Source organism: Pelophylax lessonae (assembly GCF_965119305.1).
Source record: "Pelophylax lessonae genome assembly, chromosome: 1".
Taxonomy (NCBI): domain Eukaryota; kingdom Metazoa; phylum Chordata; class Amphibia; order Anura; family Ranidae; genus Pelophylax; species Pelophylax lessonae.
The window spans coordinates 23,908,540-24,052,718 of NC_138768.1; the positions used below are offsets into that span (position 1 = coordinate 23,908,540).

The 144,179-nt window shown below is 44.1% G+C and overlaps 1 protein-coding gene across 1 annotated transcript; it reads left to right on the top strand.

The window, feature by feature from the left end:
• Positions 1-3,981: 3,981 nt before the first annotated feature.
• LOC309565000 (vomeronasal type-2 receptor 26-like) lies at positions 3,982-102,278 on the top strand (the record flags this gene model as incomplete). The annotated part of the gene is made up of 4 exons (XM_082269733.1): positions 3,982-3,993; positions 66,831-67,058; positions 100,748-100,871; positions 101,371-102,278. Exons 2-4 carry the CDS (start codon positions 66,882-66,884, stop codon positions 102,276-102,278), a joined length of 1,209 nt encoding a protein of 402 aa, XP_082125859.1. The 5' UTR covers positions 3,982-3,993; positions 66,831-66,881.
• Between the last annotated feature and the right edge of the window lie 41,901 nt (positions 102,279-144,179).

Consider the following 144,179-nt stretch of genomic DNA (forward strand, 5'->3'; position numbering starts at 1 on the left):
CTCCTATCTCAGTTGATGCCCAATCGGGAGGAAACACGTCATCGAGGAGGCGCCGCGTCATCACACACAACGTCACACGGCGGTTTGCACTGCAGGCAGCCGCCGTCATCTGTGTTCCGCATAGGGTGATTTCAATGCAAGCATTTTCTCATCTAAGTGTAAGTGTGATTCTTTACATTATTTAATAAAATGTTAAAAGATAATGCACCATTGGCGGTTCCTTTCTTTCCCCACTTATATTGAGGCTAAGAACAGCGAATACCCACCAGAGACCGACCCATCACCTACCGTGTTGGAAGGAAGAAGTGTCTGTTGATTTACAGCTCTACCCATTCATTGATTTGGTAAGAGGCTCAACATCCCCACTCCTCTTGGATGGTGTTAGGGGTCACATCTTCCCAACCTTTTTGGTGTTTGATCTCTGGAGCGGAATCACTTATATATATGCCCTAAATTCTCATCTTTTTGGTAAGAAGCTACGCTGGTGGTGGGACATTGAATTTAGTCACGTGATCTTCACCTCTTCTGTTTAAGGCTTCATCACAAAAAATTTAATTGGACTATTTTTATGTATCACTTGGGACTTTATACATCACCATGCACACCTGAGACACACATTGATGCTTTCACTGTGATTGCTGTGGTTTAATGTTTGTGTTTTATGCAACCCTTCTAATGTCATTAGCACATTTTGTTGTACACCTTAATTTTTTGATGTTTTCAGTACACCGTTGGTTTGTTTAAAATCCTTCCCTTGTTTGCACCTTGCAAAAGATTTATTTCAATCATCACCTTATTGATTAGCGCACCTGATACACCCATCCCTATCAACTTTTTACTACTGCTGCTGCTACATTCACAATTTTTATCAGTTTTTATTATCTTATAACTAGTACATTTAACCACTTTACCACCAGAGGATTTTGCTGTCTTACGTCCAGGCCACTTTTTGCAATTTGGCACTGTGCGAATTTAACTGACAATTGCACGGTCGTGTGACGCCGTACCCAAACGAAATTTACGCCCTTTTTTTCCCACAAACAGAGCTTTCTTTTGGTGGTATTTTATCACCTGTAAAATTTTTATTTTTTGCGCTATAAACAAAAAAAGAGCGACAATTTTGAAAAAATAACAATATTTTTCAAATTTTTTTATATGAAATTCCCCCCCATAAAAATGTAAAAATCAAAATTTTTTATCATTTTAGGCCAATTTGTTTTTTGCTTCATATTTTTGGTAAAAAAAATCGCAATAAGTGTATTTTGATTGGTTTGCGCAAAAGTTATTGCGTTTACTAACTAAGGGAAAGATTTCTATCGTTTTTGGTGTTTTTTTTTTTTAACGAATAATGGCGGCGATCTGCATTTTTTTTTGCGGGACTGCGACATTGGGGCGGACAGATCGGACCCTTGACTGACATTTTTGACACTTTTGGGGTTACCAGTGACATTACTACAGTAATCAGTGCTATACATTTGCACTGTTACTGTAAAAATGACACTGGCAGGGAAGGGGTTAATTTTATTGGAGAGGGAGGGGTTAATGTATGCCTGGTGCTTACTGACGTGTGTGGGGGGAGGTGACTGAGTGACACAGGGACAGATCGCAGGTTCAGCTATGCTGAACCCTGCAATCTGACCCTGCCTTTCACTTAGGAGATCCGCCCGCTTTGTTTACACAAGCGGGCGGATCTCCAGACACGATTCCCCGACGATCGGGGAAGAGCAGCGGCAATCGCCACTGCTCCTCCCCTGGCCCGACTCCCGCTGTGACTGAATACAGCGGGAGCGAGCCTCTGGCGGCATCGATAAGGGTGTGTCTGGCGACGTAGGTCTACGTCGTCAGACCTACAAGAGCCACTTTGCCGCAGTAGAGTTCTAGTGAGCAGCTGCAAAGTGGTTAAAACACCAGGCGCGGGGAGTGCACTTTTCTAAGTGTTACTTTACATATATAAAACTATAGTGGGCCTTGCCTGCCTAACAGCAGGGCTGGGATTTATCTAGTCAGGGTGTCAGGGCTTCCAGATGTGCCTGCTGAGGGGAGAAGTATCCCCACTGGCTCCTATGAGAGGCTTCTCATAGGGCAGTGTGGGAAGCCCAATCAGGGGACACATCCCAGCTTTTAACTACCCCAGAAGGCAGAGTACGCTACAAAGGATTCTGGGAGTGGGTATAAGTTTGGTGGGAAGTGTGTGGCACCGTGTCTTTGGCGGGAGCAGAGTCCCAGGAAGGAGAGTGTGTCTCTCTTCCTGTCTGAGGAAGGTAGATATCTTGGGGTGTCGCATGAGTGTCCAGAGAGTGCTGAGTTGAGCTGAGGGGATCCGGTGTGCCGAGAGCCTGCGGAGAGAGAGAGGGGTCCAGTCCCAGGAAAACCTACACAGGTCGTGAGTACTGAGGATTGCCCATGGGGGTCTGCCTAGAGTCAGAGGAGACCACTCCAGAAGAGGTTCTGGGATTCAGTGTCAGCTAGCTGTAAAGGGGGTACCTAGGTTTAGGACCCTGAAGTTGTAAAGGGGGTACATAGTCAGTGGACTCCGAAGAGTTCAAGGAGTAAAGGGGGCACCTATAGTCTGGGCCCTGAATTGTATTGCGTATGCCAGTTACAGTGTTAGCTATTTGGAGTTCTACAAAATACTACCTCAAGCTGTGCCAGGCGGGGGAAAGTATTCAGAGACATACACAGTGAAACGGTGTCAGGAGTACTACAATTCTCAGTCTTGGATCTACTGGACTATTAGTCAGGGATTCAACACTTCATCTTTTATACAGAGTGTTCTCAGAGTCAGTGAGCGTTGGCTTGTGCTGGCTGGCGTCAAGGAAGCGCCAACGGGCATTTTCAGGATCTAAGTCCCAATTGTAATTAGTTCAAGCCAAGAGGAGTATCCCACTCAGTCCTTTCTCCCATCCCCTTAATTTATAATAAAAATCACAAACAAAGATGGCGGAGTTGTCACTGCTTCAGTTGTCACATCTGGGGACTCAGCTCACATGGGCTGGAGAGGATTCCGGTACTAATGGCAGACCCACATCAGGCCACAGGCCTGGAAAACGTGCTACATTATAGATCTATTTTAGAAAGCTCAGATGACAAGTTCTGTTTGTTGCTCTAAAAAAAAAAAAAAAACATTAAAACATTTTCTAAGGTTTTCTTCTATTTATTTAGATATTAAAAGTTTTTTATACAGACGGCTTTCTTTCTTCCTAGATTAGTTATGGAGCCAGAGACACTTTACTGAGTGATAGAAAGAAGTATCCAAACTTTTTCCGGACAGTTCCGGATGATGAGATGCAATATGTGGCCATAGTAAAGTTTCTGGAAAGGATGAAGTGGAACTGGGTCGGGATCCTTACATCTGATGATGAATACGGAGAGAGGGAGATCCGACAACTCAGCAAACATTTATCTAATCATGGAATTTGTATTGAATTCAAGATTCTGATGTCTAAAGAGAATTGTGATAAAATTCATCCAGATCTGCAAACCTCAACTACGGAAGTTCTCATTATTTGTGGCTCAGTTAGTATGACTTATTTCAAGTTTTTGTATTATAATATCCCTTATCACACGGAGAAAACATTTATTCTACCAGATTCTTGGTCAATAAGTGAAATATTTTTTTTTTATATCAGTAACTGCAGCTTGGTGTTCCCATACCCCTATATCTACATAACAAGAATGCAGGAATATTTTAATAGTTTTAATACTTCCAGCCACTTAAATGACCCCCTGATGGAGGATATTCTCATAACTGAACGTAGATGCTTTTCAAAAAACCAAATGAAAAATTTCCTTATTCCACTCACAACTGGATATCCTCTTAGGAACTGCAATTTGGAGACAATTCCACTGGGTTTATATTTTTCTGATGATGAAACATACTATAGAGTGTTTATCTCAGTCTACATTTTGGCTCAAGCATTACATGACATGGATTTCTCTTTTAAAATAAATAACAAAAAATCTGAAATAAATCCACACACACTAAAGTATAAGGTGAGAGGGTTCAATGAAAGGTTACTCGTATCTTCTTATACTCGGTCAGTTTAGTATTGGAACACAATGTGCCCAGACACGTCTTTCCACCACAAACATCACCCCCAATTTAGGTTAATGTTTAGTTTAGAGGTGTTTAATAAGTTCACTGTTGGAGCTTTTTATTTTATTTTTGCACACATTTTAAAAATAATTTTAGCCCTGAAGATTATGTAAAACCCCCAAACAGTATATTTTATGACAGCAGAGACCCTGGAGGAACAATGCTTGCTGTATTATCTTTTTCTGTCAGATGATACTAGTGCAATGGTTTACCAAATGCAATCTTTTATTTTCAGTAAAGTTAATTTTAAGGCATTCATATGTAATATATTGTGAACCCGGTATTGCAGCGCTGCTTATTAATATATATAAATTAAATATGTAAAACATGTGCAGAATTAAATATATAAACTAGTGCAAATGTGCAAACATGTGCAAAGTATGTAGAGTGCAAATCTCGCAAGATCACGCAATAAATACTTCAATTCATGAAAACATAAATAATTAAAAATCATAAAGTCCATATATAATGTCCATCAGGTGCAGATAAAGTGTTCCTGTGCTCCACTGTGTGCATCAAACGGGGTGATCCCCTTGTGGTTATCTACTTACCACAATGCGCTCGGTCAAAAGCACTTCAATAAATCCTGCAGTGTAGTCACAGCCTTCCCTGCCAGCCTGGAATCCGTGATAATGTGGGAAAAGGTCCTTAATATGGTCCTTTGCATACGTCCCGAGTCCCCTCAGAGAAAAGAAAGGCCATCCATAGTGAAGTACTTTCCATATAGGTTTATTAAAGCCAAAGAAAATTACTTACAAACATGTTAAAATACAGGCAGTTGGGTCACGGCTCGGTGGTTCGCTGCTCCCGCAGCGTGCGCTTCACCGGCCGGTCAGGTCCACTCAGCCAATCGCTAGACATGTTTCGCCGTCCAATCACGGTGTCTACTGTAGCTACAGTAGTAGTAGTGGACATTATATATGGACTTTATGATTTTTAATTATTTATGTATTCATGAATTGAAGTATTTATTGCGTGATCTTGCGAGATTTGCACTCTACATACTTTGCACATGTTTGCACATTTGCACTAGTTTATATATTTAATTCTGCACATGTTTTACATATTTAATTTATATATATATTAATAAGCAGCGCTGCAATACCGGGTTCACATTAATTTAAAGGCACTAGCACTTTAACTTGCAGCAAGCAGCTACTGATTACACATACACTATTTATCTCTATTTATTTATTTATACCATAAGCGCAAGGTTCCACTGCCATACATATGTAATATATTACCCACTTATTTGGTAAAATATAAAAGATGAGGTTGCACTGAGTAGATAGATCCCCAGTATGTCAAGCCTTAAAATTATCTGGACCTTTGAAATGGTGATAAACTTTAGTACCTTAAACTTTTCACAGAGGTAATACTTTAAGTTCACTTTTTGGAACATGTTACACGCACATCTGTATTAAGTGTGTAACATGTTCCAGCACATGTTCCCTCACCCCCTTCACCCCCCCTCCCACCAGTGGGTAGGGGTCCCCCCTACAACCATAGACATATTTAAAATCAGCTCAGGCTCCATCCAAATCTGTGAATGGATAAACTACCTGTTCACTAAAGTCCTGTCTGCCATCGTAGAATTGTAGTATCAATGGACTGTGATTGTGCTGATCAGTGCACTTGTAGTTGTTTAATTTATTCATAAATGATCTAGAGGAGGGGATATCTAGTACAATCTCAGTATTTGCAGATGATACTAAATTAGGCATGCCAATATCTTCTATGCAGGATGTGGAAATCTTGCAAGCAGACCTGAACAAAATAACGGGGTGGGCAACTACATGGCAGATGAGATTTAATGTAGAAAAATGTAAAGTAATGCACTTGGGGGCCAGAAACCAGAAAGCAAGCTACTCACTAGGGGGGGAACCTCTGGGTGAGTCTAGGATGGAAAGGGACCTGGGGGTACTGGTAGACAACAGGCTTGGAAGTGGCATGCAATGCCAAGCCGCTGCAAGCAAAGCCAACAGAATACTGGGTTGTATAAAAAAGGGGATTCACTCCAGAAATAAAGAGATTATTCTTCCACTCTACAAGACTCTGGTCCGGCCACATCTGGAGTATGCTGTCCAGTTCTGGGCACCGGTCCTCCGGAAGGATGTGCTGGAACTGGAGAAAGTCCAGAGAAGGGCAACAAAAATAATTAGGGGAATGGAGGACATCAGCTATGAGGAAAGACTACAAGCACTGAACCTATTCTCTCTGGAGAAGAGACGATTGAGGGGGGATATGATATCAATGTACAAATACTGTACAGGCGACCCGAGCATAAGGAACAAACTATTCAGAGAAAGGAGATACAATAAGACACGTGGCCACTCACTAAAACTTGAGGAAAGGCGGTTTAACCTTAAAGTGCGTAAGGGGTTCTTCACTGTAAGAGCGGTAAGGATGTGGAATTCTCTTCCGCAAGCAGTCGTATCAGCGGGGAGCATTGATAGTTTCAAAAAACTATTGGATGGACACCTTAAAGACCACAACATACAGGGGTATACAATGTACGGTTAAAAGCAAACACACACACACATCATAGGTTGAACTGGATGGACTAGTGTCTTTTTTCAGCCTCACTAACTATGTAACTATGTAGTCCATTCACAGGTCCTCCATCTTTCAAACAAAAAGCCTGTACAGATGTATGGGCAGAAAGCTGAAGGACTTGTCTGCAGGAGCCAGACATTGCACCCACAATCCACTCATACCAGATAACTTGTTCCCACTCCAGCATGCGTGCTTATATAGAACATATGTAGCACAATTAAAGCTTTTGTGTGTAGGTGTCCCTCCATCTGTGTTTATTTTTGTATGTGTGTGAATGGGGGGGGGGGTCATATTTTTTGAGGGGGTTTAAGTGCTAGGATGTAACTTTATTTTCTTACACTGTCATTTTTATCACATGAGGACAAAAAGTCCCCTTTGTAATAAGTTTTTTTGAACCAATTGACCTCCAGAAGATTTACCCCCCCCCCTTCATGACCAGGCCATTTTGTTACTTTTTGGCAAATCTGTACCCAAATGACATTTATATCATGTTTAGAGCTTTCTTTTGGTGGTATATGAATATTTTCCCTGTTCATTTTGTTGGTGAAAAATTCCAATAAGCGTATATTGATTGGTTTATCCAAAAGTTATAGCCCTTAAAAATGATGGTATATATACTGGAATTTTTTATTTTCCTAATTCTAGGAATGGTGGCAATCAGTGACTCATAGCAGACTTGTGATAGTATGGCGGGCAGTCTGACACGGGGGGCCTAATTCACTATAAGTTTGGAGTAGAGCTGCTCACTTATCCAGAAATAACTCCAGCCTAAACTCATTAGCATCCTAATTAGGTAAGTGGCTGGAGTTAAACCTTCAACTAGGTGCTTTAGTGAATTCGGAGTTTGAGTTAACTAAGACTGAATTCAGGTTTGGAGTTAACCAAAATCCCTTTGTGTTTTTCATAAAAGGAAATTTGTCTATTCTGAATCACTATTACACAGCAATGTCATTTATTATGGTTTATTTTAATTTTAAGGTATAGTTATGTATCTTATGTGTTTTAACATTTAGATTTACTAATAGCAGACTACACAGCTGTCTAATTAGCAATCTTCATTCTTTATTCATCTGAAACTTTCAGGCATATCTGATTGTATTCAGCACTTTGGTGTAGTGGTCTATGCTCATAGACAAAGATTGCTAGGTCATGAGTTCAAGGCCCAACCATGATAACACCCTTGTGTTATATTCTCCGTGTTGTGAGAGACACAGGACTCTGGTCTGGAACAACGGTTGTTTATTCAGGACTCACTGTACAGCATTACAGGACAGCTCTGCATATCAATACATCTCTACATGTGTCTAAAAATGGCCACTCTGCCCCTTGACCCTTGTCATCACTCCTGGGTGGAGCCAGCCTTAAAGTGACAGTACATGTGAAACCCTTCAGGTATAACACCTTCCATCCATACCTAAAAAAAAAAACAAAAAACAAAAAAAAAAAAAACAACAAAACGAGAACAGGCATAAAACAGTAACTCATAATTGTCCAATACAGTCCTCCAACTCAGGAGATGTACATGGTTTCTTCCACGTCCGGATGTGAGAACAACTTCCAGGGAAGCTCCGGGGGGAAAATGGCAGCGGATCACTTTCGGCGGGCCCGTCGAAAGTCTCGTAACCGGTCTTGCATTTGAAACCGGTCAGGAGGGCGACAGTGTCGTTGAGGACGGGCACCCAGCGACTCGGGGCTGGAGGAAGCAGGGCTGGCCGGAATGGACACCGGCGGGGCCAAGAGGGGATTCCCTAGCTCAGAGGGTGAGCAGACCTCTGGACCAGGGCTGGAGGGCTCTGTTGGAGCTGAGTTCAAAAGTTCAGAGTCTCCCCAAGCATCAGTCTCAATGCCTCCTGATCCGGTAGGAGCAGATCCTTGAGACACTGGAGGTGCAGCCGATGTCAGGGATTCGGGCAGCTGAGAACGAGAACGCAATTGGTCCACATGCCTTCTGCAAATGGAACCATCTTCCAGGCAGACCCTATACATTTTGGGTCCCAAAGTCTCTGCGACGATAGCAGGAAGCCAACGAGTGTTGGAAGCGCCATAAGATCGGGCCCATACCTTTTGCTGGGCTGTAAACCGGGGAATCTCGTCGTGTTCGACCCTCTTGTCTTGGGACTGCCGTACATGTTCCTGGACCGTTTGAGGGCGGAGCATATCCAAAACAGTCCATGGCTGCCGACCCAAAAGAAGTTCAGCTGGAGTTTTCCCAGTGGTTGCATGTGGTGTGGTTCTGTAAGCAGAAAGGAAGGAGTCCAGCTGCTGGGGTGACAGGGACTGTTGTTTACTTGTAGCCACAGTAGCTTTGAAATAGCGTTTGAAGGTCTGTACAAACCTTTCTGCTTGACCATTTGTAGCCGGGTGGTAAGGTGCGGTCAACTTGTGTTTGATGTTGTGGGCAGTCAGGAAACCCTGAAACTCCTGGCTTGTGAATTGTGCACCGTTGTCTGTGACAATTTCTCTGGGGTATCCAAACGTAGCAGCGAGATGTAACAGTATGGAAATCGTCGCCTTAGTCGTTGGCTGAGTAACAGGAACGACCTCAGGCCACTTTGAATGGGCATCAATAATGATCAAAAAGGTGTGTCCTCTGATCGGGCCTGCAAAGTCCAAGTGTAGGCGAAACCAGGGAACCGTGGGCCAAGTCCAGGGCTGGACGCACCCTCGAGGAGGGTCTCTCGCAGTTTGTGCACATCCAGCACACGCATTCACATATGTCGTGATATCGGAGTCGAGGTTTGGCCACCACACATAGCCTCGGGCCTTTTGTTTCATACGTGTGCCCCCGGGATGACCAGTATGTAGCAATTCCAGAATGTGTCTCCGGAGGGTCTGTGGAACGATCACTCGGTCTCCCCATAAAACACAGTTGCCAGACACAGTTAATTCCAGACGCCTACGGAAGTAAGGCTCATAATCCTGTGTGACAGTTGCAGGCCAACCGTACCGTACCCAGGAGAGTATTATCTTAAGGAAGGTATCCTTGGCTGTATGGGCTGCTACTTCCCCGGAAGACAGAAAGGACAGGCTGGTGTAACGACAACTCTTGACAGGTGGAGAAGAGTCTGTTAATGTCCTTGTCAGACGGGACATGGCGTCTGCATTAGCGTTGGCATCATGGCTGCGATACTGGATTTTGTAGCTATATGCTCCCAAGAATAGGGCATAGCGTTGAAGACGGGCTGCAGTCGTCTGGGAGATGCCTTTGTCAGGGCTAAAGATCTGAAGGAGTGGTTTATGATCAGTCAGTATGGTGAATTCCCTACCATACAGGTAAAGATGAAACTTCTTAATTGCCCATATGAGCGCCAGAGCCTCTTTGTCAATGTGAGAGTAATTGCTTTCTGCTTTTGTCAAGGACCTGGAGGCGAATGCCACAGGTTTCTCTGACCCATCTGGTAAAACGTGAGATAGTACAGCCCCTAGACCATAGGGTGAGGCATCACAAGCCAAGGTGAGAGGCCTTTGGAGGTCATAGTGCACGAGCATGCGTGACGCCAACAGCTTTCGCTTAGAAACTTCAAAAGCACGTTGGCATGCAGCCGACCAGTTCCATCTGGAGTGTTTCTCCAAAAGCTTGTTTAATGGAAACAAAGTGTGTGCTAGATCCGGCAGGAATTTGTGGTAATAGTTCAGCAAGCCCAGGTATGATCGCAGCTGCTGGACGTTGGTCGGGGCTGGAGCTTTTACTAAAGCATCAACTTTGGCTTCCGTGGTGTGTATACCCTCTGCATCCACAAGGTGGCCACAAAACTCCAATTTAGGTACCATGAATTGGCATTTCGCTAAGTTCACTTTTAGACCCTGCTCTTGGAGTCTGGCCAACACAAGCTCCACGTTACGCTTGTGTTCCTGGTCCGTCAGGCCCGTGATGAGCATGTCATCTAACAGGCACTGTGTGAAAGGAATGTCCGCCAAAATCTCATCCATTTTGCGTTGCCAAATGGCTGGGGCGGAGGCTACACCAAACACCATCCGATTGTATTCATACAGTCCCTTGTGAGTGTTGATTGTTAGAAACTTGCGGGACGAAGGGTGGACCTCAAACTGTAAATAAGCTTGCCTGAGATCAAGCTTGGTGAACTTTTGACCTCCTGCAAGAGAGGCAAAAATGTCATCTACTCTGGGTAGGGGATACTGGTCTATCTCCAGTTGAGAATTTAGTGCCATGCGGAAATCGCCACAAATGCGTAAGTCCCCATTCGCTTTCTTTACTGGTACAACTGGTGATGCCCACTCGCTGTGCTCTACCTTTGAGATGACACCTTGTTCCTCCAGCCGGCTTAGTTCAGCTTCCACACCTGCTCGGAGTGCGAAAGGTACCGTCCGAGCTTTGAAGAACCTAGGCTGGGCATTGGGTTTCAGCCTGAGTCTCACACAGTCATGCTTTATTTTTCCCAAATGGTTATCAAAGACTTGCGGGAATCGCTGTTTCAGGGACTTCACCCATCCCTCTTCATCCCCTGATGGGATGGTCACGGTGTTGCAGGGGTTAATGGCGATGTCTGGCATGCCAAAGTGAGCAATCCAGTCTCTCCCAAAAAGAGGGGGTCCCCCATGTTCTAGGATATATAATGGCATTCTCTTTGTCTGACCCTTGTAGGATACCTGTACTTTCACGTACCCCAGTGGGTGGAGTATCTGCTTTGAATATGTCTGCAGTTTGATTGGTGTTGGACGGACAGTTGTTCGGATCAGAAGTTTTCTCCATTGTTTCTGGGTGATAACTGAAACTGCTGCTCCTGTGTCTACATCCATCTTGAGTTTCTTTCCTTCCACGGTTACCTCTACAGTCATTGCTGAGGGTGCTGAATGCATATGATGTATGTCTAATCTGTGGAGCACTTCCTCATCCTCTGATTCAGATGACGATGTATATCTTCCCACCATATATGCCTTTGTCCTGGTGTTCAGAGGTTGTTTATTTCGCACCTTCTTACTACGGCAGACTCGTTTCAGATGGCCTGCCTTTCCACAATTATGACAGAGCTGATCCTTAAACCGGCAGACTTTGTGATCATGGTCTGTATTCCCACAACGGTAGCAAGCTGACGTCCTGGTTGGTGAGGTTCTATATTTACAGTTAGCTGCAGTTTGCTTGACTGCTGTTCTGAAAACTTCCTCTTTAACCTCTTCCCTTCTGCTCTGGGGGTTCAAAGCTTCTGTATCTTTCACAGCCATTTCCATCACTGAAGCTATCTCAATTGCCTTTGTAAGGGTAAGGTCTTTCTCTGTTAACAGTCTCTTTTGGCTAGACTCACTATTCAGTCCCATGACAAACTTATCCCTCAGTGCAGTTGGTAAATACTCCCCAAAAGAACAGGTTGAGGCTAGTCTGCGAAGGGCGAGCACATAAGCCTTAATATCTTCACCCGGCTGCTGCTGCCGCTGATAGAACCTGAATCTCTCTGCAATCTCTAGTGGTTTAGGCTGGAAGTGATTTCCTAACAGTGTCAGGAGCTCTGCCAAAGTCTTAGTTGCTGGTTTTTCAGGGAAAAGGAGATCCCTAAGAGTGTCATATGTCCTAGCACCAACCACTGTCAGAAACACTGCTACTTGCCTGTCGCCTGGGATGGCATTTGCACAGAAATATTGTTCTAATCTTTCAATCCAAGAAATCCACGTTGTCTGTTCGCCATCAAATTCACTTAATGTCCCGATCAATGACATTTTCCTGCTGGGCTCTGTGGGTGTTTGTATTCCTGACAATCCAGAGTTTTTTTTTTCTTCCTTTCCTTTCTCACACGGATAGTAACCTTGTAAATCCCATCCTCGTCGCCACTGTTATATTCTCCGTGTTGTGAGAGACACAGGACTCTGGTCTGGAACAACGGTTGTTTATTCAGGACTCACTGTACAGCATTACAGGACAGCTCTGCATATCAATACATCTCTACATGTGTCTAAAAATGGCCACTCTGCCCCTTGACCCTTGTCATCACTCCTGGGTGGAGCCAGCCTTAAAGTGACAGTACATGTGAAACCCTTCAGGTATAACACCTTGTGTCCTCACAGTTGTGTGTCATTATTTTTTGGCCACATAGTAATACATTGGCTACATCACCTAAAATTGATTGTCAATGACCATGTATATTCAAGAAACAGACATGCATATGTGCAGGGTGCCATTATGCATTTGCCAAGTTTCAGTATTCATTTACAGTTGTCTAAAATTAAAGGAGGTGATGGCACACTTGGGATTTGAACTCATGCTCTCAGTGTTTATAAACAGGAACACTAATCACTAAACCATTGAGCTGAGCATGATTACCCCTGGAATATTTATTCCCATGTTTCAATAGTTAACCACGTCCTTACATTTTCCAGCTTCCTCCAATTTTCAGCTTTTTATACTGTTGCATTTGAATGACAATTGCGCAGTCATGCAACGCTGTACCTAACACAAATGTATGACATTATTTTCACACAAATAGTGCTTTCTTTTGGTGGTGTTTGATCACTGCAAGGTTTTTTTTTATTGGCAAAAAGAAGACCTAAATGTTTGACCCCTAAAAAAATGTGTTTTTGTTTATGTAATAAAATTTGGTAAATCAATATGTTTTTGGTGCACTGACGAGTATTGATGAGGCTGCGCTGGCAGGCACTGATGTGACACTAATATGCAGCACTGATGGACACTGATAGGCAGCACTGATATGCAGCATTGATGGGCATTGATAGGTGGCACTGATGGGCAATGATTGGCACTGGTGGGCAGCACTGATAGATGGTAATGATGGGCAGCACTGTGTAATGTTCCGGTACCTTTGGTACCCTAAATTACACTTTCCACAAGTGTATGCGCCCCACCATTTACTTTTGGAAAGGTGCGCATACACCTTTAAGACTGGAGCTGTCATCACTCAGCGCCGGACTAGATGGCTATTTAAGGCGTCGGCTCTCACTCACATGTGTTCGTTCAAACACCCTTATCTGGATGCTAACCTTGCTTGAAGCTTCCATGCTGGCAAGCTTACTTCGCTGACGGAACCTCGCTGCGCTGATCCCTGTATCCCGCTACTGGATCATCCGCCTCTCCTGAACCACCCTTCGGCTGTATCGCTAATAGTGCTAAGTACCCCGCAGGGGAATTCTCTATAAACTTATACTAAGCTTACACTATCTAGCTCTGCATAGTAGAGACTGTTTATCACATCTGCATAAACTAGATTGCTAGCTCTTGAGACTACTGCTACTTTTCTGCACTGGGTTGATCTCTTTTGTATGTCCACCTGCTATTCTATCATCTGCTATCATACAACATTGCTAAACCTTCCTGCATCCATCTGCTACTGTCTCACCTTCAAGTGTCTATCACCTACCACCTCCACTCAACCCATCCCTCAACCTTCATCATTGTGTTACCACATGCATAAAGTCACTCTAAGAACCAGCTTGCTAATTGTGTGTATTTACTGGCTGAAATAAGACCTTCCACACATGATGAGTCATTGAGGTTGGGAATGGTATCTCAGCATATCTCTTACATGACTACTGACGTGGAACTATTTCTGCAGCTGAAAATCCACACCGTATAAAAACGCAGGAGCGTTTCACACTGATGAGGAGGGCAGGTTCCCTGAGCACTGATTGGCATCACTGGTGGCATGGGGGGGCATCCCTGGTGGCCATGGGTCAGCAATCCCTGGTGGCTCTAGTGGAATCCCCCTAGGGTCTGCACTGGTAATCAATGCTCTGATTACAAGCACAGACCCCCCCCCCCCACACACACACACACACACTTACTTTGCATGAGAAATGCCATTTCTTCACAGCTGAAAGTGGCCCTCACCATGATTAGCCAGTTGATTGTGACCACTTCTTGGAATGTGTGCAAGCCAATTTGGTGTAATTTCTGGTCCAGGGCGAACGCCAATGTGCCATTTGCAATTTATTGTAAAGAGATTTTGCTTTATTTTAAAAATGGCGCACACAGACAACTAAAATGTATTGGAAATTTTTTACCTAGGCTAGTGATGGTAACCCTTAACCCCCCCCTCCTAGATGTTTTTTCCCTACATTTCCCATAATGCTCATGTACTCTGCAGTGTAGGTGAGCATCATCGGAAATGTTACAAAACACCTGTGTTGCCAAGGTTCATCATCACTGACTGTAGCTGGCCAGCTATATCCTGTCCTAGGTTGCTAATATGACTTACATGTATATACAGCTAGACCTGCTAATAACCTTAATACAGTGCATATGTTTATATGTGAGAGACAAAAGCAGTTATTTACTGTGATTTCATGTTTGGATGTCATATAACAGTTGTATGTTGTGTTCACAGAAGCAAAAAGGAAATATGCCTGTAAGATTCATTTATATGCCTGTAAGGTAAGCTCAGACACAGCAGAATTTAAACCAGAAAGCACAGAGTTAAACTTTATTACCCATAAGGAGTTTGTGGCCAATCATAGCCAATGTTACACTCAGCAACAGTCTTGGCCAATTACAGTCAGCCTTACACCCATTTTTTGTCTGAAGCCTCATGCTCTCAGCCAGCCTTCTCATTTTCCACTACAGAGAAAGAGAGCTGAACAGACACACAGATCCACAGAGCAGTTTTATGGAAGCAAGTGGCCAAAAATAGGTAATTAACAGTTATACATGTTCCTATTGTAAGTAATGTGATTAGAACTGTATACTGAACTAGTTATGTGTTCACTTGTAGTTCCACCGAACTCAAACTATCGAACAAACACAAATACGCAAACAAACAAACCCAAACCAACTCTAACGCCATAGCAAACTTCAATCATTATAGCAAACAGCAATAGAGAGAGAAATATATCCACCATTTGTTATACTTTATTCAGCACATGTTTGTACATGGACTGTCTGCTGCAAAAGTGTCAGTGTTATCTATGAAGAAAAGTTGAAGTTAATAAAGAAGATATCTTAACCTTCCTAGCGGTATTCCCGAGTGTGACTCGGGGTAAGATTTTAGTGCCAAAAGCGGTAACCCCGAGTCACACTCGGGGTAGCGCTAGGAAGATCGCTGGATGCTGGAGGAGGTTTTACTTACCTTTTCTCCGGGATCCAGCGAAGACTGCGAGCGGTGTGCAGCGGCGGAGCTCTCTCCCGATCGTCTGCGAGCCCCGGCTTCCGTCTCCGGCGACGTGACGTCCGCCGGGGGGTGGAACCGGCGGCAAATTCGAATGTAAAATGCACCAAACACACTGATATCGTTCAAAATAAAATAAAATCACATTACATTACCCCCCAGTGCCCTTTCCTGCAGTTTTACTGTACTTTTTATGTAAATATATGTATATATATATATATATATACATATATATACAGTATATATATATATATACACATATACATATATATATATATATATATATATATATATATATATATATATATATATATATATATATATACACACACACACACATTATATATATATATATATATATATACACGTATATATATATATATATATATACACGTAATTCTTGTGAATGAGCAGCCCGAACCAACTGTATACATTATATATATATATATATATATATTTATATATATATATATATATATATATATATATATATATATATATATATATATATATATACGTATATATATATATATATATATATATATATATATATATAATATATGTATACATAATATATGTATACATACATATATATATATATATATATATATATATATATATATATATATATATATATATATATAAAATGTATAATAAATGTATACAGTTGGTTTGGGCTGCTCATTCACAAGAATTACATGCTTTCAGCACCTAAAATAATGGTACCGCTTTCAGCACCTAAAATCCAAAAGAATCATACCGCCAGGGAGGTTAAGCATTTGGTGTGCTCTTTAAACCTACTGCTTTCCATAGAACGGTATTGGAGGAATTTATAGAGTAACAAACAGTCTGGTTAGACTGAAGTCAGAGAAATCCAATTCTTCTAATGCCACAGCGCGTAAGGCACTTTGTAGTGCTGCGCCTGCCACAGTGGAACTATTTAGCCCTTTGAGGGTGAAGTGATAGTGCTCCTCAATTTGCACAGTAAAGAGCGCATCTGAGCAGCGGAGCTACCATAGAGGCCATAGAACATGTGGTTTAGTCAAACTGCAGCCGACTCTTAAAGTGGCAGAACGGCAAAGGCAAGATAGTCACAGAAAGAGCGCCAACCCTCCTGCGATTCCTAGAGAGAGAAAGAGACGCATGGTGGGAGGCCAAAGTACAGAGCTAGAGTGCCTGCACCGCTACCCACGGAGAGACCACGTACTGCAGCCAGCTAGTTTCCCGCCACTAGGCCCAAAGCCTGCAGCAGCGCATCACAAGTCAGCACAGAGCATCGCAAGACAGCTCAAAGCATCGCAAGTCATAACAGAGCATCATATCAAGAAAAGACAAGTCTCCCTTAAGACTGATATTTGTTCCAGCAACCTACAGTATCCTGCTCTTCAGAATAAGGTCAGAACTTTCCTTTATTACTTATCATTGCAATAAGCTTGACAAGAAAAGAGACATTTTCGTGTTCAGGAATAAAAGGACTGTAAGTAAAAAACAAGGGGCAGTTGTAGTACATGGACTCTAAAGTATTTAATGTGAATGTCAGTTTTACTGCCTGCACCCCATTGACTTGCAATGCTTTGAGCTGTCTTGCAATGCTCTGTGCTGACTTGTCGCGCTTCTGCAGGCTTTGGGCCTAGTGGCGGGAAACTAGCTGGCTGCAGTACGTGGTCTCTCCGTGAGTGAAAGTCATTTTTATTGCCTGTACCTATTGCTATTTCATTTAAAGTGAAAATCTTCTTAATATTTGTATTGAGCGTTAGAACATTTAGAGTAAAAATGTCTAAGTCTAGTATTGCTATGCCACTGTTAGAGGATACAAAGATAGATAAGTTAGAAAGTGAAGAGCAAGGGAACCTGTCTGAGGTAGAAGAGTCAGATGCAGCATTAGTCTTGCCCCAAACAAATATATCCCAAACAGATGAACTAAGACCGCAAAGGTGCTGGAAAATTTGGAGCAAGAAGCAGCATTAAAAGGAAAAAAGTTCACCAGAATGTATGATAAGTGGAAATCATACATTAAAGATGTTCGTAGAAGGCTAAAGCAAGAAAGTATAAAAGAAAACTTGAGTGATATTGTAGAGACGATAGAAGAATCTGAATCAGAGCTCATGGCAGCATATGCCAATTTGCGGTCATCCACGACACCTTCCCAGGATATTGTAAGGAACATGGACACATGTACTGCAGTCAATAAAGATTTAGTAAAGCTCATGAGAGAACTATCATCTGAAGCTAACTATGAAGAAGTTAAGGCACGAAAGAGAATGAACGAGCTCTTTATGAGAGACTATGCTAGGTCCTTAGGGGGAACCACAATCTCAAGCGGGACTTCCTTCACTAGCAGAAGTGCCAGTAACATATCAGAGTCCTCAAGTACGTTAATAGCCAAAAGAAAGGAACTGGTCGAACAACTTGCTGTCAAGAAAGCAGAAATTGAGATGGAATCTGCCATTGAGACACAGCGCTTACGAAAAGCTGAAATGGAAGCTAAAATGGAGGCACAGCGCCATCAAATGGAAGCCGAAATGGAGGCTCAGCGCCATCAAATGGAAAGTCTGGAGAGGCTGAAAGAAGTAAAGATTATAGAAGCCAGACTAAGAGTACACGATGAGGACATAAATAGTAATCATAAGTCCAAATCTGTACTAAGTGAAGATGCAGACTCCTACTTCCTTTCATACGCCCAGGAGAATGAAAGGAAATCACCAGTTTATAGTGAAGGAAAAAGTCAATGCCCTTCTATCCCTGCTATGAAAGACGAAGAGAGAGACTTACCTAATTCAGAACTAGGTGAGAAAATAAAACTGGATGATCCTATTCCTAGATGTCACTGCAATGATCAGGAAAATGTTGCGACTATTGTCCGTGTGGTTATGAGTAAGCGACCTACAGCGTCGTGAAACGCGTCAACCTGGCACGTCTGTCTGCACACTGTCTGTCTATTTCATTTATGAAGAATAAAGGATATCTTTTGATTTCAACATACACCTCGAGTGCGGTCTCAAATTTTGGATTTCTACAGTTCTTGGATTACGGATCTGACCTGCACCAGGTTTGGAACACACACCTGAGCGGCTTCTCCCCTCCCATTGCTCTGCGACTATTGTCCCGGCAAGACGACAGAGAACAGTCCTGGCAAGACGACAGAGAACAGTCCCAGCAAGACTTCCCGTTCCAGAACCTGCTGTATTTTCAGGAGACATACTGAAGTTCATAGAGTGGAAGGCAAGTTTTGAAATGATCATTGAGCACTATTGTTCCAGGCCAGTTGACAAGTTATTCTACCTTCAGAAATATGTTGGTGGAGAAGCAAAGAAAGCTCTTGAAGGTAACTTCTATAGAACAGACAAAGAAGCCTACAAACAAGCTTGGGAAAAATTAAATGGAAGATATGGTCATCCTTTCTTAGTACAAAGAGCCTTTAGGGAGAAATTGAATAACTGGCCTAAGATAGGTCCTAAAGAACATTTCAAACTCCAAGAGTATGGTGACTTCCTGCAAGCATGCAGCAATGCCATCCCACGTGTACGAGGACTAGAAGTACTGAACGACTATCTTGAAAACCACAGGATGCTAGCTAAACTACCTGAAGGAGTGGCTTCTAGGTGGAATCGCTATGTGACTGAACAGTTAGATCTAAATAAGGACTTCCCAAGTTTTGAAAAGTTCTCTGAGTTTGTCAATAAGGAAGCACGAATAGCATGTAACCCAGTAACAGCATCTTATGCCTTAAAATCCTTAGAAGAAAGGCCTGCGAGAGATATAAGACGTGCAAGAGCAACTAGCTTTGCAACCAACACAGCAGCTAAAGGTCTAGATACCTACGAGAGCAAGTTCAAAGTCACTACTGGGATCAGTAGAGAGACAGAACCGACAAATCCTCAGACTACCAGTGTACATTCTGTGGAGAAAACCACTCCATACACAAGTGCCAACCAGGGCTGGCCCAAGACATTGTGCTGCCTGGGTCCAAGAATGAAATGATGCCCCCCCAAAAAAAAATAATTCACGCCCTCCAAGAGGCCCCCACATTCTATAGGACTATGAAAGCAGTCAGAGGAGTGTGAGTGTGTACGGAGTGACAGCAGGAGCAGGACAGAGCAGTAGACACTGGGCAGATGAGCGCACCAGGCTTTCTACTGTCTATAGTGTCACAGTGCCCTGCAGGGCTGAGGGCATGGTACAAGAAAATGCAGTGCTGCGGGCATAATACAGAAGAATGCAGTGCTGCGGGCATAATACAGAAGAATGCAGGACTGTAGGCATGGTACAGGAGAATGCAGGGCTGTAGGCATGGTACAGGAGAATGCAGGGCTGCGGGCATGGTACAGGAGAATGCAGGGCTGCAGGCATGGTACAGGAGAATGCAGGGCTGCGGGCATGGTACAGGAGAATGCAGGGCTGCGGGCATGGTTCAGAAAAATGCGGGGCTGCGGGCATGGTTCAGAAAAATGCGGGGCTGTGGGCATGGTACAGGAGACTGCAGGGCTGCGGCCACGGTACAGGAGACTGCAGGGCTGCGGGTATGGTACAGGAGAATGCAGAGCTGTGGGCATGGTACAGGAGAATGCAGGGCTGTGGGCATGGTACAGGAGAATGCAGGGCTGCGGGCATGGTACAGGAGAATGCGGGGCTGCGGGCATGGTACAGGAGAATGCGGGGCTGCGGGCATGGTACAGGAGAATGCAGGGCTGTTGGCAACAGCAGGTCATAGCAACCAGCATCCCCCCCAGTAACCATACCTCATAGCAGCCAGCATCTTTGCTAGCAAATGTAGCTCATAGCCACCATCATCCTCCCTAGCAACCATAGCTTATAGAAACCAGCATCCTCCATAGCAAATGTAACTCATAGCAACCAGCATTCTCCCTAGAACCATAGGTCATAGCAACCAGCATCCTCTCTAGCAACTGTGGCAATTACCGGCCAGCATTCTTCTAGCAACCATAGCTCATAGTAATCTGCATCCTCCCTACTACCCAGTGTTCATAGCAAGCAGCATCCTCTCTGGCAACCATAGTTCACAAAAACCAGCATCCTCCCTTGCAACTGTAATTTATAGAAACCGGAATTCTCCCTAGCAATCATAGGTCAAATCAACCACCTACAAAAATCATATCTCATAGTAACTAGCATACTCCTTAGCAACCAGCATCTTTGCTAGCAACTGTACCTAATAGCAACCAGTTTTCTATTTAGCACCCATAATACATAGCAACCAGCATCTTCCCCAGCAACCAGAGTTCATAGCATCCAGCATCCTCCCTAACAACCATTGCTTATAGCAACCTGCATACTTTCTAGTAATTTTCATGGAAACACATTATATTTCCTCTCATACACTATGTTGGATCAGCATGGTAGAGGTGGGGAAGGTTTTCCTGGATACACATTTTATTTTCTCTCCTACACTATGTTGGGTCAGCATGGTAGAGGTGGGGGAAGTTTTCTGGGCACACACCGGCCTTCCTCTCCCCAGCAGAGCCCTCTGCAGTCTGTGAATGAAGTAGATGTAGACAGTGAGAGGAAAGCCCCCACCGCCATATGCCGCCCTCGGCTCTCTCTCACACAGGATACAGACGGTTCGCTTACAGTCTCACACAAAGCCCCCCCGGTCCGGCTCACCTCCCCTCGCAGCAGTCCATGCTCCTGCAGGCCCCGAATGGTCTCAGCCAGCTCCCCCTCGCTCAGTTCCCTCTCCAGCAGCCCGTTCACAACCGCCTCCATCATCCGCTCCCCTACACACACCGCCGCCGCAATCTTCCTGCCACTACTCCGCGTCATCACCCTACGCTGCTCAGCTGTGACGTCACTCAGCGGCGTCCGAAGCAGTCTACACGGCGAGACAGGGAAACCATGGTAACTGGCTAAAGGCGACACTGAGCTGGGATAGTAGACCTCCATGAGACACACGGACAGTTACTATAGCGTCCTTAGCAAACAAGAGTCCATAGCAACCAGCATCCTTCTTATATAGTGCCGCCTGGCACTCTATAAGTGCCGCCTGGGTCCCATGGTCCCACCGGGACCCATGGTAGGGCCGGCCCTGGTGCCAACAATTGAAAGAGAAGTCCTCAAATGAAAAGAAGAAATTTGTACTTGATAATCAACTGTGTTTTGGATGCCTAAGGAAAGGCCATATTACTAAGGAGTGTAAGAAAAGGGCCACATGCAGTGTTTGCAAAGGACGCCATCCTACACCACTACATGAAGAACGTCCAAAGAAGGATGAATCCTCAATACCTAAAGATGCTGAGGAAGAAAAGAAAGTATCAGTATTCTCTTGCAGAGTAAGGGAAGGAGAAAGCAACGGCACATCAATGGTTGTACCAGTGTGCATTTCAAATCCTAAAAGGAGGAATAAGAAGGTATATGCCTATGCACTATTGGAAACCCAAAGTGATGTTACCTTCATTGATCAAGAAATCTGCAAGAAATTACAAGTGGCTACAGAACTAGTGAAGCTCAAAATCACCACAATGACGGGGAGAGATACATTAGTGAACAGTCAAAGAGTCAAAGGACTGAGAGTTAGAGGACTTCATTCAAACCTCACATTAAATCTACCTCCAAGTTATACGAAAGACGATATACCTCTAGATCGAGATTGCATACCTACCTGTGAAAATCTGTCATATCACATGAAATGTCCCCGCTGAAGGAGTTTGGTGTTGGACTGTTGATAGGCTAGGATTGTCCCGAAGCTTTGGTACCACGAGAGGTAATCACAGGAGGAAAGGGTGAACCCTACGCTGTTCGAACTGATCTAGGATGGGGTGTTTTTGAGGAAAACAGCAGATTGCAAACTCAAGACTAGTGTTGAGCGAACACGGACTGTATTATTCGTGTTCGTACCGAATAATTGGATTTTTTGTACCCGAACACGGACACGGACACTTTACTGTATGTTCGGGTAAAAATCCGTGTTCGGTCGTTTTATTTCCGGGTTTTGCATGCTTTGGCGCTCTTTTCATGGCGGGCTTTCAACAGCCAATCAACAATCGTTTAACTGGTGTGCCTTAAGCCATCCCAGCCATGCCTGCAAATGTCTCAGTAGCTGTGATTGGCCGTCTGAAGCATGTGACCAAGTCTTTATAAGTTCGAGGCAGCCGCAGCGGCGTCATTATGCTGCTTAGATTCAGGGACAGAGCTCACATCAACGTGCTGGCTGCTGATTAGGGAAAGATAGGCAGGAAAAAACCATTTGTGTCCGGATAGAATTGAGGGACAGGTCGGAGTGTTTAGGCAGGGCGAGTTGTAGGCATTTTAGGGATAGAGTCTGCTGAATTATATAGGGTCAGTGTCTTCTACAAACTACAATCGATATTGCTGTGTGGGGGGTGGGGTCTGCACTCAATCCTGATCTACGATCTCTTCTCAATCCTGTTAGGGACAGAGTCTGCTGAATTTTAGGGAAACTGTGTTCTACAAACTACAATCGATATTGCTGTGTGGTGTGGGATTGGAGATAGGCAGGTGTCAGTGATCCACATCCATTTTTCTGTGTGTGAGCTGCAGTGAACACAATCTTTTTGGGCTGCAGTGAACACAATCTTTTTGGGCTGCAGTGAACACAATCTTTTTGGGCTGCAGTGAACACAATCTTTTTGGGCTGCAGTGAACACAATCTTTTTGGGCTGCAGTGAACACAATCTTTTTGGGGTGCAGTGAACAAAATCTTTTTGGGGTGCAGTGAACACAATCCTTTTTGGTGTGCAGTGAACACAATCTTTGTGGGGTGCAGTGAACAAAATCCTTTGTGGGGTGCAGTGAACACAATCTTTTTGGGGTGCAGTGAACAAAATCCTTTTTGGGGTGCAGTGAACAACATCCTTTTTGGGGTGCAGTGAACACAATCTTTTTGGGGTGCAGTGAACAAAATCCTTTGTGGGGTGCAGTGAACACAATCTTTTTGGGGTGCAGTGAACACAATCTTTTTGGGGTGGAGTGAACAACATCCTTTTTGGGGTGCAGTGAACAAAATCCTTTTTGGGGTGCAGTGAACAAAATCATTTTTGGGGTGCAGTGAACACAATCTTTTTGGGGTGCAGTGAACACAATCTTTGTGGGGTGCAGTGAACACAATCTTTTTGGGGTGGAGTGAACAACATCCTTTTTGGGGTGCAGTGAACAACATCCTTTTTGGGGTGCAGTGAACACAATCTTTTTGGGGTGCAGTGAACACAATCTTTGTGGGGTACAGTGAACAGAATCTTTGTGGGGTGCAGTGAACACAATCTTTGGGGGGTACAGTGAACACAATCTTTGTGAGGTGCAGTGAACACAATCTTTGTGGGGTGCAGTGAACACAATCATTGTGGGGTGCAGTGAACTCAATCTTTGTGGGGTACAGTGAACACAATCTCATACTGAAGGTTTGAGGGTGCTGCCTGTTCCATACTCCCCCTACTCCTCATCTAGCCTTTTAGGGGTACAAACAATAGTAATTGGGGCCTAGTGTGGTTGTGTACGTGTGATATACATACACTTTTTTGGGATCATATTTTCTATTCCGCTATTTAATCAAAAACCTTTGGGGATCAGTTAAATTGGGGGATAGTCTGTGTTGGTACGTGTGAGAGAGATCCACCTTTCCAAGTTGTTGGGGTTCATCTCATACTTCTGAAGGTTTGAGGGTGCTGCCTGTTCCATACTCCCCCTACTCCTCATCTAGCCTTTTAGGGGTACAAACAATAGTAATTGGGGCCTAGTGTGGTTGTGTACGTGTGATATACATACACTTTTTTGGGATCATATTTTCTATTCCGCTATTTAATCAAAAACCTTTGGGGATCAGTTAAATTGGGGGATAGTCTGTGTTGGTACGTGTGAGAGAGATCCACCTTTCCAAGTTGTTGGGGTTCATCTCATACTTCTGAAGGTTTGAGGGTGCTGCCTGTTCCATACTCCCCCTACTCCTAGCCTTTTAGGGGTACAAACAATAGTGATTGGGGCCTAGTGTGGTTGTGTACGTGTGATATACATACACTTTTTTGGGATCATATTTTCTATTCCACTATTTAATCAAAAACCTTTGGGGATCAGTTAAATTGGGGGATAGTCTGTGTTGGTACGTGTGAGAGAGATCCACCTTTCCAAGTTGTTGGGGTTCATCTCATACTTCTGAAGGTTTGAGGGTGCTGCCTGTTCCATACTCCCCCTACTCCTCATCTAGCCTTTTAGGGGTACAAACAATAGTAATTGGGGCCTAGTGTGGTTGTGTACGTGTGATATACATACACTTTTTTGGGATCATATTTTCTATTCCGCTATTTAATCAAAAACCTTTGGGGATCAGTTAAATTGGGGGATAGTCTGTGTTGGTACGTGTGAGAGAGATCCACCTTTCCAAGTTGTTGGGGTTCATCTCATACTTCTGAAGGTTTGAGGGTGCTGCCTGTTCCATACTCCCCCTACTCCTAGCCTTTTAGGGGTACAAACAATAGTAATTGGGGCCTAGTGTGGTTGTGTACGTGTGATATACATACACTTTTTTGGGATCATATTTTCTATTCCGCTATTTAATCAAAAACCTTTGGGGATCAGTTAAATTGGGGGATAGTCTGTGTTGGTACGTGTGAGAGAGATCCACCTTTCCAAGTTGTTGAGGTTCATCTCATACTTCTGAAGGTTTGAGGGTGCTGCCTGTTCCATACTCCCCCTACTCCTAGCCTTTTAGGGGTACAAACAATAGTAATTGGGGCCTAGTGTGGTTGTGTACGTGTGATATACATACACTTTTTTGGGATCATATTTTCTATTCCGCTATTTAATCAAAAACCTTTGGGGATCAGTTAAATTGGGGGATAGTCTGTGTTGGTACGTGTGAGAGAGATCCACCTTTCCAAGTTGTTGGGGTTCATCTCATACTTCTGAAGGTTTGAGGGTGCTGCCTGTTCCATACTCCCCCTACTCCTAGCCTTTTAGGGGTACAAACAATAGTGATTGGGGCCTAGTGTGGTTGTGTACGTGTGATATACATACACTTTTTTGGGATCATATTTTCTATTCCACTATTTAATCAAAAACCTTTGGGGATCAGTTAAATTGGGGGATAGTCTGTGTTGGTACGTGTGAGAGAGATCCACCTTTCCAAGTTGTTGGGGTTCATCTCATACTTCTGAAGGTTTGAGGGTGCTGCCTGTTCCATACTCCCCCTACTCCTCATCTAGCCTTTTAGGGGTACAAACAATAGTAATTGGGGCCTAGTGTGGTTGTGTACGTGTGATATACATACACTTTTTTGGGATCATATTTTCTATTCCGCTATTTAATCAAAAACCTTTGGGGATCAGTTAAATTGGGGGATAGTCTGTGTTGGTACGTGTGAGAGAGATCCACCTTTCCAAGTTGTTGGGGTTCATCTCATACTTCTGAAGGTTTGAGGGTGCTGCCTGTTCCATACTCCCCCTACTCCTAGCCTTTTAGGGGTACAAACAATAGTAATTGGGGCCTAGTGTGGTTGTGTACGTGTGATATACATACACTTTTTTGGGATCATATTTTCTATTCCGCTATTTAATCAAAAACCTTTGGGGATCAGTTAAATTGGGGGATAGTCTGTGTTGGTACGTGTGAGAGAGATCCACCTTTCCAAGTTGTTGAGGTTCATCTCATACTTCTGAAGGTTTGAGGGTGCTGCCTGTTCCATACTCCCCCTACTCCTAGCCTTTTAGGGGTACAAACAATAGTAATTGGGGCCTAGTGTGGTTGTGTACGTGTGATATACATACACTTTTTTGGGATCATATTTTCTATTCCGCTATTTAATCAAAAACCTTTGGGGATCAGTTAAATTGGGGGATAGTCTGTGTTGGTACGTGTGAGAGAGATCCACCTTTCCAAGTTGTTGGGGTTCATCTCATACTTCTGAAGGTTTGAGGGTGCTGCCTGTTCCATACTCCCCCTACTCCTAGCCTTTTAGGGGTACAAACAATAGTAATTGGGGCCTAGTGTGGTTGTGTACGTGTGATATACATACACTTTTTTGGGATCATATTTTCTATTCCGCTATTTAATCAAAAACCTTTGGGGATCAGTTAAATTGGGGGATAGTCTGTGTTGGTACGTGTGAGAGAGATCCACCTTTCCAAGTTGTTGAGGTTCATCTCATACTTCTGAAGGTTTGAGGGTGCTGCCTGTTCCATACTCCCCCTACTCCTAGCCTTTTAGGGGTACAAACAATAGTAATTGGGGCCTAGTGTGGTTGTGTACGTGTGATATACATACACTTTTTTGGGATCATATTTTCTATTCCGCTATTTAATCAAAAACCTTTGGGGATCAGTTAAATTGGGGGATAGTCTGTGTTGGTACGTGTGAGAGAGATCCACCTTTCCAAGTTGTTGGGGTTCATCTCATACTTCTGAAGGTTTGAGGGTGCTGCCTGTTCCATACTCCCCCTACTCCTAGCCTTTTAGGGGTACAAACAATAGTAATTGGGGCCTAGTGTGGTTGTGTACGTGTGATATACATACACTTTTTTGGGATCATATTTTCTATTCCGCTATTTAATCAAAAACCTTTGGGGATCAGTTAAATTGGGGGATAGTCTGTGTTGGTACGTGTGAGAGAGATCCACCTTTCCAAGTTGTTGGGGTTCATCTCATACTTCTGAAGGTTTGAGGGTGCTGCCTGTTCCATACTCCCCCTACTCCTAGCCTTTTAGGGGTACAAACAATAGTAATTGGGGCCTAGTGTGGTTGTGTACGTGTGATATACATACACTTTTTTGGGATCATATTTTCTATTCCGCTATTTAATCAAAAACCTTTGGGGATCAGTTAAATTGGGGGATAGTCTGTGTTGGTACGTGTGAGAGAGATCCACCTTTCCAAGTTGTTGGGGTTCATCTCATACTTCTGAAGGTTTGAGGGTGCTGCCTGTTCCATACTCCCCCTACTCCTAGCCTTTTAGGGGTACAAACAATAGTAATTGGGGCCTAGTGTGGTTGTGTACGTGTGATATACATACACTTTTTTGGGATCATATTTTCTATTCCGCTATTTAATCAAAAACCTTTGGGGATCAGTTAAATTGGGGGATAGTCTGTGTTGGTACGTGTGAGAGAGATCCACCTTTCCAAGTTGTTGGGGTTCATCTCATACTTCTGAAGGTTTGAGGGTGCTGCCTGTTCCATACTCCCCCTACTCCTAGCCTTTTAGGGGTACAAACAATAGTAATTGGGGCCTAGTGTGGTTGTGTACGTGTGATATACATACACTTTTTTGGGATCATATTTTCTATTCCGCTATTTAATCAAAAACCTTTGGGGATCAGTTAAATTGGGGGATAGTCTGTGTTGGTACGTGTGAGAGAGATCCACTTTTCCAAGTTGTTGAGGTTCATCTCATACTTCTGAAGGTTTGAGGGTGCTGCCTGTTCCATACTCCCCCTACTCCTAGCCTTTTAGGGGTACAAACAATAGTAATTGGGGCCTAGTGTGGTTGTGTACGTGTGATATACATACACTTTTTTGGGATCATATTTTCTATTCCGCTATTTAATCAAAAACCTTTGGGGATCAGTTAAATTGGGGGATAGTCTGTGTTGGTACGTGTGAGAGAGATCCACCTTTCCAAGTTGTTGGGGTTCATCTCATACTTCTGAAGGTTTGAGGGTGCTGCCTGTTCCATACTCCCCCTACTCCTAGCCTTTTAGGGGTACAAACAATAGTAATTGGGGCCTAGTGTGGTTGTGTACGTGTGATATACATACACTTTTTTGGGATCATATTTTCTATTCCGCTATTTAATCAAAAACCTTTGGGGATCAGTTAAATTGGGGGATAGTCTGTGTTGGTACGTGTGAGAGAGATCCACCTTTCCAAGTTGTTGGGGTTCATCTCATACTTCTGAAGGTTTGAGGGTGCTGCCTGTTCCATACTCCCCCTACTCCTAGCCTTTTAGGGGTACAAACAATAGTAATTGGGGCCTAGTGTGGTTGTGTACGTGTGATATACATACACTTTTTTGGGATCATATTTTCTATTCCGCTATTTAATCAAAAACCTTTGGGGATCAGTTAAATTGGGGGATAGTCTGTGTTGGTACGTGTGAGAGAGATCCACCTTTCCAAGTTGTTGGGGTTCATCTCATACTTCTGAAGGTTTGAGGGTGCTGCCTGTTCCATACTCCCCCTACTCCTAGCCTTTTAGGGGTACAAACAATAGTAATTGGGGCCTAGTGTGGTTGTGTACGTGTGATATACATACACTTTTTTGGGATCATATTTTCTATTCCGCTATTTAATCAAAAACCTTTGGGGATCAGTTAAATTGGGGGATAGTCTGTGTTGGTACGTGTGAGAGAGATCCACCTTTCCAAGTTGTTGGGGTTCATCTCATACTTCTGAAGGTTTGAGGGTGCTGCCTGTTCCATACCCCCCCTACTCCTCATCTAGCCTTTTAGGGGTACAAACAATAGTAATTGGGGCCTAGTGTGGTTGTGTACGTGCGAGATACATACACTTTTTTTGATCATATTTCCTATTCCGCTATTCAATAAAAACCTTTGAGGATCAATTGAATTGCGGGATAGTCTGTGTCGGTACGTGTGAGAGAGATCCACCTTTCCAAGTTGTTGGGGTTCATCTCATACTTCTGAAGGTTTGAGGGTGCTGCCTGTTCCATACCCCCCCTACTCCTCATCTAGCCTTTTAGGGGTACAAACAATAGTAATTGGGGCCTAGTGTGGTTGTGTACGTGCGAGATACATACACTTTTTTTGATCATATTTCCTATTCCGCTATTCAATAAAAACCTTTGAGGATCAATTGAATTGCGGGATAGTCTGTGTCGGTACGTGTGAGAGAGATCCACCTTTCCAAGTTGTTGGGGTTCATCTCATACTTCTGAAGGTTTGAGGGTGCTGCCTGTTCCATACCCCCCCTACTCCTCATCTAGCCTTTTAGGGGTACAAACAATAGTAATTGGGGCCTAGTGTGGTTGTGTACGTGCGAGATACATACACTTTTTTTGATCATATTTCCTATTCCGCTATTCAATAAAAACCTTTGAGGATCAATTGAATTGCGGGATAGTCTGTGTCGGTACGTGTGAGAGAGATCCACCTTTCCAAGTTGTTGGGGTTCATCTCATACTTCTGAAGGTTTGAGGGTGCTGCCTGTTCCATACCCCCCCTACTCCTCATCTAGCCTTTTAGGGGTACAAACAATAGTAATTGGGGCCTAGTGTGGTTGTGTACGTGCGAGATACATACACTTTTTTTGATCATATTTCCTATTCCGCTATTCAATAAAAACCTTTGAGGATCAATTGAATTGCGGGATAGTCTGTGTCGGTACGTGTGAGAGAGATCCACCTTTCCAAGTTGTTGGGGTTCATCTCATACTTCTGAAGGTTTGAGGGTGCTGCCTGTTCCATACCCCCCCTACTCCTCATCTAGCCTTTTAGGGGTACAAACAATAGTAATTGGGGCCTAGTGTGGTTGTGTACGTGCGAGATACATACACTTTTTTTGATCATATTTCCTATTCCGCTATTCAATAAAAACCTTTGAGGATCAATTGAATTGCGGGATAGTCTGTGTCGGTACGTGTGAGAGAGATCCACCTTTCCAAGTTGTTGGGGTTCATCTCATACTTCTGAAGGTTTGAGGGTGCTGCCTGTTCCATACCCCCCCTACTCCTCATCTAGCCTTTTAGGGGTACAAACAATAGTAATTGGGGCCTAGTGTGGTTGTGTACGTGCGAGATACATACACTTTTTTTGATCATATTTCCTATTCCGCTATTCAATAAAAACCTTTGAGGATCAATTGAATTGCGGGATAGTCTGTGTCGGTACGTGTGAGAGAGATCCACCTTTCCAAGTTGTTGGGGTTCATCTCATACTTCTGAAGGTTTGAGGGTGCTGCCTGTTCCATACCCCCCCTACTCCTCATCTAGCCTTTTAGGGGTACAAACAATAGTAATTGGGGCCTAGTGTGGTTGTGTACGTGCGAGATACATACACTTTTTTTGATCATATTTCCTATTCCGCTATTCAATAAAAACCTTTGAGGATCAATTGAATTGCGGGATAGTCTGTGTCGGTACGTGTGAGAGAGATCCACCTTTCCAAGTTGTTGGGGTTCATCTCATACTTCTGAAGGTTTGAGGGTGCTGCCTGTTCCATACCCCCCCTACTCCTCATCTAGCCTTTTAGGGGTACAAACAATAGTAATTGGGGCCTAGTGTGGTTGTGTACGTGCGAGATACATACACTTTTTTTGATCATATTTCCTATTCCGCTATTCAATAAAAACCTTTGAGGATCAATTGAATTGCGGGATAGTCTGTGTCGGTACGTGTGAGAGAGATCCACCTTTCCAAGTTGTTGGGGTTCATCTCATACTTCTGAAGGTTTGAGGGTGCTGCCTGTTCCATACTCCCCCTACTCCTCATCTAGCCTTTTAGGGGTACAAACAATAGTAATTGGGGCCTAGTGTGGTTGTGTACGTGTGATATACATACACTTTTTTTGGATCATATTTTCTATTCCGCTATTCAATAAAAACCTTTCTAGGGCAAGATCTTAAATTACAGAAATATGAGGAGACCGTCAAATAAGGGCCGTGGCCTGGGTCGTGGTGCTGCTGGTAGAGCTCCTGTTGCAAGGAGAGGACATGGTCGATCTGTGCCAGCTACACGCACAAGTGAAACACCTTCCTCAAGTGTGAGTAGGCGACAGAACCTGCATCAGTATTTGGTAGGGCATCAAACGCCCCTAGAAGTGATGAGGCCAGAACAAGTTGAGGCGATAGTAGATTGGTTTGCTGCTGACAGTGCCTCCAGTTCCTTCACATTGTCTCCCACCCAGTCTACTGCAGAAAGGTCAGAGTTGGCACCTGCAGCCAATGTCCAACCGTCTTTCACCTCACCCCCTTGCAAATCAGGCCAGCAGTCTGAGCCCCAAGCCATACAGCAGTCTCTTATTCTTTTTGAGGACTCTGTCAGCAGGGTTTCCCAGGGCCATCCACCTAGCCCTGCCCCAGAAGTGGAAGAGATTGAGTGCAGCGATGCCCAACCACTTATTTCTCAAGATGAGTACATGCAAGGATCATCGCAGCACGTCTCCGATGATGACGAAACGCAGGTGCCAACTGCTGCGGCGTTCAGCATTGTGGAGACCGACAAGGAGGGCAGGGGTGAAGACTGGGTGGAAGATGATGTGGAGGACGATGAGGTCCTCGACCCCACATGGAATGAACGTCATGCAGGTGAACTGAGTAGTTTGGAGGAAGAGGCGGTGGTCGCACAGAGCCACCAGCACAGCAGAAGAGGGAGCAGGGTGCAGAAGCGGAGCGGCCGTGCCCTAGACACTACGCCCGCTACTGCCCAACGCAGCAAGGGAACGAGCGCACCAAAGTCAGCTCAAAGGAGTTCTCTAGCGTGGAAGTTCTTTAGAAAATGTGCTGATGACAGGACACGAGTGGTTTGCACCCTGTGCAATCAGAGCTTGAAGCGAGGCATGAACCTTCTCAACCTGAGCACAACCTGCATGATCAGGCATATAAGTGCAAAGCACGAGCTGCAGTGGAGTACACACCTTCAAAACCAAGAAACGTCTCTGGCTCATCCTGCTTCCTCTTCTGCTGCAGTCTCGGCCGCTCCAGCCACATCTGTAGTGATACCGGCACCTGCCACCCCGCAAACAGACGATCTGTCAGCAACACCACCACCTGGGTCACCAACAACCATCTCCACAATGTCCCGTGGAAGCGTTCAGCTTTCCATCTCCCAAACACTTGAGAGGAAGAGGAAGTACCCCCCTACCCACCCGCGATCCCTGGCCCTGAATGCCAGCATTTCAAAATTATTGGCCTTTGAAATGCTGTCATTCCGTCTGGTGGAGACGCACAGTTTTAAAAACCTTATGTCGGTGGCTGTCCCACAGTACGTCGTGCCCAGCCGCCACTACTTTTCCAGGCAAGCCATCCCTTCCCTGCACAACCAAGTGGGGGAAAAAATCAGGTGTGCACTGCGCAACGCCATCTGTGCCAAGGTCCACCTAACTACGGATACGTGGACCAGTAAGCACGGTCAGGGGCGTTATATCTCCCTAACGGCACACTGGGTAAATGCAGTGGCGGATGGGCCTGAGGCGGATAGCAATTTGGCGCATGTCCTTCCACCACCGAGGATTGCAGGGCGCTTCAGTTTGCCTCCTGTTCCTAACTCCTCCTACTCCGCTTCCTCATCCTCTACCGCCTCCTCATCCGGACAGCGTAACACCTTCACCACCAACTTCAGCACGGCCAGGGGTAAACGACAGCAGGCAGTTTTACAACTTGCCTGTTTGGGGGACAAACCACACACCGCGCAGGAGTTGTGGAGGAGCATGGAACAGCAGACAAATGAGTGGTTGCTGCCAGCGAGCCTCAAGCCCGGCCTGGTGGTGTGCGATAACGGGCGAAATCTCATAGCAGCTCTGGGCCTAGCCGGTTTGACGCACATCCCTTGCCTGGCGCATGTGCTGAATTTGGTGGTGCAGAGGTTCCTTAAAAACTACCCCGATATGTCAGAGCTGCTGCAGAAAGTGCGGGCCGTTTGTGCGCACTTTCGGCGTTCTCACCCTGCTGCTGCTCGCCTGGCAGCGCTGCAGCGTAACTTCGGCCTTCCCGCTCACCGCCTCATATGTGACGTGCCCACAAGGTGGAACTCCACCTTGCACATGCTGGAAAGACTGTGCGAGCAGCAGCAGGCCATAGTGGAGTTTCAGCTGCAGCACGCACGCGTGAGTCGCTCTGCGGAACAGCACCACTTCACCACCAATAACTGGGCCTCCATGCGAGACCTGTGTGCCTTGTTGCGCTGTTTTGAGTACTCCACCAACATGGCCAGTGGCAATGACGCCGTTCTCAGCTTAACTATCCCACTTCTATGCCTCCTTGAAAAAACAATTCGGGCGATGATGGAAGAGGATGTGGCACAGGATGAGGAGGAGGAGGAGGATGAAGAGGTAACATTTCCAAGGCTTTCAGGGCAGTCATTCGCAAGGGGCTCCGAGGGTGGGTTCCTGCACACGCAAACGCCAGGGACGCAATTGTCCAGCAGGGGCACAGTTCTGGAGGATGAGGAGGATGAGGAGGAGGAGGAGCTGGAGGAGGAGATGGAACCATGTTCACAGCAGGGTGGCACCCAGGCCAGCTCATGGCCATCACTGGTGCGTGGCTGGGGGGATACAGAGGACACGGACCATACACCTCCCACAGAGGACAGCCTTTCGTTGCCTCTGGGCAGCCTGGCACACATGAGCGATTACATGCTGCAGTGTCTCCACAACGACCGCCGAGTTGCCCACATTCTAACTTGTGCTGATTACTGGGTGGCCACGCTGCTGGATCCCCGTTACAAGGACAACGTACCGTCCTTAATTCACTCACTGGAGCGCGATCGCAAGATGCGCGAGTACAAGCGCACGCTGGTAGACGCCATGCTGCTGGCATTCCCATCTGACAGCGGGGCCACAGTGGAAGCACAAGGCAGAGGAGGAGGAGGAGGAGGTCGCCAACGCAACCAGGGCACCGCCAGCACCTCAGAAGGCAGGGTTAGCATGGCCGAAATGTGGAAAAGCTTTGTCAGCACGCCACAACAAACAGCAGCACCAGCAGCTCAGATGGAACGTCTTAGCAGGAGGCAGCATTTTACCAACATGGTGGAGCAGTATGTGTGCACACGCCTACATGTAGTGAATGACGGGTCTGCCCCCTTCAACTTCTGGGTCTCCAAATTGGGCACATGGCCTGAGCTTGCCCTTTACGCCTTGGAGGTGCTGGCGTGCCCTGCAGCCAGTGTATTATCTGAACGGGTATTTAGCACGGCTGGGGGCGTTATAACAGACAAGCGCAGCCGCCTGTCCAGAGACAATGTGGACAAGCTCACGTTCATTAAAATGAACCAGGCATGGATCCCACGGGACTTTTCCGTACCTTATGCAGAATAGCAATGGATACCGACCTTACCCACCCATTGTTCCATTTTTGCTCTTTCTCACTCTTTTGGGGTGTACCCTCATTTAAAATTTGTGAAAAGAAGCAGTGTTGGCTACCTCGTCCTCCTCCTCAGGGCCAGATTAATGTAGGGGCTATTGGAGCTGCAGCTCCAGGCCCCTACCTTTTATATAGGCCCCGGGTTGGCCATATTCACTGTTACCGCTCTTCTGTCACTTGTAAACACAGAAGTCTGGCTTCTATGCTCGCTTCCCCAGGCAGCACCCTCAGAACCTCCCCACACAGCGTGAAGGCCGGACAAGGAGGGACAGTTGGCGATGCATGGATGTGTTTATGGGCTTCAGAGACAGCATCCCATGTTGAATTAGGCATGCATGGCTGCACCCTTCCTCCTCTGGGTGCATGGCAAGGCACGGCCCTAAGGCCCTTCAAAATCCTCAGCACCAAGCCCATGATGCTGTTAATCCGGCCCTGGTCCTCCTCCACCGCCGCTTCCACCTACACCGCCCATAGGTGTGCGCAGCCTATTGCATTAAGGTGTGCACCCCAAAGTTGAAATACACATGCATGTGTTTGCCAGCAGGGAGAGTAATGTATCGGGGCCATGTACCTGTAGGCAAGGAGAAATAGAGCAGAGCAGGTCCCAGGGAGATCTTTCCCATCTCCTCACTGGCAATGCTATGTGCCCTAGGTGATTAGGGTGTGCCCAGGCACACCCAGCACACCCTGTGCGCACGCCTATGTCACCGCCACATCCACCACCACCTCAACCTCCCTCCTACTCCATATGGGCCTCGTCCTTCAGAGATGAAGAAGAACATTGTTTTATTTTTCTGTTTTTTTTTGTTGTTTTAAGTTATTTCCCTATCCACATTTGTTTGCAGAGCACTTGCCATGCTCTTAATTACGTTTTGCTGCCATTTGCAGCACTCTAGCCCTTTCCTTTGGTGTTTTAGAGCCATTTTAGTGCCTTAAAGTTCGGGTCCCCATTGACTTCAATGGGGTTCGGTGTCCGGGAAAAGTTCGGTAAAAGTCCGGGACACGGACCCGGACTTTTTTTTAAAGTTCGGCCGAACCCGTCGAACACGGACATCTAGGTGTCCGCTCAACCCTACTCAAGACAGGTGACAGGATTGTGTCATCGAATATCCGTCCAAGAGTTACCAACTGTAAGTTCAGCAAAAGTAATCAAGATCCTTGAGTCTGAATTTGCAGACATAAGTTCTGAAGAAAAGAGTGTATCTCAAGAAGACATAAAGTTCGTACACACTCTAGAAGAAAGTATTCAGCAGAATCAACAAGTTTATCTTGAAATGCCCTTACCCTTCAGAGAACAACCTTGTCTGCCAAATAACAGAAATCTTGCCCTAGCAAGATTGAAATGCCTGAAGAAAAAGATGGGAGAGATCCCAAATTCAAGCAGGATTATTTGAAATTCATGGAAGGCATCCTTGAAGAAGGGGTATATAGCAGGGCTGACTGTAATCCTCTTAACGGGTTTTGGGCTCCATTGGAGGTGTCTTCTATATCCTTGGTGCTATTGCAGTCTTTTTCCACAATTGCCTGTTGCGTACCGTCGCTTCCTGTTTATTCCGGAAGTGAGGTTACGATGGAAGTACACTATTGAATGGAGTCCTGGAACGCACGTTGGCGTCATTGCTTTCCATTATCGTCACTTCCGGTTTGTCCCGGAAGTGACGTTACGCTATTGGTTGTCCGCCATAGCGAGGTCTGGAGCGCACGCCGGCGCCATTGCAATTTGGTGTGGCTCACGCCATCAATTTCCTACAGGTGGGATAAGCTATCCATAATATTTTATATAGTGGGCAATTCGTAGCTGACATTATCTTTTGATAAAGGCATTTCTGCTGAAACGTGTTAAGAGGACTACAGTCAGCCCTGCTATATACCCCTGACATGCATTATACCTGTGGATGTTTTGTAAGTGTATCGGCTATGTCTTTTTAATAAATTGATTTTAGCAGTATTACACTATGTTTGTCCCCCTCTGGTTTTTACCTATATCCGTGTTGGAGCTGGGATCTGGTGTATCCATGTTTGTTGCTCTCTTTCAATGTTTTTTATTGAAGGATATCAAATACAAGTTATAACAGAAAAATACAGTAATGGTAAAACAATTCCCAAACATGGACAATGGTCTGAGAGCAAGGTATAGCAGTGATAAATGGGTAGTAAGTAGGCAAGGCATCAGCAACACAAGAGGTAAGCACCAAACGGTGTAAAGGAAACAACACCGCATAAGGTCACTGACCAACGACTAGGGTGGGTAACCCCTATAGCATCAGGGTGCTTCCCCGGAGACACCCCGAAAGGGAACACACTGTGTCTCGAGGGAGGCGCTCCAAATGCGAAGTAAGCTATCATAGAGTGACCCAAAGTGTCTACACTCAGAAGGTTTACACAATGAAGATTGCCTACCCAGTAAGATCAATAAGGATCAAGAAGTGGTCTCCACGTCTAACACGGTCTAACGAAAAATTCTAAAATCAGTGGAACCAATAAGAGAGGCTCCAGACCTTAACATGCATGTACTCATATTCGGGCTTGGTAACGAAAAGCAACATCCATTTTATAACCAAGAAGGAGAGGAGCGAAGAAGTATGAGAAAAAGATAAGAGAAAAGGAGCAGAGAGGCAGGAAGGAGAGAAGTGGAGAAAGAAGAAGGAAGGGGGAAGAGAAGAGGGGGAGGAGGTTCCTGCGGCCCAGATCCCGGCAATCATGTAGGAAGTATAACGGTAAATGAACACACAGAGAATAAAAAGTAAAAATGAGGGGGGGGGGTGGAGATCCATCACCCGGAGACGCCTCAGAAGCAGTTAAAGTGTAACATTCACAAAGGCCGCCCAGGGTTCCCAGATCAGTTCAAATTTTGCTTTGGAGTCATCTAACATGCTATACATCTTCTCCTGTGCCATTATCCATGATATTTTGCCTCTAGCCATATGAAGTGAGACTGAGGGCAGCTTCCACTGCCTGGCTATTGTCAGCTTGGCACCGAGGAAGATGTAAAAAATAAGGGCCTGAGTATGTTTAGGGACTTTGGGGATGCGTTGGTTCAGCAGGGCGTGGGTCGGAGAAGGGTGAATGGTGAGGCCGGTAATCTGACGTACCATTTTGAAAATACGTTGCCAAAACCTCCTAAGTTTGGGGCATTCCCAAAAAACGTGGAGTAGAGTGCCAGTCAGGTGACAGCCCCGGAAACAGATCAGGGAAGTAGCGGGGAAAATGGTGGCCAATCGAGCGGGCACCATGTACCATCTCATGAGAACCTTGAGGTTGGCTTCCATGAGACCTATGTTGTGAACTCCCTTAAAGGAGCGCCCAACATTTGCGTGCCAGTCCGAGAGGCCCCAGTCTAGGTTCAGATCTCGTTCCCAATTGAGCATATAGGCGGGTTTGGTTTGTGAGTCGTTCAGCAGGGCGTAGATAAGAGAGATTCCGCCCCTGACATCAGAGATTTGAGCACACCACTGCTCATAAGGGGTCACCCGTAAGGGTTCAGGGGATTTGGACCTAAGAGAATGTAGGGAATGAGTTAGTTGAGTTAAACGGAATCTTTCCACAGGTGGCATCTTCAACGTATAGGTACAGTGAGAAAATGTTAGAGGACCCGAACTATCCAAAAAATGGCCAATCCTATAGATGCCCTTGTCTGTCCACCATTTAAATGCCCCAATGTCTAAGCCAGGAGGGAAGGCTGGGTTATGGAAGATATGAGTGAGGGGTGCCCAATGGGAAGTGACTTTCAATGACTTGTGAATAGTATCGCAGATGGAGAAGGAGTGAGAGAGGTAGGGGGCCAGCACTGGGGGGCGGGAGTGGGTGGGCTGCCAGACCAGGTAATCGATGGTATGTTGGGGAATTGCTTGACGTTCCATATAATACCAGTCAGGCTTAACACCTCTGGAGTAGATAATTGAAAATTGAGTCAATTGTGCCGCTTGATAATACTTCCAGAGGTCTGGAACTCCAAGACCACCTTGTTTCCGAGAACGAAGGAGAGTGTGTTTGTTAACCCTATAACCCTTCTTACCCCAGATGAATTTAAAGACATGAGTTTGAAGGTTCTGAATGTGCGATTTAAGCACTGGGATAGGGAGTGAGCGGAAGAGATATAGGATACGCGGCAGAAGAGTCATCTTGACTGCATTGATTCTACCTAGCCAGGAGATATGACAGCGTGACCAGTCGGAAAGGTCATTTTTCAATTTTTGAATCATGGGCGGGTAATTGGCCGAGTAGAGTTTGTCGATTGTGGAGGTTAGGGAGATCCCCAAGTAGGGAATGGAGTCAGAGCGCCATGAGAAGGGGAAATGATCCTTAAGGCGATCAACCAGCGGCATGGGGAGAGTGATATTGAGTGCTAGCGATTTATTCATATTGACTCGCAGACCCGAAGCTGAGCCAAAGGCCTCGAGAAGGGAGACTATATTGGGGAGGGAAATCATGGGTGAAGTGACAAAAAGCATAATGTCATCAGCGAACAGAGCGCATTTGTGGGTACTGTCCCCGCACCGTAGGCCATGGATATCAGGGTGAAGACGAATGGCTGTTGCCAGGGACTCTAGGGCTATAGCAAAAAGGAGTGGGGATAGAGGGCACCCCTGCCTTGTGCCCCTACGAATCGGGATGTCCGCGGAGTAATAGCCTTGCATTCTAACTTGTGCCATTGGTGAGGAGTAAAGCGCGGTGAGAGTGGTGATGAAAGAGGGACCAAATCCCCATCTTTCGAGAGTGCGGAATAAAAATGGCCAAGATAGAGAGTCGAAGGCCTTTTGTAAATCTAAAGATAGGAGAAAGCCTTCTTGAGACGAGCCGCCATCCCAACCCGCTTTGAACAGAGAGATGGCGTCCACCACCCTCCTCACCTGGTCAGGTTCCTGCCTGCCTGGAATAAAAACCACCTGGTCTTTGTGAATGTATTTATCAATAAAGCTAGACAGGCGGTTAGCCAAAACTTTCGTCATTATCTTGAGATCGTTATTGATGAGAGAGATTGGTCTGTAGTTCCCTACCTCAGAAGGATCCTTTCCCGGTTTGGGAATAACAGAAATGTACGCTTTGTTAGATGCTTTGTCTAGATGGGCCCCGCCCCTAAGGGCATTGAAGAACCTGACCAGGTAAGGAGAGAGGGCGGACGCAAACGTCCTGTAATAAGTATTGGAGAAACCGTCAGGGCCTGGGGTAGAGTTAGGGCGAAGAGATTTGATGACCTCTAGCACTTCCTGTTCACTAAAAGGGGCTTCGAGGAGGGATCTGTGTGAAGGTTTGAGTTTGGGGAGCGGCACGCCGTCTAGGAAAGCATCAGGGGTGTCCCCCTTATGGGATTTTGGGGTAGCGTAAAGCCGTGTATAGAATGAGCGGAAAGAGTCCATGATGGAATTGGGATTGCTGGTAAGATCGCCTGTTGGAGATTTGATTTTGGGCAGGGAGACCACCCTAAACTTTGGGGAGAGTTTCGCAGCCAATTTCGTACCCAGTTTATCCTGGAATGCGTAGGCACGAGCCCCCTGCCAGCGTAAACTTTTTTCCGCTCTAGAGGTGAGGGCTAGATTCAGCGAAAGTTTAATTGTGTCCAACTCTGCTAGGGAGGTAGAAGTAGGGGAGCGTTTGTGAGCTCTAGTAAGGCGTTTGAACTCCGCCTCCAATCGATCAATGTCCATTTGCCTTTCCCGTTTAAGCCTCGTACTTAGTTGAATGAGGTAGCCCCTTAGGACCGCTTTATGGGCCTCCCAAAGGGTGGAGGGTGAGGTATCAGGGAGATCGTTAAGAGCAAAATAGTCGCTGAGCGCGGATGTAATCATGGAGCACCTAGTAGGGTCGCTCAAGAGGGAGTCATTTATTCTCCAAGGGGTGGGACCCCTGTGCGGAGAGGAGCAGGAGAGCCTGAGAAGTACCATAGAGTGGTCTGACCAGGGGATATCCCTAATTTTTGATCTTAGGGCAGAGGGAACGTCAGCAGTGGGGATGAAGATGTGGTCAATCCATGCCAGAGAGTTGTGTGGGGCTGAAAAATGGGTGTAATCCCTGGTAGAAGGATTCAATTCCCGCCATATATCTATTAGGCCTAATGCATGCAGTGATCGGGCCACTCGAAGACTCTGTTTAGAGGGCCTCCGGGGTCTGCCGCAAGAGGACCCAGATTTGTCAAGAGAACCATCAAAGGCCAGGTTGGAGTCCCCCCCCCATGACGATACGCCCCTCAAGGTGGGGGGAAAGGAGGAGAAGCATCTCTGAAAGAAACTTCGCCTGTCCCTTGTTAGGTGCATAATAGGAGACAAAGGTATACAATGTACCATGAAGGTGGCCTTTGACCAAGATATATCTACCTTGGGGGTCCCTAATAGTGTGCAGATGCGAGAAGGAAAGGGATTTTGAGAAAAATATAGCCACCCCTTTCTGTTTAGAGGGGGCGTTGGCTAGAAAGAATTTGGGGTATTTATGGTGGACATATTTTGGTTGATAAGATGCAGGAAAGTGAGTCTCCTGAAGCAGGAGGACCCCTAGTCCTTGGGAGTGGTATTGCTGAAAAGCCTTTCTCCGTTTAACAGGAGAATTCAAGCCCTGAGCGTTGTGCGATGCCACCTGTAGGGAGGAAGCCGTACTTACATCAGGATGCATGTGAAACGGGTATAGGATGCGCAGTTACACGGGACCATCCAGAATCTTGAGGGTTCACCAGAAGACGTTGTGGCTCGATGTTAACAGGTGAATCCATCGCATTAGCGGATCGTCCGGACCACAGGAACCTGGTGAAAAGGGAAGGGAGCAGAAAAAGGAGAAAAAGAGAGGAGAGAAGATAGCAGAAAGAAGAGAAGACTGCAAGAACGTGGTCTCGCAGGATGATGAAGGAACCGTGGGCAGGGCCCCGGATTCTCCATCGTGTGTTCGGATGCGTCCTGATCCCGTCAGGGCGCATTCCTGAAGGATGTAAGAGGGTGAGTTCCTACGTCCAACAGGAGGAGGCGCATTAAGGCCGCTTCGGCCGAAGAGCCCCAGCCCGGCTAACCTGAAAACAAGAAAACAACAGTAACACCCTTAATCATATGATGGCGGAAGCTTCCAAGGGGACCTTCAGGGGGGAATGGGAAAACAGGAGAAGGGAGAGGGAAGGAAAAATGGGGAGAAGAGAAAAAAAAAAAGGGGGGAGGGGTGGGGTATGGTGGAGGGGGGTAGGGCTAGGAAAGAAATCGGTAAGTGGGGAGGATAGGGGGGTGGGGAGAGACGAGCATGTAAACTGAAGGGAAGCTTCCATTCTAAATTAGACCCCTAGGAGTCCAACAAAAAGAGTGTCAATAAAGGTAACCGTGTGAGGGTTCGGGCTGGTGAAGAAAAGGCAATGCTAAACAGTTCACAGCAAATGTATATTAAAAAAAATAAAAAAAAAAGTCAGAATCCCATGTCACAGATGGACACCGTGGAACGGGAAAAAATGCATTTAGAAAAAACAAAAAACAAAAGGGGAAGGCCTGAGAAAAAAAAATAAAAATTAGCCTTCAAGAAAACAGAATCCAAAAAAGGGAAAAAACAAATGCAAGGTCCTTGGTGGCGTCATGCCACCCCAACAGGGAGAAATCTCCGGCAGGCACAAAGTGGTGAGGGAAAAAGAAGAAAGCCCCTCGGGACCAAAAAGAGTTTTCAAGGGGGCTTGACATCTCGGTGGCGTTTTGATTGGTGGTTGTTCCAGACGGATGAGATTGGGCTAATCGGTGGAGGGCGCTTGGAGGATGTCAGTCTGCCGTGTGGAGCAGGGGTCTGCAGGTCCCTGGTGATGATTCCCAGATGTAGGAGGACGCCTTCCCCCTCTTGGAAGCTGGAGAAGCTGTAAGTCTTGTTGTGGTGTAGGAAATTAAGCCTGAAAGGGAAGGACCACCAGTACTTCAGAGACTTATTGGATAGAGCAGTGAGCAGCGGTTTTAGGGATCTGCGGCGCTGTATCGTCATAGGCGAGAGGTCTGCAAAGAGTTGGATTTTATGACCTAGCAACGAGAGGTCCTCCCTGCCCCTGCTTTTCCTCATGACTTCCTCTTTTACCCCGAAAAAATGCGTCTTGACGATGATGTCTCGTGGGAGGCCATCTTTGTGGGGTAGTTGAAGGGCTCTGTGCGCCCTGTCCAATTCAAGCCGGGGGTCCGGGATGTCTGGAATAAGGTCCTTTATGAAGGTTTTGACTGCAGAGGGGATGTCAGTAATCGTTTCAGGGACCCCCCGTATCCTGAAGTTCAGACGCCTGCTCCTATTCTCAATATCATCCAGTTTAGAGAGAGCAGTGTCTAATTGGTCTTGGAGCGTTTGAATGCATGCAGAATTTTGGTTGGCCCTAGCCACAGTTTGGTCGACAGTGGATTCTATTGCGTCCATTCTGGTGCCAATATTCTGTAACTCAGCCTTGATGGATTCCGTGATCTGGGAGGCATTCTGGGCTAAACCCGTGGCAAGCATGGCAGAAAACTGCGCCATGAGCTGGGCAACCTCAGGGCTAGATCCTAGGGGACTGAGGTCCAGATGAAGTGAACAGGCCTGAGAGGCTGGGCTATGCTGGTCTGGTGTCCCCATAAATTGTCCCATGGAGCGGTGAAGGAGGGATTCTGTGGAGGCAGGGGAGGCTTCTGGGGGGTGCGGGGCAAAAGCCGGGGTCCCTGGGGATGACCAGGCCCCCGGGGATGCTGGTGGAATGTCCGCAATCATCTCTGCAGGTCCCCCTACCTCAGAGCTGTTCCGTGCAGCGTTGTGTGGTGAGCTGCCATCTTAAGAGAGTCCTGCTGTGGAGGATCGAAGTTGAGTCGGCGGGAAACGTCCTTTTTATGTCCCGCCGACATGCAGGAACTAACCCCCGGGTGTGCTGGAGGTGAGGTGCGAGCGGGGAGACGGAAGCTCCCGACGGCGCCGGTGCTGGGGCTCCCGATGGCCGAAGCGATGCGGAGCTCACGGGCTAGGCATCCGTCCCGGAGCTCTCGCGCATGCGCCTTCTTTCATGTTTGTTGCTGATCCATATGGATTCCATAGAGGTTGTTTCATCCAGCTGGGACATCCATATAATATTACAACAGCTTATATGACCCATATGCTATATGGTATCTGGGTCCTATATATCTGGTGAGCGCAATCTATTAACCTTTATCAGTGTTGGGATTTGCTGCACATTGTGATCACGTTTTCATATGTTGGATCCATTTCATCACACTACTCACTTGGGACTTTCATTTCCTGATGGACTTTTTATTATTTTCCAATTGGCTTATTTGGACATTTTACAGTTTATTTTTATCTGTTATTTGTTTAATCACATTTTATTGATATCAGCGCTGCACATTTTTTCAGTTTTTTATGTTTTCGGTCACTTTTTTGTCTAGTGACTAGTGCAAGCAGCTTCTTTAGTTGTTGTTAGCGCAGTAATCTTTGCCCTTTGTTTAATCCTTGAAGAAGGACATGCAGAGAAGGTGATTAACCAACCTAAAGAAGAAGTGTGGTACATCCCACATCAAGGTGTTTACCACCCAAAGAAACCGGATAAGATTAGAGTAGTATTTGATTGCTCAGCAAAGTATGATGGTGTTGCATTGAACGACCAGCTACTGAAAGGACCAGATCTTACAAACACTTTGCCTGGAGTACTCTGTAGATTCAGAAAGTATCCCATAGCAGTCATGTGTGACGTTGAAAAGATGTTCCACCAGTTTCATGTGAAGAATGAAGATAGAGACTTCCTGAGGTTTCTATGGTGGGAGGACGGAGATACAGATACAGAGCCAGCAGAATACAGAATGAAAGTACACTTGTTTGGAGCAGCATCGTCTCCAGGTTGCGCCAATTATGGTATGAAGTACCTGGCCAACAAAAATTAAGAGGATTGCACATCAGCAGCAAATTTTCTTAAGAAAAACTTCTATGTAGATGATGGTCTTATAAGTCTAGGGTCATCAGAATCTGCAATAAAACTAGTAAAAGAAAGCCAAGAGTTATGCGCAAGAGGAAATCTGTGCCTTCATAAATTCATCTCAAACAACAGAGAGGTACTGGAATCCATCAGTGACTCAGAACGTGCATCAACAATTAAGGATGTAGATCTCAATTATGATCATCTTCCAGTTCAGAATGTACTTGGATTGGGATGGAATGTAGAGAATGATGAGTTCTTCTTTGAAGTATCCTTTGAAGAGAAAGTTGCAACTAGACATACCATTCTTTCCGCAGTGGCTTCTATATATGATCCATTGGGATTCTTGGCCCCAGTGATCCTCAAAGCAAAAGAAATACTACAAGAATTATGCAGACGGAAGTTGGGATTGGATGAACCCATACCTGAAGATTTGAGGCCAAGGTGGGAGGCTTGGATAAGAGACTTGCAGAATTTGAGAGGAGTTTGAATACCCAGATGTTTTGTACCTCATGATTTTGGAGAGTACAAGAAAATAGAACTTCATCACTTTTCAGACGCCAGTAGTTATGGTTATGGTCAGTGCTCCTACATCAGAGTGATAGGAGAAGGAAAAATACACTGTGCCCTGGTTATGGGAAAGACCAGAGTCGCACCTACCAGTATTCAGACAATACCGAGACTTGAACTGACAGCAGCTGTTGTTTCAGCATCAGTAAGCAAGTTTCTGAGAGAAGAATTAGAGTTAAAAATAGATGAAGAATACTTTTGGACAGACTCACGAGTTGTCCTAGGATACATAAACAATGAAGCTCGAAGATTCCATGTCTTTGTCGCCAACAGAGTTCAGAAAATTTGGGAAATAACAAATCCGGAACATTGGCATCACATTGATACAAAGCACAACCCAGCAGATCATGCTTCAAAAGGCCTAAATGTAACAGAATTGAAAAATTCAAATTGGTTCACCGGTCCAGAGTTCCTTTGGGAAAAGGAGATCATACCCAGTGAAGGTTACACAGAATTGTCTATGGGTGATCCAGAAGTAAAAGTTATACAAACATTGAGCACTGCTGCCAAGTGTCAAGATGACATACTTGAAAGACTAACCAGATGTTCAAAATGGAATACAGTCAAACGTAGTAGCTCAAATTCAACGTTTGGCAAAGGGAATCAGAAAGAAGGAATCATTGAATGTAGAGGAAAGAATGAAAGCTGAAGAAACCGTCATAAGACTCATTCAACAGAGATTCTATAGTGAAGAGTGGAAGAGACTCAGTCAAGAACCTAAAAGGCTTCCCAACAACCACCCATTGTACAAACTTAATCTTTTTCTACAGGATGGTATACTGAAGGTGGGAGGAAGACTGGAAAATGCATCGTTACCCAGCAGAGTGAAGCATCCAGCAATTCTACCCAGAAATTCTACCTTCACAAGACTGATTATTGATCACTACCACAACAAATCCTTGCATCAAGGAAGAAGCTTTACCCAGAACAGTTTGAGAGAAGGTGGTTACTGGATAGTGAAAGGAAGCAAAGTTATTGCAAAGTATATCAGTAAATGCGTAACTTGTAGAAAGGCACGTAGACCTACCGAAGAACAAAGAATGGCAGATCTACCGACAGATCGTGTAAACCCATCACCACCATTTCTTTATAGTGGAATGGATTGTTTTGGCCCATTCATTACCAAGCAAAACCGCAAGGAGTACAAGAGATATGGACTAATATTTACATGTATAAGCTCCAGAGCAATTCATCTGGAAATGTTAGAAGATATGTCAACTGACGCATTCATTAATGCCTTGAGATGTTTCATAGCCATTAGAGGTACTGTCAGAGAGCTTAGATCTGACCAAGGATCTAATTTTGTCGGAGCAAGGAATGAATTGAAGAAAGCTCTAAAAGAGATCGACAAAAAAAAGTAACTGAGTATTTGTCACAGAATCAAAGTGACTTTCATATGAATGCTCCACATGCAAGCCACACAGGAGGAGTTTGGGAAAGACAAATCAGAACTGTAAAAAATGTGTTAAGTTCAATGTTGAAAAAGAACTCCAGAAGAATGGATGATGCTTCACTTAGAACCCTATTCTATGAAGTAATGTCTATTGTTAACAGTCGTCCACTTACAGTTGACAACATCAATGATCCAACAAGTTTGGAACCTTTAACTCCCAACCATCTACTTCACCTTAAGTCTGATTACATACAACCACCACCTGGCAAGTTTACCAAAGAGGATTTATACACCAAAAAGAGATGGCGAAGAGTTCAATATCTATCAGAACAGTTTTGGAATAGATGGAGGAAAGAGTACTTAGCCAATCTTACGCTAAGAAGTAAATGGCAAACACCCAGAAGAAATGTCCAAGTTGGTGACATAGTATTAGTGAAAGAAGAAGATTTACCTAGAAGTCAATGGAAATTGGCTAAAGTTCTAGAAGTCCAAAAGAATAAAGGCAGACTAGTAAGAAGAGCATTGTTACAAATAGGAGACTCAAAGCTTGACAAAAAGGGAAAAAGTCTCACTACTCCACTCAAGTTGGAACGTCCTATACAGCAGTTAGTTGTTCTACTTGAGAGTGATGAAAGACATTTGGAAGTTGAGAACCTGATGGAAAATTCCCCAAATTCATGTTCAAATCCTACTATAGAGAACATAGAATTATAGGTAATTTTGGTGGGAGTGTAGCTGGCCAGCTATAACCTGTCCTAGGTTGCTAATATGACTTACATGTATATACAGCTAGACCTGCTAATAACCTTAATACAGTGCATATGTTTATATGTGAGAGACAAAAGCAGTTATTTACTGTGATTTCATGTTTGGATGTCATATAACAGTAGTTGTATGTTGTGTTCACAGAAGCAAAAAGGAAATATGCCTGTAAGATTCATTTATATGCCTGTAAGGTAAGCTCAGACACAGCAGAATTTAAACCAGAAAGCACAGAGTTAAACTTTATTAACCATAAGGAGTTTGTGGCCAATCACAGCCAATCTCACACTCAGCAACAGTCTTGGCCAATTACAGTCAGCCTTACACCCATTTTTTGTCTGAAGAACAAACACAAATACTCTAACTCTAACGCCATAGCAAACTTCAATCATTATCGCAAACAGCAATAGAGAGAGAAATATATCCACCATTTGTTATACTGTATTCAGCACATGTTTGTACATGGACTGTCTGCTGCAAAGTGTCAGTGTTATCTATGAAGAAAAGTTGAAGTTAATAAAGAAGATATCTTAAGCGTTTGGTGTGCTCTTTAAACCTACTGCTTTCCATAGAACGGTATTGGAGGAATTTATAGAGTAACAAACAGTCTGGTTAGACTGAAGTCAGAGAAATCCAATTCTTCTAATGCCACAGCGCATAAAGCACATTGTAGTGCTGCGCCTGCCACACTGACCTAGGCCAACTAAAAAGGTGAGTCAGCGCTGTAGCAATCTTTTATTTAGTAATCATTTTTAGTGATTTTTTATTAAATGTTTTGGTTACATTCATCCACTGAGGCTGAATGGAAATTTTGTATTATTCCTTAATTTATATATATTTTTAGCTAAATATATACATACACACTTTACTTATTTCTTACAATTTAGCCCCACACTTACACTCCCCCCCAACACACTCACACACTCCTCCCCCCCCCCCACACACACACACCCCCACACACACACTCCCCCTCCTCTCCCCCCCACACACACACACTCCTCCCCCCCACACACCCACACACACACTCCTCCCCCCCACACACACACTCCTCCCCCCCACACACACACACTCCTCCCCCCCACACACACACACTCCTCCCCCCCACACACACACACACATTCCTTCCCCCCCGCACACACACACTCCTCCCCCCCACACACACACACACATTCCTCCCCCCCCCGCACACACACACACTCCTCCCCCCCGCACACACACACTCCTCCCCCCCGCACACACACACTCCTCCCCCCCCGCACACACACACTCCTCCCCCCATACACACCCATACACACTTCGCTGGAGTAAAGGGAGAAACCCTACCCTTGTTCATACTGTACTGCCATTACACACACACAAAAAATACAGGCAATGGATTACATGCAATAGACACAAAAGATATCTGAATTACATCCAGACAAATATGAAGTAAAAAAGAAAACAAAATCCAGGAGCTGTGTACAAATGAATAAGCTTTATTGAACATGTATAAAACATCAGTGAAATGTGAAATGTCCCCCATCCCCCCCCCCCAATACCCCCAATCAAGTAATTTTTATTCAAATTACAGTGCAAAGATACAACATATGATGGATAGATAGAGCTTACAATATCCAACAGTCAAGCAAAATAAGTTGTAGACAACCGGGGGTTGCAGCGCGGCGATCGTGGGTGAGGCTCATCCCTTGGACTGAGCACAACCCCGATCAAATGAAATTGGCTGTTTACCATGTGATCGGCTGTGTCAATCACAGCCGATCACATGAGCGGCTCCAGTGCGGCGATCGGAGACGAGGCTCGAGATTGTGGTAACAGCTAGTTACCAATTCCAGTGCACCCCAAACACACTGATTGCCCCCCCCCCCCAATAAAGAGCACCTGTCACTAGCCCATCAAAGTACCTGTCACTAGCCCATCAAAGTACCTGTCACTACCCCATCAAAGTACCTGTCACTAGCCCATTAAAGTACCTGTCACTAGCCCATTAAAGTACCTGTCACTAGCCCATCAAAGTACTCGAGTACCTGTCACCAGCCCATCAGGTACTCTGATGACAGGTACTCTGATGGGCTGGTGACAGGTACTCGGGTACTCTGATGGGCTGGTGACAGGTATTCGGGTACTCTGATGACGGGTACTCTGATGTCGGGTACTCTGATGACAGGTACTCGGCTACTCTGATGACAGGTACTCGGGTACTTTGAGTACCTGTCACCGGAGTACCCGATCACCCGTCATCGGAGTACCCGAGTACCCGTCATCAGAGTACCCGAGTACCTGTCACCTACCCATCAGAGTACCCGAGTACCTGTCACCTACCCATCAGAGTACCCGAGTACCTTCCACCTGCTCATCAGAGTACCTGACACCTGAAGTACCCGAGTACTTGCCGCCTGTTCATCAGTACCCATCACTACTCATCAGTACTCATCAGTACCCATCAGTACCTATCACCAATCAGTATCAGTACTGATCATCCGTACCCATCAGTACAGTATCAGTATCATCTATCAGTATCAGTGCTACTCATCAGTACCCATCAGTACCTATCACCTGCCTGTCACCTGCCCATCAGAGTACCTGAGTACCTGTCACCTGCCTATCGGAGTACTCGAGTACCTGCCACCTGCTCATCAGTACCAGAGTACCTGTCACCTGCCTTACACCTGCCCAGCAAAGTACCCGAGTACCTGTCACCCTTCATACAGCCACCATGTCCAAGTCCAAAAAGGTTTATATACGTTCTCCGTTTAAACCTAAATACCAGTGTTATGGCAGCAGATAGCTGCCATAACCCTGGTATTTTTTTAAACGGAGGATGGTTGGCTTTCCAATAAGGATGGTCCCAGTGGCAGATTCGCCATGGGATCACCCTTCCGGGATGGCGGAAGAGGTGACCCCCCCTCCCACCGTGTTCCGGTCCTTTTCCCCACTTACCGGACCCGCCGGCAGCGGGGAAAACAATCCGGTCCTGGATCCTCACAGACAGGATGTCGAGTGAGGGCAAGCTTGCCCTCACGTGACTCTATGGTCTTGGAGGACCGGAGCTACGACAAACGTCGTTGCCTAGCAACTGGTTTAAAGGTCCCTTTTTTTTTTTTCATTTTATTTTATTTTTTTTTTTATTTATTTTTTTCTATCTTTTAGTGTACTTGTGAGATCTGAGGACTTTTTGACCCCAGATCTCACAAAAAAGAGGTCCTGTCGTGCCTTTTTCTATTACAAGGAATGTTTCCAAAATGGGGTCAAAATGGGGTTTGAATCTCTGAACTACCTACAACTGTCTGTTGTTATATATGACAAGCAACACTAATAGGGCTTCTCCCCAAAAATTAAACATCGTATAGGTGGGAAATTAATATATTTTTGGGTTGGTTAGATATAGGAAGTAACAATAATATATTGTTTTTTGCATATATATATATATATATATATATATATATATATATATATATATATATATATATATATATATATATATATGCATATGCAAAAACCCATATATTATTGTTACTTTCTATATCTAACCAACCCAAAAATATATTAATTTCACACATATACAATGTTTCATTTTTGGGGGCAAGCCATATTAGAGTTGCTTTTCATATATATATATATATATATATACACATAGGCAAATCAATAAATAAAACATATATATATATATATATATATATATATATTTATATATATATATACATATAATTATTTTATGGGCATCTATATATATATATATATATATATATATGTGTGTGTGTGTGTATATATATATATATATATATATATATATATATATATATATATATACACACACATACATATATATATATTTCTTTCCACTAAATCTAGTTGGGGGGAGTACCGCGCTTTAAAGTGCTTATTATAACATAGATTAAATCATATAAATATGTGAAAAAGTGCCTCAGTGCTATTCAATATAATATTCACAAATGTGTATCTCCATATATAAAGTAAATACAATCTTCCTTCAATTAATAAATAGGTGGTGAAACATTAATTATTAAAATTCATAATACAAACACAATATACAGTGACATAAAATAGTGTATAAATATATAGTCCGTGACCTTTTAAAATTCAATAAAGTGCTCTTAATTTGGTGGTTACAAAAAATAAAGTGCTGAAGTGTCCTTTAAATAAATATAAATATGTAGTGATCAACCATATCTTCTTATCCAAATATGGCATGCAGGTGCTCTTTCGTGCAGTGCCCACTAGGTGTCCTAAGCGCTCACCTCAATGCTTTATAAACAAAGCCTTAAGTAGTATGCCTCAATGTGCTCCTCCTTCCTCCTTATTGGCATATAGATACCATTATAACTCCTCGGTTTTTCTCCCTTATGCACACATCTATACTCCAGGGGATATATACGGTCCTTTGTGTCTCCAAAAAATCAAATCGGGCCAAACATAGTGAAGTACGTTCCGTGTATTTTATTATATAAATAAGAGTAACACTCACATTATACTCCGTCTTGTTCAAAGCATAACACACATTCCTTCGCCGATACGTCACTTCCGGTTTGGCTATCCTACGCGTTACGCTGCATACCCACGCAGCTTCTTCCAGGGATTTCTTTCCACGTTTAAACTTCATTGCGGTGGCCGTTCGAGATCCTGTGATTTTCTGTGTACAGCTCTCACTGGATTTCTACTGGAGTTTATGTTATCATTTAGCATACTATCTACTGATTTCCGGTAAGCCTTCCATCCACACGGTTATCTACAGTCACGCTCATTCATCTTGGCTTTTCACGGACTTATGGACAATTCATTTACATTTTTTATGTTTGATCACTTATAGCACGACTTATTTCATGAGTTTGAGTTGTTGGTGGTTGAGTGTCCCGGTGTTGTTTGTGATGTTGTAGTTTTCAGAGAATCTTGGAAATGGATCCAGCATGCCCATGTACGGGTAACTTTAGATGGGTTATCGCGAGCGACACTGATCAGTTCTTCTATTTTGGCTGTTTGTCTGACATGGTAGTACCAATAATGTATTGTAGGGGGAGTGGTGGTGCCCCATTTAGTGGGGATGCACTATCTGGCCATGTTGACTAAACGAAGAGCTAACAATTTGTAGTAAATTGATTTTGGTAGAGAGGTATGATGAAGCAAGTACTGGGCCGGAGTTAAGTCAAGAGTAAAAGTGGTTATCTAGGATACATCATCATGCACTGGTCCAGAATGCCTGCAATTCTGACCAGGACCACCAGATATATAAGTATGGCATTCAGATCTGCATCTCCAACATAAGGGGGATGTCAAGGGTGAAAATATGTGGAGAAGCATGGGTGTCCTATACCATCCTGAGAGTATTTTATAGTCTAACTCCTGTACTGTGACATTCACTGAACCCTTGTGTGTATGATTGAGAATGTGATCCCCCTCGTCAATAGAGAGATTAATGTTGAGCTGTCTTTCCCAGGTCTGGCACATTTTGTTGGCTTTTGGGGTTCTCTAAGAGAACAGGAGGGCATATATTAAATAAATCATATGCCATTGTGTCGTGGATCTGGAGCAAATAACTTCAAATGATGTGTGCAGGTGATGCCACCCAGGGGGAAATTTTGGATGGTTAAAAAAGTTTCTCAGTTGGACCTAAGTCCAGAAAGGGAAGGTGGAGTTATGTGTCTTGGCCTGTAGTGCCTTATAGAATAGAAAAGAGCCCCTGTGAAAAAAGTGTTCTGCGTCCCTTAGGAAATGGTTGGACATACCCGGAAAGAAGTATGGGTTATGTCGAAGAGTGGTAGGCGGGCCTGGGTGAGAAGAGAGATTGTATGATTTACAAGCTGCTTGAAAGCATTGCAAAGAAGGCCCTACCATCAGGTGGTCTTTGTATTCTGTAGGTGTATGTTGTATAAGTAACCAAGGGATCAGTTGTATTGGTATTGCACAGTTTGCCTGCTCTAGCTGGACTCATGCTTTAATGTTTTTTTGGGAGTTCCAGTCCACAATCCTTGCTAAATGGCATGCCATGTAATGCTTGTGGATGTCAAGCAGCCCTATGCCCCCCTTAATTTTGGGTAGAGTAAGTGTGTCATAGCTGAGTCTTGGGCATTATACCCCCAGATGAAAAGAGTGCAAGCTCTGCGATATGCTGTAAAGGAAGTGGATAGGTACAATTTGTACCAAATATAGCAGACCTTCTAAACCAAGAGAGGAGTGCTTATGCCATTTTTGCAGATCACCTTGGATGTCCCTTAGAATGGGGAAGTCATTTTAATGTATAAAGGTCAGATAAGAATTTTGGGAGCTGAATCCCAAAGTAGGTAATCAACTGCTTTTGCAATATAAAGGGTAATTAGCTTTACAGGAGGTCACTTTGTGAGTTGGCAGCATTATATTGAGTATTAAAAAAGAATAGCGCACACATGCAAAAGAAATGACTATCAAATATGGAGACAATCCATAAATAAAAATGGGGATGTGGTCCCACCATATGGCCATATCGTGCTCAAGCCCACCACTACGTCAAAGTACCCCATTGTCAGTGGGTCCTACACTATCCATAAAAAAGGGGTGAATCCAGCCTCTCTTACCCTTGGAGACAACACTCCTTGCTGGGAGAGATGTGCTAATGCAAGGAGAGTTGTCTCCAAGGGTTAGAGAGGCTGGATTCATCCTTTTTTATGGATAGTGTAGGACCCACTGACAATGGGGTACTTTGACGTAGTGATGGGCTTGAGCACGATATGGCCATATGGTGGGACCAAATCCCCATTTTTATTTATGGATTGTCTCCATATTGATAGTCATTTCTTTTGCATGTGTGCGCTATTCTTTTTTAATAAACATGTCGCTTGGTTCATAGCTGCACCGGCTTTAGATATACATGTTCAGGGTTTGCTCCCCCAATTTTTTTGCTTGTTTAGCATTATATTGAGGGCAAACAATTTTAAAAAAATTGATCCGTAAGTTAGACAGAGTGTTATAAAGTCCTTCAGTGAATTAGGGATAGTGGATTGTGACTCAGACAAGACCAGCAGAGTTTCATTTGCAAATCCTGCAATTTTAATAGGTGTGTCCTGTGACCTCAATGCCATTAATGTTGTAATTAGCTCTGAGAAATAAGCAGTTCCTTCTGGAGTGGGGATTGTGCGAGGTAGAGAAAAAAGTGTAGTGGCGAGTGTTAAAATAAAGAGTACGCCATGTATCATGGAGTAAAATATCCTGTAGAAGATTTACCTTTAGTAAGGTTCTATATGGTAGTGATGATGTACCTGTAGATGTGTCAAAAATAAGTTGTAGTGTTCTGTTGAAATCTCCACCCAGTATTAGGATGCCTGATTGAAAGGTGGTGAGCTGGTTCACCACTGAGTTAAAAAAGGTGACCTGTTTCTCATTTAGGCAGTACAAGTTTGCCAATGTGACTGGTCTGTTGAACAGGTTACCTTTCACAAAGAGGAACCTGCCCTTGTGATCTGTAAGAACCTCTGTAATGGAAACAGGAGAGTATTTGGAGATGAGGATGGACACCCCCTTGGTTTTTGCTAGACTGTTAGTGGCATGATGAACTACGGGAAAATGATGGTTAGTTAATTTTGGGACTTGGACTGAAAGTGAGTTTCTTGAATAAATACAATATCGGCTCTTATTTTGTTCATCATCATTAAGAGTTGAGATCGCTTTTCTGGGATGTTCAATCCCTGTGCGTTAATGGAGACTAATTTCAGGGTTTTAGGTAAAGTTTACTTCATAGACTGTACACAGTATGGAGGTCTTCCTCATATTATTTCCCCTGCTGGTCCAATGTTCCTAGTCTATAATGTTAGGTCATTTTCTCTATTGTTGAATGGTAATTTTCATGCTCAAATGTTCTCATGGCTATTTTTCTCAAATGTTAGGGAATGTTACATTCACCCCTGAAAGGCAACACTCTCCAGTTTTAGTACTACAATCCCTTAGTGTCAAGTTTCCCGCCACACTTTCACAGTCACACTATAAGTCACTGATCACTGCCATTTCTACTGTAGAATAAAATAAAAAAATCCAGTATATATACCAATTTACACTTATTGGGATTTTTTTTTTTTTTTTTTTTTTACCAAAGACATGTAACAGAATACATTTTGGGCTATATTTATGAAAAAAATCTGACTTGAAAAAATATTCTTTAATTTTATTTTTTCAAAATTATTTTTTTTCTTGTAAATATTAAAAAAATTAAAGATTCTGTCATTGCCATGTAATATCTTCTTTTTGGTATCAGGTACTGAACTTTATCCAAACCATGATGGACCAAAACATAGAGAAATCTCCCCAATTTTTGGATGGAATGGCCCACCTAGACCTTCAGCACCTCACCAACATAAGGAACATATACCCCAATGAGTATACCTGTGCACCCTGGCAGCTAGGAAGGTCACTCTAAAAACTTGGACTCTTGCCACCCCCTTGTTTTGCCTATTAAAACAGTATTTTGAACCTTGACTACTACGCTCACTATCATACAAGATAGGCACAAGTTAATAAATGGCAAAACAATTGATTCAATTTATTGTAATAATAATAATTCTAACATGCAATGATTAGTTACAGAATCAATACATATAGCAAAGAATTAGCATCAATACATCACCGTTTCCTCTACGATTGGGGGACTTCAGCAATCAGCAAGGGGAACAACCTTGAAATCGACTCAAGGCACATCTTGCGTCTTCAGAAAAGTCCTGATTTTCCCCAGAGAATCCCCTTTGATTATACCATAATTCTGTCAAGTCATTCTTGCCAAGCATGCGTGATAAATATTTGCTGTGTAAGCAGCATGCATGGATATGCGCAGTCCATAGATCTGGTGCGTGGACGACTCATGCGGACATTCGCAATAACTTGTTTTTAATGACTGTTCATTTAATTCCCACAAGACTGCTCACTTTATTTCCACAAAACATATCTATGATAACAAAAGGTTCCCAAACCAGAAGCGGCCTTGATTCCCATAAGGTAATTTGATAACAGCTGGTTCTCACCAACAGCTGGTTCTCACCGTCAGCTCTATTTTGTCTGATAAAACAACCCTTGTTCACATAATGATGGCATCCATTAATTGCTGAAGATTCAATTACTTTTAACTATTTACTCTCTCTGATACAGCCGTATCACAATCGTATCACACCCCTCCTCGATTTCAATGGTGCAAAGCGACCTGAAAACCGTTCTATACACGCTATGCAAGCTCAGTGCACCAGCACTGCATATGTGCTTTTGTAAAATTTTTGACACCATTTTTTGGCAATACCCTCCATCTGGGGCCAGCATTATTCAGTGTGCATTTTAAGCTATATAGCTATAATTTTCTGGGTTTTTAAAAACACCCTTTTTGGGCTAAAATCCACAATTTTATAGCCCTTTCTGCATCTGTCATTGTGTGATACAACCTTTACATACTGTTGTTCTATTCTGCTATTAAAAAAACACCCATTTAGGGGGAAAATCTTAAATTGCGGCCTAGTCTGTATCTGTATGTGTGAGATACACCCTTTAGATACTGTTGTTCTATTCTGCTATTCAAAAAACACCCATTTAGGGCAAGATCCTAAATTTGAGAAATATGAGGAGACGGACACAGACGATACACCTCCCACAGAGGACAGCTTTTCGTTGCCTCTGTGCAGCCTGGCACAAATGAGCGATTACATGCTGCAGTGTCTCCACTACAACCGCCGAGTTTCCCACATTATAACTTGTGCTGATTACTGTGTGGCCACGCTGCTGGATCCCCGTTACAAGGACAATGTACCATCCTTAATTCCCTCACTGGAGCGTGATCGTAAGATGTGCGAGTACAAGCGCACGCTGGTAGACGCGCTGCTGGTGGGCATTGCCACCTGACAGCGGGGGCACAGTGGAAGCACAAGGCGAAGGCAGAGGAGGGGGAAGAGGTAGCCAACGCAGCCGGGGAACCACCAGCACCTCAGAAGGCAGGGTTAGCATGGCTGGAATGGGGAAAAGCTTTGTCAACACGCTACAACAACCAGCACCACCAGCTGATATGGAACGTCTTAGCAGGAGGCAGCATTTTACCTACATGGTGGAGCAGTATGTGTGCACACGCCTAGACATACTGAATGACGGGTCTGCCCCCTTCAACTTCTGGGTCTCCAAATTGGGCACATGGCCTGAGCTTGCCCTTTACGCCTTGGAGGTGCTGTCCTGCCCTGCAGCCAGTGTATTATCTGAACGTGTATTTAGCAAGGCAGGGGGCGTTATCACAGACAAGCGCAGCTGCCTGTCCAGAGCCAATGTGGACAAGCTCACGTTCATTAAAATGAACCAGGCATGGATCCCACAGGGCTTGTCCGTACCTTGTGCAGAATAGACATGTATACCGGTCTTACCCAGCCATTATTTTATTTTTTATCTTTCTCACTCTTTTGGGGTGTACCCTAATGGGATAGTAGACAGAACTCCCTAGATTATTAATAAATAACAGATAATAAATTCACAATAATGAGACACCACACAACATCTAGTTGGAAAATGTTTAAGGCCGCGGCCGTTTATTTAAACACACGTGATAAAAGATTTCCAACAATATTATAAAACACTGAAAACAACCCGGTCACTACAACCTAGGTTGTAAGAATAAACAAATTCAACTTAATAAAATTATCCAGAACAACATTAATACACAGAACAAATCGTGTATATATATATATATATACATTGTCTCCCTTTGCATAACACAAAGGTGACCCTACAAATAATATTACTGGCTGCAACAAAACAAGTTAGGGAGGGGAACACCACAGCTCCGTTTCAGTGAGGTGGCTGAGCCCTTAGCTGCGGAGGTCCCTCTTAAATAGCCCTAAACCAGGGGTTTAGGCGGGATTTTTGAGCGGGAAGAGAGGAAAACTCAACTAATCTCCCCAGATACAAGGGAATTTGAGCAGGAAGAGGGGAAACCGACCCAATCTCCCCAGATACAGGGACAAATTTGAGCAGGAACAGCGGCTGAATAACCCCAGGTGATAAAGGTCAACTAAACTTTCCCCAGCAACAATTTTACCTCACCCTGTGACTGCTAATAACTAGCCTACACCTTATAATCCCTGTCCCCATCCCATGAGGAAAAGGGAGCACAAAATGATGCCCCCTTTCCTTTCATTTAAAAGAAATAAAATTAAAAACAAAAACCAGTGTTGGCTACCTCGTCCTCCTCCACCGCCGCTTCCACCTACACCGCCACATCCACCACCACCTCAACCTCCTACTCCATATGGGCCTCATCCTCCTAGATCAAGATTATTATTTTTTATTGTTATGTATTTTATGTTATTTTAAGTTATTTCCCTATCCACATTTGTTTGCAGAGCACTTGCCATGCTCCTAACAACATTTTGCTTCCATTTCAGTCCTCTAGCCCTTTCCATGACTTTTTTAGAGCCATTTTAGTGCTCAAAAGTTTGGGTCCTCATTGACTTCAATGGGGTATGGGTTCGGGGTCAAGTTCGGGTTAAGTTCGGGTTCCGAACTCAAACTTTTTTGCGAAATTCGGCCAAACCCGAACATCCAGGTGTCCGCTCAACTCTAAGGTGTCTACTTTATTTTTTGAGTATCTTCTGCTTGACTTTGGAGTCTACCTGTGTTTTGTTCCTGTTGGTTGATCTACATGGACATATCCCCCCCCTCTATCATTGTGTAGAAAATTGTATTGTGTTTGTGTTAGACCAGTACAGAGTCATCCTAGTTATAAGTTGATGATCTCCCCCCGTATCATGCGAGAGTATTGACCTCCCCCCTCCCTCCACTCCTTTCTTTTCTCTTTCTCCTTCCTTATTTAGGTTACTGTTCTTTGTAAGTTTATACCAGTATTCCGATAAGGGCATGTAAGAATGTATACATGTATGATTATTTTACCTTGTATGTATCTTTGAAATTTGAATATCAATAAAAATATTTATAAAAAAAAAAAAAAAGAAAATTAACCACTTGCCGACTGCTCACATGGGTGCTACTGCAGCAAAGTGGTTCGTTATCGTCCAGTGAGGTAGACCTACGTAGACCTACGTTGCTGGACTCCTCCCCTTGTGGGCGGCCTTGTGGGCCACCGCTCTTCCCCGATCATCGGGGATCAAGTGTGGAGATCCGCCCGCTTGTGTAAACAAAGCGGGCGGATCTCCTAAGTGACAGGCAGGGTCAGATTGCAGGATTCAGCATAGCTCAACCTGCGATCTGTGCCTGTGTCACATAGTCCCCTCCCCCCACACACGTTAGTAAGCACCAGGCATACATTAACCCCTTGATCACCAATAAAAGTTAACCCCTTCCCTGCCAGTGTCATTTTTACAGTAACAGTGCATATTTATAGCACTGATTACTGTAGTAATGTCACTGGTACCCCCAAAAGTGTCAAAAATGTCAGTTAAGGGTCCGATCTGTCCGCCGCAATGTAGCAGTCCCACAAAAAAATTGCAGATCGCCGCCATTAACTAGCGATCGCTAGTTAAAAAAAACAAACAATAAAAATTACATAAATTTCCTGTAGTTAGTAGCTGCGATAACTTTTGTGCAAACCAATCAAAATACGCTTATTGCGATTTTTTTTACCAAAAATATGTAGCAGAAAACAAATTGGCCTAAAATGTAAAAAAATTTAGATTTTTAAATTTTTTTGGGGGGGGGGGGGAATTTCATAAAAAAAAATGTGAAAAATATTGTTATTTTTTCAAAATTGTCGCATTTTTTTGTTTATAGCGCAAAAAGTAATTATTGCACAGGTGATCAAATACCACCAAAAGAAAGCTCTATTTGTGGGGAAAAAAAAGGACATAAATTAAATTTGGGTACAGCATTGCACGACCGTGCAATTGTCCGTTAAAGTAACGCAGTGCTGAATCGCAAAATATGGCCTGGTCAGGAATGGGGTAAAATCTTCCGGACTTAAAGCGGTTAAAAATACGCTCATTGAGAATTTTTTTTTTTTTAAAGACATGTAGCTAAATACATTTTGGCCTAAATATATGACAAAAATTTAATATATTGGATATTTTTTAACTGTCAAAGTAGAAAAATATTGTTATTTTTTCTAAATTGTCGCTTCTTTTTATTAATATCGCAAAAAATGGAAATTGCACAGGTGATCAAATACCACCAAAAGAAAGCTCTGTTTGTGGGAAAAAAAGGACGTAAATTTAATTTGGGTAGGGCGTTGCATGACCGCGCAATTGTCAGTTAAAGTCGCACAGTCCTTAATCGCAAAAAGTGGCCAGGACGTAAGACAGCAAAATCCTCCGGTGGTAAAGTGGTAGCATGATTACACAATTACCAGTTAAAGTAGCACAATGCCAAATAGCAAAAAATGCCCCAGTCATGAATGGGGTAAAATCTTCTGGGGGTCAAATGGTTAAAAAGTAAAAAAAAAGACATGGATCCTCCCATTTCAACCTGTGTGTGTGTGCGTGTGTGTGTGTGTGTATGTGTGTTGTGTATGTGTGGTGTGTGTGTTGTGTGTGTGTGTGTGTATGTGTGTTGTGCGTGTGTGTGTGTGTGTGTGTGTGTGTGTGTGTGTGTGTGGTGTGTGTATGTGTGTGTGTGTATGCATGTGTGATTTTTATTCTCTAAAAGTTCTCATAGCCCCATATATTCTGCTCTCTGAGGAAGATATCTTAACGTTTTTTTAAGTTATCTGAACTCTCAGCTTGTACCACTACCTAAGGAAGGGAGTCACACATTTTCACTGCTCTAACAGCAAAGAACCCTTTCCACAATCTAAGGTTATGCCTCCTTTCTTCTAACCTCAAATCATGGCCACCTGTCCTCTTCAGGGAACTTACAGTTAGAGATGTCACAAACATAAAATTTTCCGTTCGCGAACGGCGAACGCGAACTTCCGCAAATGTTCGCGAACGGGCGGACCGGGCGGACCGCCATACACTTCAATAGGCAGGCAAATTTTAAAACCCATAGGGACTCTTTCTGGCCACAATAGTGATGGAAAAGTTGTTTCAAGGTGACTAACACCTGGACTGTGGCATGCCGGAGGGGGATCCATGGCAAAACTCCCATGGAAAATTACGTAGTTGACGCAGAGTCGGGTTTTAATCCATAAAGGGCATAAATCACCTAACATTCCTAAATTGTTTGGAATAACGTCCTCTTTTTTTAAATTAGAAAAATCTGTTCTTATCAGTTTAATCTCTGTTTTGTCCCCTATCAGGGGCCGGTGTATGGAATAGATTTTAGGAACCGGGAGATAGAAAAAGATGGTTGGTTGGTCCTCTTACTTCCAATTTGGGGCACTGCGCATGCAGTACAACAGTACAGTCTGTGGGCCTGACACTCACTGGCAGGCAACTGCAATTATATTACAGAGGAAAAATTAAATACATTTTTTATCTGCAAGGTGCTGTGCCACCAGATATGAGTGGTTTGCACACAGTACAGTCTGTATATATATAGAAAAAAATAAAAATAAAAGCAGACTGATATACCAGCCCTAAAAAGGGCTTTTTTGGGGTGCTGTCAGGACGCTGTCCTTACAGCAGGGGTGGGCACAGAACACTGGCCTAGCTAATGATTTCCCTATTAATTCAGCAGCAGCACTTTCCCTGCTCTCACTAACACTGCAGCTTCAGAATGAATCTAAGATGGATGCTGTCCTTGCTTTTTTATAGGAGGTGGGAGGGTCTGGGAGGGAGGGTATGCTGATTGGCTGGAATGTGTCTGCTGACTGTGAGGTACAGGGTCAAAGTTTGCTCAATGATGATGTTTAGGGGGTGGACCGAACATCGCACATGTTCGCCCGCCGCGGCGAACGCAAACAAGCGATGTTCTCCGGGAACTGTTCGCCAGCGAATAGTTCGGGACATCTCTACTTACAGTAAACAGTTTGTCGCAGTTAATGAAGTCACCTTCAATATATTTGTACATTGTAATCATGTCCTCTCTAAAGTGCCTCTTCTCCGGAGTGAATAACTCTATTCTATCAGTCCTCATAGCTGAGCTCCTGTGTCCTCCTTTTCAATTGTGTTGCCATTTGCTGAACTCTTTGTAATTAATTGAGATCTTTCCTGAGGATTGGTGACCAAAACTGAACTTTATATTCAAGATGAGGCTGAGCCAGTGTATTGTAAAGGGGGAGAATTATTGATTTATCTCTGGAATGATCGCATTCACAAAACAAATTACTTATTAATAGTCCCAATAAAATGTATCTGATTATAAGTGCTCAGCAAACAGGTCATCACATCCCGATGGCATTCTCTGAATGAGATATAACTAGATAAACAATCTATAATCAATAAATTATTAAATGTTCTATATGCTTGTTACCTATAATAATTTCTGTCATTTTTTTTTTTATCTATAAACTTTTATTGAAAATGTTTTTCAATACAAAAATACAATGTGTACATAAACATTTATAAATTGTGAATGAACCACTTTCAAAATTTGGTATATTACCATTGACATTTTCCATTTTAACTATGTATTCATTCGATATAACTGTTTTACAAAGTAGTAACAAAAGTCATAAAAATAAAAAATATAAATAATACAAAAATAGAATATTGGGCATTATTTTATATTAAAGCAGCTTGTGAGGCTTTGTATATAAACCAAGGATCCCATTTAAGGTCATATAGATGTTTAGTATTGCTAATGGTATGTTGTAGATATTCCATATGCTTTATTTCTTCTTTTCTGTTTAGAACTTGTAAGAATTGTACAAATTTCTCTTTCCAGTGTAAGGCTATTGTCCAGTGTGCCGTGACACAGATTGAATGTAATAGCTGTAGAAATTGTGGGGATGTATTTTGTATATTTTGAAATATTATGCACTGGAAATGTGATAATATTAGTTTTTTACATGCCATGTGGTCTATGATTTTAAATAATCCAGACCAAATCTGCTTGATTTTGTCACAATTCCAGAATATGTGTAAAAGCGTTCTAGGAAGTGAACACCCTCTAAAACATTCTGGGGGGGGGGGGGGTGTCCGCAAAAAAATTGTTCAATTGGACTGGTGTGTAGTACCATCTAGTAAATAATTTTACCGCTGTCTCTCTAACTGACAGCGACAACCTAGTACATTTACCCAAATTGGACCACATCAGACCCCAATCTCTTACGGAGATTTCTGTGTCCAAATCTGCTTCCCGTTTTAGCATATATGGTAGTTTCATGTCTGGGGGTTGTGAATTAAATTAATTATACAGGGTGGAAGTAAGTCCTCTTCCCTTTGGTGTTGTAAAACAAATATGTTCAAACACCGTTACTGGTGATCCAGTGGGTCTTGAGTAATGCGACTTAAAAAATTGTTTTAAGAGTAAGTAATTTGGTCTCTCAGTGTCCGGCATGTTATAAGTGTTGAGTATATTTTCAAAAGGGAGAAATACACCTCTGTTATAGAAATCTGAAAGTCAGGTAATGTTTCTTCCAGACCATTGTGTAAAATTATATGGAGAAATGAAAGCATCTGTAAATCTAGGGTCCCCAAGGAATGAGGCTCCCGGAGGGGGGCTAGAGATCAGGAACCCTCCCTTTTTCACTTTATTCCATAGTTTGATAGAATCTGAGACTATGGTGTTGCGAGTCGCAAGTTGTCTAACCCAATTACCACTGAACCACAACAGGCTTGGAAGGTGAAAGGGGGAAACCAAAATGTTTTCAAATGTTTGCAGCCATGGGATAGAAGTACTCGAGATATTCCATTGGGCCAACTGAGATGGTCTACATGAGGTATAATAAAACCATAGCTGCGGAAGGCCCAATCCACCTGATTTGTTTGATTGATAAAGGATAGTTCTATTATATCTGGGTCTCTTACCGTTCCATACAAATGTATTAACAATCAATTGGATTTTTGAAATATAGCCTTTCGAGAGATTAATCGGGAGTGGTCTAAATAAATATAGGATTTTTGGAAGTATAGTCATTTTGATTGCAGTGATTTTCCCGAGAAAAGAAAGGGAGTATGAAGACCAAATTTGTAAGGTGTTGCAAATTTTATTAACAAGGGGGGGGGGAGTTATGATGAAATAATGAGTCATATGTCTTGGTCAATTGGATCCCTAGATAAGTGATTGACTCCATTGACCATGTAAAGGGGAATTGGTTTTTCAGAGATTGTAACTCAGAAAGGGTAAAGTTGATCGGAAGGGCCATAGACTTGGAAACATTAATATGAAGTCCTGAGATGTCATCAAATAGATTTACAGTTGTTGGAATCGACGTGGAGGGTTCAGAAATGTATAATAATGTATCGTCTGCATATAGGTTAAGTTTAAATGTTGCATCTCCTTTGTTATATTCTAGAATGTTAGGGTGTTGTAAGATCGCGATGGAAAGTGGTTCCAAAGCTAAAGCTAATAAAAGGGGGAAAGGAGAAATCCTTGCCTTGTTCCTCTACCCAGGGGGAAAAATTCTGAGTTGCATCCAGGGATCCTAATTCTAATCCTAGGATTATGATACAACACCCTGAATCCATTAAGAAATTCTCCCTAAAAGCCAAATCTGGATAACACCAGTTGTAGGAATTGCCATGACACACTATCGAAGGCTTTGTGTATATCTAAGCCTAAACGTAGTAATTTTTTACTGAATTTGTTTGCGTCTTGGATAATGTTGCTGGCTAATCTAATATTATCTGTGATTTGTCGATTGGGTATAAAGCCGGATTGATTGGGGGAAATTAAAGTAGTGATGATGGATGATAATCTAATTGATAGTATTTTACTAAAGGTTTTAAGATCCTTGTTTATCACTGACATTGGTCTGTAATTTTGTGGATGGGATAAATCTTTATTTGGTTTGGGTATAAGTGTCATATTGGCCAATAGCATCTCTTCTGGGAACTTACCTCCCTGTAGGATATGATTGAACAGTAGTGTAAGTTTTGGGGCGAGTAAAGAAGCTAATTTTTTATAGTATATAGCGGTGTAGCCATCAGGGTGGGGTGCTGAAGAGTTTCTAAGGTTCTTTATACCTTGTAGTATTTCTTCTTCTTTAATGGGGGTATTTAATAAGTCAATCTGTGGAGAAGTTAATTTAGGGATGGGAAGGGATTTTAACCATGTTTTGGTTATGTGTGGTGATGGGTCCGTGGGAGGAGAGAGAAGATTAGAGTAGAAAGCTTCAAATATCTTCACAACTTCTTTAGGGTGTGTTGTAGCGAAGCCCGAGGGAGTGTTCAATTTATATGCATGGGGTGGTTTAATCGTCTGATTTAATTTCCTGGCAAACATGTTTTTTTTTTTACGAAAAGTTAAACATAGTTGAAGCAGTGTTGCCATGAAGGAGGAATTTGGCCTTTGAATATCTCAATGATTTCTCAGCATTATATGATAATATATTGTTTAGTTCCTTCCTTTTTTTGTCTATATTTGATCTGATTTCATTGTCCTGAAGCGCATTTGGGTTTTTATGCAGGGTTTCTATTTCTTTTGTGAGGTTATATGTTTCTTGTATGTTCTTTATTTTTAATTACTGCTTTGGCAATTAAATTGCCACGCATATATGCTTTATGTGTAACCCAGGTGTTCGCGATGGAGGTATCTTGGTTTTGGTTAAGGAGGAAAAATTCACTCAATGCTGCCAAGAGTTCTTGTTCTACCACTGCGTCTGAGATAAGAGATTAATTTAATCTCCAAAAAAATGGCGTGGGGGTCATACTAATACATTTAGTTACGAATGATACTATATGGTGATCTGACCAAACGCAGTGTTATATATCAGCAGAGAGTGAATTTGCCAGAATAATTGGGGAGTAGAAAATATAGTCTATTCTCGCTGAGGAGTTATGGGGGTTAGAGAAAAAAGTGTATTATTTTGCCCCTACGTTTATCGTGCGCCAGGTGTCTATTAGTTGCAACTCTTGAAGTATTCTAGCAAGGGATTTCGGGGAGGTCTTGGAGATAGTTGTTGGGTTACTTCTATCTAAAATAGTATGTGCTACCATATTGAAATCCCCTCCTAGAAGAATGTGAGAGGAGTGGTATCTCTCCACGGTGGTGAAAAATTCCTGAAAAAACTGCATTGAGGAACCATTGGGGGCATATACATTTCCAATTGTAAGTTCCTTCCCTTAAATTTGTCCTTTTAATATAATATATCTACTGTTTTTATCTTTATATACATCTTGTACTTCAAAGGGGAATGTATTATGTATGAATATAGCTACTCCTCTACTCTTAGAAGAGAATAATGTATAGTAGGTTTGGTTGTAAGATTTGTAAAATATTTAGGGTGATTGGCTTCTGCAAAGTGGGTTTCTTGTATGAGTACAATTTTAGCACCTATCCGTTTATAATGATGAAAGGCTTTACGCCTCTTGTTGGGTGAGTTAAATCCTTGTACATTGTGTGAAATGCATCTAATATTCATTTTACACTAAATTTATAAAGTACGTCTGATAGGGATAAACATGTATACAACCACAGTTTCTGCTGGGGGTACAAGATATATTACTATGTCTATATATAAACCTTGTCCAGCAACTATAACAAAGCTCTAAAGAGTGCCCAAAAAAAAAATTCTTTTCATTTCAAAATTTCATTTCTGTAATTTTTTAAGCTGTCCCGCTATGTAAAAAAAGTCCAGTACAAGGATCCGAATGGCAGGGTCATGATTTTTAATGATAAAGGAGAACTGCCCAGCCCACTGGAAATTGTAAATTGGATTACAAGAACTGAAGGTGAAAATAAGACCTATTGGGCGCACGTGGGCCACTTTGACGGGTCCCTTTCAGAGGATCAGCAACTTACACTACAATCAGAGCGAATAACATGGAAAGGAGACAAGGTGAGTTACATATAAGAGATATATATATAAGCCCTATATAGGCATTGATATGTTGTATACTCTATGTGATCCGTCAGATTGGGAATCCCAGACTGGCTGCGAACATTAGTGTATATGCAAGGCGATGACAGCAGAATGTAATACAGAAGAAACATTAAAAATTGATGATTTCAGAACTAAAATATCCTTCATATGAAACTATCCAAATAATAGATCAAACTATAATAGGAACAAGGTAAGAAACTGCAGCCATTGCTACTATTTTAATGAAAATTCCCAACAAGCATGTAAACAGCTCCCAATAATAATTCATTTGTACATGAAAGGGGGTGAGAGGCTTATTTCTCCATACCCCCTGAAGAGAAACCCTCAAGAAATGGACGGAAAGAGACCATCTCATTGAGGCCAGGGGGCTGTGTGACCTTGCAGGCGTATATCCATCTAAGCCCCATTTGTAGGAGAGTTTCATTCCAATCCCCCCCCCTCTAGGATTGGGGTGAATACGATCTAAAATCAGGAACTAAATGTTGGGAAATTTGCCTTCGTGGACAAGGGCAGTGTGGCGGCCTAAGGGAAGTTCAGAATTACAGGTTTTCATACTTTTGATGTGATGGTAAGCTCTCTTCCAGAACTTTAATTTTGTTTTCCCTATATAAAAACATCCACAATCACAAAGGAGTAGATATACTACCCCAAATGTGTGACAATTCGCAAGATGTTTTGCTACAAATTTCTGGCCATTGGGGAGTATTTGATGTTTTTTAGTATACATGTATCTGCAGTAATTGCAGCTGCCACACATAAATGTACCCTTGTATTTGCAAGGATCCTCAACATTTTCCCCTCTGTATTCACTTTGTACCAATTTATCCTTAAGAGCTGGTACTTTTCTAAAGGTAAATTGAGGAGTTTTAGGGACATGAAAACCCAAGATAGGGTCCATTGCCAATATGGTGAGATGGCAGTATTTACTTACGATCTTTTTAATAGTTAGGTGTTGTTCTGAGAATCTAGTAATGATTCTCATAATATTATCCCCTTTACGAGGAGAGGGAAATAGTAATTGCTGCCTATCTTTATCACACGCCTTTCTGTAAGCTTTTTTTTAGAATAGTTTTGGAGTAGCCTCCCCACAGAAGCCTGTCCTGAAGTCCAGCGGCAGCCACTTCAAAAATCTCAACATCAGTACAATTACATTTGATACGCAAATATTGACTTAAGGAATTTATTGTACTAGAGATTTTGGATGAAAACTGGATGCATGCAAAATAGCATTGCATGCCGTGGACATTCTGAACAGGCTGCTGCTGAGAGTACCATCCTCGCCCCTGTATATTTCCACATCAAGGAATGATACACGACCAGCGTTAGCACTCATAGTGAATTAAAGATTAAAATCATTTTTATTCATCCTTTCCAGACATTTATTAAGGAGGTCAAGAGGACCCTCCCATAACACAAAAATATTGTTAATGTAGCGGTACCACATTAAAATGTGGCCTCTATAAATTGAAAGAGATTCCTCTGAAAGGAAGTAGTGCTCCCACTCCTTCAGGTACAGGTTGGCATATGATGGAGCACAACATGTGCCCATCGCTACCCCCTGTACCTGGAGGTAGTGGGAGCCATTACAGGTGAGTATGTTGTGTGACAAGATAAATTCCAAAAGAGATAGAATAAATTCACTATAGGCTTCATCATGAGTGCTTTGTTGTGAAAGTATATGTTTCACCACTGCAATCTCCGATCATGAGGGATTGAGCTGTAGAGAGCCTCTACATCAATTGTGACTAAGAAAGATGCAACAGGGATAGTCATGTCCTTGATTATTTGTAAAAGATGTATGGCATCGCTAATGTAAGAGGGTAGGCATAATACATATGGTCTTAGATATTTGTCTATCAATTTACTGGAATCTTCTGTAATGGACCCTCGACCCAATATAATTGGTCTCCCCGATGGGTTGGAGGCATTTTTGTGAATTTTGGGGAGCGAATAAAAGGTGGGGGTGATGGGGAATGCCGTCCTGATGAACTCCCATGTCTGTTTTAAGATTGTGCCATTAAGGTACCCTAGATCTATTAGCTCATAGAATTCTCTTTGATATTTCAGTACTATATCAGCTGTAATGCGTCTATACCAATGCTGATTATTTAGAATCTTTAGGCACATCTCAACATACATGGTATTGTCCATCAGGACGACATTCCCACCCTTGTCTGCTGGTTTTATAACAATGGAGTGATTATCCGCCAAACTCCTAATAGCCTGCCTTTGTTTGGCAGTGATGTTAGGAGCTGATGGTGAATACATTTTGAGACTTTCAAATTCTTTGGTTACCAATTTAACAAAAGTTGTAATATTGGGATTCAAATTCTTGTTTGGATATTTGTTTGATTTCTTAATCAACTTGGATGTTTTTACCATCATCGCATGGAGTGAAGTCAGGAAATTACTGGATCTCTCCCCATTCATCTCCAACCACTTACCTATCAATGGTAACCTGCTGTTCCCGCAAGCTACGCAACATGAAGCCTTCAGACTGTGTTTTTTTAAAGGGCTAATCAAGTTTGAATCCCTTTACGATTTTACCTTTGGTGGGTCCTTCAACAATTTTCTACATTGACTGAGAAATATCACCTGCCAGTACATCACACTTTCTACACTCAGTAGTTAGCAGACTACGTATCAAGCATATGTCCTATCAAGTCCAAGAGATTCTGGACTTCCTTTCTGGACACTTTAGTCAATGGTCAGCGATACTCAATATTGGATATGTATCGTCCAATAAACACACAATTGTCTAAATCCCTCAACCATGTGATGGTAACCTCCTTTAGTAAAGACATCCCTACTGCAGACATTGTGGATCACATTCTTGAGGAATATAATAAAGTCATGGTGATCATAAAGACAGAGTCCTGAGAGATGATGCAGTTCAAAATTATGCACAGGGCTTACGTTCCCTTTCACTCCGCAACAGACTCCAACCTCCAACACCTCTGTCTGCTGTGCCATACTACCTACTCAACCCTCTTCCACCACCTCTGGACTTGCCCGCTAATTTTCACCTTTTGGAACCAGGCATCTTCCTTCATTCAGGGTGTAAAAAACAGCTGCATTCAAAAGGACCCACTGATAGTGCTATTTGGTGTGGGATACGGTGACTTCTTCACAAAGTTTACCTGCTATGAGCCCTTGCTCCAGTTCACAATGGACATTGACTTGTATGTTTATAGCCAGAAGGATGATCCTTAGGCACTGGCTTTCTTCTTCTCCTCCCACAGTAGTCAATATTAAAAAATACCTAACCATCTTACTCTTCAGAGAAAGGCCTGATCTGCAATTGTCCCCCAACTCCTCACAGAAAAGCTTCCAGGTCAAATGGCAGATCTATATTGATACTGTGCTTACATCTTCTGAGAAATCCACCATCATTTCCACATTTGAACACTTGAACTGTCATACCACAGGGACTGCTGCTACAGTACTTAGCCAGTTTACACATTTGAAGTGGTTATCTTACTTTGGAAATGGATATATCCTTATATATGATTGTTTGGGCAGTCATATACCAATAGGCATGCGGGGTTGTTAATTTCCCTCTCCCCAACCCTCCTTCTATGTATACTGTATGTTGTTCGTCTTTTCTAAAATCTCAATAAAATAGTTTGTAGAAAAAAAAAGAGCTTGACAATGCCTTTTGAAATGTTTGCTGTCTTCTGTTTCCCAATATTGTAATGTTTCCAGGGATGGGGGGGAGTGAGCTGTTGTAGACAGAAGTGACAAGGTCAGGGCAAGATAGGGGGGAGATTTAGTCATAAAGGTGGTCTTTTATAGAGTAGAGAAGAGAAGGGCTAAAGTGGTGAAGATTTCTATAGGTTTGTTGGTAGGACAGATAGAGGGTTAAATATGGAGAGTAAGAAACTGATAAGGTCAGGGCCAGGAAGAGTAAAATGGGTGTTTGGGAAGTTGCATAGAGTGCAGACGTTTGTGTTTATTGTGTAGACCAAAGGAAGAGGTTCGGTTGACGAGGTGGGAAGTAGCTGGGTGTCAGAGATGTATAGTAACTAAGTAGAACTACTTCACTACTGTACTTAAGTACCGAAACGCGGTATCTGTACTTTCCTAGAGTAGAATTTTTTTCTCCTACTTCCACTTTTACTTCACTACATTTTTTCAATGATTTCAATACTTCTACTCCAATTTTTTTTTTTTTTTTTTAGATACTCGTTACTATTATAAAAATTACCACTGCCAGAACAGTAGATGACAGGTTTCATGAAGCTCAAAACATGTGTATTATCAGCGCATACGAAAATAAATGCTACTGTATGTATAAATAAAAGCTGCATTTGAAATAATAAAAAACAATATGATGTTCAAACTTTTGACTTCTTTCTTTAATAACTACATAACACAGTACTTGTACTTTTACTTTCAGTACTTGAGTAGCAAAATTTTTAAAAAACTACTTGCAATACTTAAGTACAAAAAATGTTGAATACTTTAGTACTTCTACTCAAGTCACTTTTTGATCGAGCACTTCCACTTCTACTCAAGTCACTTTTTGAGCACTTGTACTTTTACTCAAGTATGGGTTTCGAGTAGTGTTGAGCGAACACAGACTGTATTATTCGTGGTCGTACCGAATAATTGGATTTTTGTTACCCGAACACGGACCCGAAAACTTTACTGTATGTTTGGGTAAAAATCAGTGTTCGGTCATTTTATTTCCGGGTTTGTATGTATTGGCGCGCTTTTAATGGCGGGCTTTCAACAGCCAATCAACAAGCGTTTAACTGGTGTGCCTTAAGCCATCCCAGCCATGCCTACAAATGTATTAGTAGCTGTTATTGGCCATCTGAAGCATGTGACCAAGTCTTTATAAGTTCGAGACGGAGCGCCGCTGCGTCATTCTGCTGTAGATTAGGGAGAGAGCACACATCATACGTGCTGGCTGCTGATTAGGGACAGACAGGCAAAAATCATATTGTGTCCGAAAAGAATTGAGGGACAGGTCGGAGTGCTGCAGGCAGGGCGAGATATTAAGGCATTTTAGGGAGAGGCTGGAGATATTTAGGGTCAGTGTTCTACAATCGATTTTGCTGTGTGGGGGGGGGGTTTGCAGTGCCGGCAGTGACCGATCTTATCAATCCTTTTAGAGAGAGGCTGGAGATATTTAGGGTCAGTGTTCTACAATCGATTTTGCTGTGTGGGGGTGGGGGGGTTTGCAGTGCCGGCAGTGACCGATCTTATCGATCCTTTTAGGGAGAGTCTGGAGATAGGCAGGTGTCAGTGGTCCACATCGATTTTGCTGTGTGTGGGGTGGTGTGAACACAATCTTTTTGCCCGCTGAGGAGGAGGGAGAAAAGTCTTTTTTATCAGTCAGTTGTGTGCAGTGTTTTTCCTTCAGTGCTGCTGTGCTGACTGTGATAATACACTGCTGTGTTCACATGTGCTATTATTGAGTGATTTCAAAAGTTATACACTTTTTTCTATTCCACTATTCAAAAAAAATTAAATTATGGCATAGTCTGTACTAATCTAGTTAAAAATGACAAACTTAAAAGGGGAATTTTCTTTTTTTTCCCCCTCCATAGCCTGCAGCAGAGCTGACTGATATAAGACACTGCTGTTCACATGTGCTATTGATAAATCACCAATTTTATATCATATTTTCTATTCCGCTATTCAATCTACACCTTTGGGTAAAAACAATTAAATTGCGGGATAGTCTGTATCGGTACGTGTGAGATATACCTTTCCAATTTTTGGGGCTCATCTCATATTGCCGAGGATTTGAGGGTGCTTCACTGTGCCTCCTGCCTGTTCCGAACTCCTCCTACTCCTCATCCTGCCTTTGGGGGTACAACAAATAGTAATTTGGGCCTAGTCTGGGTCTCTACGTGTGAGATACATACACCTTTTGATAATATTTTCTATTCAGCTATTCAATCTACACCTTTGGGGTAAAAACAATTAAATTGCGGGATAGTCTGTGTCGGTACGTGTGAGATACACCTTTCCAATTTTTGGGGCGCATCTCATACCGCCGAGGATTGCAGGGTGCTTCAGTGTGCCTCCTGCCTGTTCCGAACTCCTCCTACTCCTCATCCTGCCTTTGGGGGTACAAAAAATAGTAATCGGGGCCTAGTCTGGTTCTGTACGTGTGAGATACATACACCTTTTGATAATATTTTCTATTCCGCTAATCTACACCTTTGGGGTAAAAACAATTAAATTGCGGGATAGTCTGTGTCGGTACGTGTGAGATACATACACCTTTTGATATCATATTTTCTATTGCGCTATTCAATCTACACCCTTGGGGTAAAAACAATTAAATTGTGAGATAGTCTGTGTCAGTACGTGTGAGATACACCTTTCCAATTTTTGGGGCGCATCTCATACCGCCGTGGATTGCAGGGTGCTTCAGTGTGCCTCCTGCCTGTTCCGAACTCCTCCTACTCCTCATCCTGCCTTTGGGGGTACAAAAAATAGTAATCGGGGCCCAGTCTGGGTTTGTACGTGTGAGATACACCACCGTTTTGTAAAATTTTTCCTATTCCACTATTCAATATACACCCTGTTTGAGTGTAAAAAATTAAATTATGGCATAGTCTGTATCGGTACATGTGAGATACACCTTTTTAAATTTGTTTGGCGCAACTCCTTCCACCGCTGAGGATTGCAGGGAGCTTCAGTTTGCCTCCTGTTCCCAACTCCTCCTACTCCTCTTCCTCATCCTGCCTTTAGGGTACAAAAAATTTTAATCGGGGCCTAGTCTGTGTTTGTACGTGTGAGATACACCGTATTATAAAATTTTTCCTATTCCGCTATTCAATATACACCCTTTTGGAGTGTAAAAAATTAAATTACGGCATAGTCTGTATCGGTACGTGTGAGATACACCTTTTAAATTTGTTTGGCACATCTCCTTCCACCGCCAAGGATTGCAGGGCGCTTCAGTTTGCCTCCTGTTCCCAACTCCTCCTACTCCTCTTCCTCATCCTCCCTTTAGGGTACAAAAAATTTTAATTGGGGCCTAGTCTGTGTTTGTACGTGTGAGATACACCATTTTTTATTCTTTTTTCTATTCCGCTATTCAATATACACCCTTTTGGGGTAAAAAAAATTAAATTGCGGCATAGTTTGCATATTTGACTGTGAGATACACCCGTGCGATACTGTTGTTGTTTTGTTCCGCTATTTAATAAACACCTTTCTAGGGCAAGATCATAAATTACAGAAATATGAGGAAACGTCAAATAGGGGCGACAGAGTAGGCGACAGAACCTGCAGCAGTATTTGGTAGGGCATCATACGCCTCTAGAAGTGATGAGGCCAGAAGAAGTAGATTGGGTTGCTGACAGTGCCTCCAGTTCCTTCACATAAAGAAGGGGGTTTTTTGGTGTCTCAGGCCAAAGTGGTGGGACTTTGTCGGCAAGTAATTATCAAATCAAGGTGAATAAAATGATATCTCAATTTATTATCAATATTACATAAGAGTAAATAAAGTAGTATTGTATCTCAAATATGTGAACATTGGTGTTGGGTACAGGCCCAATGTGATAAAGATGGAAAAAGGAAGGATTTAAAAAGTCGTATCATCCTACGATTTACAAATGAACATTACAAAATAGAAAGAAATCCCCCAGAAACATTGGACCATACTAAGTGAAGACCCTGTGGTGAAACCATTCGTATCAGACAGCCCACTAGTCACCTATAAAAAGGCCGGCTCCCTCAAACAAAACTTAATACATAGGGAATTTAAGGAAAAAAGGAAGGATCCATGTAAGGATAAAGGTACATACCCTTGTGGCACTTGCGCACAGTGCAGTGTCATCAAAAAATGCACAGATACCATCCTCCCAAATGGCGAACATTTTAGACCACGTCACTATGTTAATTGCAGGACGAGAGGAGTCGTGTACCTTATGAGGTGCGAATGTGGGTCATTTTACGTTGGCAAGACGAAACAGGAAATGGGCAAGATAATTAATAAGCATATCCAAAGCATGGAAATATGCAACTTCCATCTACCACTTGGCAAACATGTTAAAAATATGCACAACAACAAAATGCCGAAAGTAACATTCATTGCCATAGAGAGAATGCACATACCGCAACGTGGGGGTGATTGGAACAAGAAACTTCTGCAAATGAAGATGCGATGGATTAGGCGTCTGAATGCCACCAAATATCCAGGGCTAAACGAAACAGAAAGTTTCAGACCATTTCTGGAAGGTTTTGCCTCAGGCAAAACAGACTAACAACATAAGAAAATATAAACCATTACCAACCCGACCTTAGATACATCATAGGATCTAGCCTCGAGATACTAGAATTTTGAGAACATATTTAATGTCCTTTAAATCTCCTGCCTAGATCTCCCCCTTTTGATGTCCCTTCAACATCTCCCTTGGGGATATCCTCCCTCTTGGGCATCTATACTTTTACTGCTGTTAAAACTAGACACAAGAATGTTATATATATATATATATAATTATTATTTATTGTTTGTTTTCTCTACTATATGAAATAGTTTTGCATATTAATATGAAGATGTACATCTTGCTTCACGAGCGAACCACTCTGTTTTCTTCTAAACCTACACCCGGCACGGTAAGTCCCTGCCATCTTCCTGTGACAGGGGCTACTATTGAGACGGAAAGGGACTTAAGATCCTCTCCCCCAACCGCCGGCCACGGCTGGGTTGTTTTCCAGGTCTCTCACACTCCGTGTCGGCGGCCGATCTGTCAGGACCGGCTCGTACTGCGTGCGCATCACCCAGGCGCATGCGCAGTACGAAGAGCCCGAGTCACTGACGAAAGAAGCCGATTACGTGCAGCGCCTTTGGTGCATGCGCGAACGGCTTTATAAGGCCGGGGAGCCGGTGTCTCTCCTCACTTCCCTCTTGAGGAGGGAACAGGACGGACACGGACCAGCAGCAGTGAAGGACTTTCTCTTTCTCCTCTCACCAATACCTCCCCCAAAATGTAAGTTTTGACAAACGTTCTCTTTGAAATCACAATAAAATACTTTTATTCACCAACTTACAACTGTAAAAAACACCTCATGGACATAACCCATGACCTTTTTCAGAACGGCTTATAAGGGCAGTAATTCATTTTTGACTGTGGCATCAGAAGAGACACCTTCCCTTCCTTTAAATCCGTCCTCATAAAACTCTGCAAATGTAAGTGTTTATTTGGGCTTGGACACCCATACAAATTACCTACCTTGGGAGATATAATGTAATTATACATATATATATATATATATATCCTGTGTTATACATATATATATATATATATATCCTTTTCAGAACGATCCAGGACACTACTGGAGCATTAACCTAATACCCATATATGAACACTTCCAAACCTGGATGTGAGTAGCAAATAATGGTAGTATATGACCCCAATTATTATATATGATATTACAACAAACAAATATATCCTTCCAGACTATGGTACCCCACGGCTCCTTGTTGCAGGCTTAGAGGATACAGAGGGATTTTTGGTTTGCAGAAAGAAGATTTTAAATACAAGTATGTACTTTATATTTTTTTTTTTTTCTTTATACACCTTAAATTATATGTATATTTCCATTAACGGAAATATTAAATATTATTGATTATACATTACAGCTGGGTGACAGAAACCTTTGAAAAAGGCTAATACAGCCGGAACGCATCAGAATTATGGATTAAACTCTGTGAACCACCTGTTCCTGAGCTATACACGGGATACACAGAGACAAGATCCATATAACTGTCACAAGTTATCACACATGTCACGGATTCACTGAGAATCCTTCCTTTTTCCATCTTTATCACATTGGGCCTGTACCCAACACCAATGTTCACATATTTGAGATACAATACTACTTTATTTACTCTTATGTAATATTGATAATAAATTGAGATATAATTTTATTCACCTTGATTTGATAATTACTTGCCGACAAAGTCCCACCACTTTGGCCTGAGACACCAAAATACCCCCTTCTTTTTTTCAAGATATAGGGACGGAGGTAAAACCTACTTACACCACCTTAAAGATCAAAAACCCCCACCCCCTCGTCCAGTTCCTTCACATTGTCTCGCACCCAGTCTACTGCAGAAAGGTCAGAGTTGGCACCTGCAGCCAATGTCCAACCGTCTTTCACCTCACCCCCTTGCAAATCAGGCAAGCAGTCTGAGCCCCAAGTCATACAGCAGTCTCTTCTTCTTTTTGAGGACTCTGTCAGCAGGGTTTCCCAGGGCCATCCACCTAGCCCTGCCCCAGAAGTGGAAGAGATTGAGTGCAGCGATGCCCAACCACTTATTTCTCAAGATGAGTACATGGAAGGACCATCGCAGCACGTCTCCGATGATGACGAAACGCAGGTGCCAACTGCTGCGGCATTCAGAATTGTGGAGACCGACAAGGAGGGCAGAGGTGAAGACTGGGTGGAAGATGATGTGGAGGACGATGAGGTCCTCGACCCCACATGGAATGAAGGTCATGCAGGTGACCTGAGTAGTTTGGAGGAAGAGGCGGTGGTTGCACAGAGCCACCAGCACAGCAAAAGAGGGAGCAGGGTTCAGAAGCGGAGCTGCCGTGCCCTAGACACTACGCCTGCTACTGCCCAACGCAGCAAGGGAACAAGCGCACCAAAGCCAGCTCAAAGGTGTTCTCTAGCGTGGAAGTTCTTCAGAAAATGTGCTGATGACAGGACACGAGTGGTTTGCACCCTGTGCAATCAGAGCCTGAAGCGAGGCATAAACCTTCTCAACCTGAGCACAACCTGCATGATCAGGCATCTAAGTGCAAAGCACGAGCTGCAGTGGAGTAGACACCTTCAAAACCAAGAAAGGTCTCTGGCTCCTCCTGCTTACTCTTCTGCTGCAGTCTCGGCCTCTCCATCCACATCTGTAGTGATACCGGCACCTGCCACCCCGCAAACAGACGATCTGTCAGCAACAGCACCACCTGGGTCACCAACCATCTCCACAATGTCCCGTGGAAACGTTCAGCTTTCCATCTCCCAAACACTTGAGAGGAAGAGGAAGTACCCCCCTACCCACCCGCGATCCCTGGCCCTGAATGCCAGCATTTCAAAATTCTTGGCCTTTGAAATGCTGTCATTCCGTCTGGTGGAGACACACAGTTTTAAAAGCCTTATGTCGGTGGCTGTCCCACAGTACGTCGTGCCCAGCCGCCACTACTTTTCCAGGCAAGCCATCCCTTCCCTGCACAACCAAGTGGGAGAAAAAATCAGGTGTGCACTGCGCAATGCCATCTGTGCCAAGGTCCACCTAACTACCGATACGTGGACCAGTAAGCACGGTCAGGGGCGTTATATCTCCCTAACGGCACACTGGGTAAATGCAGTGGCGGATGGGCCTGAGGCGGATAGCAATTTGGCGCATGTCCTTCCACCACCGAGGATTGCAGGGCGCTTCAGTTTGCCTCCTGTTCCTAACTCCTCCTACTCCGCTTCCTCATCCTCTACCGTCTCCTCATCCGGTCAGCGTAACACCTTCACCACCAACTTCAGCACGGCCAGGGGTAAACGACAGCAGGCAGTTTTAAAAATTGCCTGTTTGGGGGAAAAACCACACACCGCGCAGGAGTTGTGGAGGAGCATGGAACAGCAGACAAATGAGTGGTTGCTGCCAGCGAGCCTCAAGCCCGGCCTGGTGGTGTGCGATAACGGGCGAAATGAGGATGAGGCACAGGATGAGGAGGAGGAGGAAGAGGATGAAGAGGTAACATTTCCAAGGCTTTCAGGGCAGTCATTCCCAAGGGGCTCCGAGGGTGGGTTCCTGCACACACAAATGCCAGGGACACAATTGTCCAGCAGGGGCACAGTTCTGGAGGATGAGGAGGATGAGGAGGAGATGGAAACATGTTCACAGCAGGGTGGCACCCAGGCCAGCTCATGGCCATCACTGGTGCGTGGCTGGGAGGATACAGAGGACACAGACGATACACCTCCCACAGAGGACAGCCTTTCGTTGCCTCTGGACAGCCTGGCACACATAAGCGATTACATGCTGCAGTGTCTCCACAACGACCGCCGAGTTGCCCACATTCTAACTTGTGCTGATTACTGGGTGGCCACGCTGCTGGATCCCCATTACAAGGACAACGTACCATCCTTAATTCACTCACTGGAGCGCGATCGCAAAGATGCGCGAGTACAAGCGCACGCTGGTAGACGCGATGCTGCTGGCATTCCCACCTGACAGCGGGGCCACAGTGGAAGCACAAGGCCAAGGCAGAGGAGGAGGAGGAAGAGGTCGCCAACACAACCAGGGCACCGCCAGCACCTCAGAAGGCAGGGTTAGCATGGCCGAAATGTGGAAAAGCTTTGTCAGCACGCCACAACAAACAGCATTACCAGCAGCTCATATGGAACGTCTTAGCAGGAGGCAGCATTTCACCAACATGGTGGAGCAGTATGTGTGCACACGCCTACATGTAGTGAATGACGGGTCTGCCCCCTTCAACTTCTGGGTCTCCAAATTGGGCACATGGCCTGAGCTTGCCCTTTATGTCTTGGAGGTGCTGGCGTGCCCTGCAGCCAGTGTATTATCTGAACGTGTATTTAGCACAGCTGGGGGCGTTATCACAGACAAGCGCAGCCGCCTGTCCAGAGACAATGTGGACAAGCTCACGTTCATTAAAATGAACCAGGTACTTCCGGTTCCGGCGCCGCATGGAGTAGGTGAGCGCTCTCCAGCTCCCGCGGCGTGCCCTCCAAAACCGGCTTAAAAAACCTGCCCACAGCCCAGGATCAGCCTCGAACCCCCCTCCGGAGGTCCATCGACACCCAGGGACCCGGCGGTGCTGTTCAAAGTCTGGCCGAATGGAGCGGTTCCTCGAGAAGGCCGCGTCCCGACCTCCGCCGGCCCCTCCGCAAATTGAGGCCCCGGTCTCGGCCTGCTCCGGCGCGGCCGCGGAGCTCCCAGCCATGGACATCACTCCGCCACAGCCGGGCACGACACAGCAGCCCCCTACGCTGGCTCTCTCCTCTGCAGGGCTAGGCACCTCCACGGAGCAAATAGCCCAGGCTGTTGCAGCTCTGCTAAACCCCACCATTGCGGCCTCTGTGGAGAAAGCGGTGGCTGCTGGCATGGCCAGCATAAAGAAGGAGCTGGAGGCACATTATAAGAGGCTCAATGAGGCTGAATCCCGCTTATCTAATATCGAGGATGAGGTGTACCAAATGCAGGGAACTGAACAGGCTCAGGATAAGCTTAATCGCATCATCATGGATAAGTTGGAGGATCTGGAAAACCGATCGCGTCGGAGCAATCTGCGATTTATTGGGATTCCGGAGAACGTCGCCCCCTCTGCCATTCCTGAACTTTGCGCAAAAAAAATCCCCGCTGCCTTGGGGCTACATGGTACGTGTGTGGTCGAACGGGCCCACAGGATGGGGCTTTACTCCGAAGACCGTAAAACCCCGCGCCCGATCATTGCAAAATACTTGAATTATGCGGACAAGTCTGCTATCCTTCAAAAATTCCGGCAGACTTCCAATTTCCAAATTGAGGGCATGAAAATTCTAATATTTGCGGACTATTCTGTGGATGTCGCAAAAAGACGCAAAGCCTTTCAGACCGTATGCTCAAAACTGCACCAGGAACACTTGAAGTTCACCTTGGCCTATCCGGCGACGTTGCGCCTTCGTGCACCTAACGGCGACCAAATGGCGTTTCAGGATCCAGAGGAAGCGGAAGCTTTTGTTCGCTCACTTCGCCTGGGGGATCAGGGCCCCTCTTTTTCTTCATCTGCTAAAGCCCTTCCTTTCTCCAGACCGCTAGATCAAAGGAGCCCCAGTAAGGAACCTGCCAAGCGGCAAAGATATGCCGATGTGGTCAGCTCTGGTCGCCCGAATGTTCACCGTTGATCTGATCCTCCCGACTGTCTCTGATTTGCACTACTGGGCCCATGTATGGGCCTGTTCCCACTAGGACGTGGGCTTAGAGGACTCGGGGTACTCCCGCCTTTCCCTCAGGTTTGATATCTATTTTGCTCTGTTTTATTGGCATGTCTCTTTTGTTTGTTCCGATGCCTAGGTATATCGTTTACTGTTTCATGTATTTTTACACCGTGTGCTCCTGCTCTTCTTCCGCTTTGTACACCCCGGCTGCCCAGAATGCCAGAAGAGCTGGGTACCTGAGCCATACTGACCACTCGGACCATTAAGTGGGTTTACTACCATGGTTGGACTCGGGGGCACGCTTGGTGAGCTGGGCTCCGTGTTGTACACATGCGGAAAAAAGAGAAGTTCTTAATGCTTACATTGTTATTCTGCCATATTGCATTGTATGTTTATGCTCGGTTTCTCCCTGTTTTCCTACCTTCCCTGCCTTCTCCCCTCCCCCCAACGAAGGTGTGCTTCTATCCTCAGTATGCAAGCTCTTGGTTCCGAGAGCTGTCTAAGGTCAGACATGTAATTCCGGTGTTTTACATAACATTGCCCCAGAGTGGGGCTAGGCCGACTCTGTATGCTTCCAGTATAATTCCCCTTTTTCCTGTCCCATGCCTATAGTGACGTGGAATGTTAAGGGCCTCCGATCCCCGGCTAAGAGGATGAAAGTCTTACGACACCTCAAACGGTTAAAGGCGGACATTGCTCTTATCCAGGAATCGCATCTGCCTGCGGAGGATATGAAGCGCATGGAGAAACTCTGGGTAGGCAAAATAGTAGGGTCACCTTCCTCCGGCCGCAAAGCCGGGGTGATGATACTGTTCCATAAGCGCCTCCCGGTGGAAATTCTTTCCACAGACACAGATAGTGAGGGGCGATATGCATCCGCACACATACAGCTTCATGACACTGAGTTAGTTATATCCAACATATATGCCCCGAATGTCCTGGATCACTCCTTCTACGCCACAATTGCGGCCCGGCTCCTCTCCCTCCCTGATGTCCCCCGTATTGTGGGCGGTGACTTCAACGCGGTAATGGACCCGGTTATGGATAAATCCACGCCACGGCAGGGACTGCGCGACACCCAGCGAGCTGACCCCACTCCGCTAGCGTCATTAATAGAATCACTCTCCTTGTCAGATGTTTGGCGTCACTCGCACCCCGCGGATCGGGAATACTCCTTCTACTCCCACCCCCATAAACGTTTTACTAGAATCGATTACCTGTTCTGCACGGACTCCCTCCTTCCTCTCCCTCCTACGCCACCATACATGACATCGCGATCTCAGACCACTCCCCAGTTTCAGTATCTCTACCATTTGCGGAATCCCCCCCAGCCCCCCTAATTTGGAGGTTCCCTTCCTACCTTAAAGACAATTTGGATTTTGCCTTGTACCTTCGTCGTGAGTGGGATGATTACTATGTGACGAATAAACAACACAGCAGCTCCCCTCTCCTCTTCTGGGAGGCGGGGAAGGCCTTTTTGAGAGGTCGTATTATTTCCTATGCGGCGGCTTTCAAACGGCACACGAATAGCAGCTACAAAATGGCTAGTGAACGGTTGGCGGCGGCCCAGCGGGCACTGATACAGGCTGACACCCCCACGGTGCGCACGGCATGGCTTGAGGCTAAACGGGACTTTGACACTTGGGCTGATAGGGTTGAAATGATGCACAAAGCACATCTTGCGGCGACATTACACCGCTTCGGTAACAAGGCCGGGAAACTGCTTGCCAGGTTATGCAAGGGCCCGATGTCCACCACGCACATAGGCTCGTTACGGAACAAATCGGGAGCAGTGGACTCCACTCCGCAAGGGGTGCAGGGGATCATGCGCGACTTTTACGCCTCGCTATACGCCTCCGAGGCCATGGACAGCTCAGTAGCTGATTTTTTCCTATCTGGGACTGAAATCCCCAAAATATCCGAAGAGCATTTAAATACACTTAACGCCCCGATCACGGCGGACGAGATTGCGTCGACTATAAAACATCTTGCGGCCAATAAGTCTCCGGGCCCCGATGGTCTTTCCGGGGAATTTTACAAATTAGTCTCCCCTGGAGTGATCCCGACTCTAGTGGACGTGTACTCTTCGATTTGGCACGGCGGACCCTATCTCCAGACGGGTAACCAAGCCATTATCAAGCTCCTCTCGAAAAAAGGGAAAGATCCGCTGGAGCCGGGCTCATACCGGCCCATATCCCTATTAAATCTTGATGTCAAGATCCTATCTAAAATTGTGGCCACGCGTCTGGCCAATATCATGCCGCATCTGATCCACCCCGCGCAGTCTGGGTTCACCAAGGGTCGTTCAGCCACTGTTAACATAAGGAAGGTCCTGGTTGCTCTGGACCAGGCTCGCATACACCCTGGCCGAGACATGGCTATTGTGACTCTCGACGCCGAAAAGGCATTTGACAATGTCAACTTCCAATGGCTGAGTCGGGTTTTGCACGGCATGGGCTTTAGTGGACCCTTTGTGAATCTCATCACTTCTATGTATCTTACACCATCAGCTAGATTGTGTGTAGGGGGGGCGCTTACGGACGAGTTTAGATTACACAAAGGCACTAGACAAGGCTGCCCCCTATCGCCGCTGTTGTTTAACCTCGCTCTAGAACCCCTCTCCCGGTATCTACTGACCAGAGCCCCTCTCCATGGTATTCGCATAGGCTCTCAGGAGCTGCGCATATCCCTTTTTGCAGATGATGTTCTACTGTTTACTTCCAACCCCGCAGCAGACGTCCCCGTAATAGTTTCCGCGTTCAACAGATTCAGACTGTGCTCGGGTCTCAAGATAAACTATTCTAAAAGCGAGATCCTCCCTTTGGGAACTGGCCCCCCTCGTCCATGGGAAAGGGAATCACCATTCATGATTGCATCTAATCACATTACCTATCTGGGTATCAAGATAGGACGAACTCCGGCATCAATTTACACTCTGAACTACCCCCCCCTGTTGTCCAAAATAACGAAGGAACTGGAAAACTGGAAGGAACTGCCGTTGTCGCTTTTGGGGAGATGCCACCTTATTAACATGGTTAGCTTTGCCCGCCTTCTCTATCTCCTGCAAACTCTTCCCCTATTAATCAGACATAAAGATGCGCAAACCCTGCAGAAAACTTTCTCCCGATTTCTATGGCGGGGAAAGAGACCGAGAATCTCGTATAACAAATTGCAACTCTCCAGAAGCGACGCGGGTATTGACTTGCCTAATCTGAGAATGTATAATCTGTCTTGTTTGCTCAGGGCTGCTCTGGACTGGGTATCACAGACCTCACATTACTCCAATTATGAACTTGAGTCTCAGATGGCCAGTCCATTCTCCCTAACTGCTCTTTTGCATGCCAAATGGGTGACGCTGTGCCCTGATCTACGTCAAAATATACTTTTGAGGGACACTGCCATAGCGTGGAGGGAGGTACGAAAACTACTGAAACTGCCAATACACTTTTCCAAATTCCTTCCAATACGGGGTAACCCGACTTTCACTCCAGGATTGACCCATTCCGTGTTCCACCAATGGGAGGAGAAGGGTTTGATTACCTTCGGACAACTGTGCGACACCAGCTCGGGTACTCCCCTTCCCTTCCGGGTCGTTAAAGATAAATTCGGTGTCCAGGACAAGGACCTTTTCTATTGGACACAATGCATTCACTATCTCTCCTCAACCACTGGGAAACCAGGGACCCGCTTTCATCTGTCTTTGATTGACTCCCTGCTGGATGCTGACACCTATACTATTTCCACGATCTACAAGCCCCTCTTGCGGCAATGCCCGCCGGCCTTGTCCACCTCTACTGCCTCCAATTGGCTCAAGGACTTTCCAGGCAATGACACGTTACCCAATATGGTCAAGGGTCTCCAAACCACCCTTGCTCTAACTCCTAACTCAATTTGGAAAGAGACCCAACTAAAAATCTTCCATCGGGCGCATATTCCTTTTCTATCGGACAAAACCATGCCGGACGCCCACAAATGCCCTTTGTGTCTGGTGGTAAGACCTTCACTCCACCACAAATTTTGGTCCTGCCCCGGTGTAAGTCACTTTTGGGACCAAGTCCTTTTGTACATTACGGACGTCACCAAGTTCAGCCTACCCAAGGACCCTATGATACTCCTGTTCGGCTACTGGGACAAGAGACTCCAAAAATGGTCTAGCCCCCCCTCTGGGACACCCCGTGTGTGGATCCTGACTTGTCTACTAATCGCCAGGAGGACTATCCTAAGCAACTGGATCTCCACATCTCCTCCATCTCTCTCTCGGGTCAGATCAGAGCTCTCCACACTTCTCACAATAGATATCGCCAATACGGACTTCTCAGCTTTATCTTCAAGGGAACTCTTTCACCTGAAATGGGACAGATATATCACTTACACCTTTCCCCAGACTGATCCCACTATGGCTCAATACAGGTTTAACTTCAGAGACTCGCCCAGGACCTTACCCCCACAATCAGATTCACCTTCCAACCTCAAGGACCATTGAGGCCCCCCCCCTTTCCCTCTCCACCCACCTCCCCCCTACTTTGCCAGCAGATGTTCTCTGCTCGGACCTCCTTTATGCTTAAAGTATGAAAATGTTTTTGTTACAGCTGTTGTTGTATTCTGTGTAATGTCTGAAAAATTTTCAATAAAAAAAAAAAAAAAAAAATGAACCAGGCATGGATCCCACTGGACTTTTCCGTACCTTGTGCAGAATAGAGATGGATACCGACCTTACCCAGCCATTGTTCTATTTTTGCTCTTTCTCACTCTTTTGGGGTGTACCCTCATTTAAAATGACTGAAAAAAAGCAGTGTTGGCTACCTCGTCCTCCTCCACCGCCGCTTCCTCCTACACCGCCCATAGGTGTGCGCAGCCTATTGCATTAGGGTGTGCACCCCAAAGTTTAAATACACATGCATGTGTTTGCCTACATGTACATGGCCCCGATACATTACTCTCCCTGCTGGCAAAGTGAAATAGAAGTGTGTGGCACTTCTCTTATGGCAGAGCAGGTCCGAGGGAGATCTTTCCCATCTCCTCACTGGCAAACAGAGCGATAATGCTAATGTGCCCTAGGTGATTAGGGTGTGCCCAGGCACACCCGGCACACCCTGTGCACACGCCTATGACACCGCCACATCCACCACCACCTCAACCTCCCTCCTACTTCATATGGGCCTCGTCCTTCACAGATGAAGAACATTGTTTTATTTTTCTGTTTTTTTTTTGTTGTTTTAAGTTATTTCCCTATCCACATTTGTTTGCAGAGCACTCGCCATGCTCTTAACTACGTTTTGCTGCCATTTGCAGCCCTCTAGCCCTTTCCATTGGTGTTTTAGAGCCATTTTAGTGCCTGAAAGTTCAGGTCCCCATTGACTTCAATGGGGTTCTGTGTCCGGGTAAAGTTCGGAAAAAGTCCGGGACACGGACCCGGACTTTTTTTTCAAGTTCGGCCGAACCCGCCGAACACGGACATCCAGGTGTCCGCTCAACTCTAGTTTTGAGTACTTTATACATGCTGGGTGTATACATTTATGTTAAAGTCACCAAGGATGGTATTGTGTATTTTAAAGGAAAGAACATAGGGTAGCTGGTCAGAAAACTCATGAAGGAAGAGTGACACCAGTCCCAGGGGAAGATAAATCACAGTGCATAGAACCTGACGAAAAGAGAGGAATACAGTGAGGAGAGGGATAGAGAGGGAGGTGTAGGAAGAGCTTCATTGAGAGAGAAGCTTAGGGTCATTACAGCCATCATAGTGCACTTGCAGTACAGTTGAGTACTTTTGTTATTTGCACTAACAATTACATTATCAGGACAAGCTATGGGAGGAATTCCCCCTCCTCCAAGATCCAAGCAGTACAGGGGAGCAATGGAAAAATCACAAAAGTGAGAATAGTCATAAAACTGTTTGGTAGAAATTTAAAATACAACGTTCCAATTTCAGACCATTACCTTTTTTCAAACAGAATTATCATTCCTAGTTCAAAGGTTTCTCATTTCTTAAGTATTTTTAAAAAGTCCCTTTAGGAACCAAAACTTTCATGTCTTCAAAAGAGTGGTCTGGTTGTGGGAAATTATGTCCCACGGGTGTGCAGTAATCCTCTTCCTTATGTTCTTTTAATGTGTCTATAAAACTGAAAATTTATATCAAATACTTACCGTAATTTTCCTTTCCTGATGGACTCCATGGCAGCCTACGTGTGGGTTAGTCCCGCCTCCTCCTACCTCATAGGACCCCACTCCCATAAATTTCACTCTGCCCTAGAGACCATGTTCCATAAAATAGCCTCCTCCGGCAGATGGGTGGGTACTCCGGCTGCCATGGAGTCCATCAGGAAAGGAAAATTACGGTAAGTATTTGATATAAATTTTCTGTTTTCCTGACAGACTCCATGGCAGCCTACGTGTGGGAAATAACTAGCCAAACACACCAGGGTGGGTAATCTGCTGTTCAAAAAAAATTTAATTTGCACCATCAACTGATAGTATCCGCAAACCAAAATCAACAGATGATAAAGAATCTGTCGACACAATAATGAGCCATAAAAGTGTGAATTGAGGACCATGAGGCCACTTTGCATACAACTTCAGGAGCCACATGACGAAACGCTGCCCAAGAAGTCGACATTCCTCTTGTAGAATGCGCTGTCACCGCCTCCGGGGGAGCCAACCTTTAGCTCTATAAGCCCACTAAATGGACAGGACAATCCAAGATGCGATCGTTCTAGACGAAGCATGCAAGCCTTTATTCTTCCCATAGAACAGGACAAACAAATAATCAGAATGGCGTAAATGAGATGTGGCCTCCAGATATAGTTTCAGAATTTGCCCTACATCTAGTGGATGAGTCGCAGAGTCAGAGGATTTGAATGTTGGCAAGACAATTTCCTGATTTTCATGAAAAATAGAGCATACTTTTGGATGCAAATCCAACATGGGAATCAGAACCACCCGATCCGGGAAAAACGTCAAAAAGGGTTCTTTGCATCCCAAAGCTCCTAGCTCAGAGACCCTTTTTGCTGAGGTGACTGCCACCAGGAACACTACTATAAGAGACAATTCTTTGATGGAGAGTTGAACCAGGTTATCCCTTCTGAGGTCTGCAAAGAAATCCAGAAAAAGTGGAAAATCCCACTTAGGGAATCTGGGCTTCCTTTGTGGTCTCAGCCTAGAAGCTCCTCTGAAAAATTGCCTAACTAGAGGATGCTTTGCCCAGGATGTTCCTGTGAAAGCCGAGATAGCTGACACTTGAACTCGAAGAGAACTGACTGATAAAGGCAGATCCAGGCCAGATTGTAGAAAACTCAAAATGTGTTGAACCTTTGGAGTGCCTTGCACATCCATATTTCCGGAGATATGAGACATGAACTTCTTCCATATCCTTTCGTAGACTCTATTTGTTCCAGCTCTTCTCGCATTCAACAGTGTGGAGATAGCTCCGCTTGGACACCCTAATGCCTCCAGCCTTTCTCTTTCAAAAACCAGGCCATCAGGTGCAGATGGGCCGGGCAAGGGTGTAGCACCGTTCCCTGAGACAGGAGATCCTGCCTGGAAGGTAGTGGAACTGGCTCGCGAAAGCTCAGCTGTAGCAGCATCGGAAACCAGGGCCTGTTCGGCCAATATGGGGCTATCACAAGAGCCTCCACTTCTTCCAACCTGAGTCTCGTCAGGAATCGAAGGAGGACTGGAACCGGTGGGAAGGCGTAAGCCTTGTGAAACCTCCATTGCTCTGTTAGGGCATCCACCCCGAAAGCTTGTGGGCATTTGAATCCCGTGTAATACTTCTCCAACTTGAAGTTGCACGGGGAAGCGAACAGATCCACTTCCGGAAGGAACACTAGGGATTTTAGCCACTGAAACACATCGGCATGAAGACTCCACTCGTTGTCCATGGAGACTCGTGATAGAAAATCCGCCTGGATGTTCTGTGTCCCTGGCAGATAAACCGCAGTGAGGTTGGATAAGTATTTCTGAGCCCAGACCATTATTGGCTCGACTTCTCTCAATATACGCTTTATATACGACACTGCCGTCGTATTGTCCAGCCTCAGGAGGACAGATGTTCCTACTGTAAGGTGATGAAATGCTTGGAGAGCTTGAAACGCTGCTCGAAGCTCCAGGATGTTCGAAACTTCCCAGTGTAACCGAGGATTCCATTTGCCCTGGGCTATCTCTGATAGGCAGTGAGCACCCCAACCTGTGTTGCTTGCGTCCGTGGTTATCGTGATCCAGGAGATGGGAAGGATAGAATGGCAATTGAGTAGATTCCTCTTCTGCAACCACCACAGGAGACTGTCCCGCATTACTGGGGAAATCCAAATCAGATGATCCATGTCGCCTGGGCACCATTGGCGAAGAAAACCTGTTTGAAAAGGACGCATCCTCCATTGAGCCCATTTCACCATAGGTGTCGTGGCCACCATAGTACCTATTATTTTGAGGCACTGTGAGACCCAGAGATGAGATGATGACATGGCCAGCTGTACTCTGTCTCTGATAATCAGGATTTTCTCTAGAGGCAAGGAGATGGTGCCCTTGACTGTATTGAATTGAGCCCCGAGAAAGATAAGTGCTTGTGTGGGCTCCAGATGGCTCTTTTCCAAGTTTAGCAACCAGCCGAACTCGAGAAGAGTCGCCGTGACTAGATTTCTGTGAACCAGGAGTTGCTCTTGATCTTGCGACAGAAGTAGTAATTTGTCTAAATAATGGTGAAGATGAACTCCCTTGATTCTGATCAGGGCTGATCAGGTGTTACCACAGCCAATAAGAGTTTTGAAAATACTCGAGGAGATGTTGTCAGCCCGAATGGGAGACATGTAAACTGAAGATGGTGTTGATCCACAGCAAACCGCAGGTATTTCTGGAACTCTGTTGCTATAGGCACATGGAAATATGCATCCTTCAAGTCTATTGACACAAGCCAATCTCCTGGCTGAACCGCCTGGCGGATTGTCAATAGTGTCTCCATTTTGAATTTTTCCTTTTTTATAAAGGAGTTTAGATGTGTGAGGTCTATGACCGGTCTCCAAGAGCCGTTCTTCTTCATTACTAAGAAGAGTGGAGAATAGAGGCCTTGAAACCTTTTTTTGGCTGGTACTGGAACTACTGCGCCTTGAAGCAACAGCGCATCTACGTATGCCGAAAGGATTTGCCTTTTTTCTTCCGACCGTGGAAGAGCTGTGGGAACGAACTTGAGGATAGGTGGACTGCAGAACGACCAAGTGTGGCCTGTGGAGATTGTCCTGATGACCCAAAAATCTCTTATCGAGGCTGCCCAGACGTGTCGAAACCGGAGAAGGCGAGCACCGACCTGAACCGTCTGGACAGGCCCAACATCAAAAGGACTTAGCCGCTTCCCGGCTACTAGAAGAGGCTCCTTTGGAAGCCTTTTGGTTTGAAGATGGATTTTTCCTCCATGTTTTCCGGAATTCACGACCAGGTCTGTAACTTCGAGCAATCCGAAGATTGTCTGGACTGTGTCCTTCTCTGACCCAGCAGGCGACGATCCTGCGGGAGGAACCCCGACTTACCGCCCATGGCCCCCGAAATAGCGCTCTCCAGCTTGTTCCCGAACAAGGAAGACCCTTCGAATGGAATACGGCACCAAGCCTGCTTGGAGGAAGGATCAGCCAGCCAGGGGCGCAGCCATAGAGCCCGTTTAGCTGTCACTGAAGAGAGCATGACCCGGGCCACCAGACGAATAATATCTAGGGAAGCCTCCCCCATAAAAGAAGCCGCCAGTCTGAGCTCATTCACTGCTGAAGCTCTGGCTACTTCTTCTGATATGGACCTTAGATCCGAATCCACCTCTAGTGTCCAGGCCTCCATGGCCCTGGATAAAGCCGCAATGGCTAGGGCTGGTTTACAAGCCATTCCAGCAGACACATAAATCTTCTTAAGGTCAGTGTTGATTCTTCTTTCCAGCCCATCTTTAAAAGACACTGTGTCTTCGAGTGGAAGAGTAACGTGCCTCGCTAATCTCATGAGGGCGGCGTCCACTAGGGGCGCTGACTCCAGGTGCTTCACATCCTCACTCTTGAATGGGTACATCCTGGAAACTTTGGATACCAGAGAATTTTTCCTCTCTGCACATCCCCACTCATCTGAGATGATTTCGCCCAGCTCACCTAAAAAGGGAAAGTTATGGCGCTCTTTCTTTAGGTGCTTGAAGTACCTTCTTTGTTTAGATGGTGACTCTACTGGCTCCTCCCACTTTAGGGCTCCCTTAACTGCTTAACCAGGGTAGGGACCAAGGCAAAATCAAAGCCTGTGCCATGAGTATCCGATTCGTCCTCAATATCCGAGGAGTTGAAGCCGGAAATGCTCTGCTGAGAAGGGTCGGGAGTACTGAGGCTATCCCTAACAGGGATGTCTGCCATACCAGCCGAGGGGCTACAGGTGCGGTCAACCTCCAGGTTTTGTAGGGATTCTTGGACCACCCGTCTAACCAGGGATTCCACCTGCTGGTTATCATTCCCCCTTTCTCTAGAGGCATGGGCAAAACATGCATCGCATAGTGATTTGCCATCAGAAACACGTGCTGCACAACCCCAGCAAGATCTTCTATCAGGGTGTCTTTGTGCTGATGCAACCGTGGAGCCTTCCCTGTGATGTTTTTTAGAAGACTTGTGGCGACTAGTGCCAGGAGATGTGTGATGACGTTGTGACCTGGTAAGGTCCTTATCTTCGCGTACTTTAGTTTGTTTATCAGACCTAGAAGGGCTAAGAGAAAGGGAAGAATTACCCATACTGCCCTAAATCCGAACCGTACAGGGATAGGTAAAAAAAAAAAACACTCTTACCTGTAGAGTAAGGGTTGGCCACTGGGGGGGCGGTGAAGTATCCATACTGCTCTTAACAGGAAGACTGTAATAAACATATAAGGAACATATAAGTATAAGGAAGTGCTGCATACACCAGACTGCACACAGACATCCAGCAGGATTAAGCTTACCACTAGCAGAGACCGATCAAACACAGGGAAGCCGCCGCATATGCCCGCAGTACAATCCCATCTGTCCTGTCTCAGCATGTATGATCCATGCTTGTACTTGCTGCATTGAATGAAGTACATCCCATTACTGGAGGCCAAGCTGTATGATCCTGTAATGCTGAAGGTTCCTTTGTTTGTGTGACAATGTTTAATACATTTATGTGGATGCACAGCATTCATTTATTGTTGCAAGGTTTTGTTCCCTTTTTGAGTACCTGTCCTCAGAATGAAGTATCTTGCTGTTGGCTGTTCACTCGTTCGTCGAATGATGAACAAATGTGCTTCTTCGTGGGAAATTAGAGCGCCCGCATCCATACTGCACTGTGCGTGCGCGGCACATGCAGTGCATTATGTGTTCAGCCAAAGCATGCACCCTGACCTCCATGCTTTGGCCAATCAAATCATCTCTGCCATGATTGGACAAAGGCAGGCTGCCTTTAGCCAATCATGGCTCAGGGGCTAAGTACACGCCCCACACCATATAATGGCTGCTCACACAGCAGCGGCGTGTAGTGAGTGGCTGTGCGGGCGATATAGGAAGTGGTTGAGGCAGGGAGAGGATTGTGATTGAGGCAGGGAGAGGAAAGTGATTTGCAGTTTATCAGACAGTGCAGTGTAGTCAGCAGAGTAGTCTAGTTAATATATTTCTAGTAGCAGTCAGTTAGGCAGGGAGAGAGATTTGTGCTCTTTACAATTTAAGAGATCAGATAGTGAAGTATATTCAGCAGTGCAATATATGCCATAGACCATATACCATAGTATAGACCGAACATTTATATGTACTGTATTTATAGACTTAGGGCAATTGAGTATATATTAGGCCATTCAGTATCTATCGGTCAGTTCAGTATAGAGTATACTTTGATATCTACATATATATAGGGCAATTGAGTATCTATCAGTCAGTTCAGTGTAGACCATACATTGATATCTATACATATATAGGGCAATTTAGTAGAGGTGGAATGGAGGTATTGAGTGGGGAATGATGTTTATTATTGTCCCCAGATGGCCCGGTATTAGGGTGGGAACCCAAAGCAGTGGCTTTGGCTTTACTATTAGTCTGAAATGATTTATTCAAAGGTTTTTTTTAAGAACCAAAATTGGATGACTAGGTTGTTTGTGATTTATTAGCGTATTGGTGGCCTAATAAAGGGGGATGAGGTGGGCCCAATAAGGGCACAGATGAATGGGGAGGTGGCCTTAAAAGCGATAATGACATGAGTGGTGGGGGAGTCCGTTGTTTTTCTTTCCAAGAGAACACTCTATTGTGTTGGTAATCCTCAATATCTCGCCTGTATTTCTGGAGTTTGGTTTTAATAAGGGAATCTTCCTTCTTTTTAGTGTTGCTTTTCAAAGTATCTAACCAGGTAATGGGCAGGCAACAATCATATGATGTAATTTCTTGAATTAACAGTTGAACCTTGTGTACCAGCTCAGTATATCTGATTTTTCGTTGGTCAACGAGTATACCCACCCAGGGATGGGAATTAAAAATTTTAGAAGGCAAAGCAGTATAAAGTTGATCTAAAATATCATATTTGTGGAACTCTATGTCTTGAATAAAATCCATTGGATTAAAAATTAAAAAGTAAAAATATATATAAATAAATGAATGAAACAAGAAAGTGAAACCTAACAGTGAATGTTTTAAAATTGTTATGTAAAAGATTATTTTATAAAAAATGTATATTTGTATGTATATATGTATAGATGTATCCCTAGACAGATCAATGGCCAATAAAGGACTAAAATTGGAGTTATCACACAGGCATAATACAATAAATGTAAACAAGTGTATGATAGTACACAATATAAACAATAACCTCTAAAAAAATATAAATATTATATTACCATATAGAATAAGGAATGAAAGGAACTGTTGGAACCATTTATATAATTGACTAGGATGCTCTTAGTCCTGTCCACACCAATGCTGCTGTGCTGAAGACTTCTATAGGCAAATACAGGTAAGGAAGAGCTAGTGCTCTGGTGTGATTCGCCCCCTTCCGTGTGACGTCACGCAGCGTACGCTACGTTCCAGTGTGGTTCCTGGTTCCCGGCACCCGGAAGACAGAGGTTTCCTTGCAGAGCATTCACCCGTCCATCCGACCGGCACGGACCCCTCCACCTTCCAGGACCTCTGGGACCTTCTACCATCTTCGGACCTGTCACCAGATATTACAAGCTTCCACCTTGCCACCATCTAGTGAGTTGTACCACTTGTGTATTTTTAGCCCATTAATAAAACTGCTGCACTTAGAGGCGCTCTGTTTTCTCTCCTTTTTCTTACATGCCTACACAGCGGTGACTTCACTGTGCTACAGAGCTAGCCCTTTGAAGCAGCTTATCATCACCCCTGCCACAAGGACTTTTATATTGTGGACTGTTTTCTCCTTGGACTTCATTATACTTGTCCCAGCCCACATACCGTCCTTCCCCTAGCTTTATATTTGATTGTTATCAGAATCATTGTAGTCAGTTGGTGCTTGATCCAGCCCACACCAGAGCGCTAGCTCTTCCTTACCTTTATGTAGCCTGGTATGGTTCAGGATGGGGGGAGCTCGCTTGCCCCACCCCCATCCTGGCCAGCCAGGCTGTGTGCTCGGATAACAGTCTGGTATGGATTTTAGGGGGAACCCCAAGCTTATATATATATATATATATAAATTTGTGGTATACACTGTACTATCTGATCTCAAAAAACTGTAAAAAGCAAACATCTCTCTCCTGCTAGCAATGTATTATTTACTACAGGCATACCCCATTTTACGTACACTCACTTTACGTACACTTGTGAGTACGGACACAGCTTGGTCAGCTTGGCATGGCATTACTCCTGGTTTTTAACATTGGCGTCTATAGGAAATCTTGGTCTGCTTGACATGGCACTGCTGCTGGTTTTAACATTGGCGTCTATGGGAAATCTTGGTCAGCTTGGTAAGGCACTGCTCCCTGTGTAACATTGGCGTCTATGGGAAATCTTGGTCTGCTTGACATGGCACTGCTCCCGAACCATAAGTGACAGGGATACCAAATTTAGGGAGCACCAAGAGGGGACCCAGGACTACAACATATCCTATTTTGTTGCCGACCAGCTTGCCTAGGTAATCTACCATGTCATAGTCCTGGGCCCCCTTAACATGCTCCCCAAGTTTGGTGTCCCTGTCACTTATGGTTCGGGAGCAGTGCCATGTCAAGCTGACCAAGATTATCTATACAGCTAGTGTATTTACATGCATTGAGAAGTGAAAAAAGGTATTGCTTCACTTTAAGTACATTTTCGTTTTACATACATGCTCTGGTCCCATTGTGTACTTAAAAGTGGAGTATGCCTGTATAGAATTCCACCAGCTGGCCAAGGGAACCTAACCCACAACCTTGCAATTGCAAGCCTATTATTCTACCACCTACGCCACCATCAAGCATGCTTAGGCTGCACACACTCTCCCTGTTTAACTAACTAACTTCTATCTCACCCTACACACAGTGGATGGGATAGAAGTTAGGGAGAGTGTGTTCAGCCTAAGCAGGCTTGACGGTGGCATAGGTGGTAGAATACCAAGCTTGCATTTGAGGTGGTTGTGGGTTTGATTCCCCTGGATGAGGTTAGAGTCCATGATAATACGAGAACTCGAAGTTCTCGCGAAGAAGCCCATTTGTTCATCATTCGACGCATGCCGAACAGCCAATGTTCGACTCAAAGCTCATCCCTACAATTTAGTATTTATCGGTCAGTTCAGTATAGACCATACTAGATCTATCTATCTATCTATCTATCTATCTATCTATCTATCTATCTATCTATCTATCTATCTATCTATCTATCTATCTATCTATCTATCTATCTATCTATCTATCTATCTATCTATCTATCTATCTATCTATCTATCTATCTATCTATCTATCTATCTATCTATCTATCTATCTATCTATCTATCTATCTATCTATCTATCTATCTATCTATCTATCTATCTATCTATCTATCTATCTATCTATCTATCTATCTATCTATCTATCTAAAATACCAGTGACATTACTACAGTAATCAGTGCTATAAATGTGTTTACGACAGCTGACCGTCCTTCTCTCTCTGCGGGGAACGATCGAGAGTGTCCTATGTCCTGACCTGTTCGGACCTGTCCTATTGACAGAGTCTCCCACCTCAGCTGTAGATCTCTGCAGTTCATCCAGAGTGATCATGGGCCTCTTGGCTGCATCTCTGATCAGTCTTCTCCTTGTATGAGCTGAAAGTTTAGAGGGACGGTCAGGTCTTCGTAGATTTACAGTGGTCTGATACTCCTTCCATTTCAATATTATCACTTGCACAGTGCTCCTTGGGATGTTTAAAGCTTGGGAAATCTTTTTGTATCCAAATCCGGCTTTAAACTTCTCCACAACAGTATCTCGGACCTGCCTGGTGTGTTCCTTGTTCTTCATGATGCTCTCTGCGCTTTAAACGGACCTCTGAGACTATCACAGTGCAGGTGCATTTATACAGAGACTTGATTACACACAGTTGGATTCTTTTTATCATCATTAGTAATTTAGGTCAACATTGGATCATTCAGAGATCCTCACTGAACTTCTGGAGAGAGTTTGCTGCACTGAAAGTAAAGGGGCTGAATAATTTTGCACGCCCAATTTTTCAGTTTTTTATTTGTTAACAAAGTTTGAAACATCCAATAAATTTCATTCCACTTCATGATTGTGTCCCACTTGTTGTTGATTCTTCACAAAAAATTACAGTTTTATATCTTTATGTTTGAAACCTGAAATGTGGCAAAAGGTCGCAAAGTTCAAGGGGGCCGAATACTTTCGCAAAGCACTGTATATAGGGAAATTGAGTATCTATCGGTCAATTCAGTATAGACCATACTTTGATATCTATATCTATATTGATGCATGCATCAATGACACTATTCCTCTAGTCTACCTGCTGGAGCATGCACTTCATGAACTCATGGACAGGGCACTTGAGGCAGAAAAGTAGGAGGAAGAAGAGGACTTGATTTCCCCACAAGGCACCCTTTATGCAGATATCATGTCTGCAGGGATACACAACACACAGGAGGAAGAAGAAGAGGAGAAGGAGGATAGTGGCAGCATGGATGTAGAGGATAGCATACAGCAGTCTTCAAGGGATGGTTTTGATTCCCCAGAAACCCCAGGAGTTGTACGTGGTTGAGGAGAGGTTGCTCCTTATAAGGTCATCCTTAGTGACCCTGAGGACTCAGAAGTTCATGCCTTCTCAAACTTATGTTGCATGGGCTCTCTGATTCTGCAATGACTGCGAAAGGACCCAAGGGTTCATGCTATCAAGGAGAGGGATAATTACTGGTTGGTAACCCTTCTTGATCCACGTTGCAAAGGGAAAAGTTGCAGAGCTCATCCTGCCATCGCAGAGGGAGCAGAGGATGAAACATCTTGAGGAGGCCTTGAAAAAAAAAATTGTAACACCTTTCTTAGGCACTGGGAGGATAACATTCTCTGGAGGTGTTTCTGAGGCATCGTTCAGCCAAAGGAGGAGTGGTGGAGAAGGCTGCCGGCTGACCAATACCTTTAAACAGTTTTTAGTCCTCAGCAACACCCAGGGCTGTTAGGTTTAAGCAACCATTGGCAGTGTCTCCATCATATGATTGTCTAGGGGCAAGCGCAGACTTGGAGACCTTTCCAACTGAGCATCCACTGGGTTACTGGGTCTTGAGGATGGACCACTGACCAGAACTTGCTCAATATGCAATAGAGCTACTGGCCAGTCGTGCTTCCAGCGTGCTTTCTAAATCGACATTCAGTGCTACTGGAGGTTTTGTGACAGACAACAGAGTGTGTCTATTCAGAGACTCTGTTGACCAGCTGACTTTTATCAAAATGAATCAGTCCTGAATCAACAGCAGCTATCAAGCCCCTGATACTGATGTAACTGATTGAATTTGCTAGGGGCCTTCCATCCCTTGAAGGCTGCATATGCTGCCTATCCTATTCCTCAACCTTGATTCTGCTAGCTTCCAGCAATGTTTTTGGTTTAGGTCACCATCCGCACTTGTATGACAGTTGAATAAAATTGAAATTATTTTTGTAATTTTTAGCAGTAGGCCGTGTGTCTGTGCCCTGTGCTCAGCAAGGTTACGGTGTTCAGGCACCACCAACACCAAAGGCCCAACTTTTTACACTTGTATGACATGTACATGCAATTTCAAATTTGTATGGAATTCTTACCAGCTGGTCCTATTCCTGCACCCAGCAAGAGTAACTGTGAGGGGGTTACGGTGTTCAGGCACCACCAACACCAAAGGCCCAATTCTTTGCACCTGTATGACAAATACATGCGATTTCAAATTTGTATGGAATTCTTACCAGCAGGTCCCGTTCTTGCGCCCAGCAAGAGTAACTGTGAGGGATTACGGTATTAAGGTACCACCAACACCAAAGGCCCAATTTCAGTTTCAGTTCCTTCCAATACTAACCTTCCAGGTCCCCGTCACTTCAGCAGGTTTACATAGCCACCACCTAACCTTGGCGAGGTAAGATGACAGTACATCACCCCCACTAGATCACTGATAAGAACACATACAACACTTGATCTTAGCCTTTTTTAAATTTGGATGGAATGTTTACCAGCATGGCCCGTTCCTACACCCAGCAAGAGTAACTGCGAGGGGTTGCGGTGTTCAGGCACCATCAACAACCAAGGCCCAATTTTTCTGCACCTGTATGACAAGCACATGCCATTTGAAATTTGTATGTATATTTGTATATGACATTTTGTAGCAGAAAACAAATTGGCCAAAAATGTAAAAATATTTAGATTTTTACATTTTTTGGGGGGGAATTTCATATAAAAAAATGTTAAAAATATTGTTATTTTCTTCAAAATAAACGCTCTTTTTTTGTTTATAGCGCAAAAAGTAAAAGTCGCACGGGTGATCAAATACCACCAAAAGAAAGCTCTGTTTGTGGGAGAAAAAAAATGGGCGTCGCACGACTGTGCAATTGTCAGTTAAAGTCGCACAGCGCCGAATCGCAAAAAGTGGCCTGGACGTAAGACAGCAAAATCCTCCGGTGGTAAAGTGGTTAAAGTAATTATTCATTTTTATAGTTTCACTTGAAGCCATTTACTTTAATCAGTAAATCACTTCTCCTTTAAAAACTATCGTTTTTTTTTTTTTTTTTAAATATTTGCATTGCTACATGTTTCCCCAGATCAGTACCTGGACCCCCATACACTTTTTTGGGGCAATAACTTGCATTTAAGCCTTCAAAATTAGGACTTTTGATTTTTAACGTTCGAGTTCCATAGACTTCAATGGGGTTTGTTTGTTTGTTTGAATAAACTTTTCCCCTGTTCGCTGTGTTCTGGTGCAAACTGAGGTTGGGTGGTTGCCTGAAGATCAGCACTGGGGATTATTGGAATATTCCTTTCAGGGTTCTGTCCTCTGTTAGGCCAGGTTCTCATTTGTGCGGGTAGTGCTGCTCACACCACTATTACACTTCTTACACTTAGACATCGGCCTAACACTCCATGTTTGGTTCTCAGCAGAACTCCGGAACAGGGGAAATGTTCTAACTCAAACAGTGAATCCAATTGCAGTCTATGGGAACCGAACAGGAAAAATCAAAAGTGCCCATTTAAAAGGTGTGTATGCAAGTTATTGGCCATAAAAGGGGTATGGGGGTCCGGTTACCGCTCCGGGAAACATGTATCAATAAAAAAATAAATAAATAAAAACAATATTTTTTTTTCAGGAGCAGTGATTGTAATTATGCTTAAAGTGCAACAATAAAAATAAAAAATTACTTTTAATATAGTGCCTGGGGGGGGCCCTTAATGTGCCTGTAAAGTGGCACATCTGTAGCATGCATAAAACACACTGCAGCAAAAATGACATTTCTAAAGCAAAAAAATGTTTTAAATGACTCACGGTTGCAATTGCCGGCACCCAACTATTAAAAAAAAAAACGCATGGGCCCCCCAGTCCATACCAGACCCTTAGAGACTGGAATGGATTTGGAGGAAATCCCCATGCCAAATTATTTTTTTTAAAAATGGTGTGGGGTCCCCCCAAAATCCCTACCATACCCTTATCCGGGCATACAGCCTGGCAGGTCAGGAAAGGGGGGCAAGCAAATGCCCTCCCTCCTGAACCATACCAGGCCACATGCCCTCAACATGGGGGTTGGATGCTTTGGGGAAGGGGGGCCGGTGGTTGTGGAGGGTCTATGGGTGGGGGTATTATTGGAATCTGGAAGCCACCTTTAACAAAGGGGCCCCAGATCCCAGTCCCCCTTATGTGAATGAGTAACTGGTACATAGTACCACTATCCATTCACCAAAAAAGTGTCAAAAAGTAATAAACACAAGAGACAAGTTTTTAACAATAAAAAATTGATATCCCTCGATGTAAATCCATCATCAATAATGCTGCCCGGTAACCTGAAAATCTAAAATAGAATCAAAAACGTTCTCCCTCCTGGGAGGCATCCCGCTGAATGCCTCCTCCATGCACATTTCTTATATAGGTAACTAAGTCACTCAGCGGCATCGCCCCTTCTGACGTCACCGACTGGTGCATGCTGGGCATGTGATGTCAGAAGAGGCGGTGCCACCGTGTTACATGGCCAGGTGACCTCGCCCCTTACCTATTTAAGAAATGTCAAAGCGCAGAGAAGGCATTCGGTGGGAACCGTTTGCCCATCCCTACTTACACTATTATGTCTGTAGCTTTGCTCTTGAATAGTTCATATCTTTCCATTATATTTTAGGTCCCAAGGGGTCGATGCTCTAAGGAATGTCTTCCAGGGTTCAGAAAATCTGTAAGAGAAGGATATCACCCATGTTGTTATAATTGTGCTCCATGTTCAGAAGGAGAAATATCAAACCAATCTGGTAAGCTTTATATTTCTTTAAATAGAAACTTTGATATTGAATTAGAAAATGAAAACTTTTAAAGTCCCTTAAAGTGATTCTGTAACCACTTTACACTTTGCAGGCTGAACATCTCATTACATTGTATGAAATTAATGATTACAGATGGGGCCTTTTTTGCTTTGCAGGAACACAGAATCCATCTCTTCCCCTGTGAGAACTGAGGTATACCTTGTTTACATAAGAATATCTCAGTTCTCCGTGTTTTACTAACGATCGGCGCATTCCGGAGAACATTGAGTTTCCCGAACCCGCAGATCAGCTTCTGCTAGCACCCCCTGCAGGCGCAAATGCAGAATCACGTGATTTGGTGCACAGCTGCCACCCTGTAGCAGTCAAAGTGCAATAGGTCGGTCAGCAAGTGGTTAAGGAAATGACTGAAAAATATTCAATATCATCAAATAGTTGCATTCTCGGTGTACCGTGCCTAATGTTATTTTCACTTATTTTTACTCTACAGACAGTGAACTCTGCAAGAAGTGTCCTAAAAATGAATGGCCTAACAAAGCTAAAAATATTTGTATTGACAAGGTCATTGAGTATTTATCATACGAGGAGGATATTCTAGTTTTATTTTTTTCTGTATCTTCAGTCATATTTGCTAAAACATCTCTCCTTACACTTGGACTATTCTTTTGGTTTCGGAGCACTCCCATAGTCAGAGCCAATAACCGGAACCTCAGCTTCATTCTGCTCCTCTCCCTCATACTGAGTTTCCTGTCTGTATTCCTCTTCCTTGGCCGTCCTGTGGATATTACCTGTATGCTGCAACAAGTCTCCTTTGGAGTTCCCTTCACCATCTCAGCATCTTCTATCCTAGCCAAAACCATCATGGTCTTCATTGCTTTCAAAGCCACCAGACCTGGAAGCTCTTGTAGAAAATGGGTGGGAGTCAAACTTCCCAATACAGTCATGTTATTCTGCTCATCCATTCAGGTTATGAATTGCATTCTCTGGTTGTCCATCTCTCCACCATTTCAGGAGTATGACATGGACTCCTATCCTGGGAAGATCATCATTCAGTGTAATGAAGGGTCAGTTATCGGGTTCTACTCTATGTTGGGTTATATGGGGTTTCTGGCAGCTGTGAGTTTTGTTCTGGCTTTCATGGTGAGGACATTACCGGACAGTTTTAATGAGGCCAAGTACATCACCTTCAGCATGCTGGTGTTCTGCAGTGTCTGGATTGCCATGATCCCGGCCTATCTGAGCACCAGAGGGAAATACATGGTGGCTGTGGAGATATTCGCCATATTGACCTCCAGTGCTGGAATATTATTGTGTATGTTTTCTCCAAAACTCTACATTTTACTTTTAAAACCTGAGCTGAACACAAGAGGAACAATGCTGGGGAAAAGAATGCTGTAAATGTAACTCATTAATTCAATGTATAATGCTGTAGACCAGATTAAACACATTCAGTAATATTGTTAAATCATCATCATTATGATTTTTGTGTATATTAACTGCCTTCTGTCTGCCTATTGTACATAAGTGGATGGAAGGCGGATATTATAGGATGGGATGCTTCTTGCTCTTACATGACCCCTAGCATGCACAAGCAAAGTAGTGTGACTGCGCTGTTCATTGGACAATGTTGATCCCAAATATTGCGTTGACCAATCAAAACATCACACCATGTAACCAACACCTGCACTTAGCAGCTTGCTCCCACTTTGCTCTCACACACTGATTGGAGTGTGATAAGAAAGAAAGCTTCAAGATCACCAGTCAGTATAAATTCAATCCAGAATCCGACCCGCTAAGCCTTGTCATGTGGCCTTCGCAGTCAGTTTTGCAGCAGAAATGTGACAGAACTCCATTCCACCACCTCTGGATCTCTCCCTCCTCTCCCACTCCTACGGTGGGGCACAGCAGGGACAGATCTCCAGAATCTGAGAGAAGGAAAAATCTCTCTGCAAGGTGATGCAGAACCACCTACACATGGAGGTACTAGAGCCGGACCAGGGAGGAGAGAGAGATGTGAGGAAGCTTTGAGGGGGGGGGTTACACACTGCATAATGCACTCCTGAACTCTGCACTCTGTATGTAGTGCATCCCAGACACAACCGGCCCTTTGAGGACAATCATACTTCTGATGAGACCCGCAATGAAATTGATTTTGACACCCCAGCTCTACAGTATATGTAGGCAGTTGTTTCTTTCAACCTTTTCTGTTCCAGCATGACTGTGCCCCTGAGCACAAATCCAGCTCCATAAAGACATGGATTAATAAGTTTGGTGTGGAGAAACCCAAATGTCATGAACACAGTCCTGACCTCTCCCTGATTGTGAGTCAAGTCTTCTCATCCAACATCGGTACCTGACCTCATTAACCACTTCTAAACTGGCCCTTTTCTGATACTTGTTGTTTACAAGTTAAAATCAGGGTTTTTTTTGCTAGAAAATTACTTAGAACCCCAAAACATTATATATATATTTTTTAGCAGAGACCCTAGAGAAGAAAATGGAGATCGCTGCAATATTTTCTTAATCACAAATGTGCGCAGCGGTCTTAGAAACGCAATTCTTTGGGGGAAAATACACTTTTTTAAATTACAAAATAAGAAAACAGTAAAGTTAGCCCAATTTTGTTCTATAATGTGAAAGATAATGTTACGTCAAGTAAATAGATACCCAACATGGCATGCTTCAAAATTGCGAACGCTCATGGAATGGCGACAAAGGTTGATACTTAAAAATCCCCATAGTCGACATTTTAAAAATTTCTACCGGTTACCAGTTTATAGTTACAGAGGAAGTCTAGGGCTCAAATTATTGATCTTGATCCAAAGATTGCGGTGATACCTCACATGTGTGGTTTGAACACCGTTTACATATGTGGACGCGACTTGCGCATGCATTCTCCTCTGCGCGCGAGCTAACGGGGATGGAGCGCTTTTTTTTTTTCCTATTTATTTTATCTTTTATTTTTTATTGTTACACTGTCCTTTAAAAAAAAAGAAAAAAAAAGATCACTTTTATTCCTATTACAAGTAATGCTCATCCCTTGTCATAGAAATAAGCATGACAGGACCTCTTTAATGTGAGATCTGGGGGTCAAAATTACCTCACACAAAAATACCGGGGTTATGGCAGCTTTCTGAGTACCGACTGAGTATCTTTATGTATGTATCTGATACTGAGTATATTTATGTACTATCAAAGTACCAACTTAAATACACGGTGGGCGGTCAGTAAATAGTTAAGGATCTTTTGCTTGAATGGGCACAAATTCCCACAGATACATTCCAAATCTTGTAAACAGACTTTTTAGAAAAGTGGAGGCAGTTATAGGCACAAAGGTGGGAGGAACTCCATATTAATGACCATCATTTTGAAATGGGATGCTCAAACAACCCATATAGGTGTGATGTTTAGGTAACTACAAATATTTGGCCATATAGCATATCTGTTCTCCTCACCTTCCTGTGAAGAATGGTCCCATAAGCAGGGCCGGACTGGGTATGAAAACCAGCCCTGGAAAAAATGACATACCAGCCCCATAGCATTGCGTCATTATACCAGCGCCACCCCTCAGTAAGCCCCCCCACCTAGTACAGACCCCTCAGTAAGCCCCCCTCCCAGTACAGACCCCTCATTAAGCCCCCCTCACAGTACAGACCCCTCATTAAGCCCCCCTCACAGGACAGACCCCTCATTAAGCCCCCCTCACAGGACAGACCCCTCAGTAAGCCCCCCTTCCAGGACAGACCCCTCAGTAAGCTCCCCCTCCCAGAACAGACCCCTCAGTGAGCCCCCCTCACAAGACAGACCCCTCAGTAAGCCCCCCTCACAGGACAGACCCCTCAGTGAGCCCCCTCCCAGGACAGACCCCTCAGTGAGCCCCCCTTCCAGGACAAACCCCTCAGTGAGCCCCCCTTCCAGGACAGACCCCTCAGTGAGCCCCCCTCCCAGGGCAGACCCCTCAGTGAGCCCCCCTCACAGGACAGACCCCTCAGTGAGCCCCCCTCCCAGGACAGACCCATCAGTGAGCCCCCCTCCCAGGACAGACCCATCAGTGAGCCCCCCTATCAGGACAGACCCCTCAGTGAGCCCCCTTCCAGGACAGACCCCTCAGTGAGCCCCCCTCCCAGGACAGACCCCTCAGTGAGCCCCCCTCCCAGGACAGACCCATCAGTGAGCCCCCCTCCCAGGACAGACCCATCAGTGAGCCCCCCTCACAGGACAGACCCCCTGCCAGTACAGACCCCCTCATTAAGCCCCCCTGCCAATACAGACCCCTCAATAAGCCCCCCTCACAGGACAGACCCCTCAGTAAGCCCCCCTCACAGGACAGACCCCCTCACAGGACAGACCCTCTTCCAGTAGAGACCCCTCAGTAAGCCCCCCACCTTCACTCCCCAGTACAGTTGCAGTGTAAGTTGTGTGCCCCCCTCCAGCGGTATGGTGCTCACATACCTTCCTCCGAGTCCTGATGATGATCCCATGTGCCATGTCATGCATAGTCGGCAACATACAGGCAGCCACTCCAGTCACTCAGACTTCAAGATTTGATCCACCGCGCGCAGCCGCCCCCGCCGGATGTGACGTCATGCTGCTCACAGCGGCTGACGTAGCCGCTCACATTGTCCAGAGTCACTCTGTCTGGAGCGCAGCGGGAGCGGGGGCCGGGGGCGGGGCTGCAGCGCCGCGGCCGGCCATCATCACAGCGGCCGGCCCGGCCCCAATGCTTAAAGTGGCGCGGGCGGCCCTATCTTAAAGCGGCCACAGGGTCGGCGAACCACCGGGGAATTTCCCGGTAGGCCAGTCCGGCCCTGCCCACAAGTGATGTGCTCTGATCCCTTCTGGGTTCAGTGTTGTAATTCCCCGACCTCTATGGCCAGGGAGGAAGCTATTTGAGCATGATTGTGCTTTGTTTCAACAGAGTGCAGAGGTATCATTAGGGGTCTAAAATACCCTGAGGTCTCCTTAACCACTTGACCTCTACCAGGTTTTAACCCCTTCCTGACCATTTTAAGCTTTTCAGCATTGTGCTATTTAAACTGGTAATTGCGCGGTCATGCAACGCTGTACCCAAATTAAATATATGTCCTTTTTTTTCCACACATTTTGTGAGGTGCTAAAATGGCAGAGCAGCACAAAAACCTCCCAAATTACCCCTTTTTGGAATGTAGAAACCCCAAGCTATTTTCTGAGAGGCATGTTGAGTCCATGGATTTTTTTATTTTTTGCCCCCATTTTCTGGAAAATGTCAAAAAAAAATTCTTTTGATTTATACAAAGTTGTTATTTAAAGGATTAATTGCTCGCACATGCCATGGATATATGTGGAATTACACCCCAAAATACATTCTGTTGCTTCTCCTGAGTATGGGAATACCACATGTGTAAGACTTTTTGGGAGCCTAGCCGCGTACGGTGTCCTGAAAACCAATGACCGCCTTTAGGATTTTACATGGCCTAAATTGCATATTTCACTTCCTCACTACCTACCTATCACAGTTTCAGAGGCCCTGAAATACCAAGATAGCACATACCCCCCCCCCTTTCTTTTTTGGAAAGCAGAAGCCCAAAGCTATTTGCTGAGAGGCATGTTGAGTCCATTGAAAAAATGTTTTGTCACAAGTTTCTGGAAAATATATATTTTTTTTAATGCAAAGTTGTCACCTAAATATTATATTGCTCACACATGTCATGGGTAAATGTGGAATTACACCCCAAAATACATTCTGTTGCTTCTCTCGAGTATGGGGATACCATATGTGAGAGACTTCTTGGCAGCCTAACCACGCACAGGCCCCCAAAATCTAATGACCACCTTCAGGCTTTTAAAGGGTGTATTTCCTCATGTCACTTCCTCAAAACCTATCACAGTTTCGGAGGCCCTGAAATGCCAAGATAGTACAACCCCCCCCCCCCCCAAATAGAATAGTAGACACCCTAAGGCATAAAAATATGCACTGTTACTGTACTAATGACACTGGCAGGGAAGGGGTTAACCCAAGGGCGATCAAAGGGTTAAATGTGTCCCTAAGGAGTGCTTTCTAACTGTGATGGGGATAGGCTCACTGAATGAACATAGAGACCTGTGTTCCTAAATAAGAGGAACACAGAATCCCTGTAATCATAACTGACAGAACAGCAGACCGCCGTTCTGTCTCCATAGGGAGTGATCGCGGGTGCCCGGCGGCAATCGCAGCCACCAAACCCACTGATTGACTCCCCCCTGTAGCTAATTGGTGCGTGTGCGTGCGTCCTGCGCCGCACATGCATGCTCAATAGCGGTCCAGCAAAACGACATACAGTTACGAGGTTTTTATGGGACAGAGCTGACCTGCCGCAGTCTATGTACTGCTGGTGGTCAGCAAGTTATTAAGTGACAACTATGTATAAAAAAAAAATACATTTAAAAAAAATTGCCATTTTCCAGAAACTTTTGGCAAAAAATAAACTCTTCCATGCACTCACTTATATGGCTCACAGCAAATAGCTTGGGGTGTATACTGTCCAAAAAGGGGTCATTTGGGGGGTGTTTGAACCTTCCTGGTATTTTATGCCCAACATTAGAAGCTTAAGCTTTTATGACACTCTTTGTTTAAATGAAAAATCTTTTTTTTTTTTTCTAGAATATTACTTTGAACCCCCAAACATTATATAATATTTTAAAGCAGAGGCACTATAAAATAAAAAGGTGGGTTTTGCAATTTGTCTTGTCAGACAGTATTCGCACAGCGGTTTTTTAAACACTATTTTTTTGGGAAATAATACATTTATTTTTTTATTTTAATGCACAAAAACACAATATATTGCGCAATTGTTCGGTACGATAAAAGTCAAGTAAATAGATATCAAACATGACATGCTTTATAATTGCTCACATTGGTGCTACGGTGACAAACTACGTACATTTTTAATATCCTTAAATTTAAAAGCCTTTACAGATTACAACTTTGCATTTACACAGCAGGTCTAGTGTTAGAATTATTGCTCTCGATCTGATATTTGCGGTGATACTTCACATGCATGGTGCGATTGCTGTTTACATACCGATATACCGACACAAGACTAAGGGTCCATTCACACTAGCGCGACTTGTCAGGCGACTTGGTCGCCTGACAAGTCGCGATCGGTCGCTTGCCATTGAATAGTACAGGACCCCTTCTAATAGTAGCGACACAAGTCGCTCCGACTTAGAAAAAGGGTCCTGTACTACTTTGGGGCGACCTGGAGGTGACTTGCATTGACTTCAATTATATGAAGTCCCTGCAAGTCGCGCCGAGGTCGCGGTGCACGTTGTGCACAGCGACTTCACAGGTCGCCCCAGCAAGTCGTGTCGCGCCAGTCTGAATGGGCGCTGATGCTTGCATTTGCATTTGTATGTGAACCGGGGGGACAGAGTTGCTTTTGTTTTTTTTTTGTTTTTTTTTTTCATTATTTTATTTAGTTTTTTTATTTTATCTTTACACTGTTGCCTTCATTTTTTTAAATCACTTTTATTGTTATCACAAAGAAGCTTAATATTCCCTGTGATAGCAATAGGCAGTGACAGGTAGATCTCTCCTCTGCCCTGAAAGCATCTGACCATACAAAGATCGGTGTGATCAGACGCTTTCCCAATTTAAAAATGGTGCTGTTTATATCCAGCGAAACTGAAGTGATGAAATGCTTGTAGCTTCCAGTTTCTTAGACCATAGAGATGATTGGAGCCATTCTGGTCTCCAATCAGCTCTATGATCAGCTGGTGGAACTACCGGCTGAAGTCTCGGGTTACCCAGTGGGACAGAAGAGCCTGAGAAAACCATGGAAGTCCCCTCCCACTGCTTGTAAAAGCAATCTAGCAGCTATTAGCTACTAGGATTAGTTTTGCATGAAAGCTGACCACCAAAAAAAACAATACTGAGACGATGGCTTCACCTGCAGGCATCATCCCGGTATAACCACTCAAAGTCCAATGACGTACCAGTACATTGCCTGTCCTTGTCGGGCATATGTTGTTGTGTTCTTTTTTTTTTTTTTCATGCTGCCCGTGGGGTGAACAATAAAAGAGAACCTAACATATTCCTCCATTCACATCAATTGATGTGAATAAAGAAATCTCTGCCAAAAAAAAGTGAAAAAATATATGCTAAAGCATAGGTGTGATTCGCCCCCTGACTAACCTTGGCCCTCATGCTTGGGCATATACTGTACATTATTATTTTTTTGACTGTGGATGAGAAGTCTTCTCCTACAGCGCTGCAATCACTGACATATGTATTCTAAAAGAACACCCTGCTGCTGTCACAGTTAACATATCAGTGCTGCAGCTGAATGGTGTTCCTGCAAAGCAAACAACGGTAAAACACAGTAAAAACTGAACAATAATTCAATAAAACAAAACATTTCTTTTTTTATTGAAATCTCTGCTAAAAAAAAAAAAAAAAATGATGTATATATATACAGTGGGTACGGAAAGTATTCAGACCCCCTTAAATTTTTCACTCTTTGTTATATTGCAGCCATTTGCTAAAATCATTTAAGTTCATTCTTCTTCCTCATGAATGTACACATAGCACCCCATACTGACAGAAAAACACAGAATTGTTGACATTGTTGCAGATTTATTAAAAAAGAAAAACTGAAATATCACATGGTCCTAAGTATTCAGACCCTTTGCTCAGTATTTAGTAGAAGCCCCCTTTTGATCTAATACAGCCAGGAGTCTTTTTGGGAAAGATGCAACAAGTCTTTCACACCTGGATTTGGGGATCCTCTGCCATTCCTCCTTGCAGATCCTCTCCAGTTCTGTCAGGTTGGATGGTAAACGTTGGTGGACAGCCATTTTTAGGTCTCTCCAGAGATGCTCAATTGGGTTTAAGTCAGGGCTCTGGCTGGGCCATTCAAGAACAGTCCCGGAGTTGTTGTGAAGCCACTCCTTCGTTATTTTAGCTGTGTGCTTAGGGTCATTGTCTTGTTGGAAGGTAAACCTTTGGCCCAGTCTGAGGTCCAGAGCACTCTGGAGAAGTTTTTTGTCCAGGATATCCCTGTACTTGGCCGCATTCATCTTTCCCTCGATTGCAACCAGTCGTCCTGTCCCTGCAGCTGAAAAACACCCCCACAGCATGATGCTGCCACCACCATGCTTCACTGTTGGGACTGTATTGGGCAGGTGATGAGCAGTGCCTGGTTTTCTCCACACATACCGCTTAGAATTAAGGCCAAAAAGTTCTATTTTGGTCTCATCAGACCAGAGAATCTTATTTCTCACCATCTTGGAGTCCTTCAGGTGTTTTTTAGCAAACTCCATGCGGGCTTTCATGTGTCTTACACTGAGGAGAGGCTTCCGTCGGGCCACTCTGCCATAAAGCCCCGACTGGTGGAGGGCTGCAGTGATGGTTGACTTTCTACAACTTTCTCCCATCTCCTGACTGCATCTCTGGAGCTCAGCCACAGTGATCTTTGGGTTCTTCTTTACCTCTCTCACCAAGGCTCTTCTCCCCCGATAGCTCAGTTTGGCCGGACGGCCAGCTCTAGGAAGGGTTCTGGTCGTCCCAAACGTCTTCCATTTGAGGATTATGGAGGCCACTGTACTCTTAGGAACCTTAAGTGCAGCAGAAATCTTTTTGTAACCTTGGCCAGATCTGTGCCTTGCCACAATTCTGTCTCTGAGCTCTTCAGGCAGTTCCTTTGACCTCATGATTCTCATTTGCTCTGACACGCATTGTGATCTGGAAGGTCTTATATAGACAGGTGTTTGGCTTTCCTAATCAAGTCCAATCAGTATAATCAAACACAGCTGGACTCAAATGAAGGTGTAGAACCATCTCAAGGATGATCAGAAGAAATGGAAAGCACCTGAGTTAAATATATGAGTGTCACAGCAAAGGGTCTGAATACTTAGGACCATGTGATATTTCAGTTTTTCTTTTTTAATAAATCTGCAACAATGTTAACAATTCTGTGTTTTTCTGTCAGTATGGGGTGCCATGTGTACATTCATGAGGAAGAAGAATGAACTTAAATGATTTTAGCAAATGGCTGCAATATTACAAAGAGTGAAAAATTTAAGGGGGTCTGAATACTTTCCGTACCCACTGTATATATATATATATATATATATATATATATATATGCAGAAGCATAGGGGCGATCTACCCACTGACCACCCCAGGCCCCTCTTGCTTAGACATATACATTACATTCTTTTTTTTAACTGCAGATGAGAAATCTCCTCCAGCAGTTCTGCACACACTGATGTATATATTCTGAGAGTTGCACCCTGTTGCTGTTAGAATAAACATATCAGTGCTGCAGCTGAATGGCAATCATGCAAAGAAAACAACTGTTAACAATTAGTGTTGAGCGAACACGGACTGTATTATTCGTGTTCGTACCGAATAATTGGATTTTTTGTACCCGAACACGGACACGGACACTTTACTGTATGTTCGGGTAAAAATCCGTGTTCGGTCGTTTTATTTCCGGGTTTTGCATGCTTTGGCGCTCTTTTCATGGCGGGCTTTCAACAGCCAATCAACAATCGTTTAACTGGTGTGCCTTAAGCCATCCCAGCCATGCCTGCAAATGTCTCAGTAGCTGTGATTGGCCGTCTGAAGCATGTGACCAAGTCTTTATAAGTTCGAGGCAGCCGCAGCGGCGTCATTATGCTGCTTAGATTCAGGGACAGAGCACACATCAACGTGCTGGCTGCTGATTAGGGAAAGATAGGCAGGAAAAAACCATTTGTGTCCGGATAGAATTGAGGGACAGGTCGGAGTGTTTAGGCAGGGCGAGTTGTAGGCATTTTAGGGATAGAGTCTGCTGAATTATAGGGTCAGTGTCTTCTACAAACTACAATCGATATTGCTGTGTGGGGGGTGGGGTGAATCTGCACTCAATCCTGATCTACGATCTCTTCTCAATCCTGTTAGGGACAGAGTCTGCTGAATTTTAGGGAAACTGTGTTCTACAAACTACAATCGATATTGCTGTGTGGTGTGGGATAGGAGATAGGCAGGTGTCAGTGATCCACATCCATTTTTCTGTGTGTGAGCTGCAGTGAACACAATCTTTTTGGGCTGCAGTGAACACAATCTTTTTGGGCTGCAGTGAACACAATCTTTTTGGGGTGCAGTGAACAAAATCTTTTTGGGGTGCAGTGAACACAATCCTTTTTGGTGTGCAGTGAACACAATCTTTGTGGGGTGCAGTGAACAAAATCCTTTGTGGGGTGCAGTGAACACAATCTTTTTGGGGTGCAGTGAACAAAATCCTTTTTGGGGTGCAGTGAACAACATCCTTTTTGGGGTGCAGTGAACACAATCTTTTTGGGGTGCAGTGAACAAAATCCTTTGTGGGGTGCAGTGAACACAATCTTTTTGGGGTGCAGTGAACACAATCTTTTTGGGGTGGAGTGAACAACATCCTTTTTGGGGTGCAGTGAACAAAATCCTTTTTGGGGTGCAGTGAACAAAATCATTTTTGGGGTGCAGTGAACACAATCTTTTTGGGGTGCAGTGAACACAATCTTTGTGGGGTGCAGTGAACACAATCTTTTTGGGGTGGAGTGAACAACATCCTTTTTGGGGTGCAGTGAACAACATCCTTTTTGGGGTGCAGTGAACACAATCTTTTTGGGGTGCAGTGAACACAATCTTTGTGGGGTACAGTGAACAGAATCTTTGTGGGGTGCAGTGAACACAATCTTTGGGGGGTACAGTGAACACAATCTTTGTGAGGTGCAGTGAACACAATCTTTGTGGGGTGCAGTGAACACAATCATTGTGGGGTGCAGTGAACTCAATCTTTGTGGGGTACAGTGAACACAATCTCATACTTCTGAAGGTTTGAGGGTGCTGCCTGTTCCATACTCCCCCTACTCCTCATCTAGCCTTTTAGGGGTACAAACAATAGTAATTGGGGCCTAGTGTGGTTGTGTACGTGTGATATACATACACTTTTTTGGGATCATATTTTCTATTCCGCTATTTAATCAAAAACCTTTGGGGATCAGTTAAATTGGGGGATAGTCTGTGTTGGTACGTGTGAGAGAGATCCACCTTTCCAAGTTGTTGGGGTTCATCTCATACTTCTGAAGGTTTGAGGGTGCTGCCTGTTCCATACTCCCCCTACTCCTAGCCTTTTAGGGGTACAAACAATAGTAATTGGGGCCTAGTGTGGTTGTGTACGTGTGATATACATACACTTTTTTGGGATCATATTTTCTATTCCGCTATTTAATCAAAAACCTTTGGGGATCAGTTAAATTGGGGGATAGTCTGTGTTGGTACGTGTGAGAGAGATCCACCTTTCCAAGTTGTTGGGGTTCATCTCATACTTCTGAAGGTTTGAGGGTGCTGCCTGTTCCATACTCCCCCTACTCCTAGCCTTTTAGGGGTACAAACAATAGTAATTGGGGCCTAGTGTGGTTGTGTACGTGTGATATACATACACTTTTTTGGGATCATATTTTCTATTCCGCTATTTAATCAAAAACCTTTGGGGATCAGTTAAATTGGGGGATAGTCTGTGTTGGTACGTGTGAGAGAGATCCACCTTTCCAAGTTGTTGGGGTTCATCTCATACTTCTGAAGGTTTGAGGGTGCTGCCTGTTCCATACTCCCCCCTACTCCTAGCCTTTTAGGGGTACAAACAATAGTAATTGGGGCCTAGTGTGGTTGTGTACGTGTGATATACATACACTTTTTTGGGATCATATTTTCTATTCCGCTATTTAATCAAAAACCTTTGGGGATCAGTTAAATTGGGGGATAGTCTGTGTTGGTACGTGTGAGAGAGATCCACCTTTCCAAGTTGTTGGGGTTCATCTCATACTTCTGAAGGTTTGAGGGTGCTGCCTGTTCCATACTCCCCCTACTCCTAGCCTTTTAGGGGTACAAACAATAGTAATTGGGGCCTAGTGTGGTTGTGTACGTGTGATATACATACACTTTTTTGGGATCATATTTTCTATTCCGCTATTTAATCAAAAACCTTTGGGGATCAGTTAAATTGGGGGATAGTCTGTGTTGGTACGTGTGAGAGAGATCCACCTTTCCAAGTTGTTGGGGTTCATCTCATACTTCTGAAGGTTTGAGGGTGCTGCCTGTTCCATACTCCCCCTACTCCTAGCCTTTTAGGGGTACAAACAATAGTAATTGGGGCCTAGTGTGGTTGTGTACGTGCGAGATACATACACTTTTTTTGATCATATTTCCTATTCCGCTATTCAATAAAAACCTTTGAGGATCAATTGAATTGCGGGATAGTCTGTGTCGGTACGTGTGAGAGAGATCCACCTTTCCAAGTTGTTGGGGTTCATCTCATACTTCTGAAGGTTTGAGGGTGCTGCCTGTTCCATACTCCCCCTACTCCTCATCTAGACTTTTAGGGGTACAAACAATAGTAATTGGGGCCCAGTGTGGTTGTGTACGTGTGATATACATACACTTTTTTGGGATCATATTTTCTATTCCGCTATTTAATCAAAAACCTTTGGGGATCAGTTAAATTGGGGGATAGTCTGTGTCGGTACGTGTGAGAGAGATCCACCTTTCCAAGTTGTTGGGGTTCATCTCATACTTCTGAAGGTTTGAGGGTGCTGCCTGTTCCATACCCCCCCTACTCCTCATCTAGCCTTTTAGGGGTACAAACAATAGTAATTGGGGCCTAGTGTGGTTGTGTACGTGCGAGATACATACACTTTTTTTGATCATATTTCCTATTCCGCTATTCAATAAAAACCTTTGAGGATCAATTGAATTGCGGGATAGTCTGTGTCGGTACGTGTGAGAGAGATCCACCTTTCCAAGTTGTTGGGGTTCATCTCATACTTCTGAAGGTTTGAGGGTGCTGCCTGTTCCATACTCCCCCTACTCCTCATCTAGCCTTTTAGGGGTACAAACAATAGTAATTGGGGCCCAGTGTGGTTGTGTACGTGTGATATACATACACTTTTTTTGGATCATATTTTCTATTCCGCTATTTAATTTAACTGGGCCTCCATGCGAGACCTGTGTGCCTTGTTGCGCTGTTTTGAGTATTCCACCAACATGGCCAGTGGCAATGACGCCGTTCTCAGCTTAACTATCCCACTTCTATGCCTCCTTGAAAAAACAATTCGGGCGATGATGGAAGAGGATGTGGCACAGGATGAGGAGGAGGAGGAGGATGAAGAGGTAACATTTCCAAGGCTTTCAGGGCAGTCATTCGCAAGGGGCTCCGAGGGTGGGTTCCTGCACACGCAAACGCCAGGGACGCAATTGTCCAGCAGGGGCACAGTTCTGGAGGATGAGGAGGATGAGGAGGAGGAGGAGCTGGAGGAGGAGATGGAACCATGTTCACAGCAGGGTGGCACCCAGGCCAGCTCATGGCCATCACTGGTGCGTGGCTGGGGGGATACAGAGGACACGGACGATACACCTCCCACAGAGGACAGCCTTTCGTTGCCTCTGGGCAGCCTGGCACACATGAGCGATTACATGCTGCAGTGTCTCCACAACGACCGCCGAGTTGCCCACATTCTAACTTGTGCTGATTACTGGGTGGCCACGCTGCTGGATCCCCGTTACAAGGACAACGTACCGTCCTTAATTCACTCACTGGAGCGCGATCGCAAGATGCGCGAGTACAAGCGCACGCTGGTAGACGCCATGCTGCTGGCATTCCCATCTGACAGCGGGGCCACAGTGGAAGCACAAGGCAGAGGAGGAGGAGGAGGAGGTCGCCAACGCAACCAGGGCACCGCCAGCACCTCAGAAGGCAGGGTTAGCATGGCCGAAATGTGGAAAAGCTTTGTCAGCACGCCACAACAAACAGCAGCACCAGCAGCTCAGATGGAACGTCTTAGCAGGAGGCAGCATTTTACCAACATGGTGGAGCAGTATGTGTGCACACGCCTACATGTAGTGAATGACGGGTCTGCCCCCTTCAACTTCTGGGTCTCCAAATTGGGCACATGGCCTGAGCTTGCCCTTTACGCCTTGGAGGTGCTGGCGTGCCCTGCAGCCAGTGTATTATCTGAACGGGTATTTAGCACGGCTGGGGGCGTTATAACAGACAAGCGCAGCCGCCTGTCCAGAGACAATGTGGACAAGCTCACGTTCATTAAAATGAACCAGGCATGGATCCCACGGGACTTTTCCGTACCTTATGCAGAATAGCAATGGATACCGACCTTACCCACCCATTGTTCCATTTTTGCTCTTTCTCACTCTTTTGGGGTGTACCCTCATTTAAAATTTTTGAAAAGAAGCAGTGTTGGCTACCTCGTCCTCCTCCTCAGGGCCAGATTAATGTAGGGGCTATTGGAGCTGCAGCTCCAGGCCCCTACCTTTTATATAGGCCCCGGGTTGGCCATATTCACTGTTACCGCTCTTCTGTCACTTGTAAACACAGAAGTCTGGCTTCTATGCTCGCTTCCCCAGGCAGCACCCTCAGAACCTCCCCACACAGCGTGAAGGCCGGACAAGGAGGGACAGTTGGCGATGCATGGATGTGTTTATGGGCTTCAGAGACAGCATCCCATGTTGAATTAGGCATGCATGGCTGCACCCTTCCTCCTCTGGGTGCATGGCAAGGCACGGCCCTTAAGGCCCTTCAAAATCCTCAGCACCAAGCCCATGATGCTGTTAATCCGGCCCTGGTCCTCCTCCACCGCCGCTTCCACCTACACCGCCCATAGGTGTGCGCAGCCTATTGCATTAAGGTGTGCACCCCAAAGTTGAAATACACATGCATGTGTTTGCCAGCAGGGAGAGTAATGTATCGGGGCCATGTACCTGTAGGCAAGGAGAAATAGAGCAGAGCAGGTCCCAGGGAGATCTTTCCCATCTCCTCACTGGCAATGCTATGTGCCCTAGGTGATTAGGGTGTGCCCAGGCACACCCAGCACACCCTGTGCGCACGCCTATGTCACCGCCACATCCACCACCACCTCAACCTCCCTCCTACTCCATATGGGCCTCGTCCTTCAGAGATGAAGAAGAACATTGTTTTATTTTTCTGTTTTTTTTTGTTGTTTTAAGTTATTTCCCTATCCACATTTGTTTGCAGAGCACTTGCCATGCTCTTAATTACGTTTTGCTGCCATTTGCAGCACTCTAGCCCTTTCCTTTGGTGTTTTAGAGCCATTTTAGTGCCTTAAAGTTCGGGTCCCCATTGACTTCAATGGGGTTCGGTGTCCGGGAAAAGTTCGGTAAAAGTCCGGGACACGGACCCGTACTTTTTTTTAAAGTTCGGTCGAACCCGTCGAACACGGACATCTAGGTGTCCGCTCAACCCTATTGACAATGAAAGGAAACCGGAGGTCCAGACTCTAGCGCTGGGTCAGAAGTGGAAAATGGGGGGGGGGGGGGGATTTGATCCCCCTAAAAATAGTAGGACTTTGTAAGTATATGCTGATTACTCTCACAAAAAAAGTACAATTGTAAATAATATAAATATAGACAACATTTATTATTTAAAAATTATACAATCGATCAAGGAGCGATTCCTTGGGCACACTTGCACAGTTGAACCCTGTTTATCCAGGCACAATAAGCTCGACCACATCTATGGTCTTTGAATAGAGACATGTTGGAATTTACATGGCCTCCTTTGGTTTAGGAGCATATTGTTGCACGGCTATCTATATGCATCTGTGTGATGGTTTTTATATCATTTTTAACAATACATTTTGTCTATATTTATATTATTTAAGATTGTACATTTTTTGTGTGATTAATCAGCGTATGCCTACAAAGTCCTACTATCTTTAGAGGGATCAAACCCCCCCCCCCCCCATTTTCCACTTACAGTATCTATTTTTTGGATGTGGCATCACTATACTTTGGATTATGTCTCAAATTTCTGTGCTGGGACACTGAGTACAGAGCGGTTCTTGCAGAGAGAATTTTCCCATTGAAGCCAAACCTGCAAACTGTCTCAGTCATATAAGCCCAACGCACCCTATCAAATGCTTTTTCAGCATCGAGAGAGATATTTAGTGAGGGCCCGGGGGTGTGATGGTGTTCTGCCCATTTGATAAGATTGATGAACCTCCTGGTGTTGTGGGAGGTTTAGTGACCCGTAATGAATCCCACTTGGTCAGGATGTATTAGGAGGGGAGTAAGTTGGGCGATACGGATGGCAAGAATTTTAGCATACATTTTCATATCAGGATTGAGGAGGGAGATGGGGCAGAAGTTGGCAGGGGGACTGAGGGTTTACCAGGTTAAGAAATGGTGACGATAAATGAATATAGGAATTTTTTGGGCAAGAACCAGTGTCCATGATATTATTTAGAGAGTCAGTTAGATATAGTTAGTCTGCAAATTGAATGTAATATTTGTTGATAAAGCTGTCGGGTCCTGGGGATTTGTTTAAAGGAAGAGTTTTTATTGTTTTGGAGACTACAGCTATTGAAATCAGGGCTGATAGATCTTGGAGTTGCTCTGGGGAAAGGGAGGGAAGGTTGATAGAGTTTAAAAAATGAAGGATTACTTCTGAGTCAGGGGGCAGGGGAGAGGAAGATTGTTGCAAGTTGTATAGGATGAATAAAATTGACGGAACTTCTCTGCTATGTCAGAGGGGTTGCAGAGTTTATGATTGAGACTATCTTTAAGGAAAGACATTTTAGAATTGTCTATTTTCTCTTTGTATTGTTTCACTAGGAAGGCCCCTAGTCTGTTACTGGAGGAGTAAAAGGAAAGGCGTGGTCTTTTAATGTAATAATCAAAAGAATTGAGTGCGTAAGTTCTTGAGTTCGGTTAAGATTGAGGGATCTAAATTTCAGATTTGGGAGAGGAGAGAGAAAATAAAAGTTGCGCGTTGTTGTTTCTCATGAGCAGCAATTTTAATTAGGATTCCCTAATGCAGGCCTTATGTGCATTTCATAATAGGGTGGGATCAGATATTGAACCATTGTTGATTTGGAAGAAACTTGCAATCATAGAGTTAATACAGTACCTTCCTGGTTTGAGATACTGAATATGAGGTAGGCATTAAGTCTCTAAAGTGGTGGAGAATTCATGTGTGGAGAGAGAGTTAGTTATTATATGATGGGAGAATGGTCTGACCAGGTTATTATGGCAATACGTGTGGAGGTAATCCGCTGTAGGGTGTATTTGTCAAACAGGAAGAGATCTACTCTAGAATACACTTGATGGGAGGATGAGTAAAAAGTGTAGTCTCTCTTGTTTCAGTGGAGGCATCTCCAAGTGTCAAATAAATCCTCTTGTGATAAGAAGGATGACAGTGAGGATAGAGGTTTGCGAGTTTTGTTGGTGGAATCTTTGAGGGGTCAATGACCTCAATGAAGTCACCACATAGAATAATTGTGTTGGATCTGTATGGTTGTATTTTGGTAGCAAGAGATTTAAATAATTGTTTTCTATGGGAATTAGGAGTGTATATGTTGACTAAAGTTAGGGGGGGGGGGGTTGTCTATGGTCGCTACAATAATGAGGTAGCTGCGATTTGAGTGTGTAGCTAAAAGGTGACAGTGTCACAGATGGCAATCAGTACTCCTTTGTGTTTAAATTCAGAATGGGCAAAAAAAGGAGTTGGAAAATTTGGGGTGGGAACATTTAGGAGCTTTGGAGATTACAGAGTGAATCTCCTGTGCACATATGATGTTGCTTTTGGAGGAGATGGCTTCCTTCCAAATAAGCAATCTTTTAAAGGGGCTATTAAGCCCTTTGGCATTTAGGGAAATGTTACAGTATTAGGTGGCATGGGGGTGTGTGAAAAAATGCTTGAGTAGCTAGAGATGCACATACCATAAAATATTTTACATTACATTTTCCAGAATACTCAAATATATGCTGTTCTAATATAAGGTAAAAGGAGAACATGTACCAGCCATATTTCAGTTTGGGAGAAGAGGGAGGAGGAAGGAGAAGAAAAAAGGGTAGTGTAGGAAAAGGAGAAAATAAAGAACAGTGTGCATAACAGACGATTACTCCGGGAGGAGAACAACAGGTATTAAACAGAAGAGTCCCAGAAGGGTGCCAAATAAACAGAACGATTAACCAATACAGGTAGCTCAGCATGGGGGAACATGTGCTGTGATACATACATAAGGCTGCAGTATGTCAAGGTGAATCCCGAGTAGAGGCAGACCCTACTGGTGTTATTCAGAGTGCCAGGGCTCAGGGATGTGGGATGAGGGCGTGTTGTTAAAGGTGGAGACTCCCGATGAAGGGGACAGGCCCCAATTTTGGAGAGGTTTCATGCCTTGTTTTAAATGTAGTATGGTGACCAATTTGTCCTGAAAGGGAACGGATACTTTAGTGGAAAAGCCCCAGTGGTATGGTATATTGTGCTCTCTCAGGATTGAAGTAAAAGGAGAAAATTCTTTCTATTTTTTGCGCTGTGGCTGCAGAGATGTCTACATTAGTCTTCAGGTTATTGTATGGCTCCGGGAGGCTGGACATTCATCTAGTTGCTTGTAGAATGCACTCCTTGGAGCGGTACAAGTGGAGGCGAGCAAGGACATCTCTTGGTTTGTCCTCTGGAACATGGGTTGGTTTAGTGACCCGTGTGCTCTATTAGTTGTGAGATCCAGTATAGTGAGTGCCGGCCCTGGTATGGAGAAAAATTGCTGAAGATATATAGCAAGATCTGCAGAGGAGACATTTTCTGGAATGGTCGCGGCGTGCTGACGTCACCAGCTTGTTGAGGACGGGCGGAGAAGCCGACCGGCCGGCGGCTCATCTCAATCCCTGTATCCACGCTTGATGCTTCCTATGTTTGTGAGTGAATTTTACAATTTGTGAATAAAGGGTTTGTTGGTTTTACACTATCAAGCTTTCTTTTATTACATACTTTGTTGTGACTTGGAGTGATCGTTCCACCTACTGCTGGTTCCCGAGGGTCATCCATGGGACATTTGGCGTTTACCCATTTGTGATTTGGTAAGAGGCACTGGTGTTGGGGTGATCATTTGAATCTGGTGGCCTTTGTGTGTCCCTTTACCTATCTTCTGGTAAGCGTTTGGAACATAGGGGTGCTGGTGCTTAACTTTCATCCTTATCTGCTCTGGTGATGGTGTGCACTTCTCAGGGTGCCATTTAACAACAGTATTATGCTATGGAAGTTTCTGTTTTCTTTACATGATTTCCATCTATCATCTGAGATGAATATGGGCTTGCAGATCTGAGACTGGCAGACCTAATTTGAGTTTGGCTTTTTCCTTTCCATATACGGTAAGGAGACTACATCATTGGTGACACACGTTTTTGATTTGGGAATTTCCATTTTGGACTGTGTTTGATTTCTGGAGAATATCTGGGACTTTAAGAGGACATTCACTTGGAGTTAACATCATATTGGGCCTGATTCATAGTACGGCGAATTGGCGTTTCGGCGGGATTTTGCGAACCGGCGATTATTTAAGTCTGAAATTGGTATTCAAAGAACGGCGGGCGGAAAATAGCGCCTAGTGTGAGATTCATTAAGATGCAATATGGTCAGAGCGCGACTTAAAACCACGCCAGCTAAAAGCTCGACTAAAGTTTAGCCAAATTTTCCCCTGTACCCCCAAAAATCCCAAATCACTGTGGAAGGTGTGGAAGTCAATTTGGAGATGACTTGCGTTTTAATAATCTCAAAAACTGACTTAGAAAGAGAGATATCTGCGAAAGTGTGGAAAGGTTAAACAGCTCCTCCAGCCCCGAGCTGCGAATGCGCGAATGTGCGCATGCGCAACGCCAAATAGGCTCAAAAAATTTTGCCAGCGCGATTTTGGGTCAATTTTTTTTTGAATACCGCTTGGAAATCCGCTGTCTCGCCCATAGAAAATGGCAAAAACCGGCGGAAATGGAAAAACATGCACACTTCCAACAAGGGATCCCTTAGTAAACACCATCACATTCCATACACCTTTCCTGCTAACTCAGAAATCATAACAGTCAAATCTACAGTGTTTATATCGAACCTCCACATTATCTGAAAAAACCCACAAAATATTACATTGGGGAATGGGTCGTCAGATAGAACAAAAATAGATGTAAAACATATTTCAAAGAAAGATTATTAGCATTTCACACATATCAAGGAAATGTCACAATTTTGACAATATGTTATTGGTTTCAAAAAAATGTTTTTAGAAATATATTGCAAATACTACCTTTTCTTCCATATGGGTATGGCCAAGTGTTACCATTTTACTACACATTTAACTGAAGGTATATATATATATATATATATCTCCCTTATACTTGGCTAATTAGCAAAGTATGCCCAACAAACAAATAGAGCTTTAGCTCACAATATTGCTACATATTGACTGGCATCTTTTGTATTTTGTTCATGTCTTTAGATTAAAAGTTTGCTGATACACATGCCTTTTTCAAACATGAACAAAATTAATGATGTCAACATTTGGAGGATTGGAGATATCCAAGTGTTGCCCATACAGAGGGCTCCTTCCGGATTCGAACTTACAAACCTACAGCAGGAAGGCAGACTCCCTAATCATTGTGCTATTTCTCAGTGAGCGTTGGGTGTTTTCCTCATGCCGTCAAAATGCTCACATGGGAACAGGGGCCATTGAACTGAATAGGATTGGATTTTTTGCCTGTTTTGGGAGTTGATCCTTGAGCTGGACAAATCCCCCTCAAACGCCCCCAAACGGGCTACGTTCACATGTACGTGTTTGTGGTCTGTTTTTGGGGCTTTTTTAGGTGATTTCATATAACAATGCCTGCCCAAAAAATGCATGTCAAAACGCCTATGAAAACGCCAGCCAAAACGCACATAAGAACGCCTGATATAATTGCCACGCCAAATTTAGGGATGTTCATGAGTGATGAGTCAGATTGTTGGCTTACATATCTGGTCAATCGTCACAATCTCACTTCCCAAATCCCAAAAGGTGTGTTTCAATTGTTTCCCTAAATATATATTTCTCTCTCTCTCGCTCTCTCATGTAATTGTATATATATGTATGTATTCCTGTATCTAAACATTCTAAATAATGACTAGCAAACTTGAAGAGAGAATTTTATCAATTCACATATACTATACACACCTACATACATACATACATGGATTTGGGCAGTTTAGGTCTCTCTCCTCCTCCTCATTTCTATTTCCCTTGTTTTGGCAACTGAGCATGCTCCAAAACACACAGGACACACACAGTTAATTTTTTGACTGGGCGTTACCATTCTGGGTGTGTGTTTGCTTTGATTATATATAGCTCACTCAGACATCAGGAAAGATTTGACCTACGAAGAGGTCCAATATATTTGTGTGTCACATGCTTTATGGTTAACATTTGTGGCCCTTTGTTATTTATGGAGGTGAGATTTGGCTGTGTTGTGTGTTGACTCTCTGTAAGTATTTATTGCTGTTAACATAATTCTGTCAATCTGCACATGCATCTGTTGATTATGGGCTCTTTGTCGATGTATATGGTCTAAATGTTGTACAAAGGTTGTTTTTGTTTGAAAAATACAAATCTGTGGCTTCAATGGGATACTGTGGAGACTGTGCCAAAAATATGTCATGTGAAATGTTTGAGCTGTGTATTTGTGTATTAAACAGCATGTTTCCAATCTTTTTTTCAAATGTCTTCATGTGTCTAAATAAAGTTTTCTGGTGTCCACAAATGTATGTATTTGTATTTCTTTTTCTAAGTTAAATATGCTTAATGGTTGTGTATGGTGACTATTCGCGAATTCGCGAATATACAAACCCGCATTCTCACATTTATACATGAAACCGGAAACAAAACTTTTGGTGCGTGCACACGTTTCCGGAAATTGTCCAGGCCCTCTCGCAATCATGGCTCCTGCGCTCTACACGTCCGAAATTGTGGCATTTGTGTGTAAGGTAAGGAGGGGGTGTGAATGTGCGGGGTGCGGGATGGGGGATGGTGGCTGGGTGGGTCGCTTATCTAGCGGGTGTGCAAGAAACTTTTGGTCTGCTGATCTGCGCATGCACTTTCTGCCTATTAGACATGATCTAGAAGCTTCCTGTTATAGAAACTTCCAAGATGTGAACCTGTTCCCTACACATATATATATATATATATATATATATCAAAGAGTAGGGAACAGGGAGATGGAATTACCATATAATCACCGGGTTGTGGGATAGAGGCCCAGGTGATACTCCCAGTAGGAGAGGGAAGTGGACTTTGAAGGGCTGGTATAGTAGTGAACAACAAGGAGATTAAAAATATATAATATTTTATTCAAAAAGAAAATACATCATTAAAAACATACACAGAAATACATGGACATATTTGGCATGTGTATCACAAAATTGACTTATCCATGTAGTAACATTGAGATGTGGCTATGGTTGGTTCGACGCGTTTCGCCTGATTGAAACAATTAGCTTCTTCAGGAACCAAAAAGTTCTAGGCAACAATGGCCTCTGATATAGACATTAACAGAAAAGAAGAAAAAACAAAAATTATAAAGAAACACATCATGTATACATATAGTCAACAAACTATGCCTTTGACAGTTAATATCAAGGCAGGTATACAAGGATATATTAATATGTTAACTTGCTCACCTAGGTCATATTGTAGGTTAGCTGGAAAAAGGGTTCAAGATGCCCAAATCGTCCAATGCGAGCCGGGACAAACAGAGCTTTCCTCCAACAGATCCTACAGAGGGATCAGGGTCCCTCTGATGAGATAGGGTGGATCGGACCTCTTCCAAGTATACCCCAATGATTATTTATCTCATTATTCAGTGCAGATGGATGCCCCCCCATATATTAATATGGAGGTGCTGACAAAAATTAGCACGATAGTAGAGGGTAAGATGTATCAGCCCAGATAACTCTGCAGAGCTGGTATGAAAACAAAATATGGAAAAAGGACAATATTAGGAATATATTGTGGCTAAACAGCCAAAAGAGTACTATAAGTAAAATGTAGCAAATCAAAGTTCCTTTGTTGTTGTTGCTCACCTATATTAGAGGTAGATACCGCATGGAGGTCCGAGTGCCGATGCCTGCGGCACAGTTTGCCGCTGCTATCGGCGTGCTCGCCTCGTGGGCTATTAAGTAGGAAGAGATCCCACCGGAAATGCGACGCTAGCAGCGTCATGACGTCACTTCCGGTGCGGGCGCAATGCATCTGCGTCACTACCGGAGTGGCGGAAGATGGTACTGCAGCCAGGGAGGCAGTGCGCACTAATCCCATTATTGGGAGAGGAGCAAACGTCCGTGGAGGGGCGTATCTCCTCTGCTTTGCGCCCGAATCCACCCGATGTGGGGAAAACTCATAAACGACCAGGCTCACATTAGAACAACCCGACATCAACAGAACCCTATAAAACAAAATAGAGAAAAAAACACAAAATAGGTTGTTAATAAATCCCACATTACTAGACAACAAAGGAAAACTGCTTACAAGGGACCAACTGAATAGATGTTATTAATCCCTATATGCTGAGTTGGCAAGAGGAATATCTCTCATTCATGATACACCAATAATTGAGACCATAATTATAACCTAATAGCAAAAGAAATTTTGCAACTAAACCAAAAATGTTAGAAGAAAAAAATAAATAATAAATATTAATGATTAGACATTGAAAAACTAGAGGACGTGTGAATATAACCCACGTTATTTTTATGGTAGACTTGTAATAAATGAGAGGACCTACCTAGTAGGATAGAAAGAAAAAAGAAAAAAGAAGGAGAGAGAAAATTGGGGGGGAAAAGAAGAAACAATAATAAATATTTCATATAGAGGAAGATATTTCAGGGAATATATTCAGAGAAATGGTTTATATGACACTGCTGTGTTCAAACCCGGCCATTTTGTGGCCTGCTGGTTAAAAATCCATTTTGCCTCCCTCTGGAGAATGATTTTGTCAGTATTACCACCTCGTGGATTGCTGTTTATCACTTCTAAGACCGAGAAGGAGACCATATGGGGGTCGAAACTGTGGTTGAGACCAACATGTTTGCATATAGGGGTAAATATAAGTCCTACTTCTAGATAATACAGATGGTCGTATATCCTTTGCCAAAATTTTCTTTTTGTTTTCCCTATATAGAAAGCTCCACATCTACATGTGGCTAGGTAAACAACCCCCTCGGTCTGACATGTAGCTGAGAATTTAGGCCTTAAAGTTCCTCCGCGTGGCAGGGGAAGTATTGCCCTCCCTTACCCACGGGCATTGATCACAACCTCCACACCTATGTGTCCCTAGTTTACTTTTAGGATCCATAGGGGCGAGAGGCCTATAGTGACTATAAACAAGTGAGTCGCCCAGGGATTTGGCCTTCCTAAAGACCAGTTCTGGTCTAGGTCTGACATACTTAGATATTGTTAAATCATCAGTTAGAAAATGCCAGTTTTTGGACAAGATGGAACGGATTTCTTGATGATGACTATTATAGGTAGTTATCATTTTGGTAGTGGGAGAGGGTTCCTGTCTTTTAGGGGTGTAAATGAGGTCCTCTCTGTTTTGTGATTTGGCCTTCTGATAGGCATTTTTTAGAACCCTATTGCTATACCCCCTCAATTTGAGTCGTTTTTTCAGGGCCCCTGCCTCCCTCTCAAAGTCCTCCTCCCTCCCGCAGTTACGGCGGATCCTTAAATATTAACAATAAGGAATGTTACGTACTAGTGGTTTAGGATGGCCACTCTGAAAATGCAGAATGGTGTTACCGGCTGTATCCTTACGGTACAGGGAAGTGAATAAGGTTCCATCGGGAGATAGGTGTATGTAGGTGTCTAAGAAAGAGATCACCGATTTGCTGTGCTGCATGGTAAACTTTAGGTTGAATTGATTAACTGAAATGAAATGCATGAACTCCATAAGCTGTTCATACGATCCCGTCCACACCACCAGGACGTCATCAATATATCTCTTCCAAAAGAGAATATGTTCGAAAAGGGGTGACGCCTCCTCGTCCGAGAACAGGTAGTGCTCCCATCCCACCAGGTACAGGTTGGCATACGATCGGGCACATGCCGTCCCCATCGCTACCCCCTGCACCTGGAGGAATGTTTCGTCGTTAAAGGTAAATAAATTGGAGTTCAGAATGAACTCAAGAAGTTGCAATACAAAATCAGTACGAACCCAATTGGAGCGCTCCTGTTCTCGGAGGAAGGAGGACGCCACCTCAAGACTTCGAGTATGAGGTATTGAGGAATAGAGTGCCTCAATGTCGATTGCTACCAGCAATGACTGTGAGGGCACAACCATCCCTTCAACAACTTTGAGTAGTTCTACCGTGTCTTTTAAATAGGATGGTAAACTGGCCACCAATGGGCGCAGTTGACTGTCAACATACCGGCTTGCCATTTCCGATATGCTGCCAATACCAGATACAATTGGACGTCCTGGTGGCGGGACGGTTTTCTTATGGATCTTGGGGATGGAGTAAAATGTAGGCGTAATCGGCCATTTAACAAATAAATATTCAAATAACTCTTTGTCAATCACATTGTTGTAAGCAGCATTAGAAATTAAAGCATGAAACTCAGCATTTTTTGTGGTGATCAATGTCTCAGACACCCTAGAATACCACTCCTCATTGGAGAGGATGGCCATACACATATCAATATATTGATCACGATCCATGACGACCACATTGCCACCCTTGTCAGAGGGTTTAATGACAATGTGGTCGTCATGGATCAAGCGATCAAGAGCTCGCCGCTGCGGGGGGGACAGATTGGACTTGAGATGGGAGGAGGGAACAAGGTTTTCAAAGTCCTTTGTTGTTTGCTTCAAAAAGGCCCAGACTGCTGGGCAAGTTTGTAGACTTGGAAAATTAGTGGATTTGGCTTTGAATTGGGGTTCAGAGGGGGGCTCAGGCTCCTCATCAGATGAAGGTGGAGAATCAAGGTCATTTATAGGTCCTCCACTTTCATCTAGAAGTTGGATCAATATTTTTAGCATTTTAAAATCATTGATTTTGAAACCTTTGTAGGGATCCTCGTGTGTTCCATCTTTATCGCGTTTCTTTTGATTTTTATCGAATAAGTATTTATAGGTGAGATTTCTCGCGAAAAGATGGAGGTCCTTTGTGATTTCAAATTTATTGACCCTTTCTAGTGGACAGAAGCCTAACCCCAGCCTAAGAATGTCCAGTTCATCAGCAGTTAGTTGCCGAGATGATAAGTTGACAACATCTAATCCGAGAGGGGAGGTGCCGGTTTTGTCAGGTGTATGTCCAATGTACCTGTTTTCTTGTTTCCCAGCGCCTGCTGTCCGTTGGGACCTGCAGGAGCTGGGATAAGGCCTAAAGGGGCCTCAATAGGTAAACTTGTTTGTTTATTTTTAGGTTTGGTTCCAGTGTTGGAAGATGTTTGAGACGGGTCCAATTCTGTATTGAACATAGAGTACTGATTATGCTCTGTTCTAGACCCATATATATTTGTTGAGCCCCTATCAGTATGGGGAAGCTGTTTAGGTTTCGGTGTCGTTTCATGTGGCGACACCGACCTTTTTTGAGGCTTTTCCTGTTGGAAGTCCATGCGGTTCAGTCCTCCCCTTGAGGATGGTCTGCCCCGCTTGGGCTTGCCCCTCTGTGCTTGATTAGTACTTTTGTAAGACGAGGCTGAGGATGACAAGGAGGCTTCGGATTCTGTTCTAACAATATTATTGTTGTAATTAGTATTTCTAGGAAAATTTTGTCTATTCTTTTTTTGCCAGTTCATTTTATTCCATTTGTAAGCTGTACCGCTTGCAAAGGCTAATCTATCTTTCATATATTTAAAGTCCTTTTTGCCAATGATTTCTTTGTTAAATCGTTCTAGAAATTGAGTTAACTCTTGCTCTTTTCTAGTAAAATCCGTAGTTTGTGAAGCTGGTTTGTTGGTTTGAAGCAAACCAATCTCCTTGTCAACCTCTTCTAAGTCTTTTGAATATTTATTTTTCAAGAGTTGCATCATTTTTGCTGAACAGGCTGTGAGATTATTTTCCCACTGTTCACGGAAAATAGGGTCAAGAATTTCAAACGAAGGAAAAACCTGGATACGCAAACCAATTGGGTTGACCTCATCTCTTAGGTATTTATCAAAATACCTGATGTGCCAACCCAAATTGGACTTGCGTTCCATAAGTTTCTTTAATTTTTGGAAATATACCTCCATAGTTATATCATTAGGGGCGTATGTTGTACATGTCTGCTGAATAGAATCCAAGAATTTCTCCCAGGCAGGACCTGTTAATTGTGCCATGATCGTATGAACAGCTTATGGAGTTCATGCATTTCATTTCAGTTAATCAATTCAACCTAAAGTTTACCATGCAGCACAGCAAATCGGTGATCTCTTTCTTAGACACCTACATACACCTATCTCCCGATGGAACCTTATTCACTTCCCTGTACCGTAAGGATACAGCCGGTAACACCATTCTGCATTTTCAGAGTGGCCATCCTAAACCACTAGTACGTAACATTCCTTATTGTCAATATTTAAGGATCCGCCGTAACTGCGGGAGGGAGGAGGACTTTGAGAGGGAGGCAGGGGCCCTGAAAAAACGACTCAAATTGAGGGGGTATAGCAATAGGGTTCTAAAAAATGCCTATCAGAAGGCCAAATCACAAAACAGAGAGGACCTCATTTACACCCCTAAAAGACAGGAACCCTCTCCCACTACCAAAATGATAACTACCTATAATAGTCATCATCAAGAAATCCGTTCCATCTTGTCCAAAAACTGGCATTTTCTAACTGATGATTTAACAATATCTAAGTATGTCAGACCTAGACCAGAACTGGTCTTTAGGAAGGCCAAATCCCTGGGCGACTCACTTGTTCATAGTCACTATAGGCCTCTCGCCCCTATGGATCCTAAAAGTAAACTAGGGACACATAGGTGTGGAGGTTGTGATCAATGCCCGTGGGTAAGGGAGGGCAATACTCTTCCCCTGCCACGCGGAGGAACTTTAAGGCCTAAATTCTCAGCTACATGTCAGACCGAGGGGGTTGTTTACCTAGCCACATGTAGATGTGGAGCTTTCTATATAGGGAAAACAAAAAGAAAATTTTGGCAAAGGATATACGACCATCTGTATTATCTAGAAGTAGGACTTATATTTACCCCTATATGCAAACATGTTGGTCTCAACCACAGTTTCGACCCCCATATGGTCTCCTTCTCGGTCTTAGAAGTGATAAACAGCAATCCACGAGGTGGTAATACTGACAAAATCATTCTCCAGAGGGAGGCAAAATGGATTTTTAACCAGCAGGCCACAAAATGGCCGGGTTTGAACACAGCAGTGTCATATAAACCATTTCTCTGAATATATTCCCTGAAATATCTTCCTCTATATGAAATATTTATTATTGTTTCTTCTTTTCCCCCCCAATTTTCTCTCTCCTTCTTTTTTCTTTTTTCTTTCTATCCTACTAGGTAGGTCCTCTCATTTATTACAAGTCTACCATAAAAATAACGTGGGTTATATTCACACGTCCTCTAGTTTTTCAATGTCTAATCATTAATATTTATTATTTATTTTTTTCTTCTAACATTTTTGGTTTAGTTGCAAAATTTCTTTTGCTATTAGGTTATAATTATGGTCTCAATTATTGGTGTATCATGAATGAGAGATATTCCTCTTGCCAACTCAGCATATAGGGATTAATAACATCTATTCAGTTGGTCCCTTGTAAGCAGTTTTCCTTTGTTGTCTAGTAATGTGGGATTTATTAACAACCTATTTTGTGTTTTTTTCTCTATTTTGTTTTATAGGGTTCTGTTGATGTCGGGTTGTTCTAATGTGAGCCTGGTCGTTTATGAGTTTTCCCCACATCGGGTGTATTCGGGCGCAAAGCAGAGGAGATACGCCCCTCCACAGACGTTTGCTCCTCTCCCAATAATGGGATTAGTGCGCACTGCCTCCCTGGCTGCAGTACCATCTTCCGCCACTCCGGTAGTGACGCAGATGCATTGCGCCCGCACCGGAAGTGACGTCATGACGCTGCTAGCGTCGCATTTCCGGTGGGATCTCTTCCTACTTAATAGCCCACGAGGCGAGCACGCCGATAGCAGCGGCAAACTGTGCCGCAGGCATCGGCACTCGGACCTCCATGCGGTATCTACCTCTAATATAGGTGAGCAACAACAACAAAGGAACTTTGATTTGCTACATTTTACTTATAGTACTCTTTTGGCTGTTTAGCCACAATATATTCCTAATATTGTCCTTTTTCCATATTTTGTTTTCATACCAGCTCTGCAGAGTTATCTGGGCTGATACATCTTACCCTCTACTATCGTGCTAATTTTTGTCAGCACCTCCATATTAATATATGGGGGGGCATCCATCTGCACTGAATAATGAGATAAATAATCATTGGGGTATACTTGGAAGAGGTCCGATCCACCCTATCTCATCAGAGGGACCCTGATCCCTCTGTAGGATCTGTTGGAGGAAAGCTCTGTTTGTCCCGGCTCGCATTGGACGATTTGGGCATCTTGAACCCTTTTTCCAGCTAACCTACAATATGACCTAGGTGAGCAAGTTAACATATTAATATATCCTTGTATACCTGCCTTGATATTAACTGTCAAAGGCATAGTTTGTTGACTATATGTATACATGATGTGTTTCTTTATAATTTTTGTTTTTTCTTCTTTTCTGTTAATGTCTATATCAGAGGCCATTGTTGCCTAGAACTTTTTGGTTCCTGAAGAAGCTAATTGTTTCAATCAGGCGAAACGCGTCGAACCAACCATAGCCACATCTCAATGTTACTACATGGATAAGTCAATTTTGTGATACACATGCCAAATATGTCCATGTATTTCTGTGTATGTTTTTAATGATGTATTTTCTTTTTGAATAAAATATTATATATTTTTAATCTCCTTGTTGTTCACTACTATACCAGCCCTTCAAAGTCCACTTCCCTCTCCTACTGGGAGTATCACCTGGGCCTCTATCCCACAACCCGGTGATTATATGGTAATTCCATCTCCCTGTTCCCTACTCTTTGATATATTTTACTAATAGGATGCGGGCTCGGTAGTAAGGTCCATGATCAACTGTATATTTCTGTTTTCCCAAAAAAAAAAAAAAAAAATATATATATATATATATATATATATATATATGTGTATATATGTGTATATATGTGTATATATGTGTGTATATATATATATACACACACACACACAAAATATATATTATAGAAAATATATATATTAGAGACAATATATATATACTATGTATATATTATATACAATATATATACATTATATACAATATATATACATTATAGAATATGTTATATACCATATATTAGTGTATATAATAGGGAACAGGTTCACATCTGTGAACTTTCTATATAGATATAGATAGGCATACCCTGCTTTAAGTACACTCACTTTACATACACTCGTGAGTAAGGACACAGCTTGTTCAGCTTGCCATGACACTGCTCACAAACCATAAGTGACAGGGATAACAAACTTAGGGAGCAACGAGAGGGTACCCAGGACTACACCATATCCATTTTGTGGCTGGCCAGCTTGCCTAGGTAATCTATCATGTCATAGTCCTGGATCCCCTTAACATGCTCCCACATGGTTTCGGAGTAAGGCTATGTCAATGTGGCCAAAATTTACAATGGAGCTGGTGTATTTTCATGCATTGAGAAAAGAAAAAAGGGATTGCTTCACTTTAAGTACATTTTCTGTTTACATACATGCCCTGGTCCCATTGTGTACTTAAAGTGGGCTATGCCTGTATATAGATAGATTTGATTAGCTTCAACTTTTATACAAAATGAAACACAATTATCTGTGACAGATTGCTCTGACGCTTTGGAATCTGTCTAGATAAAGACAAATGTATTGACCCTTTTCATATATGCAAGATTCGAAACATTGTATTCCCTAAATGCATAATGCCAAAAATTATTGCCTTACATACATCCATACACACTGCAAGCTCGGCACCGTTTGTCTTGTCTGACACTCTTACCATCATAAGCTGGATCTGCACACAGCAGCTAATTGGTTCACCTGAGATGGAATCAGTGATCACAAAAATCTGGAATGGTCATGTCTTCAAAGGATTGCCTTGAACAAATCACCTCTAAAAGAAACACATGAGTGTATAATCACTTGTCTTAATGGATCACATTCCCAACACACCCATCTCACACTGCCTTATGATAATGAATGGGGGTGTCCATTGCAAGTTAAATACACCCCCAGATCACATTGCTTTGTTAATTTACAGATCTAACTGGAATCTGATGGCACTGCTGTGAACCACTATGCCATCAAATTCTGCTGGGGACCTTTAAAAAGGATTATGTGTGATTGTGTGGATAATTATGCCACCTTAAATTCGCATCTCCCACATACCATGTGCAACTCTTGCAGGAATTGCGAATCAAGGATAATTCAGCACAGCATAATGAACAGACACATTGAGGAGTGTAGGAGCACACCGTCAGATTCCCCGATCACACTATGGGGTTTTAACTCCTCCATAATTTTGCCACTTTGGAAACCAAGTGCTTACTTTATGTATACTTTTTAGACGGAACTACAATTTCTAATAGGGTGATATCATTGCATGAGATTTCCTCTCACTTCCTGTCTTAGTGTCACCAAGACAGGAAGTGAGGGGAATATCACTGTGGGGAAATAGCTTGCAATTGTTGCCTTATAATGTCCATAGTATATATAAAAGGAAAGAATTGCTGGCTATATCCCCACGGGAGATTCCCTCACTTCCTGTCCTGGTGACACCAAGACAGGAAGTGAGGGGAAATCTCCTGAAATGATATAACACTGTTACATGTTCTAGTTATGTAGCAAACTTAAGAATATACAAAGCAAACATCTTTTTTTTTCCATTTTGGCAAAATCATGGATTAATTAAAAAACTATCTTTGTTTGTCCCGTGGCTTGCAGGAAAAACATTTTGCCTTGATTCCACCATCAACACAGACAGGGGAAACCCTCCTGCGGAGCCATTGTGTTCTCCCGGTGCTGCCCCTGCCAGGAAAACACACTGATTATTGCTAGTGGCTACAAGAGATGCTAGCGATAAGTGTGTGTAAAATCTGACAGACTGGTTGTACGTTGTCCTCCAGGTGATCGAGCAATCCACTTGGGTACCTTCAGCCTGGCCATACATAGTTTAAATCTGCATCTCAAATGAAGCAATCCCATTTACATATAACACTCCATAAAGGAGAATTGAGGGGCTTATCAGGTCTGCGTCAAAAATTAACAGCCACACCCAATCAGACAGCTCATGTTAAAAGGGACCTGAAAAGCAATCTGCATGGCTTGCTTTTCCAAGCATTGGCTAGTTTAGTGAGCCTGGACTAATAACAGTCACTGTAATGCTACCCATACTGCTGTCCTTTTAACATGGTGACAAAAGTTGATACCTATGCTACATGTGTGTAAAGTTACTTGCACCCTGCTAAATGGACAGCAATAAGGTTGTAAATACAGTGACTGCCTGTCCCCCCCTGATGGCGGCCCTGGGTGTGTCATGTAAGGCCAATTGAGAAAATGGCTATATCATGTAGAGGAAATCACCAGTGTGGGGCAACCTATGTCATGGAGGTAGATTTGGACATCGATGTATATGCATCACCAGAAATGGAATTCTTTGTTCTACAATATCTCAAAGATGACCTAGCATGTTATTTGAAGACTGTACTATTTTGGACATACTTGGACTCAAACATACACTGCTCTTTCCACAGCTCCTCCTCCTCTGGGGGTATGATAGCATAAATATGCATCTTCACCAAAAGCACAAGATGATGTGTCGTGTCCGGATGAGGCTGCAGCGGAGATTCCAGTTCCTGGCTGAGATGGTGGATCTGCAGCGGGCCTGGAGTAATGCCAAAAGGCGCTCACCCAGGCTCCTGCTAAAGGCTGTGGAGCAAATCTCCGGTAAGTAAAAATATACATTACATGTGACCAGATAGGTTACAATTTTTTGGGTAGGTGGACATGTGTTTAGCTATGCAACAACACTAATACCAACACCCCCCCCCCCCTCTCGCTCCTACCTTTCCTACCTCCATCAAGTGTCTCTTCACAACCTTTAATACTACTATGTACATTCGTATTTTTTATGTTTTTTTTTTTTTGTTCTGCTTCTAGCCAAAGCGGACGGCCGGCACCCTCTTGTGCTTTTGGTGAAGAAGGGGAGGAGGAGGACGGCCACACTCCAATATGCCTTCAGAGGCAGCGAGCCATTTGAGCAGCTGAAAATTGTGGATCGTAAGTAGAAAATAAAAATGGTAGAAATTTCAAATCTCTAATCACATTTTACAGAGCCCCCTTTACATCGGAGTCTCCAGACTTACTACACTGTAAGAGGGAAGTGTGAAGACTCTGATGTAAGGAGAGTTCTGGGAACCATTATTTGAGGGGGGAAGCTGTGGACTCTGGTGTAAAAGGGAACACTGTGGTCCCCAAAACTCCCCCATAAATGTGAGCTTACAGAGACCCTCTTACACTTCCCTTCCTCAGTCAAGGGCACAACAAGTCCCACTGCAGAAGGCTACCTGCTTGGACTTGTAATGCTCTCTGTAGGGGAATGAGGAAATACTGCCTGCTATGCTAAGACTTGTAGTGCCCTCTGTTAGGGACTAAGAATTCCTCAGTCCTCAACATTCTAGGGCACTATAAGTCTCAGCATAGTGGGCTGTCATACCTCAGTCCCTCACAGCTCGGGTCAAAAACAACACAGTTAAACATCTAAAGGACAACTCCAAACAAAACTACCAATAATGGACAGAGTCCATATGCTCTATAATGTCAAATACCCGCTACCACTCACCTTCCACCTCCGGTGCTGTCATTGTGTAGGGCAAAGGGCTCCATCTACACCATGTTTGGCTTTCAGGTCAGATAGGCAGGACTTTCTCAGCTCCACTCTCTTCCTTGGCAATTGACTCTGGCGTCATTGTGGATCTTTCCTCCTCTAGAAAACACCCAGGGGCCCTCTCCTTGTCCCCCAGCCACCCAGGGCCTTCTTCTCCTCCTCCTCCACCAACCATTTTCAGACTCTTCCAACTTCCCTGGGGCTACTCAACCCCTTTGCATAGTGGACACCACAAATCTATGACCAGCCTGCAAAATATCAAGTCTGGGCCTGGTTACCTGTATGTTCCGGGTCCAGGGCGGAGCTCTCCTCCCAGAGCAACAACTGATGATAGCAGAGTGAGTTGACCGGCCAGTCACTTCCTACTGGTGCAGGTACACACCTACCGATTCCTCCACATCTTAGGATAACATGATCAGACGGCCAATCCCCAGTCAGAGAAGGAGGAGTAAGTGTCAGCGGACAACAGACACCTGGCAGACGCAGTGAAGGGACTGCAGCACACTGCTGCAACTTTTTGATCCGAGGATTGAAAGCAATCTTTTACTTGGGAGATTTCCCTGACTGCGCCCTTCGAAATGTTGGTGCTTCGCCACTGGCCGCAAGGCCCCTGTAGGTGCGAGGCCTTAGGCGCCCGCTTAATTTGCATGGTGCCCTCCTGTTTTAAAACATGGTCAATGCATCTCATTGGTGTAAGTGCACTTCTATGTTCTGAATTGTAGGGGCATTGAGTATGGTGCTAGCATGATGAGAGGTTACTGCCTATTTGTGTCCATAAATAATATATAATGTTTTTCTTTTATTTTAGAAACCAGTGATGAGGATGTGGAGGCTCAGCCTTCTCAGGCCCACTGTAAGTAATGTGGATGTGCTGGTGTGTTGTGTATTAGTTCAAACTTGGAGGAATGATTGTTTGTTTTGTTTTCTTTTGTGGTTGATGTAACTTCAGCAAGAGAGGAGCCTCAGGCAGGGCCAAGTCGCCTGGATCCGGGCCAGGAAGACATTGTTGCCCAAGAAGAGGCCAATTGGTCAGACAGTGATGAGGACCTGGGCTCTCCTCAAATGGGAAGTAAGTATTCTACATGTGTTTGTGTGTTCAATGTGTCCTGGGAAATCTAAGGGCTGTAATATATATATTTTTGCCATTGGGGTTATGTAGCAGCTGACATTGAGGATGTTAGTTGTGGAGGACTGGGGAAGAGGGGCCGCTGCTTACCCAGTCCAAAGTAACTACTACCTTCAATGTTTCCCAACTACTTTCTGTGTGCCTTTATCAAATAGCTTTGGTTCAAGGATTGTATTTGTGTCTTTGTGTTTCTAGGAGATACGACGCCATCCCCCCATGAAGGGACACCATCCCCCCATGTAGGGTCTCCCCCATCCTCCCCCACTCCAGGCTCCCCTGAACTAGTCTGTAAGTACCTAAAATTAGATTCTCACATGAATTGTGTGTGCTAGGATGATGTGTATCTAGGATAATCTAAGTTGGAGTCAAAGCAAGTGTAGTTTTGCTATATGTGACAGGAAGGTTGGTCATGAAACACTCTTGCTTAACCTTCATGTTTGAAAGGTGGTTTTGGGGAGCTTTACAGGACATGTTATCTTTTGTAAGTTATCTCAAGCCACCCTATTCTAAATTGGTGTTAGTTTCTCTACATTGGAAATGGTGTGCTTTGTACTTGTAAATTTTTTGTGGACATTGTAATTTAATCATGTCCTGATTTAGTCAACACTGAAAATGTGTGTTTGTCAATCTTTCATAAATACTCTTCCTCGGTAATGTACCACATTCCAGTTCACAATTTGTGTTCTTTTTGTGCAGTTTCTCCAGAGCCAGCCACGCCATCCACTTCGGGGGCCCAAAAAAAACCTGATGATGGTAAGTTGTGTGCTTTTCCAGTAATGTGTCTACTTAGTAAGTGGAGAAATGCTAACTGTGTATGTCCCCGCTCAGGCTTCAAGTTGTTCTAAAGGCAGCAGGTTCTTTATGTGAATGCATTCTATGCATTAGTATTCCAAGTGATAGGTGTGCATATTCCCCCTAAGACTTACTGGGACCATTTTTTACTGTCCAAATTTTTGCACAAATACTTGTCTGGAACAGACTCCCCCTCCTCCTTAACTGAGGTGACAGCATGCCAATATTGCCTCCTGATGCTGTCACTCCTAATCATTGAGACCATCGGAAGGGAGGGGGGCAAGGCTGGCTCACAGCCTAGTGCCTGAACAGGCACAGGGTGCTTGGCTTCATCTCATGTGCCTCCATAGCAAGCTGCCTGCTGTGGGGTCAACCAACAGGAGGGAGGTGCCTAGAGGTGTGTACAGGGGCCATGTAAAAAGGAGGATTGTTATTTCTCTTGTCCCCAAAAACCTAGAGAGTGTAAGTCTAACCTGATTAGTTTTCCGCAGCCCTCCAAAAATGATATGTTTCCAACACTTAGAACAGGCAGGGCTGAGGCACAAAAAACATCCGAAAAACACAATCAGCACAAAAGCAGGGAGTACGTATCCTTAACGCTACAAGCTTCACCCAGTAGAATGACGCTTGCACTGTACAAATCTGCATCACCACCATATCAAAGTCTAAATCAAACTTTCAGGGAAATGTGGAGGGGTAATGAGTGGGTGTTAGAGCGTTTTCATGACTGCGTAACCTACAGTTAGCGTGATTCGATTTTTAGATACATTTTTTATTTTCTCTTAACACAGCTGGGATGGCGGAAAAACATAAAGGGGAGCAGACATATCTCCTCCGGCCAGAACTGGCCCTCCGAATTCCAAAGGGTAAGTCTCTACTATGTGTCAGGTTCAATCTATAGACAGTAAGAGGGAGAGAGAACGCTACACAAACTCCAATGGTGATAGAGATAAATGTGTGCACATGTATCGTGTTGACCAATTGAACCCAAAACACCTTACATTCTTCTAAATGATTGCTTGTGTTGACATGAAGAAAAGCCTTTTACTTAGCTTTGGTGGAACTGCTACTAACATTCCAAGCCATCTTATGTAACCTTTTGAACAATTTGCTGTGAAAGTTTGAGTTTAAGGTTTACACCAGCAATTTAGCATATTTGCTTCAGAGTGTTGATAAAAGCCAACCAATAGACTCCTAAGCATATTTGTTGAGGCACATTAATTACAATCGTTGTTTGGATCATTTTGCCTAAAACTAATTGTTATGTCTTTTTCTACCCAGGGCACACCCACCTCATCTATGAGGTCCTTTTGGAGTATGTCACATGGTGCATCGACAGAATTTTAGTTTTAGAAAACATTTCTGGGGTGGATCCAGACCCTCAGGAGCCATTTGTGAGGAATGTCACCCCGTTAAAAAGATCTTAGTTTTTTTTAATTGGTTTTGTTAATTGTACCCAGCAATGTGACATTTCTCCCTTAAAAAAAAAATTAAAATAAAAAAAAAAATTATTAAAAAAATGGATTTTTGTAAGATCTTACCGTAAAATCCTTTTCTCTTAAGCTCATTGACAGACGTACTCTTCTTGATTCTCAAGAGCTGGGTTATGTTGTCTCCGCAGGAGTAGGACTAGGCAGAAAGACAAAACGTTCTGGCTCCACCCTAGGGGCAGTCCCTGAGGGTATATCCTCCCTCTCTCTGCTACAGGGAATCAGTTCTGTTCTAAAGCAGTAACAGAGAATTTAACCCAACCCAACTCAATGATAGAGGGGCGGGTACTACGTCTGTCAATGAGCTTAAGAGAAAAGGATTTTACGGTAAGATCTTACAAAAATCCATTTTTCTCTATCGCTCATTGACAGACGTACTCTTCTTGATTCTCAAGAGCTGGGACATCCAGAAGCAGTGCCACAAATGAGGGGTGGGATTGACAGAAATCAAAATCCAATCTAGAAGGCCCAACCGGTGCCAAACTAGAAGTTTTTAAAGGCTCATTATAAACAAAGAATGAGACTCAAAGAAAAATTTCCAACGGAAAAAACCCTCGAGGTAGACCACTGGTCTCCTCAAATGGCGGCCTGCAAAACCTTGCGGCCAAATGAGGCATCAGACGATGCCATTACATCAACTTTATAATGTTTAGAAAAGGTATGCACCGACGACCAGGTAGCCGCCTTGCACACTTGGACCACTGACGCCTGATGGCGAAAGGCCCATGACGCACTAAGTGCCCGAGTGGAGTGCGCCTTAACAGGGAACGGGGGCTCCCGACCCTTAATAGAATAAGCCTGCACTACCGTCTGTCTGATCCATCTGGAAATGGTCGCGGCAGATGCAGGCAACCCCTTTTTGGGTCCATCTGGGATCACAAAAAGTGAATCCGTCTTGCGAAACGAGTCTGTCGTTTTCAAGTATACCCTGATTGCCCGGACCACATCCAAGGAGTGTAAAGCAAACTCCCGAGGATGACTGGGCTTAGGACACAGGGAAGGTAATACAATTTCTTCATTCAGATGAAATTCTGAAACTACTTTTGGTAGGAAGGATGGATTCGGACGAAGAACCACCTTATCTCTATGAACCACCAGATATGGTGAACGACAAGATAATGCGGCCAGTTCTGACACCCTGCGTGCAGAAGTAATAGCCACCAAGAAGGCCACCTTCTGGGACAACGTGGGTAGAGGAATCTCCCTAATCTCTTCAAAGGGAGGTTTCTGAAGAACCGACAATACTAAATTAAGATCCCAGGGGGGTAACGGCGCGTGCACTGGCGGAGCCAGATGTCGCACCCCCTGGATGAAGTTCCGCACCAAGGAATGAGTAGCCAAAGGCTTCTGAAAGAAGATGGCTAATGCTGAGACCTGACCCTTGATAGTACTCAAGGCCAGTTTCTGCTCAACCCCTTGTTGCAGAAAAGCCAATATTCGACTAATCGAATAAGACCGAGGACGGAACCCCAAAGGTTCACACCATGCAATGTAGGACTTCCATGTGCGATGATAAATCTTTCTGGAAGTCGCTTTCCTTGCTTCAACTAGAGTAGGAATAACTGAAGCTGACAAACCTTTGTCCTTCAGCACTTGGGTCTCAATAGCCAGGCCGTTAAAGCCAGCGATCGTAAAGCAGGATGGAAGATCGGTCCCTGAGACAGTAGATCCTCCCTGAGACGAAGTCTCCATGGGACGTCCGCCACCAGTCTGACCATGTCGGCGTACCAAGCTCGACGAGGCCAGTCCGGAGCTACCAGGATTACTGGGATTCCTTCCTCCTCTATCTTGCGAAGAAGTCTTGGCAGTAACGCGAGAGGAGGGAAGGCATATATTAGCTGGTATTGCCCCCACGGGGCGATCAGTGCGTCTGCGGTTTCTGCTAGAGGATCGCGGGAGCGAGCCACGAATCTCTGAACTTTCCTGTTGAATCGTGATGCCAACAGATCCACATCCGGGGTGCCCCAACGTAGGCACAACTGGTGGAAAACTTCTGGATGGAGGGACCATTCCCCCTGATCCAGGGTCTGACGGCTGAGATAATCTGCCTGCCAATTCTCCACCCCCGGAATGAACACCGCAGAGATTGCTGGAACAAATCGTTCCGCCCAGCGAAGAATGCAAACCACTTCTTTGGCCGCTCGGACACTCTTGGTGCCCCCCTGGTGATTGACATAAGCCACGGCCGTGGCATTGTCCGACTGAATCCGAACCGGGCTGCCCTGGAGTTGCTCGGTCCAGTGAATCAGACAAAGTCTGATCGCTCTCAGTTCCAATACATTTATCGGTAACCTGGATTCTTCCGGGGACCAAAGTCCCTGGACAGATAACTGACCAAGGATTCCTCCCCATCCGGATAGACTGGCATCCGTGGTCACTATCGTCCAATATATTGGCAGAAATGACTTTCCCTGGCTGAGCATTGGAGACCGAAGCCACCAAACCAGAGACTCTCTGGTCTGTTTGCTCAATCGTATCTGATTGTCCAGGGATTCCGGATTCCGATTCCATCTGAGAAGAATCTCTTGCTGAAGAATTCGGGTATGGGACTGGGCAAATGGGACTGCTTCGAACGAAGCCACCATCAACCCCAGAACCCTCATGCAAGTCCGAAGGGAAGACCAGCTGTTGGATAGTAACATCTGGACTGCTGATTGAATCTTTCGGAGTTTCCTTACCGGAAGGAAAACTCTTGTCCTGACTGTGTCTAGAATTAGACCCAGATATTCGAGCCTCTGGGTGGGAACCAGAAATGACTTTTGCTGGTTCACCAGCCACCCGAATTCCTGTAAAGAAATCATAGTAATTTCTATGTTTTGTAGCAAGGTCTGAGGAGACTCTGCATGAAGTAGAAGATCGTCTAGGTAACCTAGAATCGATATACCTCTTTGGCGCAGAAGTGCCAACATTGGGGCCAACACCTTTGTGAAGACCCGCGGAGCCGTGGCGAGACCGAAAGGTAACGCCACAAACTGATAGTGGTTCTCCTCTACGGAAAAGCGTAGAAAACGCTGATGCCCTGCGAAAATGGGAATGTGAAGATAGGCGTCCTTGATGTCTATGGACGCTAGGACATCCCCTGGATGCAGGAAGGCTGCTACCGTGCGAATGGACTCCATTCTGAATCTTCTTATGTTGATGAAAGAATTGAGTGCTCTTAAGTCCAGAATTGGACGCACTTTGCCCTCTTTCCTGGGTATTGTAAACAGGTTTGAATAAAACCCTAGAAACCGTTCTGTCCAAGGAACGTGGACTACCACGCCTTGTTGTAGTAGATCTGTGACTGCTCTCCGCAGATCTTCTAAACGATCTGAGGATAGTCGGATATTGGAAGGGAAGAATCGCGCCGGTGGGAGAGATCGAAACTCGATCTTGTATCCTGACCTTATGACTTCGCAAACCCATTTGTCCGGGATTCTGGAAAGCCATGGATCCGGGAACCGGCGAAGACGTCCCCCCACCCCAGTTATGGGTGGGGGCGCACCTTCAGGCCTTGGATGGTTTATCTTCAGGTCTGGAGGGGGCGGGCTTTTGCTTGCCCGACCAACGTCCCCTGAAGCCTCCTGAAGGAGCTTTGGAGGACTTGATTTTTTCACCTGCGGGATGAAAAAATCTTTTGTGAGCAGAAAAAGAAGGCCCTCGTCTTTGACGAGTTCCTTTACCCTTAACATTTTGCGGTAAAAAGGTGCTCTTTCCACCCGTGAGATCCTTAATGATCTTATCTAAGTTGGCTCCAAATAAACGCTCTCCTAAAAAGGGGATATTAGCCAATGCTTTTTTGGAACCTTGGTCAGCTAACCAACCTTTTAGCCACAGTGTACGCCTGAGAACCACCGCTGAGACAGATGCTCGCGCCAATAATGGAGTGGCGTCTAACGCCGCATCACACACAAACTGTAACCCCTGTATCATTTGTTCCAACAAATCTGATACCGCCTGAGGGACCTCTTCTAAGTCCCGGCGTAACCACTTGGTCCATTCAGTTACAGCCTGTGAAACCAGACCAATAGCAATTATTGGTCTGAAAGCTGATCCAATCAAGGTAAACATGGTGCGAGACATGGCTTCTATCTTGCGATCCACTGGATCTTTAAAAGACGGAGCGTCTTCTAGAGGAATAACCGTGGCTTTATTCAATCTAGCAATTGGTGAATCCACTACAGGTGGTTCTGTCCATTTCTTAATGAGTGTTTCCTCAAACGGATAACGCCTGTTAATGCGTTTGGAAATAGCAGACGTGCGTTTTGGCAGACGCCATTCTTCTTCGATAGGATTGCCAAAACATTTAGGCAATGGAAAAACCTTCGCCACTTTGATGCGTTTTTTAGTCCCAAAAGGGATCTCAGTTTCAGCTACTTCCAACGGAATACCCTGTAATCTTAAAGTTTCTTGAACAGATACAATGAGTGCGTTTACCAACGCTTCCTCTCTGGCTATGGCTGAGGCCGAAACATCCTCCTCACTGTCTGAAGAGACAGTACCCGAGACACCAATCCCAGATGAGGTACCTGCAACTGCAGGAATAGGCTCAGACTCTGAATCCGAGGTTTCAGATAATAAGGGGTTAGGCGGGGGTCGCTTTCTTGCGCCCTGTCCCTGACAAGCCACTTCCACCCGGGACACAAAAGTTTCCATAATAGCTGACAATGATTCAACTGTCAGTGGGGTGCTGGAGGATCCTGCAGACCCCTCGAGGGGATCCGGAGGAGATACATGAGTGGCAGAGTCCATGTTAATTCAGGACACCTCTGCCAGAAAAACAAAAAAAACTTTTTTTTTTTTTTTTTTAAATCAAAAATAAAATGCCCTTTTTTTTTTTTTTTTTTTTTTGTGTGTCTCCCCCTAGCGCAATAGCGCCCCTCAGAGTACCTGCTTCTCGATCCCCACAGAGAGAGAGAGAGGGACCCCCAAGGCTCACCAACCGATGCAGTGAAGTTTCAAAACCGACTGCAGTCAGCGTCTGTCTTTTACAGACTAGAAGGAGCTGTTGCTTTTTCCCGGGTAGAAGGCGTGGCTCCGCCCCCTGTGTACGCCTTCCGGCGTTCCCAGCCCTCCACGAGGTGGCTGGGCTCACAAAACATGGCCGCCCCCATAGAAGAGACATAAGACTCCAAAAACATGGCGG